Source organism: Euleptes europaea, chromosome 15 (genome assembly GCF_029931775.1).
Source record: "Euleptes europaea isolate rEulEur1 chromosome 15, rEulEur1.hap1, whole genome shotgun sequence".
Taxonomy (NCBI): domain Eukaryota; kingdom Metazoa; phylum Chordata; class Lepidosauria; order Squamata; family Sphaerodactylidae; genus Euleptes; species Euleptes europaea.
The window spans coordinates 33,164,756-33,308,934 of record NC_079326.1 but is presented as its reverse complement, the minus strand read 5'-3'; the positions used below and the strand labels follow the sequence as shown (position 1 = coordinate 33,308,934).

General features: G+C 44.9%; 2 protein-coding genes across 3 annotated transcripts; both read right to left on the bottom strand.

Moving 5' to 3' along the window:
* Nucleotides 1–46,509: 46,509 nt before the first annotated feature.
* Nucleotides 46,510–58,169, bottom strand: TBR1 (T-box brain transcription factor 1). Of its 2 annotated transcripts, none has more exons than XM_056861454.1 (7): nucleotides 57,658–58,169; nucleotides 57,271–57,594; nucleotides 55,885–56,039; nucleotides 55,315–55,436; nucleotides 54,547–54,705; nucleotides 53,285–53,346; nucleotides 46,510–47,470 (listed from the first exon to the last, which is right to left on the bottom strand). In XM_056861454.1, exons 1-7 carry the CDS (start codon nucleotides 58,167–58,169, stop codon nucleotides 46,510–46,512), a joined length of 2,295 nt encoding a protein of 764 aa, XP_056717432.1. The 2 variants fall into 2 exon arrangements, with proteins under 2 accessions (XP_056717432.1, XP_056717433.1); XM_056861455.1 differs by lacking the exon at nucleotides 57,658–58,169 and adding an exon at nucleotides 49,963–50,043 and having other exon boundaries at nucleotides 57,271–57,593.
* Nucleotides 58,170–71,878: 13,709 nt separating this feature from the next.
* On the bottom strand, nucleotides 71,879–130,329 carry PSMD14 (proteasome 26S subunit, non-ATPase 14). The gene is made up of 10 exons (XM_056861288.1): nucleotides 130,270–130,329; nucleotides 111,750–111,821; nucleotides 110,889–111,008; nucleotides 108,067–108,137; nucleotides 106,954–107,104; nucleotides 87,937–88,044; nucleotides 83,684–83,758; nucleotides 80,260–80,385; nucleotides 79,437–79,499; nucleotides 71,879–72,259 (listed from the first exon to the last, which is right to left on the bottom strand). Exons 1-10 carry the CDS (start codon nucleotides 130,315–130,317, stop codon nucleotides 72,161–72,163), a joined length of 933 nt encoding a protein of 310 aa, XP_056717266.1. The 5' UTR covers nucleotides 130,318–130,329; the 3' UTR covers nucleotides 71,879–72,160.
* Nucleotides 130,330–144,179: the final 13,850 nt, after the last annotated feature.

The following is a 144,179-nucleotide window of genomic DNA, read 5'->3' as shown; positions in this document are numbered from 1 at the left end:
GGAGGCTTAATGGGATGCTATTAACCAGGTGATATTATTTACCTCCATCCCACAAAATGCTTCAGCTGCCCATTTCCAAACATTAAGCCTCTATGAAAGGACATGACGTTTTCCTCCATGACAGCTGGCAAACCTAGCAGAAGTAGAGAATAGATCTGCCCTCCTCAGCCAAGTCCAAAGCCACAGATTGTCATGGTAAAAACATCCAGGCAGAAGGGCTGTGGAGGCTCTTGAAGGGAGCCATGTGGGCCTGGTCTGGCAAACTGCAGAAGAGCAGGGGTGGGGACATGGGGAGGTGATTATCCAAAACAGCATGACAGCACTTCTGAGTTTCCCTTGGAATCACCAGAAACTCTATGGTGTTGCCATAGAGTGTTTGGGTGCTTCCTAGAAAGGACTGAAGTTGCTTCTGGGTTTTCCCCTGAAGTGATGTCACACCATTTGGTTGACGGCCATTTTTATTTTATTTTTCTCCCCCACTAGAGTACTGGGAACCCTACCTAGCGTGTTCTAATTCAAATTAGTGGAAACAGAAATGAAAATTAGTGTAAATGAAATGGAAACATTTCAAAAACTAAACTAAAAAGGAAGGGGAAACATGTCTCTTTCTTTCTCCTCAAAACACAAAAATGCTTGCTTTGTTTATACAGTTGCAAGGATACACCATGTACTTTTCCCAGAGATGTACCCATTTGCACTGGACAGTTATTAAACTAGTATATAACTCTCATTCATTTTGGAAAGACAGTTATCATCTGCCTGAAAAAGTAAATCTTTTGTTGGCTCTGCTAGTCAAATAGTCTTTTCTTTTGATTTCACTAGGCATTGTTTGCTAAATTGTAAAGCAAGCTCATATACTGACTTATAATTATAAGGCTTCTGGTTAATTACAAGGCTTTTTGGTCCTAAGTAAAAATATTAAAGATAGTTTAGGCCACCAGAGGGCAGACTGCTGTACTAATGGAGATATTTATGAAGTAAGGAAGTAAAACTAGATTTAAAAAAATAGAATATCTACATCCTTCAATGCTGCTAAATAAATAGTACATCAAAAATACTGGCAATTTTCCTCTATAACATTATGTATAGTCCAATTAATTCAATATAAAGTAATCTATTTCTTTGTATTAGTACCAAAAAGTGCATAACATATAATAGTTGAAAATATGGGTGAACTGGAAATTTACTTGGCTTATTTGTGTCAAATAATTTAAGAGCAGGTCAGACAAGTGTGGGATAGCTTTCAAATTTTTGAAAGACCCTTTGGTGTTTGCTTTAGATTGGATTTGGGTGATGTCTTCTCACCCTTCCCTGTTTTTTTGAATGACCCAGCACTACCACCACCCAGGAAGCTGCATGGGAATCTCAGCAAAGACCTGCATTTCAATGTGCAGAAATCACAGGGACACACAGACACACACACATGAGCAGAAATACATTCCATTAATGAAAGGACAACTTTAGTTCCATCTCTTTGAAATGATCTGGTTTGAGTAGATGTAGCATTTTTGTTCATGTGATACTATCTTTCTTGTGTCTGGTGACAGAAATAACCATCTAGCAGTGCGATCCTAAGCAGAACTGCTCACATCTAAGTCTAATGAAGTCAATGGGCTTAGAAAGTTAGACGGCAGCAGGTTTGGCAAAATTGTCAAAGTGCATGAAGAAAAGGAAGAGATGGTTTTTATACCCTGCATAAGCTTTCAAGAGTCAAAGCTCCCACCATCAGATATCCATCAGGAATGATTAAGGATGCTTTGACTCTCGAAAGCTGATACCTTCAAAATCTTGTTGGTCTCTAAGGTGCTACTGGACTCAAATCCAGCTATATTACAGGCATGTTACGTACAAAATACAAACAAGATACCACCACATGAATGTATAACCAGTGATCATCAAAGTGTTCAATATCTCCACTCTGTTGAGTAGCAGTCAAGAAAGGAGACCTCAGTTGCTAAGGAACTCCCATTGCGGAAAGTAAATAAAAAGGAAAAGAGGGCAATGGAGGTAGGGCTCTCTTTGGCATCAACTGGGCACCAAACAGTTTGACCCAGAGCTCCCCTCACTAGCTACTGGTCTATTCCACAAACAAGGGATTGTGTACATTATTTTGTGATTACTGATTTCCCTAATAAAAAAATATACTACCGCAGCAAAACAATGGCCACATTAATGTTTTTATATGCACAACCGAGGGGGAAATTAGGCACTGCTATTTTTTTTCCCCAGGAAATGAAATTTGTTCTAGTTTATTTTAAGACTCTCTCTCTCCCAGAAGGTCACATTACTTTACCATCTGCCCCTGACTGCTAGCTTCCCACTCTGCCGTGTCATTCTTACACCTAATGCTCTCTGTAACCCTTCAGCCTCCTACACTAATTAGCCTACTTTCATCCCTGGAAACTGTGCACTTCCAGTTTCACCCGGGCTCTTCTTGTCACACGTGGCTTCCTTTCTTGGTAGGCAAAGAAGGCTCTTTCTGTCAAGCCAGTTTGCCCATGCAGCTTCTTTTCTTATTTGTCGGGCCTCCAGTTCATCGGGGTACGGCTGCTCCATGCACTTAGAACCAGGGGTGGGCTGGGATGTTAACAGTGCAACCCTAACCAGAATGACAACCTTCTAAAGCCATTGAAGTAAACAATTGTGCTTAGGATTCCTGTAAAAGGCACGAGCGAATTGGGAGGGTAGCAATGCAATCCTGATCAGTTAAACTCATTTACTTCAATGGACAAAGAAGGCTAGCTGGTATCAAGCAGGCAGAAGCCAGGGCAACAGCAGCAAGACTTATTGGAGCTGTTGAACCAGCAAAGCTTCCAAGTTTCTGCAGGCTTCTATAAGAAGCTGGGTTCCCCTCTCTTTCTGACGACCTGGTTAAGTGTCCTCGCTCCTTCAAGAGCTACTACACCTAGGGTTGCCAGGTCCCTCTTCACCACTGGTGAGAGGTTTTTGGGGTGGAGCCTCAGGAAGGTGGGGTTTGGGGAGGGGAGGGACTTCAATGCCATAGAGTCCAATTGCCAAAGCAGCCATTTTCTCCAGGTGAACTGATCTCTATCAGCTGGAGATCAGTTGTAATAGCAGGAGATCTCCAGCTACTACCTGGAGGTTGGCAACCCTAAATTACTAACCAGGGCTACCCCTACTTAGCTTCTGAGATCTGACAAGGTCAGGTTAGCCTGGGCAATCCAGGTCAGGATATAAGATCTGTCACATTCCTCTAAAAGGGGGGTTTGGGTTTGATACAGGTTGTGATCTGGTGAACAGAAATAGATCTTGTTCAGTGAAAGCAGTAGTCTGTGTACCCTTGATGCTTCAAAGATGCTGTCATACTGAATTAAGCCTTTGGTCCATCCTGACTAGTATTATCTACCTCGACAGGCAGTGGCTGCCAAGGGTCTAACATCTTTCAGCTCTGTTTCCTTAGATTTGATCAACAGCAGTTGCAACTTGAGACCTGCTGTATGCAAAATATGCCACTGAGTTACTGGCCCTTTTCAAAATTAGAAATATCACCCAGGAACGTTGATATAAATAAAAAGGCGTTGATTTATGAAAATTAAAATGTCATTGTTACCTTATAATCCATGATTTGACACATACTAAAATAAGTGCACATAAAAGGAGACTCAGGCACTTGAAAAGGGCCCACAACTAAGACAGCCAGCATGGTGTAGTAGTTACAAGCAGTGGACTCTAATCTGGAGAACCAGGTTTGATTCCCCACTCCTTCATATGAGCAGTGGACTCTAATCTGGTGAACTGGGTTGTTTTCCCACTCCTACACATGAAGTCAGCTGGGTGACCTTGGGCTAGTCACAGCTCTCTTAGAGCACAGCCCCGCTTACCTCATAGGGTGTCTGTGGTGGGGATGGGAAGGGAAGGTGATTGTAAGCTGGTTTGATTCTGCCTTAAGTGGTAGAGAAAGTCAGCATATAAAAACCAACTCTTCTTCTTAATGTGAGGGTTCCCAACCTCCCTGTGCAAACTCCATAAAATCACTTGCTCAGACGGTCATGCAGAAACAAGGGAGGTGGACGTGGGAAGAGACATTCCAATCTGGGGCCTGCTAGACGCAGCGCCTGAACCAAGGAAAGGCAAAAAGCCTGGACTGCTTTTACGAGTCCGGGGGGGGGGGGGACACACAAGGCAAAGGCGTACAGACCCTCACATTCTGCCCCCCTTAAGGCCCCCCTCCCCCGAGTCCGGGTGGACGATGCTTGTCCGGATAGGCAGAGTGAAACTCTCGAACCAGGCGGGGAGCTGCCACATGGGGAGCGGCCACCCATTCGTCATGGGCGGGTCCCAGGTGCTTCCAGCGGATCAAATAGAACAATTTTCCCTTTTTCAGCTTAGAGTCCAACACTTTAGAAACTTCAAGATGCGTTTTCCCCCCCCCCCCCACAACCGTAGGAATTTCGGACTTAGGGAGGGGGTGGAACTGAGGGGCAGCGACGTACGGTTTAAGTAGGCTGATGTGGAACACCGGATGTACCCCTCGAAGAGACTTGGGAAGTTCCAACTCCACCGTGACGTCGTTGATCACTCAGGTGATGGGGAAAGGACCTACATACTTGTCACTAAGCTTTTTACAAGGCCGAAGTGACCGTAGGTTCTTTGTGGAAAGGTAAACCTGCCCTCCCACCTTGAGTTCCCACCCCGGAGACCGATGTTTATCGGCCTGGTCTTTGTACTTGCGCTTGGCCCTTTCCAGGTTTTTCTGCAGCCAGGGCCAAGTGGTCTGCACCACCTGTACCCAATCCTGGACCTCCTGCACCCCTTTAAGTTCAGGAGTGATGTTAGGAGAACCAAAGGGCCCAAAGTCCTTTCCATAAACCACATGAAAAGGACTGAAACCTGTGGAGGAATGGGGGGCATTATTATAGGCATATTCAGCAAAAGGTAGTAGGTCTACCCAGTCGTCCTGGTGGTAATTGACATAACACCTTAGATAGCATTCAACCACAGCATTGACACATTCGGTCTGACCATCGGTCTGGGGGTGGTTTATGGAAAGAATTTGGCAACGAATTGGGCCCCTCTGTCGGAGAGGACCTTCCTCGGGATCGAATGATACTTCACCACGTGATTAATAAACAGTTTAGCCAACTTCTGGGCCGATGGTAGCCCCGCACAAGGAACAAAGTGAACCTGTTTAGAGAATAAGTCTGTTATCACCCACAGTACAGTTTTTCCCCGACTTGGGGGCAAATCAGTGATAAAATCCATGGCCATTACTTCCCAGGGCATGGTCGGGGTCTCCAGAGGCTTTAAGAGTCCGGGGGGCTTTCCCATTCGTTTTTTGGCTGTGGCGCAAACGGGGCAGCTGCGCACGTACAACTCCACATCGGCTCTCATACCTGGCCACCAAAATTGACGCCGCAATAAATGCAAAGTTTTTACAAACCCAAAATGCCCCGCAGGTTTGGCCCCGTGAACCATTCCCAGCACCTCTTTTCGGAGTACTTCGGGGACATAAAGCCTACCCCCCTGCAACCAAAAGGAGCCCTGTTGGTCGAGATGTGCGGGGAGAACCTGCTGATCCGCCTCCCTCAGAGAAGCGTCCCGGAGCCGCTGTTGAAAAGCCTCCGGGACTCCTTTGAGGGGAGGAAAATCTTGGCGGTGGGATTGGGACCGGGTGGTTACTGCAAGTCCCGAGACTTCCCCTCTCTGTTCAGGGGTAAACAAGGAATCCACCGGTCGGTCAAAGTCATTGCGGTATTGGGGGAGTCTAGAAAGAGCATCCGCTAGTGCATTGTCCTTTGCTGGCACATGTTTCAGGACAAAGCGGAATTTGGCAAAAAACTGCGCCCAACGAATCTGTTTCGCGGTGAGCTTTCTAGCCCCCTTTAAAGCCTCCAGGTTCTTGTGATCGCTGCAAACTTCAAAAGGGATCTCTGCCCCCTCCAGGAAATGCTTCCAAATGGTGAGGGCATGTTTAACAGCCGCGGCTTCCTTCTCCCAAATGGCCCAATTGATTTCGGATTGGGAAAACTTTTTAGAAAAATAGGCACAAGGTTTCAGCTGACCGTTCTCATCCCGTTGTAATAGCCCCCCCCCCATGGCAACGTCAGAAGCATCGACCTGGACCACAAAAGGTTTTTCACAATCAGGGTGAGCGAGAACGGGTTCAGACGAGAAAAGTCGCTTGAGCGTATCGAAAGCCTGCTAGCAGTCCGAAGTCCATTGCAACCTAGCAGAGGGCAAGGCGGCTCCCGCCCCTTTCCGTTTTGTGCGCAGGAGCGAAGTGAGAGGGAGCGCTACCTGGGCAAAGTTAGGGATGAAGTTTCGGTAAAAGTTAGCAAAGCCCAAAAACTGCTGTAAATGTCTGCGCGTGGTGGGGGGGTCCCACTCCGTTACCACCCGAACCTTCTCGGGATCCATCTCTAAGCCTTGATGGGAAATCACATACCCCAGGAAAGTGATGGAGGGTTGATGGAAATCACATTTAGAAACCTTAGCAAACAGTTTGTGCTCGCGCAGCCGCTGCAGCACCTCGCGCACCAGTTGTACCTGCTCCTTCATGGTTTTCGTATAAATGAGGATATCGTCCAAGAAAACCACCACCCCACGGAACAATAAATCATGAAGTACTTCATTAATCAATTGCATGAACACACTCGGAGCCCCCGAAAGTCCGAACGGCATCACTAAATATTCAAACATTCCAAAACAACTGGAGAAGGTAGTCTTAGGTTCGTCCCCTTCTCGTATGCGGACTCGGTGGTAAGCCTCCACCAAATCCAATTTGGTGAAGATTCGGCCCTCTTTCAATTGTGCGAGAAGGTCTGGAATGAGAGGGAGGGGGTATGCATTAGACTGAGTGACAGCATTCAGTCTACGGAAATCAATACACAGTCTTAAGTCTCCCATCTTTTTCTTGACAAAGAAGGCGGGGGCCGAGTATGGAGCCTTAGATGGGCGGATAAAGCCCCGTGCTAAATTGGTGTCCAAATATTCTCGCAACACCGCCTTTTCATTAGGACTCATGGGGTAGACCTTCCCCTTGGATAATTTGCCATCCCCCACTATTTCAATAGCACAGTCCGTCTCCCGGTGGGGGGGCAATTCGTCGCATTCCCGCACGTCAAACACATCGGCAAACTGGGAATACTCGCTGGGAAGCTGGGGCAGGGAAGTCTTGATAGAAGGGGCCCCCACGAGGGCGGCTGCGGGAGTGTTAAGTATACGGTCTTTATCATGGAATTCACACGGGTTGCGGGGAAAGGTGAGCGTCCGCTCAACCCAGTCTATGGAGGGATTGTGCCCCAGCAACCAATTCATCCCTAACACAACGGGTGCGGCGATGGGGGCGATGGTAAAATAAAGTCGTTCCCAATGCTCCCCTATGGCCATGACGACCGCGGCGGTGCGGTGAGTAACAGGCCCTTTTTTAAAGTCACTGCCATCCATCTGGGAAAAGCGGATGGGTTTAGGTAGCCGCTTTCGCTTAACTCGCAATTGTCGGGCAGCCTCTTCGCTTATCAGGGTGCGGGCACAACCCGAGTCAATTAGGGCCGTGAATTCTAACATGGGCCCCCCTTTTGGCAATGAGAGATTGACCTTTACATACACATTGTCTTCCTGAGCGCTTACCATCAGTGGAACTTCTTGCACAACGTTCGGAGCGGTCTGCTGAGGAGCCCCCTTTACAGCAGACCGACGGCGTTTTTTGCCGGCATGTCCCAGTCCTCCTCCTCGCTGGAGGAAGCAGACGCGGTATTTGTAATCCGTGACTCCGATGAGTCAAAGGCTTCGTTTGTAATCCGTGGCCCCGATGGGCCAGAAGAGCCCGAGGCTTCGACCTCGGCGCATGCGTGCAAGGCCGAGGGTGTGCCCTGTCGGTTTGGTGCGCAGCTCCGGCGGCGAGGTTGCCCCTCGGGAGGGGGCTTCTCAGGTTCGGTCGTTGCCGGACGAGACGGTCCCGGACGTCCGGGTCGGGAAGGGCATTGAGAGGCAAAGTGTCCTTTTCCCCCGCAAACGAGACAGACCCTGCTCTCAAAGCGTTTGCGGCATTCGGTCACGGATGGTCCTCCCCCCGAGGGGGGACAAGAGTCCTTCGGACCGCCGGGCCTGTCTCCATGGGTCTTGGTCTCCCGTCCGGTGCGTTGTCGGAACAGGAGCAGCAGCTGCTTTCGGTTCTCGATGTCAGCGGCGTGACGAACCCACCCTTCAACATCGGGAGGGTTACCTTGCATGAAAGCCCAGTGTTGCAATTCTGGGTTCAAACCTTCGCGGAAATACTGCACCCTGGTAGCTTCACTCCAGTCCAAAATTTTACTCGAGAGCGACTGAAATTCGCTCGCATACTGCATGACTGACTTAGTCCCTTGGCGCAGTTGTAGCAAGGCGGTTTTTGCTCGCTCGCCCAAATGCGAGTCCTCGAAACGGTGTCGAAGGGCGATCATGAAGTCATCAAGACTTCGCAAGACTGGGGAGCGGAGCTCATACTGCAGTACCATCCAGGCGGCCGCCTCACCTTGTAGGAGGGACGCCACGTATTGGACCCGGGATTCTTCCGAGGTAAAAGTCCGGGCCTGTTCGCGCATAAAAATGTCCACTTGCACCATAAAAAACGTCAGCTGGTCACTCGACTTGTCATACGTGATCTTCAGATCTCGGCGGGCCGGTGGAGCGGGACGGATGGGAGGTGCGGGAGCCACAGGTGGGCCTGGTTGCTGCCCTCCGTCCGCCGGAGCCACGGGCGGCGTCGGAACCTTCAGGTCGTCCATGGCTTGAGCCATGTCCAGAATCACCGCGTTCATGGCATCCATCCGGTCCAGTAATTCCTGGCGCTCTTCCTGCCAGCGCTGCCGCTCCTCATCCATCTGGTGAAGCAGCAGGGCTTCCTTTCGGGCGGGATCATCCTCGAACCCCAACCCGTGAACCGCAGTCCGTCGTGACCGCGCGTCGCTCTGCGGGAGCGACCAACCCCGGGGAGATTCCAGCCAGGTATTCAAGCGGGTAGACTTAGGCTTTGTACCCAGACCCGATCCCGAGTCAGCTCCACTGGGCGTCTTCCCAGTCGACTTCCCTTCCGAAGGGGCCAGGTCGGGCTGCTTGGGTACGGCGCTGTCCTTCTTGTCGTTGTCATCCCCGTTACCTGCCATAGCTGTCCAAGAACGGTACAGGAGCAGGATAACGAGGCAGAGGACTTGCAACTTAATGTGAGGGTTCCCAACCTCCCTGTGCAAACTCCATAAAATCACTTGCTCAGACGGTCATGCAGAAACAAGGAACTTTATTGGAAGCTTCAGGTTAGTATAGGCCTTACACTGATAAAGTTGCAAGTGCTCACAATTTCACAAAGACAGAATTATAACCCCTACAGGGAAGCAGATGTCAAATGTATGTTATGGGAATCTACGAGATAATTGTGCATGGTACAGGAACATCAAAGACCTCAGGAAGCTCGTTATTGCTATCTGCCTACCAAGGCCATAGCTGGTGGGAGGGAGTCGGAGAGAGCAAGGGAGGTGGACGTGGGAAGAGACATTCCAATCTGGGGCCTGCTAGACGCAGCGCCTGAACCAAGGAAAGGCAAAAAGCCTGGACTGCTTTTACGAGTCCGGGGGGGGGGACACACAAGGCAAAGGCGTACAGACCCTCACACTTTTTCATGGTAGAATAGCAGCGCTCAATGGCAAAATTCTATTGTACTTTGTAACAGGGATTGTTAATAGATTTAGATTACACCCAATAATTATTCTGTATTGCATTAAAAGATGCTGAATATTAAGAGTTTTTAGTACCTGAAGTATAGACTACAGCCAGATTCTGTGTGTGTGGGAAGGGGGAGAGAGAGATAGATGTCAAAATGCTGTGCCAAGGCCACCCAAAGTCTTCAGACTTTATCAACTGCTTAATTTTATAATTATTGCACTTGTCAGAGGAAGGGATCAAGGGTTCAGCCTCTTGCTGGATACTGAGATTTCACTAGGTATTGCCTTTACTTTCAAGTCAGCCTCGATAAAGACTAGAAATATGTCTTTAAAAAAAAAAAGTATGTACATGCACATCCCTAAAATCATCTTTTGGGGTTGTGTTCTAGGCTCCTGGTGACTAAAGACAGGTTTCCAACTAGGTTTCATTTTGGAGACGCTGATATTTTAGTTAGTGCCCTCATCTCTCATATTTCCCTACAAACCTAGATCACAGGTGCACATTCTGTTGTGTACACCAAATTATGAACGTAGAATGCCAGCAAGGGAGCAGGGGCTATCCAGTGTTTTGAAGGAAGTTCCACAAGTATTATCTACCCACTGGTACTTTTGGGGTATAAAGATAGCCCCAAGAACCCTACCACTTTGTTCCAGCCTTTGGGCCCCATCTTGATATTGTGCTCTAGCAAATGGCTCCAAATCACCATGTGGGAACGAGTAGTGGAAATGCATGTGTGACTCTGTATCAACCCTGCCATCCAATGCAGATGCCCCGATGACTGAGATCTACTATTCCACCCCATTCTCATCAATGTTCCTTTTTCCTTCCTCTGATGACATTCACTAGACTTTGCTTACCTGGATAGACTCATATGTCTTACTTCCTCCTTCTCTTCCTCCACCCATTTCTCTTTAAATTAGTAATATTTGCTTAGGTTAGGGTTTATTTAACATTTATTTTGTGTGTGTTTCCAACCTTGAATTCAATTTGTTAATTCCCTTTGTTACATTCTTAACTTTGTACCAATGCCTGTTTATTTTTAAGAATCTGCACTCCCTTATGATGAATTAGATCAGATTTTGGACCTTGGTATACAATTGGCAAATAATCCCAATATTAATTACCTGGAGCATAACCATGTATAGGCTTCTGACAAGTTAAAGGGGGATGCTCCTATAATCAGGGTATATACACATGTAGGCCATTTGGGAAACAACCTCTTTATCTATTTCTTCCACTCTGTCCTTTAAAGAGACATGGAGGACAACCTTGGGATCCATAGTGAGATCAGAAGCCATGGGTGCTAGGAAGCAAGGTCCATAGAATTCAGTGAGACTTCTAATTAAACGTATGTAGATTGAGATGTATGTATGTAGATTGAAACATATGTAGGTTGAGAAAGCTGATAGGAAGAAAGTAGATTTATTTGAAATGTGATGTTGGAGGAGAGTGTTATGGATACCTTGGACTGCCCAAAAAAAAAAAAAAAAAAACACAAATCAGTGGGTTATAGATCAAATCAAGCCTGAACTAACCCTAGAAGCTAAAATGACTAAACTGAGGCTATTGTACTTTGGTCACATTATGAGAAGACAAGAGTCACTGGAAATGACAATCATGGTAGGAAAAGTTGAAGGCAGCAAGAAAAGAGGAAGACCCAACAAGAGATGGATTGACTCAATTACGGAAGCCACTGCCCTCAATTTGCAAGACCTGAGCAAGGCTGTTAAAGATAGGCTGTTTTGGAGGACATTGATTCACAGGATCGCCATGAGTCTGAAGCGACTTGACTGCACTTAACACACACACACTGATTGGGATGTTACCCACTAAACTGCACTCATTTCTCTTTGTAACAAAGATAAATTATGAGTACAATTACCATGTACAGAAACCACATTGTGACATACATGTAAAGTCTCATGCGATGAGAGACTAGTTTTTCAGGTTGTATATCGCGGCGGCACTAGGAAGGGAGCAGACCTTCTATATAGAATGACAATCAGTACTGTCTCGAATGAAGACACTAATGAGCTACCGAAAGGTTCATGAGAGAACCTGAGCGGGCAGCTTGTGGCCACTCTGGTTGATCTTGCTGTAAGCCCGAAGGAGAAGTTAAAAGGCTTCCTGATTAGACCAGAGAAGCCAGACAATTAGAATTGCTGAACGTTGCCAAGGCATGGAGCCAGTAAAAATTACAACTCAACAACTGAATGGAGAAAAATGAGGGAAAACATGGGAAGGTTTTAATTAAAATATCCGAGAGCTCTGAAGTGATGGGGATAGTGCCAGATAACTGGAAGATGGTTAACTAAAGGGAAGGGTCTGTTCTCTCATGAATGCGTAGGGGGGATTTACAAGTGTAACTTCTAGTACTGCTAATTGGAGCGACAGTAAATGTATGATTCAAGAAAGAATGGTTGAGTGGAAAAGCAGGTCTAACAGCCAACTAACGTTTGTCCAATAGAAATCCAGCGTCGTATTAAAGGAAGATGCAGAAAGTATGAACAACCACTATCAGAAAATGACAAAGTCAAGTTAACATAAGGTTCAAAATGATGTTGGAATATCCCCCAGGAGAGTGTTTATTGATTGATTATTTATTAAAATGTTAAAATGCTGCCTTTTCACCCAAACAGGTTTCCCAATTGCCTCAAAGTCCTTCAAAACATTATGAGGTTGGGGGGGGGGAATGATTAAAGAGGACAAATATTTATTTTCTAGGTTATTACTGGATGTGGAAAGCAAAGCTATGTGAAAAATTCAAATTAAATGTGGCAAGGATCTTGTTCACTTTCAAGATATATGAAACGGAGGGGGGAAAGACCCAACCTAAAAACCAAGTTTGGTACCCAAAAGGCTGGGTGAGACAAGACCTAAATAAAATACTTTCAGGATAGCACATGAGATTTAGAATTATATATATATAATATTAAATGTACTTAATATTTAGATTTAGTATGTGTGAGTGTATCATCATTTATAAATCTAATAATGATGTGTGGCCTTCATCTGCAGGTATCTAAATCTTTCAGATCAGAGCCACACTGACACTAAACAGATTTGCAGAAAAATATGACATCTTTTTTTTAAAAAAAAAAACATTGGGAGTTTAAATTCCTGTAATCTGTAATCTGTAGAACTGGGTTCGACTCCCCACTCCTCCACATGAAACTTGTTGGGTGACCTTGGGCCAGTCACAGTTCTCTCAGAACTCTCTCAGCCCACACAGAGCCAGGCAATAGCAAACCATCTCTGAATGTCTCTTGCCTTGAAAACCCTATGGGGTCACCATAAATCAGCTTCGACTTGACACTGCATTCCACCATCAACATCACAAATGGCCAGCTAACCTAGTAGCATGTGTGTGCAAGGAAGACAGCATTGCTTCTAAAGGAGAGACCTGTACATGCATCCTAATCCAAGCAGGTCCATGAGGAAAGGGAGAGAACACAAAGGCATAGGAAGAAAAGGAGGAGTCAGAAAGAAGCTCTCAGGTTAGACAAAGAGAGGCATACCATTCATTTAGAAGATAACTCATACACATATCTAGAGCAATGTAGCAGAACCCCCCCCCCACACACACACACACACACTCCCACCAATTTCCAGGCATGTTGAGTTGCCTTGAACACAAGAACACATGAAGCTGCCTTATAATGAATCAGACCATTGGTCCATCAAAGTCAATATTGTCTACTCAGACAGGCAGCTGCTCTCCAGGGTCTCAGGCAGAGGTCTTTCACATCACCAACTTGCCTAGTCCCTTTAACTGGAGATGCCGGGGATTGAACCTGGGACCTTCTGCATGCCAGGCAGATGCTCTACCACTGAGCCACAGCCCCTCCCCAACACCTCTACTAGTAGAAGAGGGAGGTGTCTTTTCATTACTACTTAATGATATCAATGGCAGATATACAAATCCATATGAAGATGCATTTATAAAGCATGGGATTTTTAGCAGCAACATAAGAAGAGCAAATAACAAACATACAGAACACAAACTGCTTTTCTGTGAGGCTGCTAAAGCTTTTGATAAAGTTGAATATTTCTATCAAGTTATGGAGGCATTTAATTTAAATCCCATCTCATCCAATAAGTATATTTTCACCAACATCAAAAATACTTGCAGGTTCACAATAATGAAGTCTTTGCTGCTAATGTCCCATCTCTTTCGATATCTGTTTTTGTTGTACGCCTACTCAATAGTAAATTTAGAACTTGTTCTCAAATGAAAGATGTTCAAACAGACAATGGTCACATAAAGATTTCCATGTATGCAGACATGATTACGCAATCATTAGATTCTCTTCCATATTTATTTCAATTAATAGAAGATAATGGCCCTGTTTATTTATTTACTTCATCTGTACCCTGTGTTTTCTCCTGAATAGGGTCTCAAAGCAGCTTACATCATTCTCCTCCATTTTATCTTCACAACAACCCCATCAGGTAGGTTAAGTGTAAGTATGTGAGTAGCCCAAGGTAACCTTGCAAACTTAGGTGGAGATTAATTAATTAAAATGATTTTAATGCCACATTTCCACCTGATTAGGGTTCCCCAAGGTTGTGAATATGAAAGGAAGGAGGAGGAGGGCCAATAACAGTTATTGGGGGTATGCCAAATGAAACAAAGAAGTCTTCATCTGCTGGCAGAAGACACTGATATAGCGAGATAGACACGTCTTCTTGGGGAGGGAGATGCAAAGATTTGCCACCACAACCAAGAAAGCCCTTTCTCAGGTTGCCACTCATCTAGCCTCAGATGGCAAGGGTACCCAAAGCAGGGCTTCCAAAGATGAGCAGAGTGGACAGGCAGGTTTATATGGTAGAAGGCAGTCCTTAGAGTATGTTGCCCCCATGCCAATAGACCTTTAAAGGTCAATACCAACACTCTGAATAAAGCCCAGAAGTAAATTGGGAGCCAGCGTAGATAGAACATGACTGGAGTGATATGGTCCCTACCACCCATTCCAGTCAACACCCTGGCAGCAACATTCTGTAACAAATGTAGTTTCCAAACAGTCTTCAAGGATAGCCCCACATAGAGCATATTTGAATCTAGATTATCATCTGACACTTTAACCACTGCACCACTCTGGATATTTATGGTAACAAATACACTGAATTATTTAAGGGAAAACAATTTATCGTACAAGCACTAGAAAAACCAATCCCACCTTGGAATTAGACTTTCATCTGCACAGTTATTCCATAACTGAAGTTAGCTAATTGTGTTTAAATTATGTAAAAAAAACATATGGAATAACAGATAGATAGATTGTTTATTTATGGTCCTTGGCCGGAGAAAACAAAATACATGGACTAAAATGGTCTTACAGACAAAAGTTTACAGTCCGAACCTTAAATCACTTAAAAATAAATAAATAAATAACATCCAAGTTACATCTGCCATTTGGACTAAGAGACTACTCTATGACAACTAATTTTCATTGCTGCCATACAAAATTTTGCTACCTGAGAGGTGACTGAAGGATTATCTCCTTGTAGGAGCTTTTTGATCTTTTCTCTTTCCCTGTCGGGTCCCATTCTCAGTATGAGGGGCTCAATAAACTTAGAATGAGGTATTGTGTAAAAGTTACAATTCAGGAGAACATGTTCAGTGGTTTCTAAATCCCCGGATTTACAGGGGCAGAGTCTCTCCGCCCTGGGTATCTTCTTAAATTTCCCCTCTAACATAGCAGCAGAGGCGGATCTACTGTGAAACTAATGAAGCTTAAGCTTCAGGGGCCCCAATCCTGGAGGGGCCCCCTGAAGCAACTTTTTTTAAAAAAATTGTGAATTTCTCAACAAAATTGATAGAGACTTTTAGGGATAGAATCGTAAGCTAATGGGTCGAAGTACTTAATATCGACCTTAGAATGTGCTCTAATACCCATTTCACAAGGCCTCAAAATGTCCGTGTAATTGGTCAAATTTCAAAAACTGTTCTCGGGGGCTTGCAGCACCCGAACCACCAGCTGTAAGGGCTTGCTGAGCTCCCCAGAATCTATTCATAGCCTACATTTTGGCAGCTGGATCCTCAAATCCTTCACTGGTGTATGGCTTAATAGTTCTATAGTTTAATCACTGTACGGCCCATCTTCAAGGACTCCACCCCACCCCTCTGTTCTCTGCCATTGGGGCCTCGAGGTCCTTGCAAGGGCAGCAAGGCCCTTTGGACCTTGTTGGATGTTGCCCTGTAGTTGCTGGTTGCAAAGGGTTCAAGCTTCAGGGCCCCCAAAATGTAACTCCGCCACTGCATAGCAGAGGGTAAGGCTGCGCACCTAGCCAAGGTAAAAGCCCTCCTATATTTGTTTATCTCTAAGTAACGGAGATCATATGGAATAATAGTTCAAAAATGACAGAATTGTAGTAGAATCAGATACACTCACGTGATGTTCAGAATTTATATTAAAATATCTGTCTTCCCCAATTATTTCTATTTATCTCTCTACTTTTGTTTGTAGATATTCAGGGAACTGAAAATTTGTTTTAAAATTAACAAATAGTTTTATTTGGGTTGGGAAATGTCTCAGGATAAATACCGAGGACAAGTTCTAAAGGACAAATAGTCTTCCCTAACTTTCTGGCGTTCTTATGAAATAGCTCAGTTGTGGTGCTTAGGACACTGAACTAGATAAGATTGAAATATGACAAAATAGCCATTAGAGTATTTTGGAATTCTATTCCATGAATGGAAAAAGACCCTAGGATGGGCTATTTGAACTGAAGATTACACCCCCTCCAATTACAGACACATACATTGAGTGAGTCTAGCATACCTCCTCCTTGTCCTGGCATTAAGAAAATATAGATCGGGGTTCCAAAGTGGTGCCCGTGGGCGCCATGGTCCCCACTGACACCTTTTCTGGCACCCGCCAAGTGTTTTTAAAAAGTAGGTGGGGCCAGGTAGGGCTTCTGGCAAGTCTTCTGATTAATTATTGGAAATTTCATTGTCTTTGTGGAGTTTTTAAAATGTTACTTTGGCAGCAGCTGCCACCAGAGCACAAGGCTCTGCATGTGTTACTGATGTTAAGCTGTGGCACCCATTTTGTGATTGGCTCTGCCTCCTGTGGCAGCCATTTTGTGGCAGCCATCTTGCTATGCCCACCACGTTGTGTGAGAATTCCAAATTGCAGGCTCAAAAGGGTTGGGGACCCCTGATCTAGATTATGGACTTGAAGATTGCTTCAATTCGGAAAAAATATTTTGGTTTCAATATATTTTAGTTTCACTATCGAAGACATTTTGGATTGGATCCTGCACAAAGATCAAGCAAGGATCATTCAAGGAACGTGGATCTTCTCTGCTTTCCCCTCCCCACAGCAGTCCTTTCCAACTCTGGGGGGGAAATGCATCCTGACTAATAGTCAGCTGGTGGGTTAATTGCAGTTGAGGAAAGAAACACTCTCTTCTTCCTCCTTTTGTTCCCTTCCTCCTCCCCACTGCAGCCTCCCAACCTGCTTGGCTATTTACCCATATGGATCCTGCAACCCCAGAAATCAACTTTCCTGAAATTCGAAAGGACTACTGTGGAGAAGGAAAAGTAGAGAAGATCTGTGACTGTCAGTGCCTTCCACTGATCCAACTGCATCTTATCAGAAATGGGTGCCCAAATAACTTCAACAAAATCTGAGGAGGAGTTTAGGTTAATAACACAAGCTAGAAAGGAATGTCTTCAACAATTAAGGAGCAATAGAGAATAAGAACATGGACAACTCAACAAATAAAGTTCACTGAAAAACAGACCTAGCCTTTCAGATGAACTGGGAGGAAAATGGACACCATTTAATTCTGAGGTGTTGATTGTGGTTATATAAGACTAGAAAGAAGTTGTTTTTCGAGTTAATTTGGATAGCATTGGAAATGACCCAGTTCAAAACAGATTTCAACAACAAGTTCTGTAAATGTGAGTATAATCATGGCCGACTCATATAACTGCAGGTTCCCTGTGGGATTATTTTTAAAATACACATTAGTGTTCAGATGTTCGTGCCATTGCCTTGCAAAAGCACATAGTGGTGCCGGCAATAGACTTGTGATTCAGAAGAAGAAGAAAAAGAGTTGGTTTTTATATGCCGACTTTCTCTACCATTTAAGGGAGACTCAAACCGGCTTACAATCACCTTCCCTTCCCCTCCCCACAACAGACACCAAGTGAGGTGGGTGAGGCTGAGAGAGCATGACTTGCCCAAGATCACCCAGCTGGCTTTGTGTGTAGGAGTGGGGAAACAAATCCAGTTCACCAGATTAGCCTCTGCCGCTCATGTGGAGGAGTGGGGAATCAAACCCGGTTCTCCAGATCAGACTCCACTGCTACAAACCACTGCTCTTAACCACTACACCATGCAGGCTCTCTGCAACGGTGGTGAGGAGCTAGCAACTGATGAACTGGGGCCTCCACAGAGAAGATAGCTAGACACACTGATTGTCCCCACTGATGCATTTGTATAATAATATAATAATGGCAACTCCAAAAAGAATCACCTTTGCATAGCCCTCAACATAGATTCATACTGTGATCTCCAGTCAGTCTCTACAAGATCACAAGCCTACCAGTGAGCCAGCTCGCACAAATGATTGCATGGGGACCACTGGGATTTGAACCAAGAGTGAGTCTGCAAATGAAATAAGTTTGTGAATTGGATTCCTGCCTCCCTGAATCAAAACATACTAGATCACGAAAGAACCAGCAGTAATCTCTCAGTGGATGAGAAGAATAACAACACTGTGGGATCAGTGGAATTGAATGTTAAAGGATTATTCCATTTTATAAGAAATGTTATATAAGCTCATTCTACAATATTATGTGTCTAGTATTAGTCTCCTTGCTGATAATCAGGTTGCCCTGACAGTAACGCCTGGGAAAGTCTAAACCCAATGGAGTTCCATGTATGCTTCAACAGAGCTTCAAAGCATGATGACAGAAACTAACTATAAGGAATTAACTCAAGATTAATTGAGGCAGCGGTCTTCACGATGCTGGCATGGTGTTCTCTGTGACTGAACATTTCCCAAAAAAAATTTGGGGGGAGAGGGGAAGGCCTTCACATCTTCAGAAGACACTAAAGGGCTAATTTATAGTAAGTGCGAGGTTGATTAAAGTTTGCTTTGGAAATGAGTTCTCCAGCATCAGCAGCAAATCAGCCAGATGGCCAACAGAGTGGAGGAACATTCTTCTGAAGGACAGGTTGCCTTTGATTAAAGTGTATTGTTACCAGCTAGGAAAAGGTGGGTGACCAGCAGTCTTAAAAAAGAAGCAGCCCAATTCCCAGTTTGTAGTAATTATGAAAGTGCCTGTGATCTTGTCTAGCGAGACTAATAAAACTGCAAATGAAGACAATCAGAAAGGGAGACAGACTGCTAAAGGGTCAAAACGCTATTAAAGTACATAACGCACGCAATCCACTTGAGATTTGCTGTAACACATCCAATAATGAGCTTCCCATATTTAGGCACATCCGATAGCAAATTCAAGCCCCCTGGAAAGGATGTGATAAGAGTTACACACACAACTGGACCTGCTTCTTTGTTTGTACCCTGAAGTCCTTCTTGATGTCCACAAAAACCGTGATATGTTTATCTCTGAATTGTGATATCCAGAAATGCTGCAAAATACTCCATTGCTTAAGTTACTGAAATACTCCCAATACAGAAAGATTTTCCATCTCAAAGGGAACTTTGACTTATGTATATACTAATGATTCTGGATAAACAAACTCTTGATTTCCAGTATCTTATTTTTAAGTCAATAGATGATAGACAGACAGGCAGAGAGATTTTTTTTTTCATACTGAATTCCTGTTTCAAGGTTTTTTTTCCAAAAAGGGGGGGGCAAGCAAAACAAAAACCCACCACCTTCCAGTCAATACATAAGATAGGATACATATTGTCGAGGATAAGTTGTTACAGTGAATTTGAAATGTGCTTCCCAAAATATCATTTACACATTTACCAGATGGTAAAATAAACATGTAAATTGTTATCAAGTATACACCAACTTTATCCGGCAATTTTTAGGCACTGGAAGGATGGTGTAAAGATTCCTGCATATTGTGTTACTTGTTCATTTAATAGTTTATTAGCATTTTAAAGTAAATACGAAGAATGGCTCTCTCTCTTTTTTTTAAGGAATGGAGGGTTTAAAAATAATTTGGAACAGCTTAACACATTTCCAATTAGACTACGGTTCCCAAACCCACAGCGTTAAAGTAAGATACAGAACTGAGTGGTGGTGTTTGTTCTGTCATTGGAGATGGAAGGTTATGAAGCAAGAAGCACTTGTTATGAATGGAATCGAGAAAATAAGAAGCACTAAATTACTGTGGGAATAAAATGGGGCAGGAACCGGGACTGCCACAATGGGCATGCTTTGATTGTTCCTAAATGAAGGGCTCTCCAGGGAAGAATAAAACATTTTACCTTTATAGTACGTTATCAGATAAGAATCAGGAGATGACTTCTAAGGTGGCAAAATTTGCCTGGCTGGTCTTAAAGATCATACAATCTTGGTCTACACGGGTTCAAGAAGGATCATAAGCAGATATTATTATATATCTTCTTTTACTCATTTTCATTTGTTTTAGTATTATTTCATTCTATATTTTAGTGGTGATTAATGATTATCAATCATATAAAGATGTATTATTTATATTTACAATCTATGTTATATTTTTAATTCTATGTATATAATAGCATTCTGGTCTAGGACTGTAGTAAATAGAATATTAAATACGGATACCACCATGGGCTCATTGGAGGAAAGGCAGGATTTTTAAAATCTCAATCAAAATAAACGAGAGAATGTCCCCATGGCTCAGGTGTGTCAGTGTCCTACTTGGTTATCCTTAGTAGCACCCGATATTTGCTGCCTTGCACAGGCAACTTCCTTGGTCTCCTTGGAGAGCTGTGAATGGACTGCCAAAAACTACTTGAAACCCTTTTTTAAATGTGCCTATATGTAGAAGAAATGGAATAAAATAAATAGATCGGTGGGTATACAAATGTATAAAACAACCACTTTGTAAATGAACTGATATTTCAGGGTTTATATACTTAACACAGGTGATTGAAGGCACAGTCACTTCTGGCACAAACAATGTTGGTATGTATTGCAGGGGTACATTTTCTACCCACGGTCTAAAAAGGTGATATGGTCAAGGAAGGCAGGACAAGCCAAGGAGCAGCCTGGGGTGGGGGGCAAATACAAGAGACTGGCTTACTTAGGAACCATTCAGAGGCCACGTTAAGCAAACATATGCACAAATCTCACCTGCACAGGCCTCGTTCCTTCTGGTATCCCATCCCCTTTTTTGCAGAGAATTCAGGTTGAAAACAAGTTCTGGGGATCCAGGGTGTATAGATGGAGGCTCATGGGTTAATTGGAGTTCGTTCTCTTGCACACCCACCCCAACAGTGATTCAGCTGTACACCTGGAGGGAAGAGTAAGGCACCTGCCCAAACATGGCAATGTCAGGCTCAGGCACATGTTGGCTTAATGGCAGCTTCCCCTATGTTCTGAGTTGCTAGATTCATGATTCTATCTGGCATTTCTTTTTAATTCCCATGCTCCAGTGGGACTATTCTCATAACTATTCTGGGGTGTAGCTACATCTCACCCAGCATGAGGAAACACCAATATACAACCCAGCCATCAATTTCTCCTACACAGTGAAGCCAAACTAACCGTTGACTCCTGTAGCCACAGTGTCCCAGCGCCTTCATTGATTTGACCCACCATTTCTTGATGCATTCTCATCTGTACTTCTGTTTCCACATCTCCAAACTACTATTTCATATCCTGGATGTTATATTGATCATATATACTCAGCATATTACTTAACTAGTAAATGTTTCTTAGAAACTGGTGATCCAATTAATTAGCAAACTCTTTTTATAAACCAGCTAGAGAATCAACCAAGAAGGATATTTCCCAATCCAATAATGAAAGATATTTCCCAATCCAATAAAGAAGGATATTTCCCAATCCAATAAATGTCTCCTATGACCATTTGTTGATCTAGAACTGTCAAGTCTGGACAGGGACAGATTAAGACATGCTGAGATCCTAAACTATGTCAAGAGGCCCCATAGTGTTACCCCCCCAAATGGTAATTTAGTTTAAAAAATGTATTTTGAGGCCCTTCATAATCTGAGACCCTAAACTGTATCTTACTTAGCTTGAGCAGAAATCCAAAACTGACCCTAGATTTTGGATTAATGATTTTCCTGTAAATCTACCGACAGCCATTTAGCTCTTGTTTTTCCATTGCTACACTGCTGCTAGAAAACCATTTTCCTAGGCAACAGCAAGTTTACCATTAAAAAAATCAATATGGGTAATTATTTAACAACTTGGAACTGAATACTAATAGCCCATTAGCAAATTTTATGCTCTGGAACATGGACATGGAAGAAACTGGAAGTAACTACATCATTAATGATGCTTGTTTATCTCCAGTGTCCATTATATCGAAGTGGCTCATATTGGTTCTGATTGGCTGTTTTAGTCATGATATGTGGAGCTCAGTAACAGGACTTTTCTGCTTCCACTGTCACTTGCATTACTTGGCCTCCTTCACTATGTCTACCTAAGTGCCGAGCCACATGGTGCAGGTTTGTTGAAAATCAACATGTAAAATTCATAGATGGTTCCCATCCGTGGCCTCTACACAGGAGAGGCAGGCCACTGGCGGAATCACTGGAGGGGAATTGCACACACAAGAGGTTGGATCCAACCAGCTTGTTTGCTCCACCTCGCCCAATTCCCCTATTTATCACAGCCCACTCCCTACATGGCTTTTGTCCATGCTGGTCCCATGGCTCCCAGCGTAGCCTTTTGCTGGTCAAAGGGCTTTCACCCATGGACAATCTGGTCGGACCTAAGCCAAGGAGAAGCATGGTATGAAAAAACTAAAATGCATATTCAGCCAGTTTACAGTGCCATCCTCTTCAGTGTTACTCAAGTCTAAGGGGTTGATCTCAGGGGGCTTTGGCTGGAGTAACTTTGCAGAGGGTGGCACTGAAAGAGACTAGCTCAGACACCTGACGAAGCGGGTTCTGTCCCCAAAAAGTCTGTGACAAAATACTTGTTAGATTGGAAGGTGCCAGTTTTTACTGGTGGTGGAAAGTACCGTCAAGTCACGGCTGATTGATGGTGACCCCATTGGGTTTTCAAGGCAAGAGACAAACAGAAGTGGTTTGCTATTGCCTGCCTCTGCATACCAACCCTGGACTTCCTTGGTCATGTTCCAGCCAAGTACTTACCAGGGCCAACAGTTTTTACTGCAGCAGACTAATATGGCTTATCTCTTTGTGCTTTTTAATACCAGAATATTAATCATTCTTAGCATAGGTTATCAGGCTCTGGAATGTTCACTTACATGACCTCAATCATTCTTGTAACCTGACTAGAAAGGTCCATTCTATTATTCCCATATGACAGTAGCGGGGTGAATGGGCAAAACTGAGGAATAACAGTGTGCCTAAGGCCTGCCACAGGGGTGGAAAAAGACTGCAGTCACTCCAGCCTGAATTTCTGGTATTCGACTGAAATATACCATCGGACCATTAGGCTCTACACTACAGAAGGATACTTCTTCTGCATATATTGTTTTGGTAATTAGAGAGGCAACTAGTTCAATTTAATACCAGAAATGCTGACAGGGAAGGGAAGAGATTGGGACCTAAGTGAGCTCGTACTGGAGAAGAGCATTGAGCCTGGGGACATCGTACTTTGGATCTCAAATGCTTAGGGCCATGAGAACATAAGAACATAAGAAAGGCTATGTGGGATCAGACCAAGCTCCATCAAGCCCAGGAGTCTGTTCACCCAGCAGCCAACCAGGTGCCTCTAGGAAGCCCCCAAACATGACAACTGCAGCAACACCATCCTGCCTGTGTTCCACAGCACCAAATATATTCGGCATGCTCCTCTGATCCTGGAGAGAATACGTATGCATCATGACTAGTATCCATTTTACTAGTAGCCATGGATAGCCTTCTCCTCCATGAACATGTCCACTCCCCTCTTAAAGCCTTCCAAGCTGGCAGCCATCTCTACATCCTGGGGCAGGAAGTCCCACAATTTAACTGTACGTTGTGTGAAGAAATACTTCCTTTTATCTGTTTTGAATCTCTGACCTCCAGGTGAGAAATATTTTGTTTTGATTTCTGAGCCAACCTATCCTTCAGGCTTTAAGCAACACCTTTAAAACCATAGAATCATATGTAAAGCACACAAAACAGCTATTTTCTTTATTAAGCTAAAAATGTCAGTGCATATAAATGTCAAGTGATTAACACTGTAAGAGACAGCTAATAATTGCTTAGGTACAACCTTTCTCACCACTGCATCAGAAATATGGTCAACAGTTATAACCGTTGAAGGCTCAAATATAGCCCACCGTTATTCATGCATAACTCTGTGCTGTGATCCTGACACTCATCTCATTAACTGCAGAGTAGCCCCATAAACAAAATTAATTTAAATCATTACAATTATGAACATCGGGCTGCCTACCATAGTTGAGGATTATTAATGAGGATGCTTGGATAAGAGAAACCCGGAGCCAAAAGCCATTGATACACATCTGCTAAGAGCATAAGCTATGTGCTGAGACATAGCAACTCAAATCTCACCCCATATGAACCTCTAGGCGAGCCACTTCCTCACTGCCTCAGTCCCCCATCTGTTCTAGGGGGGTTACAACACTGGCCCTCTCTGATCTTTATATTGTAAGGATAATTGAAATAATGGGTGCACAGTGCTTCAAACACTTAGTTATAGACACTGTACTATTTCTGTATTTTTCCAATACAGACCAAGGTGCATAAAGCAAAGTTCCATTGATTTCTATGGGATACCACACTCAGTGCATGGTCTGATTGCATTCACAATAGGCTGAAATTAACATTTCGCCCATGCAAGAGAGTCGGCAAAGTTTGTAAAGTTAATTTTTGAGTCAGAACCCCATCCTCTACCTCCAGATATGAAGAAGAAGAAGAGTTGGTTTTTATATGCTGACTGTCTCTATGGCTTAAGGAAGACTCAAACCGACTTACAACCATCTTCCCTTCCCCTCCCCACAACAGACACCCTGTGAGGTAGGAGAGGCTGAGAGAGCTCTCAGAGAGCTGTGACTAGCCCAAGGTCACACAGATGGCCTCATGTGTAGGAGTGGGGAAACCAACTCGGTTCACCAGATTAGGCTCCGCCGCTCATGTGAAGGAGTGGGGAACCAAACCCGGATCTCCAGATCAGAGTCTGATGCTCATGTGGAGGGAAACAAAACCCAGTTCTCCAGATTAGAGTCCAGTCCACTGCTCCAAACCAGAGCTGTTAACCACTACACCACACTGGCAACAGTATGCACAAACATTTTCTTCAACCCTATGGTGACTGTTATAAAACTGACCATCGCTAACCTCTCTTTCTTTCTCGCTCTCTTCCTCATCCTTATCAGGAAGATCTATTTATGTGGCGCATTTGTATTCCACCTTTCTTCCAAGGTGGTCAGAGTGATACATACCGTTGTCCCATCTCAAAACAATGCTGTCAGGGAGGTTAGGCAGAGAGAGGGAATGACTGGCCCAAGGTCACCTAGTCAGCTTCATAGTTAAGGAGGGTTTTTTTTGCAGCAGCCCTGACTAGCCCAGTCTCATCACAGCTTGGAAGCTAAGCAGAACTGGTACTTGGGTGGGAGGCCACCAAGGGAGACTAGGGTTGCTCTGCAGAGAAAGGCAACACATGAATACATGAAGCTGCCTTATACTGAATCAGACCTTTGGTCCAGCAAAGTCAGTATTGCCTGCTCAGACCAGCAGTGGCTCTCCAGGGTCTCAGGTAGAGGTCTCTCATATCACCTACTTGCCTAGTCCTTTTAACTGGAGATGCCGGGGATTGAACCTGGGACCTTCTGCATGCCAAGCAGATGCTCTACCACTGAGCCATGGCCCCTCCCCAGCCGTCTTTGCTCTTCTCTTGCCTTGAAAACCCCTTGAGGTGAAACTTCATGGGGTCACCATGAGTCAGTTGTGACTCGGCAGCACATTTTACCTCAAATAGGGACTAAAACCGGGGTCTCCCTGTACTAGTCTGGCACTGTAACAACTATGCCACACTGGCTTTCAATCATTAGATGGGGACCAAGATGGCTTTTCTGCTTCCGAATCTGTGTGAAGTACCTTGTTGTCAGCCCCTGGGGTAATGGCCATAGCCATACACTTGGGCCTATGATACTGCCTTATACTACCAGACCATTGGTCTGTCACGCTCAGTATAGTCTACTGTGACAAGCAGCAGTTCTCTTGGCCTCAGAGAGAAAGGTTTTGCCCACCCCTGCTGAGAGCCTTTAATGGGGGCTGCCAGGGGACCGATCCTCACGCCTCCTGCATTTGATCTGTCATTGAGTCAGAGTCCCTCCCCAGTCCCCTCTTCCTCCTTCCAGCTGTCCATGGATTAGAAGAAGGAAAAGGAGGCAATCGCTTGGATCCCCCCAGAGCATTTCCGCAGGCATAAGGATTTCCGCCCACAGAACATGACTTTCTCACCTCCCCGCTCCCGCTGAAGGCCAAAAGGCCCCCCTGGAGTGCTGCTCCTGGGGGTGATGGGGAAAATCCTTCTGTCTGCAGAAATGTTATGGCAGATCCACAACAGCTCATCACACAGTTTAATGAGAGACTTTGATCAGAAATCCCACTTATGAGTTACACAAACAGCTCAGAAGCTAAGCAGAGTAGGCCCTGGTTCATACTTGGATGGGAAACCATCAAGGTACACCAGGGTTGCGATACACAAGCAGCCAATGGCAAATCACCTCTGTTTATCTCTTGCCTTGAAGCCCCTACAGCTGCAACCTGAGGGCACTGTCCATCACCAATTTTCCCACCTCCTTTCTTCCATAACTTTCCAACATTCTGTGCCTCCTGGGGTTTATTCAACCCCCATAAAGCCATTGGGGGCATGTTTTTTTAAGGTTAATTTAAAGTCATCTTTTTCTTCAGCTGTGGCCATCAAGTTATGAACAAACTCCCAGTTTTTCTGTGGGTTGTACTGCCGTCCAGCTCCTTTACGATTAGAAGGAATTGCTAACTATTCTTGCAAGGGAAAAGAGGTGAAGATTTTGAAAACTCTCAAGTGAGAACTACTTAGAAAGATATCTCATCTAAGGTGTAATGCTGTGTATGGATGGGATTTGATGCATGATGGGGGATAGCATGGAAAAGTTCAGAGTCAGTTCTTGCAAGTATGAACATGACTCAGCAATGGATGACTAGCAAACGGGGATGTCTCCACTAAAACGTATTGTGTTGCACTTGACACAGGATGATGGGCAAGTTCTCTCTGTTGTAGTTCATCTGTGATGGCTCATTCACACATGCAAGTTGTCACTTGATGCTATAGTCAAGAAGGATAGTATTCAAAATAGCATTCCTATGTCCAATACAGAAGGAAAACTAAACAAACATAGGTAAACCAAAACTCCCCAGTTCAAACAATGGATGTATGAATTATGTAAAACATAACACCAGTCAGTAGCTTCAAAAAGTCCTTATATTGCAAGTAAGTATTACATCTATATCATACATACATGCAATTCAAAATAGCTGATGCACAACAGTATATAGATGCTGCAATAAGCAGTTCCCAACAATGTAACAAACAGAACCATAATAATGTCACTAATTACAATATCTATCAAGATGTGGGTGTTAAACCAACAGAAACAGACCCAAGGAGACGTGTCAGTGTAAAAAACGTCTTCCCAAAACGCTCACGTCATGCTCTCAAAGAAGAGGAATCTAGTCAAGAAGGAACCAGGAAGCATGTGTGAATAGCCTGTTAGATTTTGTTGCTCTATCAGATGCTCATTAGTGGCATCTTGGCATGAAGTGCTGAAATGTATGGTTAGAGTAATACTCCCACATGCAGGGGAAAATACTACTGAACATTTACATTTAATCAAAAATGTCCCAAGCAACATTCTGCTAATAAAGGAGTGATTGATGGTAGTCATGATAATTCATACTTGAATATGCTGCTGCCACTACATCTACAAATGTATTCTATCATTCTCATGTAAGTGCAGGTGTATCTGACCTATATTTGCTCGGAAATAAGTCCTGCTGAGTTCAGTGAGACATACTACTAAGTATGTGAAGACCAAATACGTTTCCCACACCATCAAGCAAGCCATTCTTGTAGTCCTTCTCTTGCTTATTGCTGAGTGCTGCCAGCCAAAACAAAAGAAAAGAAGGCCTCACCAAACCAAACGAAGACAAAGAAAACAGCAATTGGTGTAAGGGAAAAGTATTTAATAATTAAATGATTGTTTAATTGCTTGCTTGAATTGCTTGAATTAAGAAAGAACCCCCTAAGGAAGCATATGCGAAATGCATAGGGGCTATTTAATTATTAAATACTTTCCCCTTACACAAATTGCTGGGGGGTTTTTTTCTTCATTGAGTGCTACCACCCAAAGATGTCTGGAGAAGGACGAATTCTCCACCAGTCTAGAGAAGGCCTCATCACTAACCTAAAGTTGACTGACGAGATCCGGCTATATCATGCTGCTTTCCCTCCCAACGATCAAGCACATAGTGGTGGAGGAATTTCAGGGAGTTCTATAAAATGCATCGTTTCTTGACCCTATGACTTCAGGCTAGTTTATGGGACAGAGGTGGGTTCAGTTGTACTAGCAGATTATCTGTGTCCACAGATGGATAGCAGTAATGCTTCCACATCAGTTATGTGGATTTATCAACAGCCTTTAATCATTCCATTGGGCTGGTTGAAATATGTGGCAGGCATTTCTGTTACTGCCTTGGCTGATCTTGATCTTATTTGTTGGGAAGGACGTAAAGAAGAGTTTTTCTTGGATTAGAAGAGTGATCCATCCAGCCCACTGGTTAAGATCAGCCTCCCAAGCCCTGATTGCCTTCAGAGGTGAGGCAGGTGGCAACTAGAGACAGGGCATTTTCTGTGGTGGCACCTTGCCTTTGAAATGCACTCCCCCTTGAGGTTTTCCTGGTGCCTACTTGACTTTCTTTTAGGGTCCAGGCTTTAAAAAAACATCTTTTTACCTAGGCTTTTCATTAGGGATTTTATCTGATCAGCTTTTTAATGGTCCGCTCCATTTTATGGATAGTTTTTATGCTGGCTATTATTTAATGGCTTGTGCTGTTTGCGGCTTCTCTTTATACTGTGTTTTTCAATTGTAAACTGCCTTGAGCAGAACTCTGAAGAGATGGCATGGAACTATTCTAAATAAATAAAAAATCTCCATGAGACCCAGTATAAGCAATTCTCCAAGATTCAATACTGTCTGCAGTGTTGCTCAATAGCCATGTAAGGCCACTGAATTAAATCATCCAGAGTTGGATGTCTTCAATAGATTGGTGACAGCCATCTTTATGTATCGCTAACAGCTATCGCTATCCTGACTCAGTGTATGAGTGTAGTGGTCAGGTGGAATAGACAAAACAAGTTACACTGAATTCAGACCAGACTGTTTTGAAATGGTGATGTTTGGAAGGGACTGATTTGCCATTTGTTGATGAAATACAGGTCACATTTTCTGATCGGGCTTACAGTTCAGGGGAACGTCTAATTTCAGCCTTTGCTATTGGAAAAACAGCTTGGTGCTGTGGCTAAAAGTGCTTTTTATCATGCACATCTCTCTCATTGATTATCCTTCCTTCTGAACTCAGCCAACCTGCTATGCTTCTGTGACTCTGTGCTAGATTACTATAGTGCAGTCTGTGGGGCTGCCCTTGAAGAAAAGTTTGCAAAGCTCCAACTATTCTAAAATTCAGTCAGTTGCCTAGTACCGGAACTGTGCAATGTATGTGTATCCAGCTAGTATGAAAATAGAATGATTAGCTTTGAAATGGTTTTCAGGCTCCATTCAATTTGAGGAAAGGTTGAAAAAGCTCGGTATGTTTAGCCTGAAGCGGAGAAGACTGAGAGGTGATATGATAACCATCTTCAAGTACTTGAAGGGCTGTCATATAGAGGTTGGCGCTGAGTTGTTTTCTGTTGCCCCAGAAGTTGAGACCAGAACCAACGGGTTGAAATTAAATCAAAAAAGTTTCCATCTAGACATCAGGAAGAATTTTCTAACAGTTAGAGTGGTTCCTCAGTGGAACAGGCTTCCTCGGGAGGTGGTAAGCTCTCCTTCCCTGGAGATTTTTATGCAGAGGCTAGATGGCCATCTGTCAGCAATGCTGATTCTAAGACCTTAGGCAGATCATGAGAGGGAGGGCATCTGGGCATCTTCTGGGCATGGAGTAGGGGTCACTGGGGGTGTGGGTGGGAGGCAGTTATGAATTTCCTGCATTGTGCAGGGGGTTGGACTAGATGAACCTGGTGGTCCCTTCCAACTCGATGATTCTATGGTTCTATGATTCAAGTTGCTGGTTCTTACCAATAAACCCCTTTTCATGGACCCATGTACATGTAGGACCATTTCTCCCCATACGAGGCAGCGCGCCAACTTACTTCTGCTCAGCAGGTCGTACTCATGGTACCCTCCATTTGGTAGATTTGTGGAGCTTCCGCCGGGCATCCTGCCTCCACTGTTGCAGCTGCTGGGTTGCAGAATGGTTTTCAGAGGAAGCTTATAAAGCACCCACATTACTTTTCCTTTGTCGGGCTTGTAACATTGTGCTGTATTCCAGGACTTTTCAAAGGATTTGGGATAGTAACTGGGCATTTCTGATGTTGGTTTTGATAGTTTATTGATCCACATTGTAGTGCGTATTGACCAGTGGACTCTGCCTTGCATTTCAGAAGGCAAAATATACATTTTAAATAGGACTTATCATTTCATCTCAAGGAATGAAGATAGAGAGCCAGCATGGTGTAATGGTTAAGAGCGGTGGACTCTAATCTGGAGAACTGGGTTTGATTCCCCAGTTTTCCACATGAGCGGTGGACTCTAATCTGGAGGACCAGGTTTCATTCCCCACTCCTCCACATGAAGCCAGCTGGGTGACCTTGGGCTAGTCACAGTTCTCTTGGAGCTCTCTCAGCCTCACCTACCTCACAAGGTGTCTGTTGTGGGGAGGGGAAGGAGATTGTAAACCAATTTGATTCTCCTTTAATGGTAGAGAAAATCGGCATATAAAAACCAACTCTTCTTCTTCTTACTGCTCCACTGTGAGAGTCAACTACTCTATTTTGGATTGGTTGTTCTATCATGACTGTTTTATTGCTCACTGCTTTTTGGGGAAAATGGGATAAATGTATTTGGAAAGATTAAACTGAACAGCAGAAACCTGATCTCAGTTTTCTTGCTTTCACCATTCAAAAGGATTGCAGTGTAATTTGGTCAAATGGCCAGGAATCTGGGACTAAATTACTACTGCCAGTATTATTCACTAATTCGCTTTCTGCCCAACCTTTCAATCCAAATAGTACTGTCCATTCATTGTCAACACTGCACTAGATGCTTAGTCCAGAGGAAGAAGCCCCTGGAAATGTAAGGGAAAGTTTTGAATAATAACCTCTGAAGCTAGAAGAAGAAGAGTTGGTTTTTATAGGCCGACTTTCTCTACCACTTAAGGGAGACTCAAACCAGCTTACAATCACCTTCCCTTCCCCACAACAGACACCCTGTGAGGTAGGTGGGGCTGAGAGAGCTCTATCAGAGCTGTGACTTGCCCAAGGTCACCCAGTGGGCTTCGTGTGTAGGAGTGGGAAAACAAATTCATTTCACCTGATTAGCCTCTGCCGCTCATGTGGAGGAGTGGGGAATCAAACCCGGTTCTCCAGATCAGACTCCACTGCTCCAAACCACTGCTCTTAACCACTACACCATGCTGGTAAGTTGAACCATTGGAAAGGCAGCTCTTCAACTTGTGCTGAAGGCAAGGTGATAGCCCAGTGTGACACCCACCCATGTGTTTCCTGCTGCCCCCTTGGAGCTTGCATTTTGTGGATAACCTCCCAAGGGTTTTGAATAGAACAAGAAAAAATGGTGGGGATTTGAGTCTCTTGTTACCTGCAAAGCACTGAGCTTATCTCAGGCAGGCACATAGCCCATGGCTTCACCACAGACACAGATTTCCTTATGACTGTGAAGTAAGAAACCCTCCCCAGTGATTATGCAGGGTACAAACCCTTCCTTTGGACCCTGAAATCAAAGAGCATCTCTTCCCCAAGATCCATTTCTAGCTTTCCTCTGCATTCTGGGGGGCAGGAGATGTTTCAGACATCACAACCATCCCAGCAGGGAGGGTCCATTCAGAAGCAGCTGCCTGTGTCATCAGAGGTTGCTTGGCTTGTAACTTTCCAACTTTTGGGGAATGGTGTTCCCCTCATGCCCAGTGTCCTGTAGTGGCACCCACCCTCTACCCACCCTCCAAATGCCAGAACAGCCCATTAATTCGACAAGGTTTAGGGACCCTTGCACACTGTGCGTTCCTTTTATAATCCTTTTGTTGTCCTTCAGAAACCTGCCACACCTGTTTGACTCCAGGATCCTAGTAGGACAAAAGGGGTGAAAATGTATACCAGAGGCCAAGGCTGGGCTGGGCTGTCTGAGAAAGGATTGATGGTAACCAGGAATGGGGATTTGCAGAAGGCTGCAGGAAGGGACAGGATCCTCTGGTCCATTCTAAGTGCAAGAAAGAATGTGGCGACCAGCAGTGGAAAGACTAACAGCACACAACAGGCTGGTTCTCCTTTCCAAGATGTTTAGCAATTGCACCACCATTTGTGAGAAACAACATAAAAGACCAGTAGAAAGAGAAGGCAGAGTTCTGTTAGTCCTGGCAAGCCTGATCAGGGTTTTGTGCTTTTTTAAGATTACAAGTTTGAATGCCATCAAGGATGACGTTCTGCCACCCCCACCCAACCCCCAAGTGCCTCCTCCTCTGTTCCTCCTTGTCACCTGTCCATCCTGGATGTCACCCGTTTCGCGGGACCTCCTCCCCAACAAAGAGCATCACTTTGCAGGGCCTTCCATCTATGATTCAAAAAGCCTTTAAAACACACACGCACGCACACACGAGGCCTCCACAAATCCGCACAGCAGGTGAGTAAACCGTTGATTAGCGTTACTCACGAGAAGTGAAAAGCCAGACCAGGGCTGTTTGATTTCTTTGCACCGGCCTTGTCAATTTCAAGCCCTGCGGTCTTGCTTGCGTGCCAGTGGCCGACGAGTCCCCGCCGATTTACGGCAACCCCAGAGGCAGATCTACTGTGAAACTAATGAAGCTTAAGCTTCAGGGCCCCTAATCCTGGCGGAGGGGCCCCCTAAAGCAACTTTTTTTAAAATAAGTGAATTTCTCAACAAAATCAGTGAAGTTTTTTCAGTGATAGAATCATAAGCCAATGGGTTGAAGTACTTAATATTGACTTTAGAATATGATCTAATACCCATTTCATATGGCCTCAAAATGTCTCTGTAATTGGTCAGATTTCAAAATTTTCTCAGGGTCTTGCAGCGCTTGAACCCCAGCTGTAACAGCTCACTGAGCTCGCCAGAATCTATTCATGGCCTACATTTCGATAAATGTCAAAGAGATCAATAAATATTAACAATAGTATCAGGATTAGAATTTTATGCAAAAGAGATTAGTAATTTATCACAAGGTGAAGGGGGGTGTAGGGGAAGTCAACAATTTTTGATTGTATATAAATATTTTTAACAATGTTACCTATTTGTTTTTACTTTTTACTGTTTATGTTATTGTTAAACTATCTGATTAATAATTTTGGAAAAATAATTAAAAAAAATATTTTAAAAAAATAGCCTACATTTCGACAGCTGGATCCTCAGCTCCTTTGTTGGTGCATGGCTGAGCCCTTAGGCTAGAACCAATCGGAACCATAAAAAGACATCTGAATTCTCAATTCAGGCTGCACTCGTCTTGCTTGTACATTTTAACACCAAAAATAAGATTTTCACTTCCTTATCCTAACAAGCCCCCTCTGATGACCTTCTACCTCCCTGTTATTATTATTTATTAGTTAAATTCCCGGTCAAAGCCAGGCTCAGGGCGGGTGTCATGATTCTAGGCCTCAAGTGCAGCCTACAGGCCCCTAGGGAGGCCTACATTAAAGTCGTTACCAGGCCTACATTTCCCGGGTACCCTCTGGGCCTTGTGATTGGTGGAAGAGGATTTGGAGGGAAGGCTAGGACCAATCGGAGGTAAGGGAGGGGTGGCTGGGGAGAAGGAATAAAAGGCCTTGCCTGAAAAAGGAGGGGGTTCATTCCTAGGGAGCAGGGCTGGGGAGAGGCTGCTGAAGATGGAGGGATCCCTCATCCCGGAAGGGGTGAGTGAGCCTGAGGCCTAGTGCTAGGAGACAGTTAGGGACAATAAAGATATTTAGGGACGTCTAAAGATAGACGTGCTAGGGTTTTTATTTGTTTAATTGCTTGCCTTTACTGGTTTTGTCATCCTATTGTGGCTTGAGTTATCATTATTCTTAGACCTCTTTAATAAACTGCTTGTTACTCTGCCTGGGTCCTCACGCCTCATTTGGTCACCTAGAAAGTATACCCTGTTGGGAGAAGAAGCAGCCAAGGGCAGGGAAGGTGCTCTGGGCCCTCCTGAGTTTAGGCCCACACCAGAGTGGTGGCAGCAACTGAAAATCCCCATTCCTCTCCCTTACCTGACAGCAGGTAACAACAATCTCAATAAAATCTTAAAATTTCAGAAGGTCCCGCAGGGCCCTGATGTTACTCAGAAGAGTATTCCATCAGGCTGGGGAAATGGCACACTTTTAGAGAATGAACCAATACTTGTTTCTGTGCATTGATGCTGGGTGGTGTGAATTTTGTTTGTTTTTGGCAAGTTTTTGATTATATCTTTGCTAATGTTTAGTGTTAAAGATGTAGTCGTTATTTTTTTTTTTTAAGAATTGTGGTGATCTGCCATAGAAGAACCCCCATTGAGGAAGACCTTGTTGCTGGTGGGAAGGGACTCACTGTATGGCTAGGGTTGCCAGGTCTCTCTTCACCACCGGTGGGAGGTTTTTGGGGCGGAGCCTGAGGAGAGTGGGGTTTGGGGAGGGGAGGGACTTCAATGCTATAGAGTCCAATTGCCAAAGCGGCCATTTTCTCCAGGTGAACTGATCTGTATCAGCTGGAAATAAGCTGTAATAGCAGGAGATGTCCAACTAGTACCTGGAGATTGGCAACCATATGTATGGCCCATTTTCAAGGACTCCACCCCATCACCCTGTTCTCCACCTTTGGGCCTCAAGGTCCTTGCAAGGGCAGCAAGGCCCTTTGGACCTTGTTGGATGTTGCCCTATTGTTGCTGGTTGTGAAAGGGGCCCCATAACAGTTGAAGCTTCAGGGCCCCAAAAATGTAGGTCCGCCACTGGGCAACCCCGCAGGGTTTTCAAGGCAAGAGACGTTCAGAGGTGGTTGGCCATTGCCTGCCGCCCCGTAGCAACCCTGAGCTTCCTCGGCACTCACCCAGCTAAGTACTAACCAGGGCTGACCCTGCTTAGCTTCCCAGGTCTAACGAGATCGGGCTAACCTGGGCTAACCAGGGCCATTTATGCATGGGAGGTTTTGCCTTGGATTTGCAGCTCTTTAGATGCACATTTTCCCCATCCAAATTTTCTGTATCTCCAGAAGGTCGGACCAGAACCTATGGGTTAAAATTAAATCAAAAGAGTTTCCGTCTAGACATTAGGAAGAATTTTCTAACAGTTAGAGCAGTTCCTCAGTGGAACAGGCTTCCTCGGGAGGTGGTAAGCTCTCCTTCCCTGGAAGTTTTTTAAGAAGAGGCTAGATGGCCATCTGTCAGCAATGCTGATTCAATTACCTTAGGCAGATCATGAGAGGGAGGGCACTGTGGCCATCTTCTGGGCATGAAGTATGGGTCACTGGGGGTGTGGGGGGGAGGTAGTTCGGAATTTCCTGCATTGTGCAGGGGGTTGGAATAGATGACCCTGGTGGTCCCTTCCAACTCTGATTCTATGATTCTAAATTCTCAAAACTTAACAATAAGCCCCCATGCAGAGTTTTGAGAATTTGGATGGGGGAAATGAGCATCTAGAGAGTGGCAAATCCAAAGTAAAACCTCCCATGCATAAATGGCCCAGGTCAGGGGTAGTTTGCTGTGTGTGTGTGTAAATGCCTTCAAGTTGTTTCTGCCTCATGGCAACCTTATGAATCAATGTCCTCGAAAACCTCCTAATGGTTAACAGCCTGGCTCAGGTCTTGCAAGCTGAAGGTCAGGGCTTCCTTTATAGAGTCAATCCATCTTGCGTTGGGTCTTCCTCTTTTCCTGCTGCCTTCTACTTTTCCTAGCATTATTGCATTTTTTCCAGCAGCTCTTGTGTTCTTAATTTGCCTGCTCTGCTTAATTTTATCTGTATTTTTTAATGAAAACGTTTATACCACAGGCGGCTGTGGAGGACCAAAGAGCCTGGCAGTTTAATCCCAAAGAACCAACAGCGATTTATCTTCAGGGGGAACTCTGCCCTGCCCCCAGCACAGGTACCCACCGCTACGCATCAAACTCCAAACACAATATATCATGCAAACCATTACTAGTCTCGGAAATGTAATGGTTTGCCTTCACTAAACCCTCGAAGTCAACCCGGTCTCTTTTGTGATCACCAAGTTTAGTATATTGTTGTTGGGTATAGGAAGCGAGTTTTGTCTCTGTCAGGAAAGCTAAGAGTTAACTTTGTTTATGTTGATGTTTAGATAGACTCAAGAATATGATGTAATTTCATTGCGACCTTAAGCAAGTGGTCAGTAGGTCACCATTGACTACTATTCCAAGTCATGTAGGCTCAATGTGTTAATTGCTCTCCTTTGTTTAAGACAGGAAGAGAAGCTGCCCCATGCAGTCATACACACACCTTTGGATTTTACAGAAACAGTATGGATTCCTGCTAGAGAAATCTAGCAAGTTTACAGGAAACTAGATTTGGTAGTAAGAATTATATTTGTTTTATCCCAGTTTACCCTTTCCTTTTAGATAAAGTTTTGATTCTAAAAGAAGGAAAGACTCTATTTGTGTGCACTGAATGACTGTAACCTGACCATAATCACACGATCTATGGGCCTTAATATCCAACAATTGTGATCACCAAGCTAAGTATATTGATATATTTAAAACATATTTTTTTAAAAAAAAAATTACTTAAAGTAAGGCTGGAAAGCTGTGCTCGCTTCTCAAGGAAGAGGAAGAAGAAGAGTTGGTTTTTATATGCCGACTTTACCACTTAAGGGAGGCTCAAACCAGCTTATAATCACCTTTCCCTTCCCCTCCCCACAACAGACACCCTGTGAGGTAGGTGGGGCTGAGAGAGCTCTTAATAGAACTGTAACTTGCCCAAGGTCACCCAGCTGGCTTTGTGTGTAGGAGTGGGGAAACAAATCCAGTTCACCAGATTAGCCTCAATCAAACGCGGTTCTCCAGGTCAGAGTCCACCGCTCTTAACCACTACATCACGCTGGCTCTCCCATTATGATCAGTGTGGTTTAACTTCTGAGCCAGCAGGCGAAGAATCCTGCTGCCAGCCGCTGCATCTGCCTCAACGAAGGCATGGGCACATCAGCAGTCGAGAGAACAGGCATTAAACTTGCCGTTACCGTCCAGATACCGTTTCGGTATGTTGATGCCATTAATAATCGCCCCGAGAAAGCAAACGGAAGCCTGCAAACTCTCCGAGCCGAGCAGCTGTGGCTAACTCATTAGGCATAATGTACTTACCCAGAAATTCTTCCCAGTATGCTGCTGTCTCTGTAGCCATTTCCATAAACAATCTTGCTCTTTTCCTGTAGACGGAAGCTCAGCTTGAGTGAAAGCTGGGTGCTATTTTTTTCCCCTTTGCAAAACAAACCCCCGATCGACGTCGTTTCATAAGAAATTGGATGTATTCGGCGATTTCGTTACATAATACAGCTACTTACACTGGCACGGTTGCTTCACAGCTACGGCAGCGTTTTAAAAAAACACTGTTGCTTCACTCTTATACATATCCTGCTGCTAGGAAGAAAGCCAGTATAATTTACCCCAGGAAGGGACCGATCGTTCATTTTTCTAGAGCTACGAGCCCCCTACAATATCATGGGACAGAGGAAGGCCAGAGAGAGAGAGAGTAGATGGCCAGAGTTCAGAACGGGATTCAGAGCAGGCTGTGGGGAAACACAGGATGTAGATGAAGGCACAGGCATGTGTCTTCTGGAAGTATCTTTCTGACCACAAGCTCAGGGAGAACGTGGAGAAGTTAGGTGGCACCGTTACCTGACCATACGGTTGTCCCTATCTGCCCACCAGGTGTCAAAGAAGAAGAAGAATTGGTTTTTATGTGCCAACTTTCTCTACCACTGAAGGCAGAATCAAACCGGCTTACAATCACCTTCCCTTCCCTTCCCCACAATAGACACCCTCTGAGGTAGGTGGGCCTGAGAGAGCTCTAAGAGAACTGCAACTAGCCCAAAGTCAACCAGCTGGCTTCACGTGGAGGAGCAGGGAAACCAACCCTGTTCACCAGATTAGTGTCTGCCACTCACATGGAGGAGAGGGGAATCGAACCGGTTCTCCAGATCAGAGCCCACTGCTCCAGCCCACCGCTCTTAACCACTACACCACGCTGGGTAATGCAGGTGCGCCTTCCCTAGGAGAATCTACAACCAAGACCCAAGATTCTGGGGAAGACTGGCAGGATGCTCTCTTGACTTCAGAAAATGGGCGGAAGAAGGGGGACTTCCAAAGATCCCTTGGTTGGAGGTCAAAGGGAGATGGGAGGTTCTCTAGCTAGACCGGCCTTCAGGACTAGTTGGCTCTCCCAGCTGCTTCGCGCTGCCTTCCCTGCGTTGCTTCCCTCAGTGCGCTGTCCCTGGTGCTGAAGACCGTGACGCGAGAATCGCTCTCGAGCAGATAGCGCAGACTTTTATGCCTGGGAGGTTTTGCTACCTTGGATTTGCCGCTCTCTAGATGCTCATTTTCCCCATCCGAATTCTCAAAACACTGCATGGGGAGGTTTATTTTTGAGTTTTCCGAATTTTTATGGGGAAAATGTGCATTTAGAGAGCAGCAAATCCAAGGCGAAACCTCCCATGCATCAGAGTCAGACTGCGGAGTGTGCCGAAGTATCTCCAGAGGCTACGTGCCCACGGAGGTGCCTTCCATTTCTAGGATTCTCCCCGTGACTTGCAGAAACAAACAAGCCGACCAGGCGCAATCGCTAAGGCCAGATTGTAAGTGTCAGAAACGCGAGCCGGAGAGCCGCCTGTCCCCCGTTTTTGCCCTTTGCGAGCCAGCCCTCTTAGGCTGCTCTTTCGGAGAGCAGCGTTGAAATGGACGTGGCAGGAAACTCTTTCCCCTTCCAGTAATGAAATGCGACTGTCCATCCAGTATCTCACTCTTGCTTACAGAAAGGGACCCAGGGACCCGTAAAAAGCTCCTCCCGGTACCCCTTTCCAGTACAAGAAACTAGGGCGATGGTCTTTCTATACTGTCTCTATTGGGGTGGTTTCTGATTCGAATCCTAACCCTTCTGGTAAAGCTGACCCCAATTTGCTCCCGATATTTTTCCAGAGCTCCCTACTCAACCCTTTGCAGAGAAGACCTGAATTAAGCGCATGTTTGCCCTTCACCCGAAGATTCAGGCCTGCAAATAGGGCGACTGTATCTTTTCAGACTGATGTGCTTTAAAAAAAAAATAATCAAAAGTACTATTTGGTACCACGGTTATTGACTCTATTAATTCAGAATCACCAAACAAAATTCAAACTAACGATTGAGGATGAGAAGAAAATCTAGAGCGTATGTCGTTTCTTGTGTTGCGGTTCAATTCGGATTACTGTCCATACAGCTCTTCAGGACATCCTGGCAGACCATTAAACTGCAGTAGATGTCCTTAAGGTCACTGTCTTCTTTTTTAAAAAAGGAAAGGTGTCCTCGATTGCCATCCTACCTAATTTGAGTGGGAACACCTGGTGCACGAAGAAGTCCTTACGCAAGTGTTGTGGTGGGCTTAGATATTTTTTTTTAAACCTCGGGATCCAACAGCCCCCTCTCTTTCCTTCGTAATGCTACCCACTGAGTCAGGGACAGGTCAGGCGCAGAGAGGCAGAGCTTACTACATCCTCCTCTTCCGATGGGTGACCTGTTTTTTTAGTTATCCCAGAACCTGGACTCGAATGTTGCCAAATCATGGGATGTCTTACAGAAATCATTCACTTGAAGTTTAGTTTCCCGTTTCTAAAACGGGAATAAAATTTCTTAGGGAAGACAGAGAAAGTCGAAGCCTGGAGCCATTTATCCGCTCTCAGAGTCCGAGATTATGGGTGCTTATTTGGAGATACGCTGTCGTTAACTTCTGCGGGATTTACTCCCAAGCAAAGTGCATAGCTTTACAGCCTAAGAAAGTTATGGCCCTTTAAAGCGTACCCAGCCCTTAGCTCTTGAGACAAGATAGCTAGGTGCCTATTTAAAAGGTTATTATTGGTCATTTATGCATGGAAAGTTTTAGCTTGGATTTGCTGCTTTCTAGATGCACATTTTCCCCATCAAAATTCTTAAAACTCAAAAATAAACCCCCATGTAGAGTTTTGAGAATTCATTTGGGAGAAATGTGCATCTATAGAGCGGCAAATCCAAGGCAAAACCTTCCATGCATAAATGGCCATTGTCGTTTAATTAGCCGCGGCTGGTAACCATGTATCACATGAGTAATAAACAGCGCAGTTTAACAACCGTGCCTTTCCAGTTGGTTCCCCAGTTTTGTTTTGTTCTTTTCAACGGGGCTGCTTCTCTCGACCACTTTCCTGAAATAATCTAAACATCTTAGAATTCGTGGGCATAAATACATAATCTAAAAGTCCCCTTATTGTGCTGTTTCACTGGAAGTGTGGGGGGGGGGGTTTTGCAGTGATTCGTGACGTACAAAACCACAGTCCAGGCAGAGCCGCCTAGCGGCTGGTCCTGCTACTGCTGGAAACTTCCAGGGCGCAGCGATTCTCATTAGACTGTCCACTTTACGGCCATTTATGCATGGGAGATTTTGCCTTGGATTTGCTACTTTCTAGATGCACATTTGCCCAATCCGAAGTCTCAAAACTCTGCATGGGAGGCTTATTGTTGAGTTTTGAGAATTTGGATGGGAAAAAATGTGCATCTAGAGAGCAGCAAATCCAAGGCAAAACCTCCCAGGCATAAATAGCCGTTGTCGACTCCAGCTACTGTCTTAAACTCTCGTGGTTAGGTTAAGCTGTCTGTTATGTAAGGCGACTGGGAATTTGCAGTGGCCCCCAAATATGGATCTTCTTATCGGGCCTGGGAAGAAAAAACCTGCGTCAAGGAAAGGGATGCGCTGCCGGAACGTGACAGAGGGCAGGAGCAGAGAGAGCTTTACAGATGCGCTCCGGTATGCAGGCCTGCAGAGCAAAACGTCGAAGGCCCCTTGCTAGCGCACGGCGGACAGAGAGTTAAACCAACAGCCGTGCATCTGCTCTGGCAGTGGAACAGAAGGTAGCTCTGAAGCGACTCAGCCCTCCCCGACCGGTGTGTTGCAGGGAGAAATGAGGCAGGCAGTGCGCATAGACACCCCCCCCCCAGCTCTACCAACTTGCTTTCTCGCAAAACACTTCTGCGCACTCAACAGCCCAATGGCAACGGGGGTTCGAGGGCTCTGGACCGCAGCCTTGTGCATAGATACTTCCACGCCACTCCAGGGACTATATCAGATCCATTCCCTCCCTTCCACAGATCAACTCATTCCCCTGTTTCCTACTGCATGCGAAATTCCTTGCGGGGCTTGAAAGGAAAGTCAATGGCCACTTATGGATGGGAGGTTTTGCCTTGGATTTGCCACTCTCTAGACGCACATTTTCCCCATCTGAATTCTCAAAACTCTGCATGGGGGCTTATTGTTGAGTTTTGAGAATCCGATGGGGAAAATGTGCGTCTAAAGAGTGGCAAATCCAAGGCAAAACCTCCCATGCATTAATGGCCAATAGCATCTGCCCAAATCGCAATACAAAACTTAAAAAAAAAAAAGGGTGAAAAACTACAACCCCAATTTTGGAATAGTTCGCGTTTTAAAAATAAGTCACAATGGGAGGGAGGAAAATATCCAATGGCCGGGGGCGGAGGTGAGGAAATGGAAAAAGTCAGACGCCTCCACTCCCTTGGTGAAGAAATCCCTCCTCCCCACCCCTCCAGTTCGTGAGCCCGTCCGTCCTTTGAGCGCAACGTGCTGCGTAAAAGACCAGCGTAGCATTTTGCCAGGTTTTATTATACTCGTTGTACACAGACAATACAAACGGGCGAAAACCAAAACATCCTCTCTCTCTCTCTTCCCCCCCCCCTCCTCCAAATGGAATTTGCAACTTGTATAAATAATTATTCAGGTGCACAGACATGACAGAACAAATCGTTTCGTTGGTTTGTTTTGTTTTTTAAAAAATCACAACAATCGATTTACAGAAGAGCCCAAAAATATACACACGGTGAAAACCCTGAATTTCTAGTTGGGAACAAGTCCCCGTCGAAAGGAATCTAGAGTTAATAGTTTTGCCTGGTGCATATTTCACGGTTGTCTTTGTTGTTGTTTTTTGATATCAAAAAATGGGTCGCTCATATAGATTTTCTACACAAAATTCAAAGACTTGCTACTCTACATCAACGTTGGGGGGATGAGGTTGGGGGGGTGGGGAGAGAACTCGATCGAGTATTCAATGCTCCTTACCCGAGGGAACAAGAGACTGAACAGGGGGGGAAATTAAAGGGGAAAGGGGAAATTAAAAAAAAAAGGGAAATCACTCTGAACTCGCCCTGCCTAGTGCATTTCCCCAGGAAGGCTGGGTCTCCCCCTCCCCCGCCAGCGACTTACATAGGCATTAAAAATAAAATCTTTCCAAACTAAATGCAATTTTGTTTTTTTGTGTGTTTTTTAAAAAATGTACAGCTCACAGAAGTCATTTTCACTGGACTACACTATGGGTACCAACAAGTCTGTCGTCTATTATGGGTTGCAGCTGGCTCATTACAAAGATTTACAGCAGTAGAAATCAACCAGAGTGGGGCTGGCAGGAGGTGGGCGGGCTGGGGAGGGAGGGGAGAAAAAAGGACTCGAATGGACCCTGCGCACGGGCCAGTCCTGGATTTGGCACCGGGGGGGGGGGGGAGGCCGTTTGGGGCAGAGGGAGAAAAGACCGTCAGCAGGGGGCTTGGATCCGAGCTCCGGCGAATAACGGGGATGGCTTGCCCTTCATTCGTTCAAGGGTCGTCTGTCGAAAAACGTGTTCTGGTTTGACGGCGAACCCCCCCCCAAAAAAAAAAAACAGGGACGCCCTTTATTTATTTTCGCATTTGTCGCCCGCCCTCCCCAGCAAGCCGGCTCAGGGCAGGTAAGCCCTTCTAAGCCCATCGACTTTCATGGGTTTGGAAGGGTGTAGCTCTGTTTAGGATGGCGCTGTTCGTCTTGGGTGTTATTATTTTGGCCTTTCTTGAAAGCCCGCTCTGAAAGCAAAGGCATGTTTAGGATCCCTTTCACACTGATAAGGCGTTACAAGGGGTCAAGGCGATCCTGCCGATCAGGGAGCGTTCCGGCGATCGCGTCTATTGTGAGGGCGGGATCCAGCCTAAAATGAAACCGTTTTAGGCTAAATGGATTTCAAGGAGAGCGCAGGCTTCGGCCCAGAATAATTTGTTTGAACTTCTTCCCCCCCCCCCAAAAAAGGGGGGATTTAGAAGCGCTTAATTTTAGGCTGGATCAGGCCGCTAGACTTTATTGCCGGAGCACTGGATCTAGATTTGTGGAGAAGGTGGAAATTAGGCGAATTTCATTTTAACCGATGAGCAATAAGCCTGCAATCTCAAGGATACTTACGGGGGGGGGGGGGGTTCAAATCACCTGGAACGGCAAGGGAAAGATTTTCCTGTAAATCTGTTTCAGAACTGGGCTGGCGATTTGTGAAATAAGCCTTGGCGGCCCCTAAAAAAAAATCCTGGATTGCAGGGGGAAAGAAGCCCCACCGAGACAACTACGAAAGATTTCCACTGACTTATTCCTCAGGGTGTTCACCGAGATCCTAAACACACTTTGCTAGTAAACAACTGCTTTTGAAACGACCGGGAAATGTTTGTAAGTAAATGCGTGTAGGATCGGGCGCAAGTCCAGTCTAGGGAACTTAAAGCCCCTGAATTTCGACAGGAGAGATTTATGTCATGTCCATAAACACTCCGTGGAAATAAATGAGACTTAACTTTGCTTCACGCTCTGTCTTCCCCTGGGATTGCCATCCTATATACATTTAGTTCCACTGAATTCGGTGGTATCTACTCACAAGTAAAAAATATGCCTAGGCTCTAGCTTTACTGTCATGCAAACCTCTCTAGGGCTGGAGGACAAGATCCGGCCAAAGAGGCCCTCCGAAGTCCCCTTGATTTCACGGAGAGACAGAAAACGTGCTTCGGACTTCGCGATCGCATGCAACACTTACCTGGGAGTAAGCCCTCCGGAGCGCAACGGGACTTACTTCCGAGTAAACATGCCTAGGATCGCGCTCGTCCTGAAATCAGTGGAGCGTGGGAAGGGCCTGGGTGGTGGCCAAAGCGGATCCCTTTCCAGGTACCTTTAGGAGCGAAAGGCCTGTCAGTCAAACCAGGAATCCACAGCTCACCGAATCTCAGTTCAACGGAACTCCCACCCCGAGGTTTAAACGAATTTAACTCCGTATTTATTTTTTTACTTCCACATAAGTATAAACCCTGAGATCTTAACTGGTTTCTCCTTAGCCCGAGTCTGTAAGGGTATATTCATATTTAAGAACTTCTGGAAAGTGGAGGGGAGTTCAGGTACCTTTAGTTGTGCTTCCCGGCTACTTCACACACACACACACACACACACACACACACACACACACACACCAAGCGCTTCTTCCCTCCTGAATATTAAGAGTATGTTCTTAATAAAGAGAAAGGAAAATCTCTCCCCACTCCCAGTTTCCCCCAGATGTTGGGAGGGGGACAGTAAAGAAAAGTCAGCTTGGACTGCTAGCCATGGCCGATCAAACACAAGCTGGAGTCCATTGGGCTTCAGGTTACATGAAGCTGCCTTATATTGAATCAGATCCTTGGTCCGTCAAAGTCAGTATTGTCTACTCAGACCGGCAGCGGCTCTCCAGGGTCTCAGGCAGAGGTCTTTCACATCACCTGCTTGCCTGGTCCCTTTAACTGGAGACGCTGGGGGTTGAACACATGAACACATGAAGCTGCCTTATACTGAACTAGACCCTCGGTCCATCAAAGTCAATATTGTCTACTCAGACCGGCAGCGGCTCTCCAGGGTCTCAGGCAGAGGTCTTTCACATCACCTGCTTGCCTGGTCCCTTAAACTGGAGACGCCGGGGATGGAACCTGGGACCTTCTGTATGCCAAGCAGATGCACTACCACTGAGCCACACCTCAATATAGCCAAGATGCTGGCACTACTGCAGCCTCCATGAAGGTGACTGGAAGGGGGTGGGGGAGGTTTCGCAGGGGAATCCGCTGTGGACGGTCACTTCCACCTTGTGCTGGATTCCATTGCCAAACCAGCGCCAGCCTACCGACTGGATCCGAAACAGCCTTCGGTCCTTAGGAATCCACGAAAGTCTTTCTCACTCTGTTTTGGATTGCCCAGCAAGCATGCTAACTCCCAAATAAGTCTCACTGAATTCCGCGGGGGGGGGGGCTTACCCCATGGAAGTGCGTGGCCAATGCTGCCTTAAAGCGAATTAGAATGCGTCTCCTCCCCCCAAAAAAAATCTACTGGAAATGTTGGGGGGGTGCCCCGAAACCCGCCCCTGTAGCCGCCCTGGGACTGTGAGCTCTCTCAAAAACAGGCTCAGAGATGTCAAGAAAAACCAATCCGGGCGAACAGAGCCGGCTCTTTCATACATGCCGAATAGTGCACTTTCAATCCACTTTGCAGCTGGATTTTACTGTGTGAAATGACAAAATCCACTTGCAACCGATCATTAAAACACATTGAAAGTGGATTGAAAGTGCATTATTCAGGATGCGTGAAAGTGCCCTAGGTGTTTAGTATCTATGCAATCCTATGCGAAGTTGCAATCTATGGGTCTAGACTGGACTGACTCTCCATGGTTACTTTTTTACAGCAAAAAACCCCAAAAACTTAAACAAGAGTCTTTCGGCACTTCAAAGACTGACAGGATTTTATTCCAGCCTCAAGTTTCTGGGCCTCGTGGCACCTGAGGAAGTAGGCTCTAGACCGGGGGAAAAGGTGTATTCTGGAATAAACATTTGGTTAGTCGTTGATGTGCCATCGGACTCCGGCTTCTTTCCAATCCGGATTAAGGGAGCCGGGATTCTCTAGGGCCATTTGTGCATGGGAGGCTTTGCCTTGGATTTGCCGCTCTCTAGATGCACATTTTCCCCATCCGAATTCTCAAAACTCAACAATAAGCCCCCAGGCAGAATTTTGAGAATTCAGATGGGGGAAATGTGCATCTAGAGAGCGGCAAAACCTCCCATGCATAAATGGGGCGTTCACTCTGGGGGTGCCAGCAAGGCATTGCCAATTCCAGCCGCGTTGGCCAGAGACATTTCCCCAGGGTTTGGGGGGTGGGGGTGGGGAATGGGTGTCCTATCGGCCATCCCTGGCGGGAGCAGTTAAATCCACCTGGCGCGGAGACCAGAGTCCCGCTGGTTTACCAGGGAGGCGGTTTCATGGGGGGGGGGGAGAAGGGGGCTGGGGCGTGCGCCTGGCGGGGTGCGGGAGGGCGGAAAGAGCCCGAGAAGTGTCGAGCCGGTGCGCAAGGCCAAGCGAGGGGGGACGGGGGCGATGCGGGGCAGGGGGGGGACCTCCCCTCCCCTCCCCTCTCCCCCCACCCCCCGCGGAGGGCAGCATCTCTAGCTGTGGGCGTAGAAGCCGTAGTAGCCGATGTCCTTGGCGCAGGTCTTGTCGCAGTCCCGGGGGGCCAGGGGGGGCTCGCTCTTGAGCGGCGACGAGCTCTCGGACGCCGGGGTGCCGGCCGGGGAGAGCCGCCGGCGCTTGGCCTGCTCGTAAATCCCAGAGTCGGTGGAGTCGATGGACTTGATGGACGAGGGGGTCTCGATCCAGCTGGAGTCGGACAGGTCCTTGGGCGGCTTGGAGTCCTCGGGGGGCGGGGGGCCGGCGGGGGGCGGGGGCGGCGGGGGGGCCACCAGGGGGGAGCGCTCGGGGGCGGCCAGGCCGTCGGGCTCCTCGCCGCCGCCGCCCCCCGCCCCGACGGGCAGGTAGGGGTGGCCCCCGGCCCGCCCGCTGCCCCCGCCGCCGTTGGGCCAGCAGGAGAGGGCCTTGGCGCAGTATTGCGGCGGGCTGCGGGCGCCCCAGCCCGACGGGTCCGGGTAGTAGCCCAGCGGGCGCGCGGTGCAGCCGGCCGCCTGCAGGGGGAGCGCCTTGACGCCGGCTGCCGCGTAAGAGAGCAGGGTGGCCGCGTTGCCCGCCAGATCGCCGGCAGGGTCGTAGGCCGAGGCGGCGGCGGCGAAGTCCAGCCGGTTGTTGGCCGGCGCCACGAACCAGCGCTGGGGGGACGGCGCGCCGGGCTCTTCGGCTTGCTGCGGGGACAGGAGGCCGTTGGGGTGCGCCGCCCCCCGCTCCGGGCCCCCCGGCCCGCCCGGCCCCACCCCCGGCCCGCCGCCGGCCCCCGGGTGGTGGGGGTGGTGGTGGGGGTGGTGGAAGCCCCGCGACTTGGCGTAGTTGCTGACGAACTGGTCCTGCAGGAAGGAGCCGGCCGCCGCCATGGCGTAGCGGGCCCCCGGCACGATCTGCGAGCGCGGCGAGTCGCTGGGCGAGGGGGTCAGGCGGTCCATGTCGCAGCCCGTGTAGATCCTGCGGGGGGGGGGAGGAGGCAAAGGGAGAGAGGGGGAGGCGTGAGAAGGCGCAGAGCCGGGCCGCCCCCCAGCCCTGCGCCAGAGTTTGCCGGAAGAGTCCGGCCCGCGGAACGCCACGCCACTGGACCCCCCCCCCCCATGCCATAGGCACAAGGCCGGGCTGTCAGATTGCAAGCCTGCTCTCCTGTCTTGGGGGGGGGGGTTAAAGTCCGCCGAACTCCATGGGGCTCCCCTCCCAGTAACTGTGCGCAGGAATAAGCGGCAATGTTGGGCGCCTAATCTCACCTAGAGGGGGTTAAACATCCCATAAAACCGAATGAGGGTTCTCTCCGAGTTGCTCAGTCCCATAAAACTCAGCGCACGGAACCCAATGGGGGGTTGGTTCCCGAATAAATATGCACAAGGCCGGGCTGCAAGTTCTGAATCCGAATCACATTTCTAGGGAGAAAATGCCGTGGGACTCAGATGGGGTTTATTTCAGATTCCCGGAATCGTAAAATCTCTTATCCTAACTCTCCCTGCTCAAAAGAAATCCCAATGCGTTCAGGGCAGATACGCGCAGGAGCTGATAGCAAGCCCTGGAACCTCTTTCTGATGCCAGCAGGCTTAGCCAGATCATCAAGAATGCCTCTGCGGATGTATGGAGGGCTCCACTTTTCTCACTGCTTGGTTATCGCAAGCGCACTAGCACCGGCTCGGGTAGGCTACGCCAAAATTGTCCAGGCAAGACTGACCTTGCCGGATTTTATTTTATTGTTTTTGGGGGGATCAGAGTCCCGAGGGGTTTTCATATTCTGTGGCTTTGCAGAAATTCAAACCCAGCAATCCTGAGGTTCACCTCTTGAGGTTCTGCCTGCTGAACAGAAGACCTGCCAGACAAAGGTGCCAGCTGGACTCGAACCCAGCCCCTTCTAGTTTTAGAACCTAGCCACTTCTACAGACACGACATGAAAAGAAATGAAATGCGTTCAGACCTATTGCTTGGAGGAACGGAAAGCTGGGCTGTAAAAATGACCACTGGCAAAATTTTGACATGACACCAAAGTTCCAATAAATAATTATGCCGGTGCAATCCGGAGAAAAGGGCTGTGGGAAACTGGGGAAGGGGTGGCCGGGCTGTTTTCGCCATTCCTTGTAATGGCCTGATAAACTCTCGGCCATCGGTCTAAAGTCCTAAGCAAATCGGGATCGTTTATTGATGAATTTTTATATCCTGCCATTTCAACCGGCTTGGTTCTAGAGGCGATGTTTAAAAAAACAAACATAAAAGGTACAATAAATACATGCATTTGTCCCAAAAGGTCAAAAAGAGAAAGAGCATAAAGAACTCCAGTCCGATTTCCAGTTTCTCTTTCTCTCCCTAACTAACACTGGAGTCTTCCGCTGGGCGATTCCCCGGGAATCAAGGAAGGAGGCCAGCAGAAGAAAACAGTCGAGCCAGGCCCTAGTTAGAAAACCCTGCAGCTCTTTAACCCCTGCCCGTTCAGGCCGTAGCCATAACCGCGGGAACCACAATAGAGCAACGGCGCCATGGGTGGCAACTTCGAAAGGGAGCCTGGCTGCCCATCGCTTTAGCCAGAATCCGCGTTAGGTATTCTGGATGTTCAGGGATTAGAATGAATGGGGAGTGGGTGTGGGTGTGTGTCTGATCCGCAACACCACTTCTCAGAAAGCAGCTGCGTGTCTCCTTGTCCAAAGCCCAGGGTGCCCAGAAAAAGTCAACAGTTCTAAAGTCCCTGGAATCATAGAGCTGGAACAGGTCGTACAGGCCATTTAGTCTTACCCCCTGCTTAATGCAGGATCAGCCTGGAGCATCCCTGACAAGTGCTTGTCCAGCCTCTGTTTAAAGTCTGCCAGTGAGGGGGAGCCCACCACCGCCCTAGGTAGCTGATTCCACTGTCGAACAAACCTTACTGTTTAAAAAAAATGTCCAGCCGTTACCTTTCCGCCCCTAACTTAAACCCATTATTGCCAGTCCTGTTCAGAAAACCGGAGTGTGAACAGTTCTAAAGTCTAGAGCCTGATTTATTGTTCGGAGAGAGGTGCCCAGTAGAGAGGGGTTTTGAAATCTAGGCGTTTTATTCTGTGGGGGGGAAATCAGAACATATAGAAGAATCTGGATTTTCTGACTCTGCCTGGGAGTTCTAGGAGACTAGGCAGAGCCATAAAAACCTGAGTCATGATGCGCACCTATTCTCTCCAGGATCAGAGGAGCATGCCTATTTATATTAGGTCCTGTGGAACACAGGCAGGCTGGTGCTGCTGCAGTTGTCTTGTTTGTGGGCTTCCTAGAGGCACCTGGTTGGCCGCTGTGTGAACAGACTGCTGGACTTGGTGGGCCTTGGTCGGATCCAGCAGGGCCTTACTTATGCTCTTACGACCCAGCAGCACCATGAAAGTGACCTCGAACCTCCCACAAGAAACAGGCCAGTCCCTTCAAACCAACCGAACCCTTAGAGAAGCCCTAGAGCTTCAGACAAGGCAGCGCACCTGGAGATCCAGAGAGGAAGAGGATCGCTGCCTGGCTTGGAGCCCAGGATCCAATCCACTGAGTCCTCATCTGCTTGATAACTAACCCAGACAAGGAAACATTGGATTACTACAGGCTCACTAAAGTACATACACTCCCCACTCACCCCATATATACTAAAAAGGCACGAAAATATATCAAGACTGGTTGATAAAAGACTGCATGTCTTTTCCATTAAATAAAACACCCCTCTAGCAGTGCGTAAAGATTAGGACGGCGTTGGTATTTAATTTTAAACAAGGCCCCCCGCCCGTCCTCCAAGAATAAGCCTGCCAGTGTGGCAAATTGACCGAGGCCTAAATACACTCAACAGGTCCTCGGGGGCCATTTGTGACGAACAGCAGGCGGACGCCATCTGCGGAACGCTCTGAATAGGCGGCGTAACGAACGCTAGCGGCGGGGCGAGAAGCGCAGCCAAGCGGCAGTCAAATTGAAAGCGCGCCGATCGCCAAGGGCCCGCGGAGGGCATTTTAAGGGGCAGACACCTGATGGCACCCTTTTTGTCTGGATTGATCAATCCCGGCGAGCTACCTGCCCTCGACTGGCGACTCGCAGTGGCGAGCCAGGTTAGGATGCGGGGCGTGCGCCACTTGCTCGCCCAGGGCTTTCCAGCTGGAAGCGAGCGAGGGTTGGACTCCCGCCTGCCGATTTTTGCCGCTTGGTTATGTTTTGGTGTTGGCAATGCCATGGCGGTAATGTGCGGCTTTGGCACGGATCTATGAAAAAGCCATGGTTTCTTCGGGCGTCCTTTGCAGGGGAGGGAGGAGTTTGTTCTTCCGTTTACATTGCACATTCATTTACAGAAATCTCAATAGCCCTGTCTCAATAGCCCTTTCTCAATAGTCTTGCCTCAATAGCCCTGACCTTGATGGCCCAGACTAGCCCGATCTGGTCGGATCTCGGAAGGGTCGGCCCGGTTAGTATTTGAATGGGAGACAACCAAGGAAGACTTGGGTTGCTAAGCAGGGGCAGGCAATGGCAAACCACCTCTAACCTCCCTGGTGTTGAAAACCCTATGGGGTCGCCATAAGTCGGCTGCGACTTGAAGGCATGTTACACACGCAGGATAGCCTCAATAAGAAGTGGAGAGGGTTTGGCCCCGTTGTGTAAAAACGTAACTAAGCCGCGTTGACGGTAATGATGCGCTTCTAAAAGCAGGCCTATAATACTCAACCCCAGCCGATAGGGGCAAAGCCTTCAGCAGCTGATCAGCGCCATCGGGTTTATTATATATGCAAGTTTATGGATTCCAGGCCAGATTTGTGCTTTAATTAACCTTCTGCGGTGCTCCCTCCCCTCAATTATCCGGCATATGCCACAAATTTAAGGCGCTAGATTTAAGGCGCTTTAATTGCCTTGCTTACTCTGGACTAGATCCGCAAACTTAAATCGTGTCCCCTCCTTGAACAGTTTGCGGCTTCAGGCCTAAAGTTTGGTTCTAAAGCGATGTCTCCGCTGGCTTCGCTGAAGAAGGACTCCAGCGCGAAGTTAAACGCTTGAGGCCAGGGCTACAGTCTGCATTTTAGCAAAATCCCCTCTGTCCTTCCTCAGCGGAGCCGGTTCTAGAAAGACCCTAGCAGGGCGACATGGACCAATTATGCATGGGAGGTTTTGCCTTGGATCTGCTGCTCTCTAGATGCCCATTTTCCCCATCCAAATTCTCAGAACTCAAAAATAAGCCCCCATGCAGAGTTTTGAGAATTTGGATGTGGAAAATGTGCGTCTAGAGAGCAATAAATCCAAGGCAAAGCCTCCCATGCATAAAGGTCCATGCTTTCCTTCCAGAAGACCAGAGACACGGAGTCGCCTCTGACTTGGACCCCCACCCTTTCAAAGCCTCAGGACCGACAAAAGAACGCCTATAGTCCGGCTGCAGTCCTATTCCCATTTATTTGGGAGTTCGTCCCGTCGCTTACTGCTGGGCGCATCATATCGCCGGGTTGCCTGCCGGGTTGGCCTGCGGTTCAGCACCATGGACAGCTACCCTTCCCCCTTACGAAGGCGACGCTTCCCATCGCCGCCGCCCCCCGGCCCATGGCCTCTGCGCGTGGGGTCTCTTCAAGGGGCTTCTCGGGGGGTTTATTCTCGAAGGGAGAAGGGGAAGTCCCAAGAGTTAGAGGCCGTTTCCCTCTTAGACCGAGTTAGCTGTTAAACGCCTGCAGCGAAACCCAACCTCTGGGGAAGTCAACGACCGCTTAGTGTACCGGGGAAAGTCTAAAGCAGAGTTGACCATTTTAGACAGATTGGAAGTCTAGGAATAGACGTACACGGTCACGTCGAGGGTCCTTTAAAAAGCTAGCCTTTCTTCCCGCAAGCTCTGAAATTCTCAGGATTTGGCATAACTCAGAAAACCTGCGCGGCTCTGAGGCTGTCGAGGTTGGCCCTACAGAAGCACGGGCTTGTTCCTTGTCCCGACGAGTTTGTGACGCCTGGTTTTTGACAGCGTTTGGTGGGGAAGGGGCCCCAGAGAACAATTGATGGCCTGATTCGATTGAATTCTGGCTCTGATTCCATCAACCGGATTTCAACACCGTCACCGCATTTATGAAAATTATTAACCTCAGGGTTTCCAGATCGTACAAGCTGGGCATGCAACCCTCTATAGGTCCAATCCTAAAAAAACCCGCTAGGGTCTAGGGTAAACTACTGAGAGGACAAATTGCCCCAAGAAACATCAAAGGAAAACACGAGATGTCCGCCCACCCATAAGCCACCCTTTATGGAATCAAAAGCAGACTGGGTTAGATCGGGTTCATCTGGGCCACGAAGTTCACCCAGCTTGTTGACTGATTGCTATCTCTTCCCAAAGTTTTTGGAAGAGGGTGAGGCCCTTGAAGGAGAGGCCAGATGCCGATGTGATCAAATCAGTCAAACAAATCAATATTGACCTCCTCCCCTCAACATTGGCGATCACCCCTTTCCTTCTGCAATTAATACTGGCGCCTTTTGCACAAGGAAACCGAAGGGAATCGAGCGTCTGCCCAGAGCGAAAGCCGGCCGCCGGGTAAGCACAAGGGGTGCCAGGCGCACCTGCCGCCGCCCCAGGGCCAACCAGCGTGGGTGCCACTTTGCCCCAGCTCTCCTGAGTAAAATAGCCAGCCAGCCTCTTCCCATCCCCTACTAGGATCGCACAGGACCGGTTCCTCCCAAGAGAGGAGAGTCGATCGCGGAGGCAGGCTCCGGTAAACATTTTTTCCCAAGGCGGTCCGCAAACCATCCCGAGCGACCACCTCTAAATGCCGCCGCGGAACAAGAGACCCGACTCGGGGCCGCCTCACTTACGTGTCGTAGTTGTCTCGAAAGCCTTTTGCGAAGGGATTGTGGTCGATCTTCAGCTGCGTGATCTGGGCCAAGAGGAAAGCAAAAGAAAAAAAAAGTCAAAAGATCTGCCCCCCAGAAAAAGCCAGTTCCAAAAAGACAAATGTCAATTAAAAAGCAGCATTCTGTCATTTCGTTTTGGAATTAGTTCTCTTTTGCCGTATGCTTGAAAGAAGTACTGATTGTAAAGGGGGGGGGACACGTCTCCCTCCCCACTAATTATGGACACAAGAAACTTAAAATATCATTCTGGGTACCAGCACTGCCAGATTCTTTTTTTGCGTGCCTAGCAGTGCGAACGGCCCATCGAGGCCGCACTGCAAGGCCCAGATCCTACGCGCTTTCCTTCGGGACTAAAGCCACCCCGACTGAACACGCAGAGGATCAGGGCCGCAAGGGGCGAGTAACGCCTAGTCACGTGGCCGACACGGCCAGCAGCCAGTTCTTCGAAATGCAGGCGGAGGACGTATTTGCGTTCAGACCAAAAGAGAGACAGACAGACAAACTGGCATCCAAGCCGAATTCAGAGGCAGGGATGCTCAGTCTTTGAGACACCGGCGGTCACAGCAGAGAGGTTGGGAAGGGGGAAAACAGGCATCCTCCTTTTTAGGCCACAAAATAACCACAGTCCATAATGTGTGTGTGTGTGTGTGTTTTAAAAAAATAATAATAATAATATTGTAAATATTTATTGCCCTCTTGCCCAGAATGTATTCGGAATCAATTCGAGCACCATTCTCGAAGCAATCTGCCTTTCCTCCAATAAATGCTGGCGCCTGGGAACGCGAGCCAGGAGTGCGTAAAGGAAGAAAGGGAATATTCAACTCTTCTAGAATAAAACACGGCCAAAGCGGATCAGGCCACTCAGACAAAGGCAGAGGGAGCTGCCGAGTGCATGTGTGTATTGGGGGTGGGGGGAATACATTCGGCAGACTGAAAAGGAAGTCTTTGCCGCCTGGCGTCCTCAGGGACCGCGGCCACCTCCTGGGACTCTCTCAAGATGCTCCCAACCTCAGGGAAGGACCAAAACCAGGGAGAGGGGCAGGGAGAGACCTCCAAGGTGCTGTTTTTAAATAAGTCCGACATTGGGGCTCAGACCGACTCATCCGCCCTCCCCCTTGGTCCCCCGGGATTCGGATTCCTCTGTCCCCCGTCCCCCAAGCGACCCTGGAAGAGAAAGACAACCCGGGAAGGGGGAAATCGAAGGAAAGCCGAGCCTTTTTTACATCGGTGTTCTGGTAGGCGGTGACGGCGATGAACTGCGTCTCCGGGAAGGTAAAGGTCTGCACCCGGCCGGGCTGGCTGGTGTCTTCAGTGCCGTCCTCGTTCACCTCCACCACGTGCAGGCGGGGCTGGTATTTGTGCAGGGACTGCAAGACCACCATCTGCCGGGCGGAGGAGAGGGAAGGGGCCGGAGGTGCGGGGAGAGGGGGGGAAGAGACATAAAATCAGGGTGGGGCGATGCAGGGCCTGGCCGGACCAGAGTCACGCCGCCCTCCCCGCCTCCGGAGGGAGAGAGAGCCGCGGCCCCGCAAATCCCCTCTTTGTTCCTCCCAAGCCCGCCGCGGTTTTTAAAGGAAATGTCAAAAGGGGGGATTCCGGGGGTCTTTTTCCAACAGAAGCCTCCGCTGCGCTCTGTCACAAAAAGGGGGGGGGAACGGAATTCACCCTCGTCCTTGCGTTATCAGGATTCTAGTTTTAATTTAAAAAAAAAACATAAGGGTGAAAACTCATGGGAGGTTTTGCTGCTCTCTAAATGCACATTTCCCCCAGCCAAATTCTCCGAACTCAACAGTAAGCCCCCATGCAGAGTTTTGAGAATTCAGATGGGGGAAATGTGCATCTAGAGAGCGGCAAAACCAAGGCAAAACCTCCCGTGCGTTTTCGCCCTAAGAGAGCCCCGCAAGGCCCGAAGCCACCCCGGGAACGGTCTGATTGAGGGGGGGGGGCTTTGGACTAGGGGTCCCGGCCGGGCTTCGCCGCTTGCCACTGACCTGCCCGTTGTTGTTGGAGGCGCCCTTATTGTTGGTCAGCTTCAGCTTGCCGAAGGAGATCTCCTGCCGCATCCAGTGGGCGCCGGTGTTGGGCGAGTCCGGGTGCATGTAGACGCGGTTCCCTACAGAGAGGCGCGGGAGGCAAGCGGAAAGGCCGTTTATGCCTGGGAGGTTTTGCCTCGCTAGATGCTCCACAATAAGCCCCCCATGCTGAGTTTTGAGGATTCGGATGGGGGCGGGGGGAAAGGTGCATCTAGAGAGCGGCACAACCCAAGGCAAAACCTCCCAGGCGTAAATGTTCAAAGCTCGCCTCGGTGAAATCCCCGGGGGACCCCTTAAGCATAGCAAAAGATAATTAAAAAAGGAATAACCCCCCACACACACACACACCGTTTTCTGGGGGGAAAGGACACCCCTCCTCGCCAGCCCTCCCAGCCCTTTGTGGAGCCCACTCGGGCCGACCTGGGGCCGCGGCCGTCCATCCCGGCTTTAATCAAGCCTTCTCAGCTCCGCCGAGGGCGCGGGAGTGCCTGTGCGCGCCCAGAAGGTGTTAATGGGGAGCGGACTTGCCTTGCACGTTGGTGTCTGCCTTGCCGCAGGGCACCCACTTTCCTCCCTGGAAGCGCCAGTGGTTGGGGTCGGCCAGGATGACGTCCACGAAGATGTTGTAATGAGCCGTGGGGTCCAGGCCAGAGATGTTAAAACTCAGGAAAGGGAACATCCGCCTGTTGGAAGGAGGAAGTGGGTCGGTTTCTCGTTGTTGGCCATTTTTGCCTGGGAGTTTTTGCCTCGGGTTTGCCGCTCTCTATAAGCACATCCCCCCCCCCCGAATTCTCAGAACTCTGCAAGGGGGCTTATTGTTGAGTTTTGAGAATTTGGATGGGGAAAAATGTGCATCTAGAGTGCAGCAAATCCAAGGCGAAACCTCTCGTGCATAAATGGCCAAACACAAACTCCCATGCAGAGTATTGAGAAATCGGATGGGGAAAACGCGCGTCTAGAGAGCGGATCCCAGGCAAAACCTCCCATGAGTAAAAAGGAAGGACATCACAGATGTATATGACAAAAATGACAAAAGGAAACTCTCCAGTCCCCGCTGGAAAGTTTCTTCCGAGCCAGTCCGAATCCTCCCCTCCCTGTCCCCGGTTTGCGCGGCTGATCTCAGGATGCGCGCAGAGACGGACGCCGGGAGATGCCCCCGAAGTCTAATCCAAAGGCGCCTCTCGGCTCCCCTTCTCGGAAGAAAAACCGGCTCCGCGCGTCGACGGGGAAGGCTACCCGGCGCCAGCCTCCTCGCGAGCAAAGCCGGCTCCCGCCGTGCCTGCCTGGATCAGTGGGGCTTGCTTCCGAGGAATCGGGCGGCGGGGCTCGGATCGTCCACCTCCCTTTCTCCGGCAGGCGATCCTGGAGTCGAAAGGCGTTTCCTCGGAAGCGAGTCCCAGTGATTTCGGGGCAGGTCCTGCTCCTGGGGTTTGGGGATGCGGGGCTCCAGGCTATGCCTCCGAGAGAGCCGGGGCTCGCCTGCGAAAGCCCCGCCGGAATGAAGCTCCCCGCTTGCCGGGGAGCGGCGCCTAACGGCGCTGCGAAACGGCCCTCCGTTGCGCGCAGCGAAACGCCTAGAAAGACATTCAAAAGGCGCCCCAATATTTAGCATCTGTGAATAGATATAAATTCCCAAAGTGGGGAGAAGAAAAAAAAGTCCTAAGGTGAGAAAAATGCAGCGTTTAAAAAAGAGCGGATCTACCCAAGGAGGTAGACCCCCCCCAAAAAAAAATGAAACGAATAAAAAAATGCAATGAAATAAAAATTTACAAAAAGCGCTTCGCTTTTTTTGCTTTTTGGGGGAAGAAAAAACTCTTCGGCGGGTTCTTGGTTTCTGCCAGCCGCAACGAAGTCCTGCGGGGTCCCGGTGGGCGGCGAGGCTCCGTCGGTCCGCCGTCGGGGCTGCCGGCTTACCTGCCTTGCTTGGTAATGATCATCTCGGTCTGGTGCCGGTGGAACTTCAGCCAGAGCGGCCGGTTGCATAGGTAGACCTGCGCCTTGCCCGGCACCAGGCCGGCTTGGGCGGAGGGGAACTGGTAGAAGGGCGCGCCCTGGTACGAGTGGCCGTACTGCTGCGGGTAGGGGTAGCCGGCGGCCGGGTAGCCCTGGGGGGCCGAGTTGGAGAGCAGGCTGTTGTAGGCTCCGTTGGCCAGCACCGGGTGGTGGGCCATGTAGCGCCCGGGGCTGGCGATGGAGAAGGCGGCCGCCGGGTTGTGCTGGCCCGGGTAGGGGAACATGCTGGCCGGCGGCGGCGGGGCGGCGACGGCCGGCGGCTGGAGGGCAGCCGACGAGGCGGACGACGAGGAGGACGAGGAAGAGGAGGACGAGGAGGAGGACGAAGAGGCGGCCGCCGGCGAGAGCAGGTAGCGATCCGCTGCTGCTGCTGCTGCTGCGGCCGCGGCGGCCGCTCCATCGAAGGCGGGCCGGAGCTGCTGGTGGCCGCCGCCGCCGTCCAAGACGACGGGCGAGAGTTTGGCGCGCTGCTGCTGCGGCGGCTGGTGCTGGTGTGGCTGCGGCTGGGCGTCCCCTGGCGGGTCTTTGGAGTCAGGGAAACCGTCCGCCTCGGCCTGATTCGTCATCCCCCCCCTGGCGAGTTTTTTCAGAGGTGAACTCCTCTCCAGGTTGTCAGCCGTCGACGCGAGGAGGGCGGCGGCGGCGGGGTGGTGGTGGTGGTGGTGGTGGTGATGCTCGTGCAGGGCCAGCTCGGGGCCGCCCGCCGCGGGAGGGAAGGCGCCGCCGCCGCCGCCGCCGGCGTGGAGGAATTTCTTGGAGAGCATCATCGACGGGGGCGACAGGCAGGGCTCCAGCTGCATCGCTCCGGCCCGAGGGGGCTCCCGGCCCGGCCCTCTCTTTCGGGGCTCCTCAGGGGCCCCCGGACGGCCCGACGCGCCTCATCCCGGGACACTTCCCCCCCCCCTCGGACCGGCCGCGCTCTTTCTCCCGCCCGAGGCTGGTCTCGAACTGCAGCCGCGGTTCCCCTTCTCTCTCTCTCCGCCGCCCCCCCCCCCAGCCCCGCCGCCCGGTTCTCCCTAAGAGAAGAGATTGGCCAATTGACACCGCGCAGCGATCAGCCAAGCCTCCACTTTTGATCTCCCTGCCTGCCGAGCGCATGAGACGGCGCCTGCCATTGGCTCGGCGCTGACGGTAATTTAATTAGATCGACATTAATTAGGATAATCACCTGGCTCCCGGTCGCGATGAGCCAGGCGGAGGGAAGGAGCATTGGTGGGTCCTTAAAAATATTATCATCATTATCGTTATCATTATCATTATCATCATCATCATCATCATCATCATCATCATCATCATTATTATTGATTATATTCTGCCACTGTTCGTGATCATACTGATATTATTATTGGGAGAGAGAAAGACTTTCCAGACGTGTTCACGACAGGGTGACCTCCGGAGAGGGAGGAAGGAAGCTGAGATCTAAGAGAGCATCTCTGGCTCTTTCCTCTCGCCTTCTTCTTTGCAAGGAGGAAATCAAGAAGTGTGTGTGTGTGGGGGGGTCAGGATCCCTCCCTGCCCGCCCCCAACCCTCCCCCCTCCTCCGATGGGCCTGTTCCCTCTGGGCTCCCCTCTCAGGAGGCCCCCCTCCCCTCTCTCCGGCTCCACCAGCTCCTGACAGGTGAGCGGGCTGCGGATGCGGCTCACCAAGTGGTGGAAGCGAATTCCCTCCGGGGTGTGTTGGGCTCTCCGCGTTGCTTCCCGCAGTGCGCTGTCCCTGGTGCTGAAGACCGGGGGCATTTATGCAGGGGGGGGGGTTTGCCTTGGTTTTGCCGCTCCCTAGATGCACATTGTTCCCATCAGAATTTCCAAAACTCAACAATAAGCACCCCCATGCAACGTTTAAGCCGGCGCAATCTCCCCCCCCCCAAACCAGGAGGCAGACTTTGCTGGCCGTCTCTCCACCCCCACCCCACCCCCATCACCACTGCCCTGCTTGGGGGACGGCCTCTTTCTCCCTCTTCAGCCAAAGTCTCCTTCCTTCCCCTTCCACCTCTGAAATAATCATAAGGCGAAGCGCCTTGGCCGACCTGCTCGGCTGTTTACAGGCTCTTTGAGGAATCAATATTTCATCTGCTGCGCTGGCAGGCGGAGATGATGCTGGGGGTACACGCGGCCGAGGGGGCGCCGCCATCCAGCCCAGCCAAGGGGCTCTCTCTCCCCGCCGGACCTGCGCCCCTCTTGCGCCTCCCCGGTTGGGAATTTCGACTCTTTTTTGCCCTTTCTCAGGCAGAGATCTCTCCGGTGCTCATAAAGAGGTGGTCGCACACCTCCTGACCTGGCGTTCCTAGAAACAGATTCAGGGGCTGGCAGGTTCCGAGAAGAGAGGCGAGGCAGGCGGGATCTCCATTTTTTTAAAAATGATTTGGGGAAGGAAAAAAAAATCCAAGACAATTAGATTTCCCAAAGGCCCCACTGATTTCACTGAGAGTGTTCCCCGCGGATACATCTCTCTCCCTTGAAATCAGTGGAGGCGCGCCGTGTGCCTAAGCACGTTTGTTCAGAAGAAAGCCTCTAGTCAATTTACTGAAGATTTCAGCAATAATAATAATAATAATAATAATAATAATAATAATAATAATAATAATAATAATAATAGGTTGGGTTGTGCCCAGGGGTTTAAAATAAGAAGAGACCATTCAAAAAATGATGATGAAGATGCTTTACTGTGGCACCAAGACAAAGTCCATTTCCTTCAGCTGCTCAGCGATTCGGATTGCATTTATATTGTGGAATGGAGGCGGGTCCCTTGAGTGGCTCGCAGCTCCGCCAATCACAGGATGGCAAACTGGGCCCAGGTGAAGAGCGATGGAATCCTGGAATAATTTTCTAGTTGGGCCATTCTCTCCATTACCATTTTTGGGTTGAAACCAAATTCCTGCAGGGCAATTAAGGTCCCTTCTCCCACAAAAAGTATCCCCCCTCCTCTTCCTGAGGGTTAGGTCTATGAATCCATCACAACAAAACCAAAGAGAAGAATCTTGGAGGACCTTAAAGACTGACAGATTTGTTGTGGCAGTGGACTCCGGTGCACAAAAGCTTCTGCTGTGCTAACAGATTCCTGTCTGTCTGTCTGCCCTTCCATCTGCCCGTCCACTCATTTCATCATCGTCATCATCCATGCTGAGCAGGACTTCTGCGTAACTGGAAAGTCAATATACTACATAGTGAATGATTGCTAATTCTAAAAAAGTTACTACCATCCCTGTGAATTTCAAAAGGACTCCATTAACACCCTCACAGTTTCTGATACATCCCATTGCAGGGGTGGATGGGGGGAACACACACTAAAATATATAACTAAAACAAATCATTCCCATTTCCCTAGAAATCTTGATACTGAAAACGCTCTGAGCTATATTATCTGCATCAACATTTTCCAGTTTGATTTTACTCTATGTGTAATTTAATTCTACACCATCAGATCTGCTTTCCTTATATGCTGCAATTGTGGTTAGAATTGCTTCATAGTGTGGGGAAAACATACACTTCATGTATTTAAAACTTTCTTATTAGCTGCTTTTCTCCCTCATGGAGTTCAAGGTGGCTTACAACATAGATAAAACACATAAAATACATTAAAAACATAAAAAGTAAAACTTAAAATCACAGTTCAGAACTGCTTAGTAAGCTCAACCAAATGCAGTCCTAAATAAAGCTGTCTTCAGATGCCTCCCAAAGATTAAAAGTGAGGGGCCTAGTACACCTCCCTGGAAAGGTCGTTCCATAATTGTGGGGCTGCCATTGAAAAGGCCCTTCCTCAAGAAGGATATGAGCATTCTTTGGGAGCAGGGCTCACAACTGCAAAAAAAAAAGTTAAAATAACTGATCCTGTTAATTCTAAGAGGCCAAGAAACTGGAATGTCTTGTATTGCGCTCATCTAGAAAGTAAAGACAGGGCTCTTTCGGGGAGTTCATGCAGGACATAAGGACACAGACACTCAAAACAATGACATCCAGAAACTATTCAAGAAGAGTTTCAATCCCTTGACAAACTGCTGCAGTGTGGACCTTCAAATTACCATACTACAACAACAGTGGATTCAAAGGGAGACTTCAGTGTGAAACTGTTTGAGTTAAAATTCATTAGCAAATTTCAGAGGAACAGTTAGCAACAAAAACAGCAGTGAGTTTTGTGGTGTCTTAAAGAGCTGCAAATATATGGTGCCATAAATTTTCATGAGATAGAGACTGTTTCATCTGACCGTTTCTTAAACTTTAAGATGATTTGGACTCTAGAACTGTTAGCAAAAGTGATACCATAAACTCAAGAGTCAACAGTAATTGATAGCAGATACCTTACTAAACAGAGCAGTTGACCTATCCATTTTGCTTTGGCTTCAACAGACAGACATACACCCTTCTGGATTCTGTCCCATTTTACAGGTTGATGCTGTCTCGTTATGCTTGACTGGGAATGGCTCGTATCCCCTCAAATTTGAATTTGTAATAATTTGTGTTCTACCTAACAGCAGTGCACATCTAAAGCAATCTCTTAAATATGGCCTTTTGGCTTATTAAAACCTATGCTACAACATATCTGATACTGTAGGACTTGGGCCTTTTATGCATGGCTGTTTCCCTCACCGTTACACCTCCAACAATCAGGTCTTTGATTATGCATGCCATTTCTGACTGTCAGAGGTCGCCTCACTCTCCCCCTGTGATTCCCTGTGTTTTGCGTGTATTTTCAAATTTGAGATAAAACAGGTTCCTAAAAACGTGGGTGAAACATGGGGAAATGCAGGGGGAGAGGGAGGCAACCTCGGATGGCCAGAAACAACATGCATAATCAAAACAAAGTCCCAAAGTTGTTGGAGGGGTGACCGTGAGGGAAACAACCATGCATAAAAGGCCTTGGGTTCAGCAGTGACTGGGAGTGCTTGTCTTATCTAAGAAACAATTGCCCCACTTTAGATGCTGATATTATGACCAGTGGTCACCCATTGGGAGTGGGTTACAGGATTCTGTACTGGTTCGCCCAGCTGGTCTGCACATGCACAGAAGCCATGAAGATGAACCCACCATACTGCCGGGAACCTTTTCCATTGTATCCCCCAACCATGTAATTCCTTCTTTCAGAATGTGACCTTGGCGCTATTCTTACCAGCCTCCAAGCAAGGTAGACTCTTCTAGTCTGAAAGTTCTTTGAATGAACTAATGAAAAGCGAGGCAACCATTGTTGTTCCAGCACAATTTATGTTTTTATGATATTTGTTGTTTTGATAAGATTTAACAGTTTATAATTTTTATTATTAGCCACCATTGGTACCAAGAAAGCAGAAAGGCAACATAAATGACTGAATAAATTAGACGTTTAGGTAGATAGAAATGTTTACCGCATTTGTATCCTGCCTCCAAGACACTCAGTGTATATAGTTTTCCCTTCCCCAGGTTCCCCTCACAACGCTATCAGATAGCTGCTCTGGGAGTTTGTTGGACTGAAGGTCAACTGATGAGATTCATGGTCAAGGAAGGATGCAGATTTAGGTATCTCTAGTCCAACAGCTGCAGCCCCTAAAGTAGGAGTCCTCAATATGGTGCCCAGGGTACCATGGCTCCTGCTGATACCTTTCCTAGCAGTCACCAAGGGTTTTTAGAAAGTGGGTGGGCCCTGGCAGGTCTTTTGCCCAGCAGGTCTTCTGATTAATCATTGGAAATCTAATTGGCTGTGCAGAGTTTAAAGAAGTTTCTTCAGCAACTGCTGCCTCCGAAGCACAAGGATCTTCACTGTGTTACTGTGTGTGCATGCAAGAAAATGTTTTAAAACAATTGGGTACCTGCAAGGCCTTGAGGAGGGCATCCCGTTCCCCTCCCCCACTGTATCCTCTTCCCCTTTCCTGAAAGCCCCCATAGCTTCTCCCCCTTTCCTGCCCCATCTCCTTTTCGCCCACCAGCCAACCCACTTTCAATCCTCCCCCCTGTCGCGCACAGCTTGTCTGGACTTCAGGAGTTTACCTGGTAGCAACTTCACACCACGCAGTTCTGCTATGTACAGTTTATTCACAATATCTACACAGAGTCCTTTGGCTGTTAACATTCACAGCTCTGAGCATCAGCATGCTCCGCCAGCATATATATTTCAGCAAGAGGTAACTTACATTCACTACACAGACTTATATACACATTCATGACCAATCACAGTTCACCTGAGATGAGTCATTCTGGAAATCCCCATTCCTGGCTGTACAAACTGGATCAGACCAGCATCATCAAATGACTTAGCTGTCACTCTGATCAGTATAATCTGTTTAGCAAACTGCAGACTAGGCATAACTTTGACATATGTTGACATCTTCCATTTTCCCGCCTTCCCTGCCCCTTGCAGCCTGTAACTGGGAAAACTATGGTCCAGTTGCTGAGCCAGGCACAGTTGCACAGTGGGGACTTGCAAGTGGCACCTCATCCACTCCAGAGAGCATTACACTCTACAAATAATAACTTGTTGGTGGCCCCCGGCCCTAAGAGTGTGTGGCTGTCCTTGACAAGGGCCAGGGCTTTTTCAACGCTGGCCTCAGCCTGATGGAATTCCCTTCCTGGTAACATCAGAGCCCTGTGGGACCTTAAGGTTACCTGCCTTGAGCCCGTCCGGGCTGGGAATGAGGGTAAGCTATAAATTTAAATAAAAAATAATAATCTTTGTGTGTCATCTTCCCCACAATATCTCCTCACCTGCAACCCCCATATCATCACTCTCTTATTCTCACCTATCAACCAACCTAACTGTATCTGCCCCCGCTCTTAAGCTAATTTATTATTTATTTACTTCATTTATACCCCACAAAGGGGACCCAGAGCAGTTTATAACGTTCTCCTCTATTTTATCTTCAGGACAACCCTGGGAGCAGGGATGGAGTGGGAGTAGGGTTGCCAGTCCCTCTTCACCACCGGTGGGAGGTTTTTGGGGGTGGAGTCTGAGGAGGGCAGGGTTTGGAGAGGGGATGGACTTCAATGGACTTCAATGCCATACAGTCCCATTGCCAAAGAGGCCATTTTCTCCAGGTGAACTGATCTCTATTGGCTGGAGATCAGTTGTAATAGCAGATCTCCAGCCACCACTTGGAGGTTGGTAACTCTAAGTGGGAGTGAAAAACCCTTGAAAAGGGGCCCTTCCCCAACCATCCCCCTCCCCACAAAGTATGAAAGGAGAGAGGAAGAGTCAGGCTGCCGCCCCTTAGTTTGTAGGATGGTATATAATTTCACATAGATCACATTTCTATCTCACACTCCATGCACATGGGTCTCCCATCCCCGTGCTACCCTGGAAACACTATGAGATACAGGATTGGATCGGTTTTCATGATGAAAAGGGAGGAATGGTCCCTTCTAACTACCAAAAAGGTTATGTTGAGGATCATGGGACCTGCATGGACAAAAGCCATGTGGGAAGCAGACTATAGTAACAGAAAATTAGCTGACAGAGAGAAACAGCTGGCTGGATCCAACCCATATTCTCTTTCTCTCTGAAGCTGGGACAAGAAGGGGGGGTGCCCTCCTTTGTGTGTGTGTATAGAGTGCTGTCAAGTCGCAGCCGACTTATGGTGTCCCTGTAGGATTTTCAAGACAAGAGACGTCCAGAGGTGGTTTTACCATTGCCTGCCTCTGCATGGGCTGAGAGTCCAACTGCGACTGGCCCAAGGTCATCCAGCAGGCTTCATGCGGAGGAGTGGGGAATCGAACCCAGTGCTCCAGATTAGAGTCCCACCACTTGTAATCACTACACTGGCTCTGGTTGTCCTCTTTTACTAGGGGACAGAAACCAGTGTTTCACATGAGGCATTCGGATAACTGGGTGAAAATCTGGTCTATGCGGTACTGTGAGACGACTGCAAAGTATCTTCAGTGAGGTCCCTGTGCTGGTCATTGACCGTAATAAAGAATTGTCTTGTCAGTGAGGTACCAGAACCCCTGCTTTCTGTAAGGAGGGGATGCACAGATTGGAGTGCCCTCAGGATTTAAAAAAAAGTTTTCCAATGTAAATAAAATGCTTCACTCCATAAGATTGTCTGGCTGCCTAAACCATTATACCCAGCAAGGTCACCCTCCTCTTACGTTGAACCAGGCAGAAGTATTTTAAGTGAGGAAGAAAAACAGAGTTGCACTTACCTGTAACTGTTGTTCATCGAGAGGTCTTCTGTTAGGGTTGCCAACCTCCAGGCACTAGCTGGAGATCTCCTGCTATTACAACTGATCTCCAGCCGAAAGGTCAGTTCACCTGGAGAAAATGGCCGCTTTGGCAATTGGACTCTATGGCATTGAAATCCCTCCCCTCCACAAACCCCGCCCTCCTCAGGCTCCGCCCCAAAAACCTCTTGCTGGTTGTGAAGAGGGACCTGGTGACTAGGGTTGCCAACCTCCAGGTAATATATAATAATCATTTGTTGCTTCACAAAGATCATATAATTCATACTTTTTCTTAATTGCAGCTTCAAAATACAAAAATCATAAAGGACTATAGAAAACAAGCAAGACAGGGATCCGGTAAAGTGTCCTGTTTCAAAGTCAATTTTCTTCAGTTGATATATATATAATAGTCCCAAATCATAAGAAAATAATTCTTCTGCTCATCTGAATTATTTTTTTATGATTTGGGACTATTATATATATATATATATATATATATATATATATATATATATATATATATATATATATATATATATATATATATATATATATATATATATATAATAGTCCCAAATCATAAAAAAATAATTCAGATGAGCAGAAGAATTATTTTCTTATGATTTGGGACTATTATATATATATCAACTGAAGAAAATTGACTTTGAAACAGGACACTTCACCAGATTCCTGTCTTGCTTGTTTTCTATAGTCCTTTATTTTTGTATTTTGAAGCTGCAATTAAGAAAAAGTATGAATTATATGCTCTTTGCGAAGCAACAAATGATTATTATATATTAATTGAATTTATTTCCAAATTGGTGTTATTGATTTATGCTACTGTTTGGCCATAGTGACTGCATACGGTTGACCAACTAATTAATTTGCAGTCCAAGTTTATTATTATCGTAACCTCCAGGTAATAGCAGTAGATCGCCTGCTGTTACAACTGATCTCCAGCCAATAGAGATCAGTTCACCTGGAGAAAACGGCCGCTTTGGCCATTAGACTCTATGGCATTTAAGTCCCTCCCCTCCCAAACCCCGCCCTCCTCAGGCTCCGCCCCAAAAATCTCCTGATAGCGAAGAGGGACCTGGCAACCCTACTGGCAACCTTATCTTCTGGGCCGGCTTCCTGCCCAACGGTCAGTTGATGGAGGGGCTGAGGGGCGCTCCTCCCTCAGTTCTCTCTTCACCGCCACAGAGAGAGGACTCGCTTTGTTTCAGAGCTGCCTTTTTTGTTAGCTCAGAAAAGTTATCTCTTCAGGATTTTATTTCTTTTTTGCCACTGTGGTTTTAACTAATGTGCTCTACTGTGGCACGAAATAATGACTTTTGTTCTCTTTGAGAGATTTGTGCCTTTTCTTCTACTTCAGAAAATATTTTTTCTCTTCAGGATTTTTATTTATTTTTGCCAATGTGGCTTTATTTAATAAATGTGCCAAATATAGAATGAGTAAGGCATAAAATAATGATGGTTGTTCTGTTTAAGAGATTCATGCCTTTTCTTTCTTTAGAAAAGTCCTCTCCAGAATTTGATTTCTTTTATTGCCAATGTAGCTTTATTTAACAAATGTGCCAAATGTACAATGAGTATGGCACAAAATAATAATGGTTGTTCTGTTTGACAGATTGGTGCCTTTTAGTTTACCTCATGCATTGGAGTGCCCTCGGGATTTTTTTAAAAAAAGTTTTCCAATTTAAATAAAATGCTCCACTCCGTAAGATTGTCTGGCTGCCTAAACCATTATACTCAGTAAGGTCACCCACCTCTTACATTGAATCAGGCAGAAGTCTTTTAAGTAAGAACTGAAAACTTGCCAAACCGAAGTCATCCCTCACACAGCAATGATAGTATTAAAGAATACAGTGTAATGAACATTAGACATGCCATTGTAATAAGCGATTCTGTGTACACTTACAGAGGACTTCACCCAGTTGAACTTAGCACATGCTTACAATTGAGCAGAACGTTGCCTGGTTAAATGTCAACCTCCTTGATTTGATGCTCATTTCCAGAAAGCAAGCCCACTGACTTGAAGGGGACTTGCTTCCTTTGTTCCTAAGGATTGGTTCTTGTGCTATTGACTTCAGTGGAATTTAGGAACACTCAATTTCTATTGCACCCAAAAGTCTGCGAAATGTTTTAAAGCTCGTGACAGTATGAGATAGGCAGTGCCTACCAAAACACAGGAAAATGTGCCACTCAGATCAGAATACGTTTTAGAGAAAAAATATTTTGAGCGCAGTCCAGCCCAACAAAGACCCTTGTTGTGCAGTGAAAGAGATTTAAGTACAAGCTCTTTCCCACTGAAGCAGAGAAGACTGAGGCCATTTATGCATGGGAGGTTTTGCCTTGGGTTTGCCGCTCCCTAGATGCATTTTCCCCATCTAAATTCTCAAAACTCTGCATGGGGGCTTATTGTTGAGTTTTGAGAATTTGGATGGGGGAAATGAGCATCTAGAGAGCGGCAAATCCAAGGCAAAACCTCCCATGCATAAATGGCCTGAGAATTGTATTGTTGCTTTGGAGCGGTGTTCTCCCCGGGTTCATCACTGACAAAGACAGGATGGAGACCACGGGCCTTTGTTCTAGCCCTCAGAGCTGTCCTCCTGTTACTAGCCCTGCCAAAGCAAGAGATGTCTACTAACCCCACATTTGCCTGGCAAGATATTTCAAAAATATTGTTAAATCAGAATCACAAGTCACTTGCCTGATAGTTTCCTTAGCACAAATTGCTACAAGATACATTTCTGTGGCTACAATATCATATGGATTATTGTCGAAGCCTTTCACGGTCAGAGTTCATTGGTTCTTGTGGGTTATCTGGAATCTGTCTCAGAGGCACTGTCCTTCAGTGTTACTCCTCTGAAGATCCCTGCCACAGCTGCTGGCGAAACGTCAGGAAAGAAAATACTAAGACCACGGTTACACAGCCTGGATAACCCACAAGAATGGTATTATATTTTGACTTTACAAAACTTGTGGAAGAATCAATTTTATACAGACATGTTGCTGCTGAGAGACTGCTATAAATGCCGGTAAAATTAGCATGTTGGTCTTTTTAATGAAGTATTCTCTCTTATGAATACTATTAAAATATCATGTGTAATTCTGCTTAGGATGATACCCTTACAGTCCAATCCTAGGCAGAGTTACACTCTTTGAAGCCTGTTAACACTCCAACAGACTTATGGTAACTCTCCTTAGGATTGCATTGTTGATGTAATGCAACAGCTGAGTCCATATGATCATTCTTTCCCATGAGTCATTCTGCCAGCAAAGACATCCCTCCAAAGAATTAGCAGCTCCAAAAATTTCAAGAACACAATTTGGCACAGAGCAAGGTATTAAAAGAAACCATCCATTTTTTCATGTTTACTTTTATGCTTTTCCTCAAATCCAAACTCACATCTATATTATCCAATATACACATGATCTTTGGCAGAACGAGAAGAGCGTAGCGAAGAGAAACGTGTTCTGCCAACAAAAAATACACAATAGAGGTCAGCCCTAAGGAACGTTCATGCTAACGCTGCCAACTGTTAGCACTATTAAACAAATTTCATTAGCATCTGCTTGCCAATTAATGTATCTCTAGCTTTGGTCTTATTGCGCCCATCTGAATCCTTGGAGGTAGATTAATGAGTAGATCTTTCTAATACACAGTAAGCCATTAGAACTTCTCATGGAGGCACTGAAAAGGAGGAACTGACAGCCCATCCAGTAGGGATTTGCTGAAATAGTTTGAAGGAAACTTCTCCAGTCATTCCTACTCTTTGCCTGGAAACTCTTCTAAGGCAAAGATGATGAAATCTTGCATTTCACACAAAACATTCCCCTTGCAACCACAAACACTGTTATAGGGCAGTAGCAGGGAAGGCAAGAGGTGCACTAAAAACAAAAGACAGTCCTGCTTTTCATTGTATTTTCCCATTCAAATGAGGGAACAAAAGCAGCCTGTTTTAAACCATGGCTATCTTCTTTTATACCTCCCACGAATAGGACAGCATTTATAAAAACACCACTTTCAGGAAAGGGATTTGTGATTACCAGCACACTGAGCGATCCACTTCTGAAAGTCCGGGGCCTTTTCAAAGTAGTTTGCAATACGGAATGAGGCTGTGCTGCTTGAAATGAAAATCTGTTTGGGTCAAGTGCTTCAGCACTTCTAAAAGTATCTTGCTGGAAACCACAGCTTGCACAGAACCAGTGAGGAGCCAGAGATACAGGCACCTGAACATGAAGATTAACCACATCTGGCTGCCACATGGCTTGAGGGATCCCCCAAAATGTGGCTATTTGATTGGAGAATTGTTACCTTCTCACCCTAATATGTCTTGCTGTTGGCCAGACGATGTAGCACATTCAGCTGCTCTGAATTCAGTGTTTACATCCTTTCTTTAGGAAAAAAATGGCATAAACCTTTCGTTTCTGGCCACACTGATTTAGTCAAAACTTCTAGCATCTATTGACTTTGTATTCAGTCTCTGTCCAAAGTGAAATGAGGAAGTAAAGACTTGGAAGCTGGCACCCCCCCCCTACACCAGACAGCAGGATTGGGAACTCGAACAATGCCATTGAGGCTATCTCTTAACATCAATGCCAACATGCCACTGAAACCAGTTTTGGACTCTGATGAAGACATAACACCGGGCCTCAGGAGACTTAGATGGTCAGATCAACTCAATTCTAAATTTGCTTGTATTTTTGAAAACACTGAAATAGAGTCTCAGAGGTCAGCTCTCCTTAATTCAGATAATGGTGCTTTCAAAATTTTTGAAGGCATAATTGACTATCTTAAACCTAAGCTAATAAACACTAGACCGATTAAACCCATGTTATATCCAAATAATGGCTGGTTCGACCAGGAATGTAAGGCTCTGAAAAAAGAAATTACCTATACAATGAGACAAGCAAGACACACTAACAATGGGTCCGCGATGTCATATCTTCTGAACCTAAGGTATTACCACAAGCTTATAATTAAACAGAAGAAAACTGATTATTCTAAATCGTTATGGAAGGAGCTAGAACTAGCCGTTTCTGAGAAAAATATTTCTGGGAACTCGAACAAGGCATGTTTACATATTGGCAGTGGTGTAATGATGCAATAAATCCGTTACCCAGCAAGGCACCCAAGTGTTTACTGATAAGTGATACGATTCACTTCAAAATGACTGGAAATTTTACATCTCTAACCTAGAAGAAGTCATGTACTGGCATGGTTGTTACCTGATGTCTCCATATATTTGTGCTTTGTTTACAAAATATGGGGGAAAGGAATCTGTGTATTATATGACAGCTTTTGCAAAAACATACGAGCTTGTATTCTGAAAAGATGTGTGTGATGCCTAGTGAAATATCAAAGACTACAATGAAAAAAAATGAACACAAAGCTTCTCAAAATACTGCTTTCAGTGTTTGAAATGTCTGAAAAAAAGTATATATCCTTATTAGAGCATGGAACACTGTCAATGGACAATGCAGCCTGTTTTTTAACTCATTTTCCAGGTTTTCACAGACATTTGAAATACGATCGACATCTCTGACTGATTCCAGGGTTTGAGATACTTCTTTCAGAGACCAAGCTTCCTCTTCACAGTCATCCCACCAATGTGTCCTCTTGGTTCAAATGCAGTGGATCACCCATTATTTAAAATTAGTCAAATTAGCTGCATCTCCTTTTCAAAGTAACACTAAATATCGCTTTCAACTGTTCAGGTTGTTGACTCTCACCCTAGAGAAGTTGTTCATCGAAAGGCTATGGAAAAATTCAAGGTATTTTCAATATTGTTGCTTGTTTTTCTGTTCTGAGCACAGGTTAAAATTTGGAAAGAATGGAAACCAAAACCATCTGACCTGGAGAGCTCTAATCCTGGAGAGCACAGAGGTGAACCAAACAAAACTGCATGGATTGGGTACAACAAGCCATCCGTGGAAGAGGGAGGAAAGAGCAGTTTTGTCCATTCCTCCTTCTTTAGTGTAGCCCCAGGACCCACATAGATTAACAGGGGTCGGAAAGGGCTGTCCTAGAAAGGGGAACATGGGAAAGATCTGTGATAATGACGATGTATCCAGAGCACTGGATTGCACTCTCTGCTCTTCCTAAGCCAGTGAGACTGTGTTTGTTGATAGGCTGAAAACCAAGTTCCTTTCTAAGGCTGAAGAGCGGTTTTTTCCCCTTTTCTTTTTTTGTGTGCAAAATCACATCTATGCCACAGGTTGCCAGGTTTCATTTATGAAGCAGCGACTTATTGAAATATACTCATGTGCATGAATTTTGTATAGCAGCACCAGCATATACCTTTTCTCCTGATTTATGAACAAAACGACATGAATACTAAATGGGTTACAGAGTTTTTTTAAAAATTATGTATGTAGCAACCATCAATATATATAATTACTACTGATTTCCCCTCAAATATTAAATGAAAACATTAACACGCAATTTCCAACTTGGTGTTATTGAACTGTTGGAATCTGTGAAGACACCGGCATTAAAAAAAACCCCAAAGTAATTGCACAACAAAGCTGAAAAGGTGTTACAATGCTGCTCTTAGACTGCAAATGATGCCAGATGTCTTTGACATCCAAATTTATCCCAGTCTCAGTGCTTGAAACAATGGATGATTACAGAAGAAAACAGCATTGACGAGCAAAAGAGTCATTATTTAAACACAACAGTATCCAACATGGCTGCTAAACACTGGACGATGTTGGAAGTCATCAGTACATCCACGTGTTCTTCTAAATGACGTTTTGGGTCCTAAAATAGAAACAGAGGGTGTTATTTATAGGAATTACCACACACCCCTTTTCAACATCACAGTAGCCATTGGCTGTTCTGAGTTTCTAATTGACGACCGAAAGGAGGCTGCTACTAAGCCATCACAACCCCATTTTCTTCTGTTAGCTGTAGTTTCTCATAAAATTCTATGTGCAACTATTTGTTGTTACTGATGGAGATGGCATTACTTTCCACATATATGCCCCCAGGTTGGGTGGCGACTTGCTTTATTCATAGCTAGGGTTGCTAGGTCCCCCCAGTCCCAAGCACAGGATGGGGGTAGGGTTGCCAGATCTGGGTTGGAAAACTCCTGGAGATTTGGGGATGGAGACTGGGGAGGACAGGGACTTCAGTGGGGTACAATCCCATAGAGTCTACCCTCCAAAGCATCCATTTTCTCCAGGGGAAGCAATCTCTAGTCTGGAGATGAGCTGTAATTCCAGGGGATCCCCAGATCCCACCTGGAGGCTGGCATCCCTAATTATACTCCATCTTTCTCCCTAATGGGGACCCAAAGCAGCTTATACTGTTCTCTTCTCCTCCCTTTTATCCTTAAAACAAGCCTGTAGGTTAAAGGCTGAGAGTGTATGGCTGGCCCAAGGTCTGATTTGTGGCCATGGTGTATTTGGATAGGCACATGGAGTCCCCCCCCCCCCCATCCCTCTGTTGGTTTTCAGACACTTGGGCAGCTCAAGTGTGAAAAATGGAATCTGACTTAATGAAAGATCTGCTTTGACCAATAGTTTTGTGAACCCCCAGCGTGGAATGCCCCAAACTTTCTGGATTAGCCCACCTGGAGCTTGAAAACTATGGTTCACTCCACTCTTCTGAATCATCTGCACAACAACAAATGTGCCTCTCTCGGCTTTATGGCAGCAGCATTTAAAACACAGGTGCTGATAATACTAGACATCAGCCTGGATGTTACTTCTGCTCCTCAATTGCAGTTTTAGGCTATGCTACAGATTCTGATCCTGAGTCTGGACTGGCAGGGAGTGGTGTGGGTCCAAGCAACTTACTTATCACCTGGTACATTGGATCACCATGACTGACGCATCAAAACTTCTACAAACTGAATGAATTTGGTGGAACGCGTACTAGATCTATCTATCTGTCTGTCTATCTATCTCTGCTCATACAGCTATAGCCTTGAGCAGAAAATAAAATAATAAAAATGCCTTTGTGTTATTCTTTTGGTATTTAGTTATTGCCCCTATAAAGTTTGCCACAGACAGAGTAACAGAATCATTTGTATCTGATAATAGCCATGTTCCATGCTCCCTCATACTGCCAGATGCCTTGTTGGATATTTCCCTATTTTTAAATTAAGGATTAATTAAATTGGCCCTCAAGCTCATTAAATATAGGACACTCCATGATCATACATTTGACAGTTTCAGCATTGTCATGTGAGCATTATACATGTTCTATTTGAGTATGGCGCTTTTTTAAATCTGCCCTCCAAAACTGCCAAAGGAAGGACATTCATTCTTGCCAAAGTAAAAGCTCTTCTGAGCTTTGGCATTGTCAGGAGATAGAAATACTTGGCAGTTGCAGCGGAAGGGCAACACCCCAAAAGGAAGCTGAGCATACCCTACAAGCCCTAACAAATGTACTGTTAGTTTCCAATTCCTTTATTCACATTTTGAGTAGCCTAGTTATTTCTAAGATATCTATAGTCTTTACTGTGTCATTTGTAATTCCTAGACATTTCATTTTCCTTTCCCATAAATAATCCCATTGGCTAATGTGAGCACCTGTCTGTACAAGTCCAAGTAAAGTAGGCCTCCGCACAGATGTTAAGATCTTAACTTTCCAAAGGAATGCTTTAATCCATGCCTTAGCCTCCACTGATGATTCACCCAATTCAGCTCTCCGTGCTATGCCCAAGACACATCTAGGAGTAGCCAGTAAGAGTCGGAAAAAGAATGCAGCCCATTTTCTCAGATGGAAGGGAAAGTCCGTGCCGGCGTGGGGGAGGGGGCGTTCCCAGGGGTGGAGCTGCCTTTGAGCAGCTTCCTATTCCCGTTTGCCCCGGGAACACCCCCTTGATCTGTGGCGTGATTGCACCACCTTTTTTGGTGGCGCAGCCTCACTGTGTGCCCAGCAGACAGCAGATCTACCCCCGCCCTTCAGCAACAGGCTCTCAAAAGTTAAAAGCCTTGAAGACCTTGAAAGAGGCAAACAAGACAAAGCAAACGAAGCAAAACAAAAACAGAACAGAGCAAAATCCTCCCTTCGAAGGCAGAAACTGACTAAAAAATTCTTTCTAGCTTGTTTCTTCCACTCAACCCTCTCACCACTCTGTGTGTGTGTGTGTGTGTGTGTGTGTAAAGTGCCTTCAAGTCGCAGCCGACTTATGGCGACCCCCTTTTGGGGTTTTCACGGCAAGAGCCTAACAGAGGTGGTTTGCCAGTGCTTTCCTCTGCACAGCAACCCTGGACTTCCTTGGTGGTCTCCCATCCAAATACTAACGGGGGCTGACCCTGCTTAGCTTCTGCGATCTGACGAGATCAGGCTAGCCTGGGCCTTCCAGGTCAGGGCCTCACCACTCTGCCACACCCTAATAAGAGAGGGAGGAGGGAGATTTCTGAAACAAATTCTAAGTTAAACACTTAGCTTATAGGTGAGGAGTACAAGGCAGTATCTCCCCTCGCCAGCTGTACAGCTGTCACCCAAAAGCAGAAGCCTTCGGCATTCACCTCAGCATCAACTTTGCTCCAGCTCGCTGTATAAGAATTTTAGGGAGGCAGAGCAGCAAATGCTTATTTTTAACTCCCTTAATAATGTGAAAACCAGCCAGCTAAACGCTAACAAATAAAGATAATAAAACTAAAAGATAATAAAGCTAAAGATAAAGTAAAATAAAACACTGAAGCGGAGCACCGCCACAACACTGTTCTCAGGTCAACCGGAAGTCCACGTACTAGTTTTCCAGCAGCCTAAGCTCAAACTCACTTTTATGCTCCGTTTACCACAGAGCTCACAATTAGAGGACAAACACTACATGGGATGCACAGACACATAATTCTTACAAAACAGATTTTTATAAACTGAAAAAGCTACCTTGGAGACCACAACCGAAACAAGGAAGAGTGATGGGATGGGTGTGTAGAGTTACTGAAACCACAAAACCTTCTCTACACACCAGCTGCTCTCTCTCCTACACAAGAAATGGGAGCACCCCATCCTCACCATTTTTGACTGCAGCCTCCAAGTCTGCTTTTCATTTGTCGCACGTTGGCTTGGCCATTATTTGTAACAGAAAATCTATAAAATGAGTATCTGCCTAATAAACAATGCTGTCTATATGTTTAAAAATATCATGTTCATAAGAGTTACTTAACTAAGTATGCATTAAAGAAGCGTCCATTATAGCACAGCCTTTTCCTCCTTATTCATTTACTGAGTTCGTTAATGAAATCTGGGCTCTATTGAAATCAGTGGGAACTATGCCATTTGCTTCCAATGGAACTGGGACTTCATCCCATGTTATTTTAAGATATCCTCACTCAAAACAAAAGCACTTTCCAATTAAACAAATGAAAACAAACCATAAAATACAGATAGAAAAAAAAAACAGGTCTCACTTACCTGTAACTGATGTTCATTGAGGTCTTCTGTGCAGGCACACATTGGGACAGTGCACAGCACACCGGCTCTCTACAGCTGTTGCCGCCCAAGGTGGTCACATGTCCTGACGCTGCTGCACCCCTCCCTTCAGTTTCTACTGAGCCGCCGGCGTCTCTCACCCATACTACTGCATGAGGAGAGTTTGCAGCGGGGTAGGAGGAAGGGAATGTGTGCCTGCTCAGAAGACCTCAGTGGACATCAGTTACAGGTAAGTGAAACCTGTTTTTCATTTTTGATCTTCTGTGCAGTCCCCCTATTGGGATTTTAACAAGCTTCTTACATGGTGGTGGGTCAAAGCTCTCCTTAGGAGTTGAAGACGGAGTGTATGATGGCCTTTCCCACCTGGGTCGCCTTTCTTGCCTGCAGGTCCAGGATATAGTGCTTGACAAAGGTAGCTACTGATGACCAGTAGCAGCTCTGCAGATCTCCAGCAATCAAATGCCGTTGAGGAATGCTGCTGAACATGCCTGTGCCCTAGTTGAATGGGCCCTCAGGACCAGCAGGCAAGGAAGTCCTGCAAGCTCATAATACCTCCTGATAGCAAGAACTAACCACCTAGACAACATCTGTGACGTTGCTCTTTTCCCTTTGTTCGGGCCAGAATGGCACACAAACAATGCTGAATCTTTCCTGAACTCCTTAGATCTTTCTAAATAAAATAACAAGGCTCACCTCACCTCAAGTGTGTGCAGCACCCTTTCACCATCTGATGTAGGCTTTGTGGAAAAGGTTGGTAAATCAACTCTTGTGACAAATGGAATTTCGAAATCACCTTAGGCATAAACTGAACGCTAGGCCTCAGGACTGCCCTTTCTGGTGAGACCTTCAGAAAGCAAGGATCTATGCTAAGGGAAGCAATCTCACTGATCCTTCACACTGAGGTGATAGCAACTAGGAAGCAGATCTTCATGGTCAATAAACCAAGTGAGGTAGTGGCCAAGGGTTCAAAGGGTTTCGACATTAGCTTCACTAACACCAAGGACAACGACCATTGTGGAACTATGGGCACCCTGGGCAAATATGAACTAAACAAGTCCTTGAGAAATCGATTTGAAATCCTATGGGAGAACACTGTGGAACTTCCTACCCCTTCGTGGGGAAGGCTGAAATAGCGGCCATATGAACTTTTACAGATGTAAAACTCAACCCTGTTGCCTTCTGTGCAGGAAGACATGGAACTACACGGAAGACACAGCGATGTACAACTGAATACAGATTGTGCTTCCAGAACGACAACGAAGAAAAGACAGAGTAACAGTAGACTTCTTTCTCTAACAGCAATGAAGAAGAAACCGAAGGGAGGGGGCACAGCAGTGTCAGGACCTGTGACCACCTTGGGTAGAAATGGGTGTATGGAGCCAACGTGCTATGCCCCCTAGTGGTCAGAAGGCCTGCACAGAGCAGTCCCAATGGGGGACTGCACAGATCACCGAAAATGAACAGTGAGATGGGGGGGGGGGGGGACGCTGAAGGAAAGCTAAAAATGCTCTTTTTAAAGAACTTTCTAACTTGCAAGCAAAATACAAACTTGTGCTTTGCCATGGAATTACATGTAGATCTGCATACTTGCAACATGGTTCAGTCAAGGAGTTTTATGCTTCTCAATGAAGACTCCATTTTGCTTCATGTGACTGCTTTCTAGCATGAATCTGACAAGAAAACCTTTGACAGATCCTAAGCGCCTTACCCTAAAGTTGTTCTTTCCAGTCCTCCTTTTCTGAACACATATAAACACATGTAGCTGCCTCATAATGAGTATGGCCCTTGGTCTATCAAGGCCAAAAAGGTCCATGCTGACTCGCAGAGGTTGAGGATTGAAACTGGGACCTTCTGCAAGCCAAGCAGATACTCTGTCACTGATCTATGAGCCCTCCTCAAAGCCAACTACTACTTCCCAGCTCTTGAACTGTACTTCTAGGTATGAACCCCCCCCCCAGTAAGCCCCAATGCATTGCAAAAGATTCAGCAAAATGAAAAGAAGGAACGATTCCTTGGCTAAGGAAAATGTCTTGCATTCAATTTCATTTGCTGCCATTAAATTTATGGGCTGTGCCCTATCAAGTATTCCAAGGGGGCAGACTGCCCTCCCAGCACTTCTGACACCTGCAGAGCTTTTCAGAAAGCAGTCAGGGCCATTGTAAGGTAGGGCTTCTTACTGGCTGCCCTCATTCAAATGAAAGGGTTTCCCACGGCTGCAATAGCAGCAACAGCCCCTTGGAGGATCGGGTGGACTGGTAAGGACCTGTGGTTCCTTCAGGCTCCCTTCTCATTCCCCGATCTCTTTCTCCCTTCCTCTTTTTAATTCCCCTTCTGTGATCCTTTTGCAAAGTGATACGGGAACTGATAGTGTTTCACTTCACCTTCTGCAGCGGCCATTTCAGATCTGGCTCCACCTCCTACGGTGGCTGTTTCAAGGTGCGCTTGCCACCCCCTCTCAAAATTCCCCAAGTGCCTGCAGTCTGTACCATACTGTACATTTATAAATACTACACAGGGAAAAGATGGACTTGATCATTATTCATGAATGTGCCTGTGTTTTACATTGGGAAGGAAGAAAGTAACATGGAGCTATGTGCAAGTGGGTCCTCAAAAGTACAGTAAGCTTAAATGATTGAGAACCACTGCTTTAGAGTATTCAACATATTTGAGCCTTACAGCACCCAGTAAAGTAGGTAAATACTACTGGGGGGCTGACACAAAGTCCTACGGACACCTAATTAATTCAAGGCAGAAGTGACATCTGAAGGAGGGACTTTTCTGTTTGAAGATATTTCATTACACTAGCTCTTACTTCCAAGACAGATTTTCAAATTGCTACCTAGAGATTTCACCTGTACCTTAAACTCAGCGCAACAGGTGAAAAGTGTCGGTGGAACAAAGGTCGGTGGAAAGTGTCGGTGGAACCCCCCCTCCCCTGAATCTACTGATTTAAAAGTAGGTTTGATGACCAGCAGGGCATCTCTGGGCTACAACCTGGCTACCCTATTTTTAAATAACCATGCTTAGAATTACTTTGTAAACTTTGCTACTACAAGAGGAGGAGTTACTTACTAAATACACACACACACACACACACACACACACACATATTATGTATGTATATAATAGGTCTTCACTATTGCAATAATGAACCTAAAATGAAGGAAAATCAGATTGCTTAGGGGCTGCGCATGCACTGGTAATCAGTTCCACAACTTGCTGGCTGGAGAAATACGTTAAGGCTATTCTTCTGTTGGATGTCCAGCCCCAAAACAGCAGCGCTACGAACTCCTTTTATAGCCTAATGTTCCAGATGGTGTATTTAGAGGCAAGAGGTACCATAACGAAATCATGGCAGGTAACAAACGGCAGCAGTTCTGGCCACTGTTGAGACTACCTTAAGTCACAGACTTGCAATAATTTGCTTCAGTGGAAATAAGTGAACGTAAGGAATTAAAAGGAGAGGGGGACCTTATCGGCATGCGACTAAACAAAAATATACAAACCATGTTATTTCGCATCAGTATAATTCATCACACCTCACCTGCTTGCCAACATTTTTTATTGCCAGCTGTTCAGGTGTCATCTTATCTTCTTCCTCTACAGCCTGGGAAGGAAATGAGGGAAAGGTTAGCGGCTTGAGATCTTATTAATTCCAGAGCCAAAAACATTTAAACGCTATTTTCTTAAAACCGAACATAAAGCTACAGCATCTTTTAAAAAAGTACACATCCAGTGGGCGTTAAAAAAAGCTAAAGTATGTTGGTTTCAGGAAGTTCAGAAGCACTAAGTCATGCGCATAAGGATAACAGCAAAGACCCATGCTCTGCATTTATTTGTGTGGGATCCAGCCTCATTCCTCAATTCAAGACTTCTATCGAGAGGATACTGCACCTCCATATTTTGGTAGCAAGAAAACCATGGTAGCTCTTCCACCATACATCCCCACTGATATTGTAAGTGCTCTGAGCGTGAGTATTTCTTATACAGTGTCAGCATTTCCAAAACTGGGAGGGGGGTATCCAGGGGCCCCTAGGGATCCATGAGCATACTCCAGGTGCCTTTGTAAGGACCAAGGACCAGTCTTTTCCATGCCATTTGGCTAGAATGAAAAGAAAGCCCTCTCCTTTTTTATAGGAAAGCAGGTAGGGACTCTCCACTTTGAGGAAAGGGGACTGAATCATCTTTTTGCTCTTTCAAAGGGCAGGAGTTCATCCAACAGCCATTGCCTCCAGTCATCTAGTTGACAGATCACCTCAGAACACAAGCCAGAAGATGTGATGACTGGCTGACCAATACCTCAGCCCTAGGAACTCTAACTGGTGAACTGGCACCAACTCCTGAGAGACACAGGGTGACTGTGGTACCTTGTTATAATTCTTTGCTAACTCCAGCATTTCCTTCACCACTGTTTCATTAAGTTTGCAGTGCTCGCTGTAGTCTTGGAGAGTTAACCCTTCCATCCAACTCTTCTTATGCAAATTCAGCAACATCTGAATAAAACAAAGCAGGAACAAAACAAAAAAACACCACCACAGTTACAAAACAGTGGGGGGGAAAGGGTATCAGATTTCAGAAGACACTCAGATGGACAAAATATAGATACAAACTCAGTCAATTAAAGTTGTGGAGAATTTTGCCATGGTTAAGTGCAGGTATAATGGTAGTTGAAACCTTTAAAGCAAATTCAGTTCTGCAACAGGATCTGAACTGTAAAAGACAGTAGCAGGATAGACGAGTAATCCTGCAGATGTTTTGTGTCTTTTGGTATTTGTAATGATCATTGCCAAGAGATAGGAAAGTTTCTGGTGATGGGAAGGCATTTGGAACATTGCTGTCATGTTTGAATTATACGGGGCCTCTGACAGATGACTTTTTTTCCTGTTGCACAGATAGAATCCTTACCCTACTCATGAGTACCTATACCCTTGGAGATGATTTGATACGACAGAAACTGTTTGGGATATAAAGTAATAGAGAAACTGGAGGTTACCCTCACAGGGAGATTTTGAAAGACCTTGATTAAGTGCTAAAAATTGATTGTGATCATGCGGTTTCAAGGCCTTCAGCCAGACCATCAGCTTCCAACACATAATTGGTGTCAGAATTGCTGAGGTCCCATTCTCAGTCATGAGAACAAAGTCACGGACGTGGGGAAATGGACATCACACTGAAAGGATGCCAGCACACTGGGCAAAGGCCATACACGCAAATGGAAACATCCCTGATTCCAAAAATCTTTTTTCTTGTCACACTCAGCAATTACTGTTATCACCTTAGCAAAAATGCTAGCAGTGAAATGAAGGAAGATAGAATTAACCTGAGGACATTTTTTAAGGTCCAGACTCCAGAAGGTGGAGCAAAAAAAAGCAAAAATTTAGTACAGGAACCAACATGTGAAGGAACAGCTCTGAATCTGTGTAGCTTAATGCCTTGCAAATACTTATGAACTAAATACAACCCCTATGCGAACACACCGATCTCACGTTATCAAATCTGTCTGCTTGTGCATATCACAAGTTTGTTAGGGGTTTTTCAAAGCAGCAAAAGAATTTAACACCTTTGAGTCTTGCAAGCCCAAAGGAATTGACTCTGAGTGAGAAGAGCGGATTCTGCCTGGACTCATCACCGTCAGTAAAATTACAGACATTTTGGCAGGTGACGGAACACTGCCTTTTGTTAATTTCCATGCAGTTACAAGGATGGCAAAAACAGCAGGACATTTGAACCGAGGCATTAAGTCAACCTTAATGCTAACGATCAACAAACCAGGTGGAGTGCGTTGTGAACACCATATCCTACATTGATCTGGTGCACTGGGGAGAGGTTAGTAGACTGGAACAATATTTCATCCTTTCATCCTTCCCAACACTATTTCATCCTTCTCTCACCATATCCCTTCCCCTTTCTTCCCTGCTTCCTTCTCTCTTTTCTACTCATCAACCAACTTTTCTTTTATCTGCCCCCCCACTTACCGGTCTTCACTCTTATTATTTACTTACTTCATTTATACCCCACCTTCGTTCCCAATGGGGACCCAAAGTAGTTCACACCATTCTCCTCTCTTCCATTTTATACTCACAACAACCATGTGAGGTAAATTAGGCTAAGACAATGGCTGGCCCAAGATGGGTGCACAGCCCACTGCTGGGTCAGTCCAGCCCAAGTTGCACAAGTTGGGTGTAGGCTGACACTGGGCCCAAGCAAGTTTTGTGGCATCAAGTTGTAGCCACTGCCACACCTGCGTGAGTTACACAAATTGCAAGGTGGCCAGCTGCCTGGTTGTTGTTGCTGGGCCTGATAAGCCTTCCCCTCCAGGTCAAAAAGGAGGAGAAGCAGGGGTCAACATGGGAGGCCAAAATAGCGCTGGAAAGGGCCTTGTCACCACCCACTCTTCCTTTTACTGACCCAAGCCAAGGTTTGAAGGCCAGCAATATTGTTGTGGTTGCCTAACACCACCCACAATGGCCAGAGGGGATTTCCCCTCTTAAAGGTACACACTAAACAGATGGTCATATTAAGCGTACTCTTGCCTGGAAAACAAGGATCTTATTTTATCGTGCATACCTTCACAACTTCAAGGAAACACATTTGACGCCCGCCTTTGTATCCTGTCATTTCTCCAGGGAGTCCAGAGTTCCTCCCCTCCTACCAAATCAGCTCCCATGCTGGTGGGGTGGGATAGTGGGTGGGAAGAGATACTTGCCCAAGATTACCCAGTGAACTCTGTAGGCGAGTGGGAATTTGAGCCGGGATCTCTCCAGCCCTAGGACAACACTCGCAACTCCTGGAAGATTCTTTGGAATATATAGCTGGTCCCACAGCTTGCCTCCTCATGCCCACGGACACTGGGAGGCAGAAGCATATTTACAATCTGTACTGCGGCAGCTGCATGAACTTATGTCCGTACACAGTTCAAAGTGCTGCTTTTGACATTTAAAGCTCCCTAAAGCACAGGTACGCAACCCCCCCCCCCATGTCTTCCGTTTGCAGCCTGTTAAGGTGAGTACATAATGTCCTTAGAGGTTACAGCTGTGAGCTTTCAGCATGAAGGTTGTTCCAGTGGTGGTCCTGATGTTAAGGCTTATGTCCCCCGGGCTGATCCAATAGTGTTCCACCAGGCAGGGATTTGAGGTTCCCCGAAAAGCAGGCCTTCTTCAACAGGCCTTTCACAGAAAGCCACAACCTTTTCTGGCAATTTGACCAGCGTGTTGACTTGCATGCAACTTCCAAGTACAGCTGAATTGGCTTTGGAAACTTTTCTACATAGTCTGCTTTTACAACATTAATTTGAATTTTGTAAGGTACTTTGGACCAAGCAAGACACTAGGATATAAGCTTTTAAAAATAATAATAATAAATGCAAGAAAATTAACAGGTTCGTTGAAGAAACAGAAGATAAGCTCACTGAAGGATGAGGCTTTAAAGAACAGAATACCCACTTCTTTTCATAATTTAAACCATATAAGTAAGACAGATTGATTTCCACCAACAACTTATTTAGCATTCCTTGGTTATGCATGCAGATGTGTTCTGGAGGAAATGCAGTTTCCTAGAAGAGTTCCGAATGAGGTTTGTGTGAAGGGGGCAGTGCATTTACTATATGAAATACAGGACAGGAGGGGAAAATGCAATAGAAAATGAAAACAAAAGAGATCAGAAGTTAAAATTCAGATGACAGCACCGCTGCATGCCTCTAAACTGTTTAAATAATTTGCAATGACCTTTTTTTAAAATACACTCTAAAGCAAATAACTGAAAATATCACAGGGGGGGGGAAAATAAACTTGCCTTCTGTTCTAGCTCATTCTTTCTGTAGTTGATAGTAATGGAATAGTAATGCCTATTCAGACCATGTATTAAAGCCTAGAAAAAGAACACACAGAAAAAAAGATAAATAAAATTTCTCTGAGCATATCCAGAAAGAGGCAGAACTCTAGAATGCTGGAGTTCACGAGATCCAGTCTTCGCCAGCACTCCATCCACCAATTTTTGTTTGTGCACTTTACAAAAAAAAAAGCATTTATTTCCCAGCGGACACAGTTATGCAAGATACTTGGCTCTTACAAAGTTCATTTCAAACATTTATATGGGACAACCCAACTTTTCTTCCATCTTTTCTTGATGACCTCTTGACGTTGAAAATCATCCTTTCTGTTTAGAAGGGTTCACAACAAGGTGCATAATCACAGTAATCTTTACAACAGCCATGCAAGGAAGGCCAGCATTACCGTCATCATGAAGCAGCTAAAGGCAGAGGCTAAGGGAACAGCACCTTGCCGAAACACAGGTGCACGGATGTAGCTAGAGTTCAAGTGGGGACCTCAGGATGCACTTGAGCATTCTGCAGTCGGCAAAGCCTAGTGACATTAACAGGCAGTCTCTTACATGAAATGTTGAGGCAAAGTTTTTCCGTGTGTCCCTGTGAGCTTCAGATTCCCACCTTTTGGTTGTTTGTTTAAAGCTGCCTTGAGCCAAGAGGAAAGGAGGGGTACAAATATTAAAATAAGTAAAGTGACCTGCTCCCACTCTATGGGAAGGGCCCCTGGAAGAGGTGAGGGGAACCGCTGCCCTCTAAAGCTTTTCGGAGGTGCAGTAAATTTGTTTAATTCACCAGGACTTTTAATGGAGGGTAGGCTACAGGCGTTTTATTAGGTTGGGGGTGTAATTGGGGGGCTAACAGTTTTAATCTTGTGTCGTAAGCCACTGGGAAAGGAGGATGTGTAGTGTGTCTTCACGCATGCTCTAAATCTTGCTGTGTTCCTGCAACTTCATCAAAACACACTACGCATTTCCTAAGGATGTGACAGAAGGGTGAAATGGACAAAAAGACAAATTAGGAACTTGTTGCAAGACAGGACTGATTCTTGCAACAGTGGGCAGCCCAGAATTTTAATTTGAGCAACCATGCAAAAGGGGGGGAGGAATCATAAAGCCCAACACAACGAGATCTGGAGATCTGGGAGGGGTCGTGGCTCAGTAGCTTCATGTTCATGTGAGATCAAATTATGCTCTTTCTACAATAGTTAAATTCTTCTTGGAGTATCTGCCTTATGCATTTTAAAAAGTTAAATACATTTGTGCAACTGCTTCGGGCCAGGATTCAAAGAAATGTTAAATGTTCACAAAGGACAGCAACACCCGCAAGTGGGAGTATGCTATTTGATGAGTGGTTTTGTTTTGTTCTTTGCTTTTTGCATTCTAGCCATTCCCCACTGCGGAAAACACAAGTTGCCTTTGAAGCCACAAAAGCACCTTGTCACTTCCGAGATGGGAGCTGCCGCAATCAACTATCATGCTGAGAGGGCTATCACCCCTAACGCAAGCACATCACTTCTTTGAATCCTGCCCTCCATTTTGTAAGGACTGCCACACATTAAGCTGAGGTGAATGAAAAAAAAAAGTGGGGAAATACGCAGAAGGTTCAATATTGGCTTAAAATCAGCAACACACCAGGGCCGCCAGAAGTAGGATATGCTTTCAATGGCTGTTTGGAGACCAGGCTATAACTTAACTTTCTAAAGGGAAAAATAATAATAATAATGAAGCAGTAGGATACTGTGGGGGGTTTACACAAGAGGTCATTACATACAACCTAAAAAAAGCCCAGTAATGTATTCTCTGGAAAGATACAAGCACGGGCTTGCCTGCATCCAATCAAAAAAACATTAGTGGGTTCTTTCATAACTCATTATACTTTGCGGTTTGCGCTAGCTCAAATAAAGAGCACCACCCTTCTGCCTTTTTAAACAGAAATTCTGCTACGTGCACCGAGATCTTTTGTTAAGCTACTGTTCGACGGAGAACGCGTGACAAAACACTCAAGCAGCGTTTTGATGTCAGAGGGGTTTAACTATGACTAGATCAGAAGTCTCCAAGGTGAGAACGAGAGCTGGAGCCTCTGATTCCAGCTTGATGGGGGGGACTGCGCTGTTTTCAAATGCAAGGGCAGTGTTTACAGCATACGTCGCTATTAGTGCTCTCGTAATTAATCTTCAGAGAAATCATTAGGCTTCTTAGTCGCAACTATCTGGGCCTTTTAAAACGCATTCTGAAGGGAAAAAATCATAATTTTTTTGGCAGCATTGTCATTAGCGCACGAGCATGGCGACGACAAAGAGGTTAATCATTCATGAGGGAAAGCTTGTTGAAGAAACAAGATGCTTTCCACAGAGAAAGCCCCCGCCCCGCCTCCAACCTTAATCACAGAGAACTGAAAACCAAATGCCAGCCACCGTCTTTGGACAAGATTTATTTGGGAGTACGCTGAACTGATCCAATTCCCTTTTCCCCCTAGAAGCTGCATCAAAACATAAAATTTATGCACATATAGAAGTGAAGATTGAGGTTCACGTTTTGTAAAGGCTGGTGCAAACGTAACAGAGAGAACTTCAAAGGCTGAGCTACAAACTATACACTGTAACAAAATAATTACGTTTATTGCAAGGTGTACACTATAAAATTGTTAAAAAATACAGGGCCTGGAATACAGGCTACATATAAAAATATCAGTTATAAAATTCTTATACACAGTTGATAAACAATCAATGTAAATGACCAATGCTAGACCAGACACGTTTCGGCCTGAATAGGTCTTCCTTAGTGATCATAAATATAGAAAGTTAAAAAAAACACATATGGAAATAAACCTTATGAGATATTTTAATCTAATAGTTTATGTGGCTTGATGTAAACTCTTAACCCAAATCGTGGGTCTTGCCACATGGACTCACACAATCTGCTACAGAATTAACAATGAATCCAGATGTGTGTACATCAACCCATGATAAATCTAATTGGCAAACGTAACAGCCCTGATCTCCTATTATCAGTTCTCCTGCTTTCAGTTTTAGAAAGCTTTACTGATTTATTTAGAGGATATATATGTAAGACTGCATTATATAGCAGCCAGAAGCAGCAGCTGAAGTAGCAGAAGCAGAAGAAGAGTTGTTTTTATATGCCGACTTTCTCTGCCACTTAAGAAAAAATCAAACCGGCTTACAATCACCTTCCTTTCCCCTCCCCACAACAGACACCCTGTGAGGTAGGTGGGGCTGAGAAAGTGTGACTAGCCCAAGGTCACTCAGCTGGCTCCGGGTGTAAGAGCGGAGAAACAAATCCAGTTCACCAGGTTAGCCTCCGCCACTCATGTGGAGGAATGGGGAATCAAACCCGGTTCTCCAGATCAGAATCCACCACTCTAAACCACTGCTCTTAACCACTACACCAAGGAAATATATTTCGGATTGGTTGCTATCCTAAATCATGCTTATTTAGAAGATCCACTAAAATAAACTGTATTCCCAGAAATGCACAACTATAAGCCTTTTCAGATATTCATTTGGTTCCAAGATTATAACAATTCGAGACTACGAGAGAGATCCTTTCATTGTGGGAAGGGGATAAGCAGCGGACTCAGGAGTTAACAGGAGCTAACAGTTCACTCACTGCTTTCTATCTGCAGTGGCTAGAGGCATGGGAAGAGGTACCCAAGTCCAAGACATGCTCCTAATTTCCCCTTGAATAGGATCCCAGAGATGGAAAAAACACTAGTATGTTTTTTCAAAGGTGTGTGAGTCTGAAATAGCCTTGCTGATCTGCTCACATGTTTCTGGTTTTAGGGATATAGTCTAACTACTTGTAAGACTATAGTCTGATTGCTTTTATGGTCTTCAGCATGCATAGAAAAACCGTAAGACCAACAGGAAAAAAAGAAAAGCTATTGAGCAAGCACTGAGAAAGGTCTGAGTAGTGGAAAACTAATCTGCATATGTTCTTGAATAACATAAAACCGTACCAAAAAGATATAGCAATGGTAACACAAAATAAACCTATTATATACACTCGTTCCGTATGAAATGCAGCTGTATCTTCATAGCAATATTTAGCATTGTCGATACCTGATATGTGGTGTTCTAAATTCTTTTCCTTTTAAATATATACGGAAGAAAAATGGGCACAAAATGGTCAGCGATTATATTTTGAGCCACAAGAATCACGCACATCTCAAGGTGAACACACCAATACCAAACAATGAATTTTACCTGGATAGATGGCTTGTTTAAGTGACCCAGATTTGAAGTTGTTTGTCTTGGTTCATGTCCCAAGACCATCATATTAGCATTGATCAATCTGAAGGCATCGATAACAACCTGTAAAAACAAGACGCCAAAGTCAATTCTTTGCAGAAGGTGCAAGCGACTGCGCCAACCGAGTAGTGGACAAGTCACGATCAACTCACATCTGAGTTTTGGCAGCTTTCCAGAAAATTATTTAATTATAATATTAATTTAAAAAGAGAAAGCCTCCCGCTGACCATGCCAGCAGCCCACTAATTCTTATCCTATATTGTAAGGTGACACCAATTACCGCACGTTTCAAGGAAGGGAAAATAAATTTAAGCTTTTTATACTTCAGGAGCTAAGTATACATTTCTTTCTCTATATACGTATACACACACACACACACAGGCCATGTAACTTTAAAGACATGTATATATTTGTCACCTACATCTTACCTAGTCAAATTGAATGACAGAGAGACTAAAACTGAAAGTGAGCACAAGCTAAGGGACTGTGTTTAAAGCCCAGCCCTGTCACATCAATTATACCACTGGAATACTTGAAATGACAACAAAATTATAGTCAGCAAGGAACTTGCCCCGTGCCTTCCCTTCTAGTCAGATGCTTTTTACTCCCCGCAAGTAAGAAAGAGGTTATAAACTGTCGGATGGATTATGACCACCTTGTCAGTGTCACGGCCAGGAGTAAAACAGAGGGAGGGGGGGGAGAGAAGGGGGGGGAATCAAGGTCAACTTGCGGCAGAAAAAATTTAGAAGGCAACTTTCAGAACTTCATTACTTATTTTTGTTTTGCTTCTATAAGACTCTACAAATTATGGACTTATGTGCTCTGCTGATTTTGTCCAAGGACCTTTCAGAAAGCACTGACTGCAAAACTGAGGGGTAGACCCTATCTAGTATGAGAATGACGTGGGGCTCTCACACACCGTTGCTGCCTCCTCTCCCCCACTGCCACCCAAAGTGCCCCTCCAAATCGTATCGGGGGGGGTCAATGACCCCCCCCCAAGAATAGCTTTGAGGAGGGACAAAATGTGAGGTGATAACTGGCAGAAATTGCATTCCCCCTTCCCCCCATTCCACTGGTGGAAGTGTCTAAGTTAGGCTCCTCCCTAACAAATCTTCATCTGAGATGAGACAACAGTACAATCACCAGTGCAAAAGCTACAAATCTAACTGCTCCAGTTCATATCTCAGTTTAGCTACAAAGTCATTAAGTGGCCTTAACAAGCTACAATCCCTGATCTCCTATTTGCAACACAAGTAAATACTGACCCTCCATAGAGGTGTCCCCCGCCCTTTTTGTAAAGCTTACAGAGATAATGTGAAGTACTTTGAAAATCCGAGGTTGGCATCTCTTTCATCGAGAGAGCGTTCAAAGACAGAACAAAAACTGTGTTGCTATGTAAAACTGTTTACACCCACACACAACCAAGGCAGCTATGGAAGTCCAGAGGCAGGATGAAGGCATCTACGGCAACCACTATGGCCAAGACCACTTAAAGTGTAAAGACAGTGTGTAGATTTCTACATGCCAATTGTACAAATGCCTGTGGATACAGGTGCGCACATTGAAGCTGTAGCCAGTTAGGGCTTCTCAGCACATGTATGTGCAGCTAGACAGATGAACATGAGATCATGGTTTTATGCCTCTTTCTTTATGCAAGGCCTTTCCAGGTAGGACTGGCATTTGAACCAATTTTACACTGAGGCCAGGAAACTGTTAAGAGCTCAAGAGCAAACCTTCCAGGGCTCATTCTCAGGAGATTTTGTGAAATGGACGAAAAGCAGCAAGAAGGAGTAAGAAAGATCAATGATGCAAAGGTTAGAAGTCTGACATGGGCCTGATAGGACTGAGCTGAATGAGGTTAAATACAAAACCAGAGACCAGCAAAGCAAAAAGATTGCCATATCTTGCTAGAGAAACTGTATGGCCCTGCCCTTTAGCTGGTACCTGAAGGCAGCAGAGATGGCATAATTATCTACGAACTGGAATGTGAAGGCTGGAACAACTTTTAGGAGATTATATCCCCTTTGTGTCTCAGCGGCTGCAGTGAGAGATTAACAAAAGCCTTACTAACAGCCTTACTGACAAATTACACTGTGATTTGTCATTTGTGGTTTTATTTTATTATGTATAATTTAAACAGTGATTTGTAAATGAAGAGGGCCACAAGGAAAAGTGGAGTATAAATATTTTACTTAGTCATGGTTCATATTAAGCACTGCCATGAGGACAAGCAGTCAGAAAGGCCACTAATAGTGCAGTCCTATGAAGATGCTCCATTCTAAGTCCATCAATGGATTAACTCTCCTAGACCATCATATGCATTGAATTGTCGTCCTGCACCCAAGGTTTCCTTTAAGCACTTGTAACTAAGCTACAACTAAACTAAAATTTATTTACTTCATTTATAGCCTGTCTTTCTAACTGAGACTCAAGGTGGATTACAGAATATACAAAACATTTGACCAGATGGAAGAAGGCATCTCACAAACAACGCAGTATGACTCGGATTAGTTTGAAAACAAAACAACAAAAAAAGCCCTGTGTAAGGCATGACATACTATAATGCAAAAAGTGAACCTCAAATGCAGCAGACAATGTACATGAGTATCACTAAAATGTAGTTGTAATTAGCCAACGCTAAGGCCAAAAAATGTTCCCAACTTGCTATTGTTTGCGAGTGGGAAACTGATCCTTCTGCAAATCTGGTCACTGGCCACAGGTTTTCACAGCAGACGGAGAAAGTTATATCAAACGTTACAATTGTAGGCTATCTAAATAAATGACACAGAATGTCCCCAGTGCTGCCGTCATTGAAATGCAAACGGTACAGATTAAGGGGGATGAAGCCATCTCTCACCTAAAATGCAGGACGGTATTTCTTGAGAATCAAAGAAGGGTAAAGGTGGGTACAGATGAGCTTGGCCAAGATTCCCTCACCATCTTGAAGCTGAAGACCGAGACACTGGTAGCTGTAGACCCTCAATTTAGTACACACAGTGCTCAACATATATAAAACAGAACTGCACTTACTTGTAACTGTTGTTCATTGAGTGGTCTTCTGTGCAGGCACACATGGGGAATTGTGCTTGCACAGGCCAGCCACGGAGAAAAACTAGCAAAGCTTCTAGAAAGGTCTGTTTTTAAGACTTGCTTCCCCCTCCCCTAGCATTGGAGCTAATGGCTCTTCCTGCCCAAAGGGCAGGGAGGGGGAGTGACCCTCCTTCGGTTCTCCAAGGGAGGGGGAGTGACCTTCCCTCGGTTTAAGCTGTCTGTCGTATGTTTTTGTGATATATGTTTTTATGCTGGGCTAGGACTTTTTCAATTTATTTATTCTTTGCTGTGAAGTCACAGCTGACTTAGGGCGACCCTGTAGGGTTTTCAAGACAAGAGCTGTTCAGAGGTGGTTTGCCATTGCCTGCCTCCACATCACACCTCTGGTATTCCTTGGAGGTCTCCCATCCAAATACTTGCCAGGATCAAGGATGAGAGTGTGTGTCTGGCCCAAGGTCAACGCAGTGAGTTTCCATGGCACAGTGGGGGATTCAAATATGGGTTTCCTAGATCCTAGTCCGACACCTTAACCACTACACCACGCGGGATTTTAATTAATATCTTCAAATGTTTTGTTTTTTATTATTTTTGTTTTGCAAGTTGTCTTGGGCAGGTTCCTGGAGAGGCGGCAGAAAAGTGCTCTAAATAAATAAACCACCTCAAGTGGCTCCCTACTAGTGGAGATTACAATAATCAGAAACAAACTGCAGACCAATGTCAACTAATATGAACAGCACAATTACTAGGCATGACATTTCTGGGATAAGTCTCCCAAAATTTATGAAAGATGTATTACAATTCTCCAAACTTGTGCTTAAAGAATATAAAGACCAGGACCTGGTGAATGGTTTCAGCGCCATATTCCTCACTCCCTTCCTTCTATTCCCTTTCATGGTCTGGTTGGCACCATCATCTCCACCATGCATCCTAGGTCAGAAGTATTCTCTCTTCTTATCCCAACATTATTACTTTTTTATATGCATCATTCTGGTTCACTTTCCTAATCTATTCATATAGTTTTCAGCAAATCATGCTTTACCTTTGAGGTCCTAAGGCACAAGGCACCTGCAGTCCCTCACAGCACTAATGCTCAAAAGTCCTACCTTGGGTCAGGGATATATACCTATGTTCCTTCTACCTCTGTGATTACACAGACTAATTTAAAATATGGAATTAAACTTGGCCATAGTTTGTTCTTCTTCCCTTGCAACTCTTTGCTTAGCCTCACTGGATTGGAGATCATGTATTATCTGTTTGCAGTATGTATTGTCTTGATATATAATACCATTTTCTGATATAATACTATTTTCTGCATGGTTTAACATATGTCTGATATATTACACTTTGTTGCAGAGTGTTGCAATCCTAGTCCTATTACATTGTAATCCTATTACATTGCTTATTAAAGGTACCCTATTGATTGTACTGACCTACACTGCACAATCTGCCTTGGGTCTCAATGAGAAAGGTGGCCTATAAATAAACCACAAAATAAAAGAGATAATCAAGGAGGCTTGATGTCTCAAGAAATCCTAGTGAGACATCCTAAACATGCACACAAGTGGGTGCTTTGCCTCATGTCTGCAGCCTTACTCATTTGGTGTGTGCACTAGGACTTCTGTGATAAATACAGGAACAGCAGGAAAGGAGCGGGGCTGGATTCACAGCTGACAATCCTGCTCATACATTCAGCAGCACAGAAGTAACAACCGTCTTCTGCATTCCTTGAATAAAGTTTGTTCCTTCTCCACATTCCCTTTCTCCCTCTGCATCCTTTCTTGTACAAGTATGAAAGATCTAGAAGGATGGCAGTGGAACGTGTTTCTCCCCTAGCATGGATCTCCCTTGCTACGTTGACAAAGTGCAAAACAAATAAGAACATTTAAATGCTTTAGATATGTGTGCCATCTATTATTTTTACAAGAATATATTTTATGTAACACTGATTACCCAAACTCTTGAAACAGCATCTGAGCCAGATGTTTTAATTTATGAACACCTGCAAATGCCCAACCATAGCAGAGAGGGAGTATAAATAAAAAAGGAAGCAAAAACAAAACAGAATATTCCACAGCATCGTCCCCTAGAGGTTTACTTGATAGGGAATCATACAAATAATTTACTCTGAGGAGGAAGATACACTTCCTTGGCAGGGTACCAGAATCACAAGGTGCTTCATCAGATTTAAGAGTACCAACACTTAAAACTCTTAAGAGTGGATTCCAGCTGACTGCTCCACTAGAGTGCATGGGAACCTATCCAAGAATGCTGTGGCATTTCCCAACACAATTGCGTCTACCCAGATTTGTGCTTCCGTATGTACTTCGTTTTCCCGCGGAGGATGCTAAATAAGCAGCCAAACACCAGGTTATCCAAACTCTGCCACAGCAGCCTGTTTCAACAAGGCCACGTTTGAGCAGCCTTTCCAGTAAAACACCTTCACCCATCTAGCGGTCCCCTGGGGAACTACACCAGGCACACTGTTTTGGAACCCTGAATATCCCCTCAATCCGACAGCCCTGATATGGGAATGTTCCAATTTATTTCTACATTGCCAAGGCTGACAGTTTCCCACCTCCCCTGTCAATGCTAGAGACCTTGGTTTCTCTGGAGGAGGAAATTATACTGGACTGTTAAAGCTTGCGGACTGAACCCAAACAGCAATACCTTATTAAACCTATAACTGTATCCTATTCTGAATTAAGGAGAACTTGTTTTCTTATCAACTACCAGGCAAAAATATGACTTGAGTGACATTTTGCTTTTGCTGAGCAGCATCATTACAGCCAATGGAGAGAGAAAAGGAGAAGAATACTTTAACTACCCCAAGATTAAAGGAATTCACTGCGATCACTATAGCAACTGTCTTAAGGAAAACTAACATGCTCAACAACCTGCAACCTAAAATTAGATCTGGGACGCAACAAAAGCATAAATGCAGCAATACACCCTACATTTTGATTCCTGTGCAGTCTTATAATTGCTTCTTTCCCCCCTCCCACAGGAAGAACGAGTTCCTTCTTTAGAGAATCGTATCAAAATAAATAGGCTCATTAATGTCCAGTGCACTAATGAGCAATGGATGCAGAAGGTGTTAATTATGCTACAGTAAGATTCAAGGATATAAAACCCTGTCCAGCTCCTTGGATATATGTAGTAGCTCAAGTCTTCCCTAGGTTTGTGTACTTTGAGGTAAAGGGAGAAACAAGGACAGCAATGCGGTCACCTTATATTTTGCAGTGGCAACTTGACGGAAATGGCAGTAGGAACACAGAGAGCACAGTGGTCAATTCAAGGGGGGGGGAATCAATGTTACTTGCATGATTACAAGTGTCTGAGTTCTCTTTAGGCCTCTCAGCTTCCTTTAACCACAAAGACGTGTAAACTGCATTAAAATGCAGCCTGAAATCTTAATGCAAAATCACTTCTCCCCTAAGAGAATAAAGGTAATACTGTGGTTTAAAAAAAATAAGACGTACAGATTAAGGTGGCAGGGTTTGAGGGGAAATATGAAATGTTTTCTTATACTACAGTTCTTTCACCAACTGGACGATTTAATACTGCCTGGTACAAGTGCCTTGAGACTTTGCAGAGGTCACTTCAACAGTAGACAGCTTATAACAAAACCATTAGCGGTTTGGCTAGCTTAAGGAAACCTCTTACTTTCCTTTTTTTTGTTTATTATCACTGCATGAATCTGCAGCATATGATAGTTTATAATTTCTCAAGCTTGTTAAATTCATGTTAAAGGTCTGTTTTCTTGTTGAATAAATTTTGTTCATATAATGCTGCCTATTTCGTACAGTGAGTCTTTAATAGCACCTTTGGTCTATGCGCAACTCACAGATCAAAACAGAGGACTAAAATAGGGGTTGATGATGCTATTTACATGTGTGATTCCTGCTGTCTTCTTGTTAGTAGCTTTAATATAATAGAAGACCTTGTCTGTTTTGTAATTAACACATCTTTACTGGAGAGATATTTGGAAGTGATTGCTGTGAATATACTGGTTAGTAAAATAAACACAATCACACACCACTTTCTGTTATCAGACAAATTTGTGAATTGTACACATTATACTCCAGATCAACAAACTGTGATATAACAGCCAAGTAGAAGACACATTTATATAACCTTTTATTTTTCAGAAAATGTGTGTTCATTCTGACCTTGCAAATATAATTAGTTTGTGGGATGCACGGTTTTCAGTTCTATGGATTGCTTCAGTAATTGCAATGCCTGGAAATAGATACTAAATATTTGGAAGCTGCCAATACAAAATAAAAACTGCATCTTTGTGTGCATCTGTTTGTGCTTCCGAAAGCATCTCGATATGAACAAAACCTACACTCCCGTTTTCCCCCCCAGCTACGGCCTTCAGATTAACAATTCATAATATTGTTTGCCGTTTGTCAAAAGCTAGCATTCAGATATCCAAGTAATCTCATCTAAATAATTTTAGACAAGTTACTCAATAATCCATCCTGCAGATAAGCACACAGATCACTTGTCAACACTGCTAACCAATCTGTGACCATTAAAGGGAGTATTTTGTACATTAATACAATTTTTTAATCTATTTTTAATACTGCTGCAAGTTTAAACATTCATTTCCTATTGGGATTGTAGTTGTTTGTTTATTTCAAGGTTTTTAGATTCTAAATGCTTTTCCAGAAGCTGATTTTACCACACTTCTGGGAGAAAATTTACGATGATGAATTAAGAATTGGTTAATTCTGCTCTGTTGTTCAGAGCTAAAGCTCTCTGGCGTCAGTATACCGGTATGTGCAGCAAAAAAACCCCAACTCAAAACAAAAAAGCAACCCCAAAACCCTATGACATGCTTGCTATCTGAAAGATGCCTTGTGCTGCTTTTCAAGTCAAGTTCCCAGCTATTGTTTAAGCTGTATGTTTATGAAGCAGCACCAGCAACACATCAGAAACGCTGTGTGAAAAGGATATAATGTAGCTGGGCCAGGTGTGGAAGGCAGAGTAAATGTCCCATCTAAAATCTCCTTTATCACCTGCAACTGACCTGTTATCAACTGCTTAGTTGGTTTCCAAGTTCTTTAAAAATTAAACGGAACACATGACCCTCAAAGTGCAGCTGATTCTTATGACCACTTCGTTATTTATGCTGCCATGCACGCTTAGACAACCGCAAGTAAAGAACATCTTCAGTCCCTTGTAAGCCCACAGCATAAAAAATTCAGAGAAGTCTTACTTTTTATGCCATTTCCAATGAAAAGCACTAAGAACAGAAACTGACTCATGCCAAATGCATATCACTGAATTGCTGTGATTGTGAGTTTGAAGTCTGCTTCATGGAAATTATTTATAAAAATGTCAATTTCAGCCCTGGAAAAGAGATTCCTAGGAGTATGTACATTTTCTTTCGTTATCCTTTGAGAATTTGCTGGCTTTGGTCAGGGCTATGATGCCACTCAAATCCCCGTACTGGAAGAGGAGACGGCTACAGAATAATGCATTTATCTTGACAAGCGAAGGCATGCATCCATAACCCACAAGCAGCAAAACCACAAGTTTCAAAGCTACATTCCTTAATGAAGGTAGATGGAATAGTCTGTATATCCACTATGGTAAAAGGCAATTAAAAATTAATACTTTTAAACAACAAAAAAAGTCTAGTTTGAACTTTTTGGTTTCGGGGATGAGAAATAAACTGAAATAACCCTTCAGTTTAACAAGCAAGCACTTATTGCCTGATCTTGAGCACAGCAAACTTGAGCGCTGTCACAGTAAAGACGACAAAGCAGTGCTTCCACATGTTAAAATAAAGTATTCCATTTTCTACCTCTGTACAAACACGTAACATAACTATGAGATTAAATCAAAAACCCCAAATGTACAATTACTATATGCATTTAAAAGCTTCAACGGGACATGAAAGGTGTAACTACAATACAATCTGCATCTTATTTAAAACATTTATACCCCACCATCCCATCTGTGCAAGATCCTTGGGGGCAGCTATACATTTCGTAGCCAACGTTGGAAACACACACGGACTCAGTTCAGGCAACGTTCCAAAGCGTGGTCGGAGTATCAGAAATAAGCTGCAGGAAGACACAGGCACCGCTCCCTGCCCCTTTTCGCTCTGCTGCTTATCACTACCAGTGGTTTAAAGCAGCTAACTAGTGTTTGTCCTCCCAACTACAAAAATGAAAATTAGTTTCAAGGTTTCTCATTCTGGTTTGGGGGAGCTACACTAACTACAGTACTCCGAACCAGACGTCGTGGGAAGCTACGGTTAATTCAAACAGGAGATGGAGGCGGTGGCGGCAGCATGCAAGTCCTCAGTTCATTTAAGTACAACTGGAGAACCACCTGAGCTGAACCATTCCCAGAAACAGATGTGCTTAAAAAGCACAAGTGTTGATCTGGAGCCAGAATAAGTTTTCTGATAACGGAAGGCACCTCTGTCAGCAGAACAAAAATGTCCTGCCTCTCCCCCTCCAGCTGCAGCCCGATCATTTCCTTGAATGAAATCCTGAAATGGCCCCAAACACATGCAATTTACAAGACTGTACCAAGGCGGTGCCATGGCATTCTGATGAGAGGACAGGGACTCATGTATTTGGGGCAGTCATTCATCCTCCTTCCCTACGTGCGCTCTGAAGATACCACTGGCAACAAGGGGAAGGCAAGACCCTGAAGTGAACCCAGTTGAAGATACATGCCCTGCTGGTTGGCCCTCCAGGGCAGCAGGCTGGCCACTGTGCAAAAAAGAGGATGCTGGACTAGATGGGCCACCCGGCAAGGCTCTTCTTATGCAATGCCATAAGGGAAAGTTTGATTTAGAGACAGGATTCCACTCCAAGTTGTCAGACGGAGCTGAAGATGCATTTAGAAGCAGCCAAAATCATCTTCTTGAAATACAGAACATCTCAAAGCATCAGTTATATAGAGGGCAAGAATACAGAGAAGTCAGAGGATCAACCGTGAGTCTGTTGATCTGGCTGGCCTCTCCCCCACCCCCACTATTTCACTTTATTGCAGTGCTTGCCCTGTTAGACCAAAGACAAGGCAAGAATGAAATGTTTATAACAAAGGGCACTATCCGTTCCTTGTATAGATTAACACTTTGCCTATGAACACTACTAAGCTGTGAAGCAATTTAAATACAGGGAAGAACTGTGGCTGAAACTACAACACACTAAAGCAAATTACATTGTGATGAAACTAGGCGGCATCTAACAGAGCCTACATTTTAAAAAAAAACAACCCTAACCCGAATATTTCTTACATTACCTTTTTAAAGGAATCCCTATGAAAAACTGCAAGTCACAAGAAAGGAGAATATGGCAATGCAAGTTAGCGGGAAAGATCATCTTGACAGGCTTGAGAACAGAGAAAAAAGGGAAGAACTGTAGGAAGGGAAAGTAGTGCAGAAAACACATGGAGAAGGGCCACTGATGGTGGGGTGAGGAGTGGAGATGAAGGAGGGGCTATGGCTCAGTGGTAGAGCATCTGCTTGGCATGCAGAAGGTCCCAGGTTCAATCCCCGGCATCTCCAGTGAAAGGGACCAGGAAAGCAGGTGATGTGAAAGACCTCTGCCTGAGACCCTGCAGAGCCGCTGCCGGTCTGAGTAGACTTTGATGGACCAAGGGTCTGATTCAGTATAAGGCAGAGCTAGCTTCGTGTGTGTTCAACTTGAAGTGGTAAGTGAAAGGCAAGAAGAGAAAAGGAAGGGCTCAACATAATTTGGATGGTTCAGAATGAAACGTGGATATTTGATGGTGGTGCTTCAGACGAGGCTGTCTGTGGTGCCGATGGAATTAGAGGTGAGCAGAACAGAAGCCAAGTTTGCAGATGATACCAAATTATTCAGGATGGTGAAAACCAAGGCAGAATACTGAAGAGCTACTGGAGGATCTCTCTAAATTGGCTGAGTGGGCAACAAAATGGCAAATGAAGTTCAAGTGTGGGTTAAGGTCATGCACAATGTAACAAAAAAATCATAATTTTAAATATATGCTAATGGGGTCTGATGTGGCTGAGACTGAGTCTGAAAGAGATCTGTAAGTTTAGTGTAGAAAACTTGATGAAAATGTTGACCCAGTGTGTGGCAGTAGTAAAAAAAAAAGGCAAACTTCATGGTGAGAATTATTAGGAAAGAGACTGAAAATAAAACAGCAATATTGTAAAGCCCTTGTATAGAGTTACTGCACAGTTCTGGTCACCACATCTCACAATGGGTACTGCAAATGGGCAAAAGAGGACATTCAAGATGATCAGGATGGTTGGAGCACCTTTCCTTTGAGGAAAGGCTGAAGAATCTGGGAGATAAAGGTTAATAAAGTTATGCATGGGGCAAAGCGAGAGCAGACAGAACTTTTTCTCTCTCTCTCATAACACTAGAACTCAGGGGCATGCAGTGCAGTTGATGGGGAAAAGGTTGAGGGACATACAGAAGGAATTACTTTTTTACTCAATGAGTAATTAAACGGTGGGATTCACCGCCAGTGCATGTAGCGATGGCTACGAGCATGAATGACTTTAAAGGGATGAAGGACAGATTAATGGAGTAGAGATCCATCAATGGCTATTAGCCATTGTGACTACAGGGAGCCTCCATATGCACAAGGACCAAACCTCTGAGTATTAGTGCTAGAAGACAGCATCAGAGGAAGGCCCTGGCCTCAATGCCTTGGCCCTCCAGGCCAACTGGTTGGCTGCTGTGTGAAACAATATGCTGGAGTAGATGGACCAGAGGTCTGATCCAGCAGGCTCTTCATATATCCTTATGCACACTTCAACTGAATATGGGCCCTGTGGAACACATACCTGCCTATCCCATGGCTGCACCCTCCAAACACCCCAGAATAGCTTGCTGCACTGAGCAACACTGAACTAAACCATGTTTTATCAAACATGTTAACCGTGAGATGAGGCTTCCCTATACAAGTATTGTAAAGCAGTATTTAAGAACTATTACTGATTTAAGCCTTATAACCCAACAATTGTGAGTTGGTGACAATATGGAGTAGCGGTTAGACTGTCAGACTAAGAGCTGAGGCACCCAGGTTCAAATCCCCACTCTGCCATGAAAGCTCACTGGGTGACCTTGGACCAGTCAAACGCACTCAGCCTCACCTACTTCACAGGGTTGCTGTGAGGATAAAATGGGGAAAAGGAGACAGCTGTAAGCCCACCGGGGAGAAAGGCATGATATAAACCAGAGTGTCCCAAACTTTTTGAGTCATGGAGCACTTTTCAGGAGAGAAATTCGTCACGGAGCTCTAATTTTCACCTAGCACCTATATACTAAACCGAATGACAGTAGTATTCCTCTTTCCAATCTCTTCATGGAGCACTAGGAGGCGTTTCACGGAGCACCAAGTGCTCCATGGAGCACTGTTTGGAAACCTCTGATATAAATGAAGTAAATAAATGATTTCAGCAATTATTTATCATGAACACTTTAGGTCCACCAGAACCATGCTCAACATTGGACGGTAGCAAGTCTCTAAGGAAAGAGTTCCACAGCAAAGGAGAAGCCACCAAGAAGACCTCTCTGCGTACCATTGTAAGGGGGATCCTGGAACAATCTCAGGAACGAATGTGAAACAGATAGCGTGCCTCTATGGCACTCCAGGCCTAAGCTGTTCATGGCAAGAGACAACAAAACACTGAACTGTGCCAGGAGATTATCAAGGAACCAGTACAAATTTTGGAAGAAAGATGCAAAGTGCACAAACGCATCTGCACCAGCTGAAGGTTCTCACCTACCTAACAGGCTTCCTCGGGAGGTGGTAAGCTCTCCTTCCATGGAGATTTTTAAGAAGAGGTTAGATGGTCATCTGTCAGCAATGCTGATTCTGTGACCTTAGGCAGATGATGAGAGGGAGGGCATCTTGGCCATCCTCTGGTCACTGGGTGTGTGTGTGTGTGGGGGGGAGGTAGTTGTGAATTTCCTGCATTGTGCAGGGGGTTGGACTTGATGACCCTGGTGGTCCCTTCCAACTCGATGATTCTATCATTCTACCTTGAAAAGGGCAGCTCCACACAGAATGCTTTCAAGGCGAAAAACATGTGAAAGAATATTGGTGGTCCTCATCTGACACAAAGGATGCTGACTTTTCACCCGGTGAGAGAAGAACCACAAGTACAGACAGCAGCTTCCCGTACCTGCCTCACGGTCTGAGCAACCAAACGGCAACCTCTGAAGCAGGGCAGCTAACTGTCACTGGATGCAGAGGCGGAAAGAGAGCCAGTTCACAACGTCACTGTTCCAGGCACAAAGGCCCCAGAGGCGTGCTCTGGCCTGGCCCAAATACAGCCCTGCTTCTTCAGGAAAGCAAGGGAGCAGCTGGGCCAAGTAAAAGGGTCTGGTGTGTCATCATACGCTGATTTACACATACACGGGACATTGTACAAATACCACAAGAGCCTTTGTGTGTGCGTGCCAGTTTTAAATGGTGAAAATAACATATTTCGCTACAATTGACAATGGGCCACACAACATATAAGGTAGTTACTTTTCAACATACCTTTTATGTATTTTTCGTTGTGTTTGTGAAAATATGTATGAATGTATATATGACCACTGAGGTAGGCCGAACAGGCCGAAAAGCACCTGGCTTCATATTGGTCATTTGCATTTATTACAGATCATCAACACGGTTGGATATTTAGTACCGTAATTTTAATTTGAAGCCTATATGTTTTGGGCCCAGTATTTTTAATGCATGTACACTCTATAATAAATTATAATAACAATTTGTATAATCTTAGCTCAACTTTTAATTCTTTGTGTCATCGTACATGCCAAGAGTTGCTTCTTTCTGCTGTGCCCCCCCCCCCCAAAGAAAACTGAGATTTTAAACCAGAGCCCTATTTGCGGCAGGGGGCAAACAAATCCCAATTCGCCTAAATGCATACATCTAGGCATGATACACAAGTGGACTTTGTTTATCTAAAACAGTGGTTCCCAAAGTGGGCAGTACCACCCCATGGGAGGGATTACCTAGGGGGCCCTAAGAGGAAGGGGGCAGCGGGAGGGCTAGAGGTGGGCCCCTTCAACTGTGTTGTTGGATAGAGTAGGGGGTTGAGTTTGTGGAACCAAGGGGGCGATGGCCCCAAAAGTTTGAGAACCACTGATCTAAAACAAAGGTGGGGTAGAAACAATGGCCATAGTGGAGGCTGCTTAATAATGCATCGGCATCCTAGCGCCCAACAGGGCAGTCCATTCACGGGCAATGGCTCACAGATCAGCTGCTCTCCATCCTGATGCAACCTGTGCCTAATGGCAGTTTGTGATAAGGCAGAGATAAACCACATAGCGTTATTTCCTCCATGCCCCCATGCTGATCTCATGCCACCTGGGCATTTGGCACTAACAGAATGGCTGGTTCACTCATCAAGACTTCTGGCAAGGATCCAAAGAGCACTTGTAAAACTGGAGAGACTCAAAAGCAGGTTGTGACAGGGCATGCGTGTCAGCTATCCAGAAAAAAAGAGTGGAAAATTAGGCTCATATGCAAAAGGCTTGCACTAAGCAGCTCAGAAACTCAGCCTCTGTTGGGATACAAGTCACAAAACTTTTTATTTGTCAGGAGGATGGGAGACTAAGGAAAGGGTGATGTTCTACCAAGATGCTCTACTAACAACTGTTGTTGTTGTTTTTAGACCCAGGAATGGAGCAGAGTTTATGTAGGGCATCTTTGTCATTTTCCCTTTCCACTGCCCACTCAACAGGGCCTGGGGAACCCTCGGGAATGGTGCAGGTGGTGGTGTGGAGGCTTTAGTAGGAAAAAGGAAGTCAACTACCACCCTGGGCAAGCTCCCACCTTGATCTTGTGTAAGTGTGCGTATTTCTGCCTTGCAGTTGCTGCCCCTGCCCCCAATACCATTCCCAAAGGACCCTCAGTTCTCAAAAGCGGCTTGGGAAAGGAGGCAGAGGGCTCCAGTGAGAAATGGCGGAGGGCCCTTCTGTGGATTCTGCTTTGTTCACTATTCAAAGAATCTAAGTCAGCATTTTAAAAATGGATTCTATATTATTAGGGGAAACGCAGGTTAAAAATGGAAGAAAAATATGAAGGGAGTTGGAAAAAGATGTATTTGGCAATGAAAATAGAAGTACCGGTAAGCTGAAGTGTGCATGCTATCTCATATTGGGTGCTAGAAAAGCCAATTATCTTTAAGCAAATATAATATTCTGGGAGTGAAATGGAGAAAAACAGAGGAAGAAGGCCAAGGCATCATAGACATTAACAGGAACTTTGTGCATGGAGCGATGTACTGGCAGTCTTCAAGCAGCGGCTGGACAAACACTTGTCCGAGATGCTTTAGACTGATCCTGTATTGAGCAGGGTATTGGAGCAGATGGCCTGAATGGCCCCTTCCAACTCTATGTTCATATATGTAATATATGAAATTATGATCTTTTTTTAAAGTCATACCATGTCATTTATGCAGTTAACCAACCAACATAAAAAGGACAGGGACAGCAAATTCCACACTGGGAGCAGACACTGGAGAAATAGGGCTTATAGGAAACATGCAGGCTAGAGGGACAAAAGAGATTGCAAAAAATCGCCCTGCATATGATCATCGTATTCTATCATAGGTAGCTGCAGTTAGGTGTCATTTTCAAGAAGCTGGTCATCTGCCAAAGGCTATTAGCCACTACTTGGAGGTAGGCTTGAAACTGTCTGGGGGTAAAGCATAGCCTGTTACCAGTGTGTGTGTGTTTGAGTGAGTGAGTGAGTGAGTGAGTGAGTGAGTGAGTGAGTGAGTGAGCGAGAGAGAGCGAGAGCGAGAGCGAGAGCGAGAGCGAGAGCGAGAGAGAGAGAGAGAGAGAGAGAGAGGAAGCAAGCTTCATCTCTGTTGAGTGTTTCCAATACAGAAGAGGTCCACTTTTATGAGATCCATTTTACATTATGGAAACCACCATAGTCAATTCATTCAAAGTTATTCTGGCTTGTCAAGCTGGTTCTTGGACATGTCTAGACCATAATTTGTCACCAGCTGAGTCAATCTACTTGAGTACACTTAACTAACCAATCACATGACTAAATTCTAAGAACAGGTGACCTGGAAGAGGGAAGAGAGAAGAACACTTCTCTGTCTCTCTCTTTTTTTCTCATGCACTGCACAACTGGGAAAAGACTTGATTTTTTCTACTATTCCATCAATGTTTGAAGTAAGAGTACCATGAGTCACCTTCTGTTTATTTATTTATTTATATCCTACCTTTCACCTCAATCTGGACCCTAGGTGGCTTACATCATTCTCCTCATAACAACCCTGTGAAGCAAGTTAGGCTGAGAGTGTGTGGTTACCCCAAGGTCATCCAGGAACCTTTCAGATCCCAGTCCAACACTAACCATCACCCTACACTGTCCATCTTGCTAATGATCCTGTCCTCTGGGAAAGTTCAAGGAAACTGTCCCCCTACACACACACACTTTCCTCCTTAGAAATGAAGCCCTTGATTCCTAATAGAGCCGCAACCCCTTTCTTGACCAGTATGGTTCATACTACACAATCAAGTTGCAAGTACATAAGGTGATCCCTGCTGGATCAGACCAAAGACCCATCTAGCCCAGCGTTTTATTCACACAGGGGCCAACCAGATACCTCTTGGAAGCCCACAAACAGGAAGACCACAAAAGCATCATCCTGCCTGTGCTCCCCAGCGACTGATTTAAAGAGGCATGTTACCTCTGCTGGTGGAGGGAATAGCTACCCGCCATTGCTAGCCCCATACTCCATGAAATCTCCGCACAGTGCTTTGTAAAACAAGCTTCAAAATGTCACGGCTACAAAGTGACTGAAAAATCAGAAAGTTTGTATACAAATTGGGGACTACACAGTACTATGCTGCTTGCTCTTCCATGACAAGTGGTGGTCCAAAGTTCTAATGGACTATATAAGCTTGTTCCACCATGGCTTCTGTTTCGTTTGTTTGTTTTGCTTAGATCCCGAACTGTAACCTCTACCTTCAAATATCTGCCACCTCCTCTCCTACCCCACAGCAAATGCAAAATGAACTGCATCTCACAGGGTCCAACCAGACACAAGACTGTATTACCCACATCTGTGAAGAAGAGACAGTGAATTACAGGAAATGGCTGTGAATAGAGTTTATAGGCTGTATGACGAAGGACTCAAGCCTAGATTCATGGGGGGAGGGGACTTTAAACCCATAAGATTTCCCTTAAGAAGCTCAAAACTTTCATGGGCTCGGTAGGATTAATGTTGAGAAACTCTATTTCATTCTCCCGCACTCATTCAAAAAGGCGCCAATCAAACCTGCGGTGAACAAGACTTAAGTAGTTCTTACAACAAGTTCTGAAAGTGCACTATAGAAGGTGATACTTGGAATGGGCTGAAAAAATAGTCACAGGCAGCCATAAATATTCTGAAACAGTGCCCCTCCCCCCCAAAAAAAATTATGGTAGGATGCTCCAAATCATAGGGGAAATCTCCAAAGCAAAACAAAATCTAGTGGTGATTCTTAACACCAGAAAGCTATCAGAATGCTTTTGCACTTGTTCTCAACCCTTTAGAAAGGACATGTTATTTAAATTATGGATATGCCAACAGATGCATGTTTTAAATCTCTTAACTTTTGCATTTAAAAATAAATTAACCATAGCGCAGAGTAGAGAACTTTATTTAACAAAATGAGGTTTATATTCCTTTTTTATAATGCTAAAATATCACATCATAAAAGGCACCACTAATTTGAGCTGGTTACTTGCTTTAATGTCACTGAACCGTGAAGACAAAAACTTAAACCCTGAAATATTTATAAAAATCACATAAATGTCATACATATTATTAATTGAATGACTATTCCACGATACAATAGGAGAGCATGCTCAAACAAAACACCTCAGCAGTATTTTAAAGCAGTAACCACCTAGCCAATTTCTGTATGTTCTGTAGTTTTTCTAATCCACTCTCCCTGTGGCTGAGCAAAATCGAATTGCCTCTCACATTTGCAGACAGCTCTGTGAAGGTGATAATAGAGCTGCTCCCTGCTGTCATGAGGCAGGAAATAGGAAAATGGCATATGGGGCTAGAAAGAAATAAAAAAAAAACCCAGAAAGAACCAAACAAGAACAAAAGAGATTTCAACAAAGGACAAACTATAACCCAATATGCTTTGCAAGTTAATCTCTTTTCATAATGATTTCACGTAATCATTCATCTGCAAACTTACCCTAAACGTGAATGGCTGTGAAAGGCTTTGGGGGAAAGTTTTTATTCTGAAACATTTGGAGCGCACATCAAGTGTTGTGCGCTGTCTGTATAAAACAAGAGTGTCCTTGCAATGTAGGAAAGGACTGCATCCAGCCCAACTTGTTTGGATTTCATTTTAATCGTTTGCTAACAAATTTACCATCCTATAGTGAATCCAAAGCACAAAAGACTTTGGTTATCAGCCTGACCCTAAACATGTTCACTAAACCACACAAGAGTTCAAACACAATTTTCTAGCTTAAGATTATAGCTATAGTTTTTAAAAAAATGTCACCCATGAGACAGTTCTACAACAGCGAAGTACAGAAAGGAGACGGCTGTCATTAAAGATATATCGCCATGTGAACCTGTGTTTCCTATCTTAAATTTTCTTACTTTTAATTTAAAAATTTAGAGAAACTTCGACAAGACCAGGGGTTGGATCCAAAGAGTTCCACTAGCAGAACAGATCCTTCCTCTTCCTGCAGCACCATTAAAAAAATGCTCCTAAAGATTGGCAGCCCCTCTGGAACAGCGGCTACAGTTCATGTGGGAAACTGGTGATCCTACCTTCTTCTCATAGAAGAGAACCCTTGAATCCAAGCCAAAGTAATTTCCAAAAATTGTTCCATATGAGAAGATCTACAGTGATTCCCCCCTCCCAAGGCTTTCAATTTAAACTCTTAATAGTGAGCAACACATACCTTTCCTTTTACGCTCTGAATGGGATCCACCACGACAGCGACAGCTCTTTCGGATAAGGCTTCAAAACTTTGCTGAGTATTAATATCCACACCGGACAACCAACAGCCGAACCCAGGGTGGCTGTGATACCAGCCAACCACCATCTCCGGTCTGAAACAAAACAAACAAACAAAAATCCCAAACACATTTTTAAAAAACCCAATATTACTTTGCAACCTAACCTATCCAAAGCAACAATGGAATCAGGCAGCAGTCAGTAGGCAAAGAAAGAAAAAAAAACAGAAGAGGTGAGAAGCAGCACCATCAGAAGCATTTAAATTACTGTTCCCCAGATTATGGTGAAAACATGAAAATGTGACAAAGGAGTGTTATCATTAAGTGATGCACATTAGCAACGGTAGGTCAGGCTCCCAGTTTCTTCACCCTGTTACCACACTTTCCAAGCCACTTTTTACTCTTTCAGCACTTCGGTAAATACCTGCTCCAAGTCACGGGTGCCAAAAGTTGGTTTTTCACGGCAGAAAGTCCATTTCAGACACGGACGACAGGAACAAACGGCAGGGAAAGATTAAATATCAATTAAACCAGCAGTAGAACTAGGACTCGGTCAAAAAGCAATTTGCACTGTTCGCCTCAGCCATTGAGTCTTTTGTTAACATTAATTTTAAAGTTTTTGCTACAGTGCAAGAATTTGAGCGAGTAGATGACAACTGTTGAGAGCACACAAGGGAACTAACAAAATTTTTAAATATTTGGATGCCTTTTTACCAGGTAAACTTTGCTCTGGTGCTCAGGGGGCATCGAAGCTGAAAATTCATATTTTAAGGTGGCAACAGTCCCCTTTGTGCTGAATGAGTACAAAAGTGGAAAAGATTGCTTCATGATATGCAACAATGCCAACCAAAAATGTAGTCTGAAAGTACCTAACTGGGAGCAACTGGTTGTGCCTTCTCATAAATACTCAGGCTCATAATTAGACTTACGCAGCACGTTCTCTTAGTGATGTTAGATTAAACCAACAACTTGAATTTCAACACTGACAAATAATTCAAGAGAAAACAGGTCATCAGGTATCACTACATACCAGAAATGCCAATTAAGATGGTTCTTACCTTCCTGTCTGCTTTAGCATATCCAACATTTTGGCTTGAAACACAGGATCAACAGCCTCGACACTGACCCCCTACATGTGGGGATAGTAAGATAGGCAATTACAGATGGATCTAACATACTGTCACTTACAAAAAGGGCTTTGTTTACTTATAAAAAAACTTTAGAGGGTAGCTGTGTTGGTCTGCAGTAGAACAGCTAGATACAAGTCCAGTAGCACCTTAGAGACCAACAAGAATTTCGGGGTATAAGCTTTTGGGAGTCAACGCTCCCTTCGTCAGATCTGATGAGGGAAGCTTTGACTCTCAAAAATTTATATCCAAAAAATCCTGCTTGTCTCTAAGGTGCTACTGGACTCGAATCTGGGTTGTCCTCTGTTTGGGCAAGCACAATGTCAATATTCAAACAAGCAGTGTGTTCTACATCCAGATAGTTACTATCCTCTTGTTTTGCTGAGTGTTCATGTCTGCTGCCAACTCAACTTCTGTCTTGCTGCTGGTGGAAAGACAACCTGGAGGACATAAATCACCAGGAAAAACAGACCAGGAAAGTGGCAATTCTAGTAAAATTTATAGTTTCCATTGCCATATATGTAAGAGAGAAAGACCACAAGAACTGCTCTTTTGCTTCACAATACACTACAAGACCGAGATGCTTTTTTCTGTTTGTTTGCCATCAAGTCACACCTGACTCATGGTGACTCCGTAGCGTTTTCAAGGCAAGAGACATTCAGAGGTGGATTGCCAGTGCCTGCCTCCCCATCACGACCCTGGTATTCCTTGGAGGTCTCCATTCCAAATACTAGCCAGGGCCGACCCTGCTTAGCTTCTGAGATCTCATAAGATCAAGCTAGCCTGGGGCTATCCAGGTCAAGTCTGAGATGCTACAGCACCCATTAGAACACAGAGAATAGGGTTGGTTGGACATTTGACTGGACAAAACAATGTCAATTGACGAGTCAAACTATTGATCAAGTATAGCCAAATAATGGTCACATACTATTAAAGCACGATATTTTGATCACCAACAAGTGTGCTACTTGTGCTAATTACAACAACAAATTAATTAACTGTTATTATAATACACTGAAATGACATTCAAAAATGATGTTACTATAAATGTGAAATATTCACCAACAGTTACCCAGGAATACAAGCATCAGCCTACAGTTACAAACCCCCCCCCAAAAAAAAACTTTAAGTGAAATTAAAAACAAAACAAAAAAGCGAAGGAACTGCAATGAAATTTCCAAAGAAAGCGGCCCAAATAAGCAAAAGGCCAATGCTTTTTTAGATCCAAGCCCAATCCCTCACAGGAGCTTTACAGAATACATGGCCAGATATATGTGGAGGGTCTTCTCCTGGATTCCTGCAGCAAGCAAGTCAAAGTAGCTGGTGGTCCAAATCCGGGGCTTTACCAAGGGTGACTACTTTTGTCTTGTTTAGAGATGCCTGCGATTACAGAAGGTGGCCAGTAGGAAATATTTTGCTGGACATCAGCTGTACCTCCCAGACACCTCTCAGGAAGGATCGCCAGGCAGAAAAGATTCTGCTCTCCCACCATGGAGGGCATTTGGAGATGGAGAATCAATTGACTCCGCCCAACATAGGATTGATCTTTTTAGTGGTGATTGCTGGATTATTCCATTTGGTGCCCCATGGTCCAGTAACAACCTGGAGCCTGCACAGGGGACAACCTTTACCTGCTGCAATTTTATGACTGACTGTAGTTTTGTTGCTGTCAGTGGTTCGTTTTTTTTTGTTCTAGCTGTCGTACTGTAAGCATTTTACTGTGTTTAAGTTACCGGTACACTATCTTCAGTATTGCAGAGATAAGGGACATGGCGTCCTCACTCCTGCCACAGCTACCAATAAAAATGTTATCTATACAGTGGCATTCTTGACTTCATGAAATACCTGACTGCACTCAAACAGGCAGTCAATTGACATTATTTGACCAGCAAGCAGAACAACCACCTTAAAAGAGGAGGGTCAACATATGGTCCAGTTATTGTTTTTAAACACTGTAGCCACACACACACGTCCTGACCTAGGGTGCTTCCACAAGCAATTCCAGTGGAGGATTTCCCAATCCTCCCAGAAACATTGGCATTTGCTAAGTGCACGGAATTGATGCTAGCTCCACCTCTTTTGCAAGCATAATGATTGGCTAGGATGTTGAGCAAAGTAGAATCTGCCATCAAATTTGTTTGCCTATCCACGTACTTTGTAAAACTGGCAAACAGGAATCCAATCACTTATTAAACAGACTGCAGCCACTTAGTTCAGACCACTTGGAGTTGCACCCCCAAGAGCTATAGATTTCCAAACCTCACCTAAGCAGAACTGATTACTCTCCATGTGCGGTGTGCATGAGTTTGAGGCAGTTTGCTACTAACGAATGACCCTTCGCAACAGAAACACCTGCAACACAAGTTGAGCTCTTATTGGGAGACTCTAAGAAACAGATTCGGTGTGGGCCACAAGGGATAAAGTGTAGTATAATTTTGATACAATGTACTCCTCGGCTGTTGGCAGCCAACTCTGTTATCCTAAGTAATCGTAACTTAATGCAACTGAAGACATCTAATTGCAAACCTGCATGGACCATACCACAACAGAATGCCTAACGATATCAGCTAAAGGATTAAAAGTGAAACTGTTAAATGCTAGCAGAGAGCACTAGCATCTCTTACAGGCCTGGATATATGCATTCCAGCCATCAATATCTTTTTCGCAACTATTACGCATGTGGGGGGAAGAAAATTTTTGATGTACAGTTATCTAGTGTGACAAAACAAATTTACTCTCTAAAGAGTACTTACCGTTCCTGACTGTGGCATAGCAAACACATCAATCACTCTGACAGTATAGTCATCAACAAATTCTCCAAGCATCAGCCCCATAACTTCCATGGGAACACCAGCACGACCATGCTTCAACATCTGGAAAGAATATAAACATTCTATTGCCATGATATATTATGCCAGGGACACAAGCTTCATTTCCTAGTGCCTTTAAAAAAATAATTACACATTCACAACTTTGGTGTGAATACAAGTGGCATTTACTGGGGGCAGCTAGAATCAACTTCTCCATGGCTTGCAAACTTACTGATGATATTCCATCACATCCTATAGACACCAAGGTAACCGAGAAAGATTCAAAATGTTAAATATTTAAAAAAACCAGGAACACGACAGATTGCACAGAGAGCAGTTCAGGTCTGAGAAGCCAGGAAACACCAGAAAAACGGAGGGGTGAGCTTAAGATTGGTTAATGTAATTTTTTTAAAATAAGTATTTCGTAACATTATATAGCAACCTGTACAGCCCAGACTAGCCTGAGTTTGTCAGACCTTGGTATCTAAGCAGGGTTGGCCATGATTAGTACTTGGATGGAAGACAACCAAGGTTGCTATGTAGAGATAGGCAATGGCAAACCACCACTGCTCATCTCTGGCCTTGAACACCCCATGAGAGGTAGCCACAAGTCAATTGTGACTTAATGGCATTTAATTATTATTATGTTATTATGTATTATATTAACAACACTATGCATGCAGGTGACATTCAAAGCCCATAGAAGTCCCTAGAAATTTCTTATTTTCTGATATGATGGGCAGAAAGAAACCTGCATTATATATGCAGCGCTTTTTATCAACACTCAACAAAAGGCATACTTACCTTCAAAAGGGCAAGAGAAGAGATGTATACCTGTTCGGCTGTGTCAACGGCAGGGGCATCAGTAGGTGGCCCCTATATAAAAAGGCAAGATAAATGTGATTTATAAAGTGCCACGTAAACACACTCCATTCTATCACCACTTTAAAACAGACACTGAGGACAGGATACAGAGGCACACACCTGCAGCCTGCATAGCACAGAGGATTTTCAACGGTCTCTTTCAGCACTAGTTCTCCCCACGCCCACCCCCAAAAAGAAGACTGCACCCAATGCGCAAGGCACCACCCTCCCCTGGGTATGCAGAAGGGCTTTTCACATCCATGGGGATCTCTTTCAAACTCTGCCAAAGGTGATAGTGAACACTCACCTACATAAACTGGATTCTTCCCTCTTAGCGGTCTCTAAACTACCTAAACTATCTAGTCAGAATCAATACAAAACAAAGCAAGTGCTGCACTGGGCGAAAACCTGTTGCCAGCGAGAACAGTCTCAGATTCAACCAACGTTCTATTAGTGAGTCAGGTCTTGCAGGAACCCTTCCCAGGCGTTAATCTCTCTCTAAAAATCTCCAATTCACCAATTAACTACATGTTTCTTACAGTGGTGTGAATATAAATGCTGCTGGGCTAACATGATTAACTGGCACCAACACAAACACAATTTCCCTTTGCTTCGTCAGTTTGCAGCTCAAGGAGGCTCGAAGAGAAAGGCTACGGGAGCACTTTGCAGATCCACTGGTGCAAGTGAGAGGAAAAATGGACCTCCAATCCCTAGGCAGAAAAGCTGTGAACAAAATACTCTGCTCTTTGCTTCATGAGTAGCTAATAAAAAATTAGCACAATTGTCCCAGGTGTGAATGACGACTGAGGCCAGTTCTGTGTGCTGCTCAAGTGCAGAGTGCAAACTACAGCACTGGAAGGTAAAAAAAAAAAAAAAAAAGCCCTTCCTGGAAAGTAAGGCACTTTCTGAAAATCCATTTGTAACCCTACAGTAATGCCGGAGGAAATACCCAAGTACACGTTGATCAAAGGAGATGAAGCCACAATAAGCAATTCCTTTAAAATAGCCAAATACTGCTTTTCTTGTTTTAAAAAAGAGTCAGAGCACCTTAAAATAGCCACTCAGCAATAAATTATGAGCACGCAAGTATGCTCAAAAGATTTGCAAATGAACTGAAATTCAAAACCACCTAAAATTGCCTGTAAAACCATCTCATCAACTCAACTGTAACAACTGAATTAACAGTCTTTGGTTATGTTCATACATGCCATTTAAATGACATCGAAGTTCGTCAACGACAACTCTCCCTAGGAAGTGAATGTCAAAGAACTGGACTATAGTGAAGACTTCCCTGTTCCTAGTTCCCACAGACAACATCATTCCAGGAACTGGAATTTAGTGCAGGGCCTCCCAGAAGATGTTAATGGGTGAGCAAGTCTTTATGGGGAAGGAGGTATTTTGGTAGGCACCATGGGTTAGACCATCCAAAATGGTGCAGAATTTGTCATCTTTCCACTACAATGTTGGTAGCACTCTGAAAAGCTGCTTCTGAGGGTCAGGGATTCTTGGGAATTGTGTAGGATATAGCACGGGGGAGCCCCACCTCTTACATGAGGGGCTGTTTCCTGAAGGTATTACTAGCAGTACTCCCTATAAAAAAGAATTATGAACAAACTGGGTTTACAAAAGTGGTAAAAAAATAGACCTAGTGAACTTCTGAAATCTATTGTAGATATTTTTGCAAATATAACTTGGAGATCTAGGTTGCCTACACTATGGCTTCCTACTGCTGTCCACAAATCTACACTGTCAATGAGCTCATTAAATAATATCAGCTCTATTTAGGATAATTCCCTCCTCTTCTTACCAGTTCCAGTATCCCCGTATATTTTCCCCCAAGAATATTCCCTCAAATCCCATTTTATTTCAACCATGCTCCCTCTTTCTGCTAGATCTATATTCTTCTCCAATACTTCTATGCATAAGATTATAATGGCAAGTTACATTACTCGCAGCATTTTATCTAGTCTTCCTTCACATGCTACAACAATCACATGCTACAACAAAAAGGCTCAAGATTCCTACCAAATATTCTGATTAAATATAATGGCACGCAGCCCCTGGTAATCCAGAGGACACTTGTTAAACACTGTTCTAATGCCTGCTCCTACTAGCCTGCATGCTGCTCAAATATTACATATTTTTGCCTAAAGAGGTATAACACTTGCTGCCCTCTAGGCCCTTACACCTTGCTTCTGTGCCCTCACTGGTATTCACAACATCTCTTAATTTATCTGCAAATTGCTGATGTGCAACCATATGCTACTCCCTCTTCTAGATTATTAAAAAAAATGCTAAATTGGATGATCCCTAAGGTACTTTATACAGCAGCGCTCAATGCCTTCAACTGGTTCTAATCAGACTCAATATGTCCTACTCCTAATTACTCCAATCAATGAACTACTATATCTCAACTACTACTAAGTGCAGCAAATTCTGCCAATATGATTTCTTCGGTCTGGTGGATAAATCGCCATCTTTATTTCAGAACCATACCTATTACATATCTACATGCAATAGCAATCCTATGTCTATGTAAGCAGTCCTAGGAACCTTGATGATGACTACTTGACAGTAAATGGCTTAACGATGCTAACAAAGTTTGTTTTCAGTTGATGTACAAATTTTGGAATTCTGGAGAATAATTTAAAACCAGTTGAAGTCAAACAACATCTTACTTGCACGCACCTAGGATCTATTCAAATGTAAGAGATCATTATTCGTCTTTATGGGAATGAACATTTGAAGTCCTCTCACTCGCCCCCATCCTCCTTTCCTCACATGTGGACCAGATACTGAAGACTTCCTAGTTCCCAACAAATCAGGTAGACATGATACCCAAACCGGATGAAAGGACAAACGTCTCCTCCAAAGTGTGATATAGAACCCTGATTTGTAGACAAGAGTTTGTCACTGCCCTATTCAAATGTCGTGGCAAGTAATGGTTTGTTGGGGGCCTGGAAGACTTCACTATCTAAACTGTGTGAAGAGGGAGGGAGTGTGACAGCTGGAGGACTTCCAGCATTCATTCCCATAATAAACAACAATCATATGTAAATGCAGCTGAAGTCCAAACAATGAAAATCTCACACAGAAAAATGAAATATTGCAGTAATTTAGCAAACCCTTTTTCAATTTGGATATTCAGCCCAACACTATGCTTGTTTAACTGGGAAGACCTTAATCTCAGGTTAAGTGTGCACAGGACTGCAACCTCAGAAAGAACATACATGAAGCTGCCTTGTATTGAATCAGACCACTGGTCCATCAAACTCAGTAATGTCTACTCAGACTGTCAGCAACTCTTCAAGGTCTCAGGTAGAGGTGTTTCACATCACCCACTACCTGATCCTTTTAACTAGAGATGGCAGGGATTGAACCTGGCACTGTCTGCATGGTAAGCGGCTGCTCTACCATACAGCCATGGCCCATCCTCACAAGAAGTTTCTCTTCCAAATTCAACCCAAGGGTGGTGGGTTTTGTGAACATCTTGTTCAACTTGCAAGCAAAATGGAGATCTATACCATGACCAATTCTACTGCATACTTCCATGCATGTCTGCAAGCTCACTGGCATACATGTGTTTATATGTAAACCTTAAACTGGAGGACAACCTTATGGATGCCCCTTCTTTTTTGATACCCAGCAATGTTAATGAAGGTGCACAGAGCCTAAATTATGTTACGCTACATATCAAACCTCATCTACCAGTCATTTTCCTTTCTAACCAGCCAACTACAAAAGGTGACAGAAAGTAAATTTCCCCTGATAAAGCAGATGCATCAAATTCCTTCTTTCCAGATAATTCCCTGGAGACCGAATGTGCTAACACCGCTGCCATCACCAAAGATTGCAACCTAATCAGCCTTTTAAATTGTGGTTCTTTATAACCAAAGCTAACCATAAAAACAAAAGCAAAATTTCCTTTTTTTTAATGAAGCTGTTTTGCATCCAATCCACAGATTTTAAAAAAAACAATAAACCCTGGTTATACTTTTTAAAAGGGAAGAAACAGATGCTTCTTCCTGACTAAACTGACTGCAAGTGTTAGTCAGTGAACTGACCTGCCTGCAGGGCGATCATATCAGCCGTAAGCTGTATCAATCATTTCTTTTAAACCACTGCTTATTAGTGAGAGTGTAGGATTTAAGGCAGACTCATAGTATTAAAAGCATTTTCTTCTTTTTGTCAGCTTTTAGCGACAAAAAAATGTTTCCAAAATTCTCAGAGAGACAGGGGGGATCAAATAAGCAGCTCGTGAATCAAATGAGGTTAAAACGAGACGCTACTTTTCCTCGGGAGCAGTCAGATATGATCCAGTTATAAAAGCTGTGACTTTTACTTGGGCAGCCCTTGTTGACTAAGTGTTAAAAAAGGCATTTGCCATTATAACAGCATAAAAAACTAATGCCTCAAAGTGTTACCTACTCAGGCCTTTTAGCAAATTTGTTAACACTTTTAGGTATATTACTCCACCTTTCTCTTAGTGTGAACTGGTATCAATTATTTAGCCAGTTTTATTATGTTATTAGAATACCTGCTGATTAATCGTGAATCAAAGTGTCATTTTAGAATGGTGCCCTTCACTTTCGCTGTGCGCTTCTTGAAATGTAAATAAGTGGTTTCAATACAAGTACAAAAACAAACCTATTTGCTTAGGGAGAATTGCTTACGAGTTTGATTAGTATACCCCATCCCCACAAAACTACAAAGGTTTTTAAAAGTGTTTTATAGAGTACTAATGGGGAAAAACAAAGCAGTAAAAAAAAAGAAAAAGGGGGAACCGCTACAGATGTGCCCATAAATGAGATTTTCTGCAACTATACTAAATTCGCACATAAGAAGGTTAGATCTAATACCAACTCCAACCTTTAGGTTCACAATTAAAACCGCTTTAAAATATAAACATCACAAAACACGCATAAGCAAATGTACAACTATCCAACACTATCATGTTTATTCTTACCCAGCAAAGTAAAAAAAGAACCTTTTAATACTTAATTTTGTGAGTATTAAACAACTAGTGTGAAAAACAAGATGCATGTAAACTATTTCTCCTGCCTCTGCTTCAATGACTAGCTGAGACAACCTGTTATAGGAGGTGTTAATTGGCAATAGGAGTGCAAGTCAGAAGCATGTTCCCCACCGTCCTAACCCAGCAAGGCTAGGTCATTAAAGTGGAAATGAATTCTTTCATGCTGACTTAACTCTTGGAGTGCAGATTTTCAGCTGTTACACCTAGAGACAATTGAGAGAATTTTAAAATGTGTGTTACTTTAGATGGAAGGGGGGGGGACATTTGCCTCCACACCCTTCCCCATCATGCAGTGTTTGTACGTTATATTTTATTATTCACTGCATACTAGAAGCAATTTTTTAATGTCTATGGGCTCACACACACTTCTCTATATGCAGATTTACAACTGAGACAATATACATATATTTTAAGAAGCATGCCAGTCACAAGGGAAAAGAACAAGACTACTGGCTCTTCTAAATGATGGTAGAATCCAATTTTAAAATTAGTGCTTAACCTTAAGCTAGCTTTATTTACTGCTGAAACCTTGGATGTGCCTAGATGCATGTTTTTGTATACCAAGGCAGTAAGCTTTGTTGAGTAGACAGGAAGTGTCCAAAGCAATACCTTCTGAGAGCTCTACCTTATTTCATAAAATAGGATATACTGTACTTGCAGCTGTCACCAAAATATGAAGGTGCAATACACCCTTTCCAATAGATGCTTTACTATTGTTAAGAGTCTCTCATTCAGAAACTGCTCCTTGTAAACAGAAACTTTCTTTTTGCAAATGATCAACATCCATCTGGCTAACAACTTTCACTGGTGTTCTCTCACACACAGGCACCTCTGGAATTCTAACAGTGGATGGTGGATGCAACCACAAAATGGTGGTCACAAGAGGCGGAGCCAACCACAAAATCTCAGAGTGAGGGCCTGCATAATTATACCAGTAACCCTTCAATATTTGAGGCAGAAGCTAAGTTTAGCAGGATGCCTTTTAAAATGAACATAACATTTAAAAACATTTTTTTGCATACGCACAGCCCATCTTCAGCCATACAGTAAAGATCCCTGAACCATGGAGGGAGCTGCTGCCTAAGCAAATGCTTAAAAATTTGCACAGCCAATCAGATCTCCAAAGGCCAATCAGAAGTTCTGTTGGGTAAAAGCCCCATCTGGTAATGTCCACTTTCTAAAAACACTTGGTGGGATCCAGGAAAGGCACCACACTGAGGAACCCCAATAGACACTAAAGCTAACATACTATTCTGATGCACAGAAGGCAGTAAGTCATTGCCCCATATAGCTCAGGACTCAAAAGGGAAAATGCACCAAGGTTTTAAAGCATCAAATATTCATTCAGCTCTAGGGAAAAAGTCTAGGACGACAGAGCGATCTGACAGCCTAGGCCAGTGATGGCGAACCTTTTAGAGACTGAGTGCCCAAACTGCAACCCAAAACCCACTTATATATCGCAAAGTGCCAACACGGCAATTTAACCTGAAGAATCCCCCTGAAGGAACCATGCAAAATAACAGCAGCGGGTTAGCTATGCACATGCTAATGGCTATGCAAACAGGAACAAAGGAGCAGGCGAGTGGGAGGGGTGGAATTTCTCCATTTGCTTCGAGACCGTGAATAGGCAGTTTTAAATTTGCATTTTAAAAAAGAGCTTTTAGCGAACATCAAAACTGACCATGCATAAATGGCCAGGGTATCTGTTGTGGGGAGGGGAAGGTGATTGAAAGCCGGTTTGATTCTTTCTTAAGTGGTAGAGAAAGTCGGCATATAAAAACCAACTCTTCTTCAAAGTGAAACTTGATATTTGTAACTGAACCATCAGGAAAAGAGGTAAATGATTGGGGGAGAGACACCTGGCAACCCTAAGGCAAATATATGAAGCAAAACCTGCTCTATATTCAGAGGGTTCCGTCTGGAAAAAAACTCTGCAGGGGGGCTTATTGTTGAGTTCTGAGGATCTGGATGGGGAAAATGTGCATCTGAATGGCAAATCCAATGCAAAACCTCCCATTCATAAATGGCCAATAACCCCCCATGCAGAGTTTTGAATCAAACATTGCTTTCCCCACCCCCCCGAGCCCCGACCTCCTCCTCGCCGCCCGCCTTGGTGCTGCCGGCCCTCGAGCGCGCATTCAAAATCTGGCTGCGCTGTGAGGGGAGGGGGAGGGTTGCACTTTACCTCACACACCGCCTCTCTTGTGGGGGGGGGAATAAACCCGAAATGCGGCAGTGAGGAGAGGCTTCGTGGTCGACTTTTGGTGGGGGTGGAGCCTCCTCTGCCGGCATGCGCGGGTAAGGGGCTCGGGACAGGACCGAAAGTCCAGACGGCGAGGCAGCGACGAATGGAAGAGGTGGAGAGAGAGCAAGCCCGCTTCCCAAGGGACGGGGCGAGGAACCGGCAAGCCGACAGCCAGGAGAAGACGGAGCGCAGTAGACGCGGCGGCGCGCCGCCACACCCCAGCTGTAGCCCCGCCGCCCGGTCACGCCTGCGCCAGTCAGAGGACTTGGCTGGGGGCTTGGGGAGGAGGGCAGGATGTTTCAGCCCTCCCTCTAGTCCCGCCCCCAAGACCTTATTAGGGCTGAAACATCCTGCCCTCATCCCCACGCCCCCAGCCAAGTCCTCTGACTGGCGCAGGCGCGACCGGGCGGCGGGGCTACAGCTGGGGTGCGGCAGCGCGCCGCCGCGTCTCTGTGCTCCGTCTTCTGTCGGCTTGCCGGTTCCTCACCCCGTCACTCGGGAAGCGGGCTTGCTCTCTCTCCACCTCTTCCATCCGTCGCTGCCTCGCCCGTCTGGACTTTCGGTCCCGTCCCGAGCCACTTACCCGCGTGCCGGCAGAGAGGGCTACGCGTGCCGAGTCGGGCACGGGTGCCATAGGTTTGCCAACAAGGGCCTAGGCTCAATGATAGTGAAATAATAAGTCCTGTTTATGGCTATCTACAGAAGCTGTTGGTGTGCAATTAAAAAAAGAATTTACTATCTGAAACAACATTTTTAAGAGGAAGCATTATCATGGACTTGAAAAAATCTGGTCAGTTCGCAACAGTGAATGTCTTCCAGAATGAGAAAACAAAGAATAGCAAAGATGTCTGGTTACCACACGTGCCACACAGGAAGAATTTAAGCTCCTCCTTTCACCTTAGAGGTGCTTTTGTCACATGACTGTATCAGAAGAAGAAAAAGAGTTGGTTTTTACGGTATATGCTGACTTTCTCTACCGCTTAAGGGAGACTGAAACTGGCTTACAATCACCTTCCCTTTCCCTCCCCACAAGAGACACACTGTGAGGTAGGTGGGGCTGAGAGAGCTCTAACAGAGCTATAACTTGCCCAAGGTCACCCAGCTGGCTTCATGTGTAGGAGTGGGGAAACAAATCCAGTTCACCATATTAGCCTCCGCTGCTCATGTTCTCCAGATCAGACTCCACCGCTGCAAACCACCGCTCTTAACCACTACACCACCAGTGTTTGCGTGCAAGAGGCTGTTATGAGGCTCAAAGCTTACTCTGAAGAGCAAATGACTTAGGCAGTTTTTGGAACACTGATTGTGGGTATGTTCTAAAACCAATGAGATATGGGCAGCTTTTCTTACCCCAAACAGCATAACTCAAGCGAAACAACAGAGGTACAATTCAGTTTGATTAGGAGTGTGATTATGCAAAAGAGAAGTGTAAAACTTGTAGCAGTGGGGTATCTAAACAACGTCCTCAGGAAGCACCGTTGGTTCCCCAATGGAACATGAGATCACAGTATATTTTCTAAACTTGCTTGGAAAGGGAAAACGCTGTCCACAGCCTCCTTCCCTTTAAAATAGCTGCCAGATACTATATGTGTCTGACTGCACTGACTTAAACACAAATTTGCCCACTCTTGTATACATATCACTGTTCAGGAAATTTAAAGTTTATGGGGTGAGGAAGGACTGTAGCTCAGTGGACCAGCATCAGTTTTGCATGCAGAAGGTCACAGGTTCAATCCCAAGCATCTAGAATCATAGAACCAAAGAGTTAGAAGGGGCCATACAGGCCATCTACTCCAAACCCCTGCTTAATGCAGGATCAGCATAGAGCATACCTGACAAATGTTTGTCCAGCCTCTGCTTAAAGAATGCCAGTGAGGGGGAGCTCACCACTGCCCTAGGTAGCTGATTTCACTGTTGAACAACGCTTACTGTAAAAAACTTTTTCCTAATATCCAGCTGGCAATTTACACCCATCATGACCCGCAATTTACACCCATTATGGCGAGTCCTATCCTCTGCTGTCAACAGGAACAGCTCCCTGCCCTCCTCTAAGTGACAGCCCTTCAACTACCTCAACCTCCTCTTCTCCAGACTAATTATTCCCAACTCCCTCAGCCTTTCCTGATAGGGCTTGGTCTCCAGGCCCCTGATGATCCTCATCCCTCTCCTCTGCACCCGCTCCATTCTGTCCACATCCTTTTAGGACTCCAAAACTGCACACAATACTCCAGGTATGGCCTGACTAATGCAGTCTACAGTGGAACTATGACATCTTGCGAATTGGATGTTATGCCTCCATTGATACACCCCAAGATAGCATTAGCTTTTTTTTGTCGCTGCATCACACTGGCTGCTCATATTTAACTTACAGTCCACCCATACCCCAAGATCTTGTTCATACATACTGCTACCCAGACATGTATCCCCCATCCAGTATGCATGCCCTCATTTTTGTTACCCAGATATAAAACTCAGCATTTATCCTTGTTGAATTGCATCTTGTTCACATCCACCCACTTTTCTAGTGTGTTCAGATCTATCTCTATTTTCTGGTGTGTTCGCTGCTGCTCCCAATTTGGTGTCATCTGCAAATTTAATGACTAGTCCCTCTACACCCATTTATAAAAATACTGAGAAGTACCGGGCCCATAACCAAGCTCTGTGGCACCCCACTGGACACCTCTCTCCATTCAGATGAAATGTTATTGACAACTACTCTTTGAGTACAGTTCTCCAACCAGTTCCCTATCCACCTAACTATTCTAGAGTCCAGTCCACAGTCCTCTAGTTTACCCGTCAGAACATCATGGGGAATCCTGTCAAAAGCTTTACTGAAATCCAGGTGAACAACATCAACCACATTCCCTCAATCCAGTAAGCTCGTCACTCGATCAAAGAAGGAAATTATTTGGTCTGGCAACACCTGTGCTGACTTCCCCAGATCACCAAATTATTCTTCAGATGCTTGCAGATGCTCTTCACTATCTTCTCCACTATCTTCCCTGGGACAGAGGTCAAACTGACTGGCTGGTAGTTTCCAGGGTCATCCATGCTCCCTTTTTTGAAAATTGGGATAACATTTGCCCTCCTCCAGTCTAGTGGCACATCTCTCATCCTCCAATATGTCTGGAAGACGATGCACAAAGGCTCTGCAAGCTTTCTACAAAGTTCTTTGAGCACTCTCAGGTGCATACCATCTGGCCAGGGAGATTTGGACTCATCCAATGCAGCCAGGTGCTTCCCAAATGCCTCTCCGTTCATGTCAACCAACAGCCTGGACGCCATGCCTTGCCTACTACCACCTCTAGATGAGCCTGTTCTCTTCTTCAGGGGAAAAACTGAGGCAAAATAGGCGTTGAACCTTTCTGCTTTCTCTCTGTCCTCTGCCAGTTTCTTCATTTTCACCCAACAGTAGGCCTATGGCCTCTTTTCCCTTGTGTTTGCTCCTCACATTTCTGAAGAAGTTTTTCTTGTTGTAGTGAGCCTCCCTGGCCAGCATCAGCTCACTATGAACTTCGGCCTCTCTGGTGGCTGACCTACAGTGCCTAGCAACCTGCAGATACTCTTCTTTAGAGGTATGTCCTTGCCTCCATTTCTTGAACATTTCCTTTTTCTCCCTTAGCTCATCATGGAGATCTCTCTTCATCCACATTGGCTTCTTGGATCCCCTACCATGTTTCCATCTTGTTGTAATAGTGAAGGCTTGAGCTTGCAAGAGCTCTTCTTTCAGGAGAGCCGACCCTTCACTTTCTCCTTTCCCTTCCAGCAGTCTTGCACATGGAATGATTCTCATCATGCCGCTAAGTTTATTAAAGTCTGCCCTACCAAAACCTAACATACATGTGTGACTATGAACTTCCCTGGTCCCCCACAGCAGAAGGAATTCTAGGAGGACATGGTCACTTCCCACTAAGGTACCCACCACCTTCACCTCATCTACCATCTCTTGCCTGTTGGTCAATATTAAGTCAAGTATGGCTGAGCCCCTTGTAGCTTCCTACATCATTTGATGAAAGATGTTGTCGGCCAAGCAGGTGAGGAACTTGCGTGACTGTGGCCACTTTGCACAGTTGGTCTGTCAGCACACATTTGGGAAGTTAAAGTCACCCATAATTATCAGGTCTTGTTTGGATACCCTCTAAAGCTACTCAAGAAGGGCAGCATCCACCTCCTCATCCTGGTCAGAAGGTCTGTAGCAGACTCCAACTGCAAAACCGTTTGTCCTTCCTTCCCTTATCCTCACCCAGATACTTTCCACTTGGCTGTCACCCTCCTCCTACAATATTTCTTGACAAGCAAATCCTCTCCTCACATACAGCACCACTCCTCCACCTCTTCAACCTTTTTGGTTTTTCTTCAACAACTCATATCCCACAGCACCTAATATAATAGGCATGCTCCTCTAATACTGGAGAGAATAGGTATGCATCATGACTAGTATTCATTTTGACTAATAGCCATGGACATATCCATGGAACATGTCCACTCCCCTCTTAATGCCTTCCAGGTAGGCAGCCATCACCACATCCTGGGGCACACAATTTAACAATGCATTGTATGAAGAAATACTTCCTTTTATGTTTTGAATCTCACCCTCCAGCTTCAGCATAATTGTATAGATCTCTATCATGTCTCCCTTTAACCGCCTTCTTTCTAAACTACACAGCCCTAAGCTGTTTTAACCGCTCCTCGTAGGGCTGTTGCTTTAGCCCCCAGATCATTTTTTGTTGCTCTTTTCTGCACCTTCTCAAGCTCTGCAATATCCTTTTTTAGGTGTGGTGACCAGAACGGTACATAATATTCAACGTGTGGTCTCACCATAGATTTGTACAAGGGCCGTATGATAGCAGCAGTTTTATTCTCTATTCCTTGTCTAATTATGGCCAAAATGGAATTTGCCTTTTTCACAGCATCTGCACATTGGGTTGACATCTTCATCGAGCTATCCACTTACCACCCCATGATCCCTTTGTTGGTCTGTCGCTGCCAGCACAGATATCATCAGTGTATATGAGAAGCTGAGATTTTTTACCCCAATATGCATCACTTTACACTTGCTCACATTGAATCGCATTTGCCATTTTAATGACCATTCTTCCAATTTGAAGAGATCCTTTTAGAGCTCTTCGCAGTCCGATTTTGTTTTAACGAACCTAAATAATCTGGTGTAATCTGTAAACTTGGCCACCCCACTGTTCATCCCCAGCTCCAGGTCACTGATGAACAGGTTGAAAAGTTCCAGTCCCAACACGGATCCCTGAGGGACCCCACTGCTCACATCCCTCCATTGGGAGAACTGACCATTGATTCCTAGTTTCTGCTTCCTATTTTCACCCAGCTCTCAATCCATAAGAGGACTTGTCCTATTAACTCATGACTATGAAGTCTGCTTAGCAGTCTTTGGTGGGGGACTTTGTCAAAAGCCTTTTGGAAATCCAAATACACAATGTCCACAGTCTCATTCCTGTCCACATGCTTACTGACACTTTCAAAAAACTCTAAAAGGTTAGTGTGACAGGACCTACCTTTACAGAAGCCATCTTGGGTTTTGCTCAGCAGGGCTTGCTTGCCCTTCTATATGCTTGACAATTCTATCTTTAATAATGCTTTCCATCAATTTACCTGGAACAGAGATGTTAAGCTAACTGGCCTGTAATGTCCTGGGTCCCCTCTGGAACCTTATTATAAATGGGTGTTACATTGGTCATTCTCCAGTCCTCTGGTACACAGGCTGATCTAAGGGCCATGTTACACACTTGACTTCAGTATTTTTTAAACAATAGATCATTTACCTGCCATTAGAAAGCCTGTGAAAGAAAACTAGACTGTGTTCAACCTCTACATACGCTAGATCAGCACGTACAACAGGATTTTTAGATCAGTAGCAGGTCTCTTAACTGCTACAGGTTTTATCAATGAGTTCTAAAAATAAAAAAATAAAGGAAAGCTTCTACAACATCAAGCGGTGCAGTACTTGAAACCTCTTTCAAAGTGACAGTTTTCAAGTGCCATGTACAATGCCCTAATCTGGAAGTGTCCCAGCTAACCCATCTGATCAACAATTTCACAGATGGAAGCACTTGATGGCTAATTGGCAAGCCCATTATTCAAACAAAATAGCTATTTGCAATTCTTGCTTCTTTATTTCCAGTTGAAGTGCTAACACGTCTAAGAGACAGGTCACCCTTACCCTCCCCCACCATGGCCCTCGGAAAAAGGAACGATCTACCTTTACGTCTATTCCCACAAGATGCAATTTTAAAAGATCCTTGCCAAAGCTGCAATAAGCAAATGGAGAGAGATGCCGTGTTCCAGATTCGAGGACAGACTCTCGGCTAGCGTTTCAGTTACTGTTTTGAGGGCTGTATACAGTGTTACTCTGGGTTATTTACCCGCCCACCCGCATCATCATGTCACCAGCTGTCAATGCTATTGTGCATTAGAAGTGACATTTTGGAATTCAGAAAAGGAAACGAAGCAAGTGCAAATTTCGTTTGGAAAATTCAAAGTCTTTCGTCAACAAAAAAGTAGCTGCATAGCTGGGTCCTGCGGTCCAACTAGAGAGGCCCCACATATTGGCCTTGCAGGTGGAGGCCCCCAGAACACGCAGCCGTGCGAGAGCAGGAAGAGTTTCATTACAGGGAACACTGGACTGATTTCAGAGGCTGGGTTTTCAATTCGCTGCCTCAACAGACATCACCAGTAGATGCAAACACGCCCCGCCTCAGCCTGAACAGTACCACTTGAAAAATGGTTATTACGAGAAAAAGAAATATTGCATGTATGGGGGGTATTAATTTTACCATCTTCTGGAACAGAACTCATGGAACTGTTCCACGATAGCTCAATGTTACAATTGGCCAAGTTTAAGGAAACACTGCACATTCAAAATTGTTTACTCAGACTTCGGGGCCAAATGAATCCAACACACATCTTTAAAGGGTATTTTTAATATTCTAACAACGATGTCATTCTGATAGGTATGCAGAAACATTCAGCACATTTGTGACAACTATATATATATTGCAAAACTGAGAACTCAGTACCATACAAAAAAGGACACAAGGCTCTCAAAGTGACAATTCAGACACACATATTAATTAAATATTTTGTTATTTCACAAGATGCCCAATATTTTTAAGACCAATATTTTCTCTGAGTTGTCAAGGGGAGCAGGAAACAGGACATGCTAAGTCAGGCTACACAGTCCTATATATTTAGTTCCAGGCCAGCTGCCTTTCAATGTAGGACTGATTTATAAGGATGCTGTATGTGTGTTGCCTTGCATTCATCTGAAGCCCAATTCAAATACTATTTGGCTCCCAAATGATCACGGGTGAGACAGTGTGAAGCCACTGTCCCACGGCCTTGCAAGGATGCCAGCTGTACGATCTTCATATGGGAGGTAAACATGGGGCTAAATTTCTGGTGCAAACAAAAGCCATGGCAGCACTCCGCATGGAAATACATGCCTGCATACAATCATCGCCAGGCTACCAGAGGCTCTAGCAGCTAGTCATGTAGGAATCCAAGTGTGTTTACTCAAAACAGGCTACAAGGGCAATGAAAACTTTTACAAGTCACTAGAACAATGACAAAATTTCAGCTATAATTAAATTATAGTTTCCACATTTGTTAAAAAATCATTTTGTAATCTGCAAGAAAAGGGGGGGTGAAGTTCTCCATAGCAATTGGTAATAATGGCATCTCTCAACTAGTCAGTTACCATCGATACTAGATCAATCACTAATTTCAGACACCACAGATAGCCCCCAAAACTTCTACCATGCAGCATTCTACATCAAGCACAACCCATCAGGATCCAGGATTCCATTTCTTAGTTAAATGCTATCATTTTGTAACTTCCTCCCCCTCCCATCCCCATGCCAAGCTACGAATGTCAGATGACGTTCAAACACAGGACTGCCAGCTCACAAAACTATCATGCACAGATTCCAGAGGCATTTATGTTAACTTCTCTCTCTAATCCCAATGAAGGCCTACTGCTAGCATCAGCCTTTATGCTTTGGTAGGTCTGTCTTACTCAGCATGGAACCACATTACCAGATCAGATACAACAACGGATAACACACAATAAACCAGGCATCAGTGATTTTGTTTAAGGTGATTTGGCAACTCAAGACTGCTACAATATTTTGCAAGCATCTGGTCTTCTCACACAGGACCCAGTCTTATGAGAAATCCTGAAGTATTGCCCAACTTCATATCTCCTGAAAAGATCTCAATCTGCACCTCCCCTGAAAAATTACTATCTTCAGTCCTCAACACAAAGTTTCCCCCAGTTTTTATGGACTGGATACCCCCATTGCAAACTAGAGCTTGCTGAAACAGCAAAGGAAAAGGTAAGTCAAGGTAACCCAACTTGAACTGTGAAATCAGGATAGCATCTGTTGTCCCTAACCATTTAGGAAGCTGAACTGCACAGCTTGGTTCAAATCTATCACACCTACTTGACAAAACAGATCTAGACTGTCATGTTTGGGGCAATGGTCCCAAAGACTGAAGAACTTCCAAGGGGAGTCTTTAACTAGAACTAAAATAATATGGGTGAGCTGGGACCAATTTATCCTCAATCCTTATTTATACAGCAAATACAGATTTTTTAAAAATGGGCACAACAGTGGGAAAGAGTTAACCGAAAATAAGGATGGTACATTATGTGGAAGGCACTGGAGATTTTATTTCGCAGCTGAAGTTGCTATAAGCCAGTCATGTCCAAAGTCCGGCCCAGGGGCCAATTGCGGCCCCTGGGCCGGTTTAATACGGCCCCCCAGCCTGTTTTGCAGAGAGAAAAGGGGGCGCGTGCGGGCTGCGCCTGTGCTTTGCATCCCCAACCGAGGGGGTGACGCTTGGGCAGAGGGTCACCTCGATTGGCTGCTCAGCCCCACCCCCCGGAATGAAGGCCAGCGAGTCTGAAACCTAGAGAGGCCACTTCCTTCTTACCCAGAGCCCGCACGTGGGGACGCGGCCTTTGTTGTTCTGACGCATGGAAAAGCAGCAGCAGCTCCTCCCGAGTGGGTCAAGGGGGATCCTGAGGATGGGTTGGGGGGGACTCGAGGGTGGGAAAGATGGCCGGGGGGGGGGGGAAGGGAAATGAAAGGGAGGTCAGAGGCTGGCCCCAATCCGGGAGAGGAAAGACACCCCCCCACACACACACACACCCCGAAAAGCCTAGGAGTGGGGGGGCCTGCTCCGTCTGGCTCTCCTTTTTCCTCCTTCCTCTCTGCAGAAGGTTGGGGTGGGGGGGAGATGCAGCCCCTTCCCTGAATTGCGGAGGCCTCGCGAGGGATCCAGATTTGCAGGGTGGGTGGGAGGGAGGAGGAAGACTGGATGGGTCTTGAGTGGGGGGATTGTGAGTCAAGGAAAGGCAGGGGGGAGAGGGGGCTGGATTTGGGGGCGAGAAGTGTTTGGAGTCAGACCCCCCAGCAGGTTCTCTCCAAGGCAAGTGGCTGCTTTGAAAGAAGGGATGGGGAAAATAAATGACTCCTGGCATGTATCGTGTTTGGAAACGAGGCGCGTTCAGACGAGGCCGAGTCTGCAGAGGACACCCGTGTTTATTCTGGAGGTCAAAGCCCCGAGCAGAGAGCAAAGAGGTCAGAAGGAAAGAAGAGAAGGGTTGTTTTTTATATGCCCCCTTTCTCTACCACTTAAGGGTGGTTTACAATCGCCCTCCCCTTCCCCTCTCCACAACAGATACCCTGTGAGATAGGTAAGGCTAAGAGAGCTGTGACTAGCCCAAGGTCACCCAGCTGGTTCGTGTGTAGGAGCGGGAGAAACAAATCCAGCTCACCAGATTAGCCTCCACCGCTCATGTGGAGGAGTGGGGGAATCAGACCCGGTTCTCAAGATCAGACTCCACTGCTCCAAACCACCGCTCTTAACCACTACATCGCGCTGGCTCTCATGGGGAGAAAAACTCCACATTCCTCCCTGCATGGGAGATGTCAGAGTGTTTGAATCTTGGACTCCATGAGAATGAAAACCAGTTTATTTCCTGGCTCAGATGAGGGGAGGACAGAATACTCCCGGCATGGTTGAAGGGAGTTCCTGCTCCCTCCCTACAGAAGGAAGGTTGGAGATTTAGAAGCTGGGGGGCATCCGGTGAGCTTAAAGGGGCTTTGGGGGAAAGGAAGGAATGTACCCATGGTTTTTGTGGTGCATTCTGTGGTTATGGGCGTAAGTATGCCGTTTGCAATAAACTTTGCATAAAATAGTTAATTTGCATTTAATTAATTTAATTAAGAATGTCAGGCAAAATGGTCAGCCCTCACGCATGTTCACTTCATCAAATCTGGCTCTCTTTGAAAAAAGTTTGGACACCCCTGCTATAAACAGTACTCCTGTATACAAAACAAGAGGTTGAAATGCTAAAGATGTGATTATTTTATTAAGCTTTCAGGATTCTTACAGTCTTATTGCATGGCCATCACCATAGCACTGAATGTGTCATGAGGTCTGCTCAAACAAACGGCACTGTATGAATGAGATTCTGGAACAGTCATCGGTGACTAACCCACAAAGGTTTTTATTTATAACAGATTCTTTGTACTTTTCTCTGCACAGCAGATAAAATTATGCCAATACATCTGGCTCTAAACATGATGCCATGTGACAACTAGACTGATCTTCCATCTTCATGTGTGAAGCAAGATGAGGGAGGGGCTGTGGCTCAGTGGTAGAGCATCTGCTTGGCATGCAGAAGGTCCCAGGTTCAATCCCCAGCATCTCCAGTTAAAGGGACTAGGCAAGTAGGCAAGTACTTGCCGCTGCTGGTCTGAGTAGACAATACTGACTTTGATGGACCAAGGGTCTGATTCAGTATAAGGCAGCTTCATGTGTTCATGTACATTTCAGTTAAGGTCCGTGCAATCTTAAGGTCCAATGCATTTGAAAAAGGTGGCTATTGTTTTCAGGAATTCATTCCACAACAGATTGGCTGTATGAGGTACGATGGGATTTGGTCCTCTGCTGCAACGAACTAACATGGCTGCCATTCTAGAATTTATACACATGAACATACAATCAAAAGAAAGCAGTATTTTTTTCCTTTTATAGCTACTGTATTTCAAACCTGCAATTATGTGATTATGTTGCTAAAATTTTTTATTAATTTAAAGCAACAATAACATCAACAATACATCAACAAACTGAGCACTAACCTGCCCAAGACCAGGCATGCCTCCACCAAGCCGAAGGAGTCTATCCATATTTTCTAGAAAAACAAAAAGAAAGCATAGACTCTTATGTGTTTACTAAATTGTTCTCCATATAATTCACCTTCAGTCACTCAGTATGTCAAAAATATTGGTAGTAATTACAACACAACATCAGACTTCCTGTTAATTAACACCACATATTAATTCAAGAAGCTGTCTTCCATGCTAATTAACAACCTTACTTTAGATGCATAGGTTTGGGGTTATCCCCCAGTTTTGAAAACGACAAGTATTTCTTGTTATAATCTGGAAAAAAAAGTTTGCAATCATTTATTTCCTCCCATAATCCCCTGCCACTTTACCTTCGGAAGAAACATCTGCATACAAAAGTAAAGAAAACTCATCACCATTAGTTTCCTTTAATTTGTCTTGAGTACATCAATATAAAAATAATTCAAAAGTGAAGATTTTTAACATCCTCATTAGGAAGTTCTGTGCTAATTAACTTACAGCTTGTCAGTTATCATCAAAACTGTATGTGAAAGATGCTGAACAGATTATAGATTTCTGAATTAGCATCAAAAGCTTTTTTTTTAATGAACTCATTACACCAAAAGAACACTGTAAAGTAAACATTAAATGCCTTTAGTTAAAGTACTAAGAGCTATACCGTCAATTCCCAGCATTTCAAATCATGTTAAATATGGAATGCTGGAGAAAGGCTAAGCCACAAACACTGTGACATTTGTTATTTTGCTTTAACATTAACATTCTGAAATATGAAATGTCACTACAGGTTTTGGAAATTCAGAATAACTTAACTAGCAGCATACCTGCATAAGTGATGGTCTAAATTGCTGCTTAACTTTTCAAAGCCAAGTCTACCAGAATCCAGTCCCAGAATGCCAAGACTTAAAATATACATAATCTCCTCTACACTTATTATCAACAGAAAGCATCTTTGGATAGGGGGCGTGCATATCGATATACCAAAGTTTTTAAAAAACCCAACATACCTTTTTGGTATTTGGAGGGGGGGGGGCGCGTGGTACCGGCAAAAAATGGTGGCAATCAATGAGAGCTGAAAAAGAAGACCCCGAATAATGCCGGATGTATTCAGCATTATTTGGGGCTGCTTTGGCCCCAGCACCGTTTTTTTTCACCTCCTTCCTCCCTCACTTACCTCCTGGCTAGGCTTGAGTCCAGCCTTTACGTTTTTCGATGCCTCAGCTGGATTCCAGCTTGGAGCTTGGCTGGGGTGGGTAGGGATTGAAGATTGCATTGTCTCCCGGCTGGGAGATAGCACAATCTTCAGTTTTTCATCCCCACCCCAGCTAAGACCATGTGGAGCTTGGATGGGGCGGGGAGAGGCTGTACACTGCGCTGACTCCTGGAGGCAGGAGCCAACAAGCAACATTCATCTAAACACCCCGGGGAGCCCAGTGTTCAGCTCTGAGCCTGTATTTTTTGGGTTCGAGTTTTATAAACCCAAAATTTTTCGATTTATCTGGGAAAGCTGAAACCATTGTATTAGTCTTTTCCGTTGTTGTTTTAAATTTCTGCATTTATTAAACCTGAAAAATACCGGGAAATAAAACTGTACACCCTTATCTGTGGATACTTGAGCTCATCAGTAGAGGCCTGAGTGTGTGCACATTAATTCAGGGCAGTGATCTCTTTTCTGGGAAATTTTTTGCAGATAATAAATAGTACTGATTTAATAAAGAAGGCAAATGCACCATGGAAAAGCTCGGGGATTTGCCCATGCTTCATATCCCAGATTTAGACTGCTTAACAAGATTGATTTGCAATTTTCCATGGAAAAACATTAAAACTGTCCATTTTGCAAAATATTTCCACCCCACACCACTGCTCCAAGGATGCTCAGCTCATAGCACTTCTTCAAGGACACTCTATATTGTAATGGGACGTAAGGAGAAAACCTTGGATTCTTTATATATGTATATTCCTCAGGTATCTATAAGATGCCTAAGAAACAAAAAAGATGAAAATACTTTTTAGGCTACAGATACTAATTTTCAGCCCTCAAGCATTTCCCCTCTGCTCTAATCAAAATGATTACAATGCATATCATACCTCCACATCCTGAGTTCCTTCTTTGTAGCACCCCTTCCACCTTCTGACTGTGATAAAAAGACTCAGATCTCCATTCCTACTCGTATCTGACGAAAGGAGCTATGACACTCAAAAGCTTATACACTGAAAATCTTGTTGATCTCTAAGGTGCTACTGGACCCGCATCTACCTGTTCTACTGCAGACCAAAGTGGCTACCTTCTGAAACCTTTTAGGCTAATTTATATGAACTCCTGGCCAAGTACACAAACAGTGCAATCCTGAGTGGAGAGGTAGTGGGGCTAGGCCCGGGAATGGCGTAGCCGCGCCATCTCCTGAGTGACTTGCTGGCCCGAAAATACAGGTAAAAAGTGTAAATTTTTAAAAGCCCTGTGCTGGCACAAGTTTGCCCTGGCTAAAGCGGGTGTTCCTGGGACAATAGGGCTTTGGGAGCTGACTGAGGTCAGCCACCTCCCGAGGAATGCTCCCTTTGGTGCTGGCTTGAGCCCCTGCTCCAGGGAAATGCTGCCAGAGAGGCTGTGCCGGCGCCTATGGCTCGTGCTGCAGCGCTGCTCCCTAGAGACTATGTGAGTGTCCCTGTAGTGGCGCAAGTCCCAGTTTAGCTGGTGCAAGTAGCACTTACGCCACAACAGGGGTCACACCGGCTTCTAAGAGCTTCCCCCCTTTCAGGATTGCTCTTCCCAACATGCAATGCAATTCAGGGGTCCTATACGCCAGTATAACTTCCAACTTGCACACAAAGCTAGCAACAGACAGAAGGGTGCTTCCGCTCAGTCACATGCCAACAACTTTAGAGCTAGGGAGATTAAGGAACAACTCCATGTGTAAACAGAGCTCCTCCCACTACTGCTGCTCCATTTTGACTACACTGACATCAGAGCTCCTAATCAGAATTCGTATCAAGCTGCTTCACAAGCCTACCAACTTCTAGATTTTGTTTATTTTCAAGTAGTTCAGGCCATGCAGGGAGCTAATGAGGTAAGGGGTGGGGGGAGTTAGTTAAACTTTGTAATCAAAACCAGAACTGAAGTTACATAGCTGAAGTTACCATTTTGAAGATGGAATAGGAAACAAACCTGTCTTCTGAGTGGCCAGTTACCGAGAAGTTACAGCAGTCAAGCAGGAACACTATGAAATCATCCTACTGTAGAATAAATCATGTTCCTTCACTCTGTCAGCTTAGGATCAGCTAACAGGTGACCAGTAATGCTTAGTTTGGTTAGGTGGGACATGAGGACTGAATCAGAGATACTTATACAACAGGTGACCAGCAAAGGCAGTAATGACCACTTTTGGGGGAGCTGGGGGTGCTCCGTTAAAGCAGCAGTGGGCATACAGCTTTTTAATGCAAATGCAGCTTCTATATCAGGGTCAAGATACTGTGCTGTTGACTATCATATCAAAAACGTTTTGGTGTAGGCTGGGGATACAACAAAATAGATCATTTGGCTCCTGTCTACCTTAGTTACATGCCAAAACTGATGAAGTTATACACCCAGGCAGTGCAGAGAATGCCTTCTCAAATGTATTATACCCATGCAGAACAATAAAGAGCATGTCCCACCTTTTAACAAAACCTAAGATTCTTGGGTTTGGATCCTATGGTCACCTTCTGTTTCTGCAGCAGGAGCGCCTCTGGGGAAAAATGTTTTTACAGCTGCAGAGGATGACTTCTGCTGTTTTCCCCCTCTTCACTTTTCCTCTAGGCTTACTGACCCAAAAGAACATAATTTTGGGAGGCAAAGAAGGCTGCAGTGAAAGGGTGGAAGGCAGGGAAGTTGCCTTCCACTAGCGTGACTCCATTTGCACAGTTCTGGGTCCAAGCCATGATTTTCTCAGTGTTATACCTCGAGCCTCAAGGTCACCAATTAATGGTAACTACGGCATTTCAGTGATAAGGCTGGATAGACTGGCATTTTTCCTTTTACAATTACAAAAAGTTAACCTTATACCACCAATGACACAGGCTCAACTTAGGCTGAAGAACTATTGTGAGGTACATATCTAGTTGCACAGCCTATTCAGATACGTTGGGCAACAGAATGACATTTCTAGACAATGTAAGCAATACAGAGCCCAGGAATCTAAGAGAGTGATTTGAATCATTCTGTTCCTAACTTGTACTCACCTATTCAGTTCTGATCTCAGCAGGATTCCTGAGTTTTGACCTCAATGAAGTTCTATTCCTATGAATGAAGAAAGAACAACAGACTATGAGAACAGTTCATTACCTTTGTGTACTGCTAGCCATACCTGTGACACCATGGACACACCTTTGCCGGCTATATCAAAAATACTATGACTTCACACACAGTGTACTTAACAGCAAAATGTTGCATGGTGGGTTGCTAGATTCTAGCTGCTGCCAGAGAGCACCACAGAATGAAAAAGAGGATATGGTGCCTTTACCAGAAGGTGTTAGGAGGCAGAGGCCCTTGGCTGTGAGATGAAAACTGTGCAACCTTACACAGACACTGGATGGATAGTGGAAGCCAGCAAGGTGATTACATAACTTCCCCCAGTATGGGTTCTGTTATCCATGCAGATGCTGTATGGACACAGAATGCTCCAACCAAGGCCCTGGTGCCTCCACTACCTTCCAGTAAGGGCACAACATCCACTTCCTCCTTCAGCAGCACTCAGTGGCAGGAGATTGAACTCTCCTAGTAGCCTAATACATGAACCATTACTGCAGCAGAGGCTTACTTATTCATTCATTTCAAAACAATGTCGGAGAATAAGTGTCTGTTTAAGAGGCAAAGACGTTACATTTACAGGCAAGTTGGAAGAAAGTCATTGATAAAACAGTTATAAAAACATGTTGCATCCACTACTTAAGTCGCTTAACCAGAAAGACATTCACAAATTCGCCCATGCTCTATATATGAACCTGATTAATGATGACATACCTTCAAAGCTCTATATGTTTTGGGACCAACATACCTGAAAGACCACCTACTTTCTTATGAACCTGCTCAACTACTAGGGTAATCTTTAGAGGCTCTTCTTCGGGTGCCCTCACCTTCTGAGATTAGGCAGGTGGCAAACAGGGATAGGGCCTTCTCAGTCATGACACCAAAGCTCTGGAACTCCCTCCCCAGGGAGATTCATCTGTCCCCGTCTGTTGCCATCTTCCACCAGTAGGTGAAGACTTTGTTTTGTTTGGCATTCCCTCAGTGATCCCTCCTTCCTCACCAATGTTTTAATTGCTGGTTTTACATCTTCGTACATATTTTGACTCTGTTTTTAATTTGCTTTAATGAGACATGAAGCTGTCTTATGCTGAATCAGACCATTGGTCCATCAAGTTCAGTATTGCCTACTCAGACTGGCAGCAGCTCTCCAGGGTCTCAGGCAGAGGTCTTTTACATCACCGTTAACACCCGGTCCTTTTAACTGGAGATACCAGAGATTGAACTTGGGACCTTCTGCATGCCAAGCAGATGCTCTACCACTGAGCCACGGTGCAGTGGGAGGGGAGGTTGGTTTTAAAATGTGATTGTATCATGTATGTTTTAAATTGTTAGTCGCTCTTGTGAGAGCAGAAAGGCTTGTAAATAAAAAATTTACAAAAAATTACATTTTGTAAATAATAAATAACATGATAATATGGTGCAACATGACAAAATATGTTAACATAATCCATGGCTTGGATCCTGCCTAGATTTCCACAGGTGCAAGGAGGGGGCAGTTTTCACTGACCCCCCTTCCTCCTGTAGGGGAGCTTTGATTCCCCCCTAAACCATTCCTGGGTATCCCCCATCCCTCAGCAGCAGCACCTGGGGGTGTATTTGGGGCTGCCAAAGGAGAGGGGAATTGGCAAGAATACTCCCCTGTGGAAATCTAGGTGGGATCCAAGCTCATGTAACAAAGATCCAATGTTACTACTATAAATATTTATATGCTCAACCTGGTTTCAATTACTTGCTGTGTAAGATCAGCATATAAAGGCCAACACAGAAACATATTCACTGAATTGTAGTCAAGCCTTTAGAGGTGGCCTTGAGAGCTATGGAGGGATGATGCCCCAGAAGCTGCCTGGAGGAATATTAGGTCATCACCTGTCCCATTCTACTCAGGTTCAAGGGTATATACAAGCAGCACCAAGCCAGGCAGCAAGAACAGCTCTGACAGTCTTGCTTAAAAGTGATCCCAGGTTCATTTTAACTTTGGCTGGCAAATGACATGAAAGGGTGGGGGGTGAACATTTGGAGGCTACAAAGAGATGGGAGGAACACAAATAGTCATGCTCCTGCTCTATCTTCTAAATCAAAATTAACGGCAAGTCTGCATCAGCTCTCGGAGTCTTGGATTCCAGCCTTTATTAGCTATTTACGGTGGCTAAACATTTTATGAAAGCTGAAAAACGTTTTTCACATTTTCATATGGACAAGTTTTTGCAGATGGATGCTGTTGAGGTGCCAAAAAAATAATACTTAATGAACAAGTACACCAGGAGTTCTCCACAAATGCAAGAGAATCTCCAATTACCATAAGCTTTTCATATGCAAATATTTATGCATAATGCAGTATTGTTTAAATAGCGATTCCAATGCAAAATGCGACTTAGAATTTGCTATGTTTGGATGAAACAGAGCTATGTAAACACGCTATTCTTCATTTGCTAAAGCTTCGATTAACAGCTTTAGTTATATGTTCTTCAACAGGCCACAGGCTCACTTACACACATCCCTCTGTTAACTTCATCACCAGTCTATTTGACCATTCTCTCTTCAGACATCTTGCGATGGGCAAAGAAGAATGTGAATTTTGAAGAACCAAAAGCAACTCATGTGGCAATCAAAAACTTCCATCTACCTGAACCTGACTGCTGGGCAGAATAAGGGAACATTACAAGTATTTCCCAACTGGGATATTTTGCAGTCAGGTAGATTTTCCAAGACATTTTCTTAATCAAATTTAAACAAATAATTGTACAAGCCTGGACCATGAAGAAGTCCTGGAGTTTGTTCACGTTTGTCACATTTAGCCCATGCAACATGATTGGTTTGCAGCACAACAGCCCTGACAACTATAGATAAACAAACTAGATTTACATATGTGGGGGTGGAAATTTTTCCATGGAAAAATATGGCATCGGAAAATAAGAGAAGGCCAGAAGGGGTTTGCCATTGCCTTTCTCTGCGTAGCAACTCCAGTCTTCCTCAGTGGTCTCCCATCCAAGTCTGATCATGGCCAGCCCTGCTTAGCTTCCAAGCTTGGATGAGCCTGGGTGAAGGTAGGCTATTTAGGCTGTTCAGTCAAACACTACTGTATACCAGCAAGAAATGGGAAAAAGTCACTCAATCAACATATATAATTGTTCTATGTAGGACTGAGAGAGGGGTAGAATTATGTGCTTTTATTATTTACCCTATTCAATTAGGACTGGGTAAGATATAAGCCTAAACAAAAAGAAGGCAGGTACATTCAACTGTTCAGAACAGATAAAGAATACATTGAGGCAGGCTAAACCATCACTAGCATGGGGGCTGCTGAACAGTGGCATGCCAGACTATTCTGCTCAGCATGCAGTGCACCAGTAGCACCACTGTAACTTAGCCTCCTCCTCTGGCCAAATACATTTTGGTGTCCCCCCCGCCCTTTGGTAGCACAGCAATAGTTTCACTAGACTGTGTGGGGTGGGTTTTTGTTTGTCTAGCACTCAGGCCAAAAAGCCTGAGTACATGGAAATAGATTCAAAAACAAAGAGCAGTAATGGAATAGGTGACAAGCGGAAGATGTACTTGCACAAACTACAACAGCTCACCTAAACAAGGAAGCCTAATAAGGAAGTGTGAGGTGTGTTAAAAAACAACCCTAAAAGGTGTCTAAATTACAATGAAACTGTTGTCGTCGTGTTCTCCCAATTAAAGAAAAGCCAGGAAGCCCTGTTTGAAGGAGAAACAGTATGCTTAATGAAAGCTAAAAGGAACACATTGGCACAAAACATCAGCCTAAGCTAAATATGTTGGATATTCAGGCATTAACAATGCTTTAGTAACAGTAATTAGATTTTCCTGTAGTACTTGTGGCTACTACTATCAGTAACTATTTGCCACGGCAGTCAGAATTTACAGAATTAAACATTTTGTGAACATTTGCAGAGAGAGGCACAAAGGTTGTACTTGTCCATATCCACTGGGAGCAAGTGAAGCAATTATGCTATTCAGGGTTCTCTTACTGTGGCAGAGATGAGCTCTAAAGCAAGAGAAATTCAAACCATTAAACCATCAAACTGAGTGGCCCTACGCAAGACACCATGGTTCAAGTTCAACATACTGCACAGGAAGCTGCTTACAAGTATAATTAAACAATCATAACGTGCATTGGGCACTAAAGCATGCAGAAATAAACATTAAACCAAGGCACAAATAACAACAACCAAAGCTGCCAGAAAACAGAAGCAGTTCATGGGCTGGGTAACATGGAAACCAGCACATAACATCAATGTCATTAACATTTCACAGACTGACTTGGGGTGGGGGGAGAGATGAGCAACAATAAATTACAAATACTTAAGATTCTCACGTGGCTGTTTACATTTCCAGCCTCTACTGTCACCAGTTTCCACTATTTTATATATTAAGCCCATTTTCAAAAAGCTTTCAGAAATTATCTGAACCATCCCAATCCACCCAGTGGCATTCACAAGATTCAATCTGGTCTTAAAGCAGCTACCCCAGATCCCGATCTGGTCATATTTATATAAGTACACTATGATACTACCTTTCCTCCAAAGAATTAATGATGGCACACACTATACCCATTTTACTATGCACATAACAACCCTGGAGGTAGGTGGGCAGAAAGAGATCCTGGTCCAAGCTTCCACAGCAAAGTAGGGATTTCAACGCAGACCTTTCATATCCAGCCCAATTACCACATCACTCTGGCTCGCCATGATAATTCCAGATGAACAGCCTTGTTGTTCTACAGTAGCAAAATGAAACGAGAGTCCAGTGCCACCTTAAAGCCCAACAATATTTACGCCACTTCTCAGTACAAAAGTTAGTTCTAATTTCACAGCATCTGATGCAAGAATAAGTTTTGTTAGTCTTTAAGGAGTCAGTGGCCTCCTGTTTTATTAGCACACTGGCTCAGCAGACAAAAGCATCCTCATATTACAGAGCTGTTTAAGTAACAACTTGGAGGCTATATATGGTGGGCTCTCTGGTTTATCTGCTGTAATTATTTTAATAATTGAGAGGGGGAGAGGTTGTAATCATATTTACTGCTGTTACACACTGTCTTTGTAGAGCTTTTTGCTTGGCTAGATTGAATGCTAACCCTTCTATGGTAATGGAGGGAAGAATTCTGAATATACCATACTCAGACAGGATCTGCCCTTGATCTTCTGGCTCTATTGACTCGTTAGCCCATGCCCTTTTGGAATGCCGCTTTTACGAGGAACTTCGATCGCACTATATTTCCCCCCTTTTAATATACAAATCCAATGCCTCTGTGACTGACATAATGCCTTTTTTACTAAGCGACAGGGACCACAAGGCTGCATTGTCAGTGGCAAGATTTGTTCCAGTCCTTATATCCCTCCAACACTAGATATAAGCTGCTCAAGATCAATTGATCAAGGAGCTTCTAAGGGATAAAGGGAAAGGGATAAAAGGAAAGGAAAGTTACACACTCTGGGTCCTGACCGTATCTGAACAAAAACCTAGGTAAGGAAACCCAGTAAATTAATCATGCAAACAAAGATGACTTCTCCCACCTTTTTAGTTTTGGAGAGAACTCTCGAAAGGGAATTGGGGGGGGGCGTGTTTTGTTTTTTTAAAGGAGAACGAGCAAGCAAAACTCGGGCAAAACTTTACAAAGCACAAAACGGGCCAAATTTGCAAGTCGCCTAATTGTTTTTAAGCCCTGCTGAGATAAATACAGAAAGGAGCCCTCTCCCCCCCCCAAACAAACAAACAGTGGAGAACAGGAGAAGGTACTTATTGACAAAAGCCTCTTTATTCAGCCCCATGAGACAGAGAGTGAGTCCACACAAACGCGAGTCTCTTTAAGGCCCACATCCGGGCACTTGCACAGGCACGACCCCCCCCCCGCCCTCGCCACCCCAAAGCAAAGCTTTCTCTCCCCTCTTCCCCTGGGGTCACGAGCGGCCCTCCCTCGCGCCCGAGGCCCACCTGTCGTGGCGGTGAACCCCAGCCTCCTCCCCTCAGGCAGGCCGCCTCTCCCGACCGACCAGCCGCCGTCTCCTTCCGCTCAACAGGGCCGCGATGAATCAGCCCGATCCATTCAAACCCGGGGCCGCCGCACCAGGCCTCCCTCGAGCACTTCCGGGGTCAAGGGGCGGCCCGTCGCTTCGTTTCCGGCTCAGGCCCGTACGGCTTCCGTTCTCCCCCACGCTCGGAGGACCAATCGCTGAGCCGTACTCGGAGCCATGGCAACGGGGAAGTCTCATTTCCCCGCCCCCCCATGAACTCGTTAGGCTGTTGCAGGAACGCTCGGCATCTCTTTGCTGGTTGCAAGCCAAAACGCATCATTTGTGTTTTTGGTGGATATTAGTGACAGACACATATTTGGATCCATGGTAGTTTTATTTTTTTATTTATTTATTTATTTATTTAGCAGTGTTCTCCTTTTGTTATAGAAGAATTTCAGGAGTTGGATCTCAAACACAAAAGACCCCAAACCAGTTTCTGGAACAAAAGGTTGTTTATTTTTAAACCGCTGTTCAGTCTCCAAACTGTGCTAGTAGCGTTAAAAAAGGAAGGTTTTTTTTTTATATATATATATAAATTTTTATTAAATTTTTAACAAAATATACAAAATAACAACACTCAGAAAAAAACTATTAACAAAAAAGTTATCTAATCAAAAAAAAGAAAAAAAATACAATGATATTAAAAGAAAAAAGAGAGAGAGAAAAGTTGTAGAAGGGTATTTGTACATCATATAACATACAATCATAATTAATTACAATATCCAATAATACCCTGTGTAAGGAAGTTTGAAGCCCCTTGCAAAAGTGGGTTTAGACTTTTATCACCTTCTACAAGCTCATTATAATATTTTAACTACGCATATTACATCATAGCTTTTCATTGGGCTCAGAGGTCTAGGGGATGATCCATAGAAATCAGAATAACTTTCATTGGTTTAGATAATATTTGTTTAAAGCTATTGTTAGTGCACCTGGTATTTCTATCTAGTTACAATTAATCTTTTCCTCCTTTGACATACCAGCCACCCTGGCGCCCCCATGTTCATTCTAACTCTGGTCAACCTTGACCCCAACGAACAACACTGTCTGGCTTGGACTGTAATCTCTTTTGGGCTTTTTTTACTGTCTGTTTCTTCATTCTAAAGATATCTTTCCAGGGGCCCTTCTGGATTTGGAGTTTTAATAATAATTTTCAATTTTTAACTCTCACAGTCCCGCTGCCTCACTTTAAAGAAGCAGGAACCCCTCCCTCTCCCAAGGGTGTGCAACATCCTACACCCAACCTACCACCTCTCTTTAGGTATACTTTATTATTATTTTTCGTGTTAAACCACAGCTTTTATTTTCCTTTCCTCTCCCCCAGCATGCAAAACAAGTTCAAAATACTCACTGTGGTCAAACAATCATCTTTTTGACCATACAGAATATTTACAGAAAAACAGAACAGTGCATTCTTAGTTGCAACAGCTGCATTTACTTGACAGAGACTCTGCAGATGCAGCCCTTGGCACAGTTGCTGCAGCTAGATGGGTAACAGGAACAGCAGCTTTTTTGTCAGGAAGTACATTTGCAATTTTTGCATTTGCAGGAACCAGCACAGGTGCAAGAACCAGCAGCAGCGCCGGGGCAGTCCTGAGGATCCATCATGCTCAGAGGCTTCTCTCAGTCGACACCAGCGGCTTGTAATAGACGATCAAAGCCAAGCAATCAGCTGTTCTCCTTAGCTATACTTTATAACCTATAAGAAAAAGAAAACATATGTTATATCTATGAAGTATAGATAAGGAGAGTTGGTGGGTGCAGGATGTTGCACATCCCTCGATGAGCGAGGGAAGGGTTCCTGTAAGCTGTTTATGTACTAGGTCTTGTGTGTGACTCACATACAAGACCTAGTATAGAAGGAGTATACAGGTGGTGAACTACATCACTCCAAATATCCCGTCAGCATCCTCAGGATTTATTTATGTGTTTTACCCCACTTTTCTCTCCAAAGCAGCTTGCAAAAATAAAATTTAAACATGTGTACTTTATTCATCGTCTTTCTCGCCAAGACTCAAGGTGGATTGCATAAATCAATGCAATCGCTAGGATGAGGCATCTAATAAACAATGTAATAGAACTAGGATTACAGAAATCTGAAAACAGCATAAATTATCAAATATTTGCAATGCAGAAAACAATGCATTGAGAACAGGATGATAAGCACAGCAAGTAGATAGTATGCACTGGAAACAATGGCATAGTTCACAGTTCCACTCATTATAATTATTTGTTTATTTCAAACATTTATTATCCACCTTCCTTGCGAAGCTCAAGGCAGCTTACAATACAGATAAAATATATAAAATAGAATACATAAAATACACATAAGTGTGTAACTCTGTTTAGGATTGCACTGTAAATTGCTTTTAATTATTTGGTCAGAAACAAGCTGTTATTTTATCTCATGCTGCTTCCTAGGAAGTCATGGCAGCATACAAAGGAATCTCTTTCCTATTTTATCCTCACAACAGCCCTTTAAGGTAGGTATGATGACAACCTGTCTCCAGACATTAAAAGTAGGGATTTATATATTTACTTACACACACACACTCTTTTATTTTTATAATTGAAGCTTTGGGAACCACTTAGTCTTTTGGTCCTCAATGAAGGCAAGGTTTGGACTCACTTGGACTCACAGAGGTAGGATTGCCAGCTCTGATTTGGGAAATACCTGGAAAGCTTGGGGGTGGAACCTGAGGAGGGTGAGGTTTGGAGAGGGGCGGACTTCAATGCCCTTCACACTGCAGCATTGCTATGCCAGCTATTTTGCTGGCATCACTCTGTTAAGCGCTATGGAGGATTTTTCCTGGTTCTCTATTTTTGTTTGTCTTATTTATTTCTTTTGCGGCCAGCAAGCCTTTAAGGAGGTGGTGTGGTTGTGCCGCTCCTGGCTGCTGTGTATCCACTCTAGGGTTGTCAGGTCCCTTTTCGCCACCAGTGGGAGATTTTTGGGGCAGAATCTGAGGGGGGCGGGATTTGGGGAGGGAGGGACTTCAATGCCATAGAGTCCAATTGCCAAAGCGGCTATTTTCTCCAGATGAACTGATGTCTGTCAGCTGCAGATCAGTTGTTATAGCAGGAGATCTCCAGCTAGTACTTGGAGGTTGACAACCCTAATCCACCCCCCACCCCCCAGGAATGAGCTGCCCGAAACAAATTTATTTCAATGGGATGTGTGGCTTGGTTGTTTCTTTGTTTCCCTTTTTTCCAGCCTTCTCAGAAAGTATAGTAACAAAGTTACTGGAGAGCTGGGGCCTGAGAATATGTAACAGTTTTCTTGTTTGACTGATTCAAGCTCAGCACTCAAGTTCTACTTATCTTCAAAATACCTAAAGCCCCAAAGGACTCCCTGCCTAACCAGCAGACCTCCTAATCCTTCTCCCACCAAACTCCTACAACCCCACTATGTCAATTGGCCAGCAGTAAAACTACCAAACTACTCCTTCCTTTCCCTTTGAACAGGAAATCCTGTTCAAATCCGCCATTTGAAAGTGATTGGTTGAGGCTCCTGGAGAGTAGGCTAGATTGAGCCTACAGTAGGCTAGATTGAGGGAGATTGACTGGCCTAGGGTCACCAATAAGCTACA

What these genes read in the sequence shown, in the direction of transcription:
- TBR1 (XM_056861454.1), bottom strand. Translation starts at nt 58,169, where the DNA reads ATGCAGCTGGAGCCCTGCCTGTCGCCCCCGTCGATGATGCTCTCCAAG. An exon ending in CCGCCTACCAGAACACCGAT is followed by an intron (nt 53,347 to 54,546) that starts GTAAAAAAGGCT and finishes CTCTTGGCCCAG; the next exon opens with ATCACGCAGCTGAAGATCGA. An exon ending in TTTCGAGACAACTACGACAC is followed by an intron (nt 47,471 to 53,284) that starts GTAAGTGAGGCG and finishes CCCCCCCCGCAG; the next exon opens with GATCTACACGGGCTGCGACA.
- PSMD14 (XM_056861288.1), bottom strand. Translation starts at nt 130,317, where the DNA reads ATGGATAGACTCCTTCGGCTTGGTGGAGGCATGCCTGGTCTTGGGCAG. An exon ending in GCATGCCTGGTCTTGGGCAG is followed by an intron (nt 111,822 to 130,269) that starts GTTAGTGCTCAG and finishes CTTTTTATATAG; the next exon opens with GGGCCACCTACTGATGCCCC. An exon ending in TAGCAAAGAATTATAACAAG is followed by an intron (nt 79,500 to 80,259) that starts GTACCACAGTCA and finishes TTTCCTTCCCAG; the next exon opens with GCTGTAGAGGAAGAAGATAA.